Source organism: Gopherus evgoodei, chromosome 1 (genome assembly GCF_007399415.2).
Source record: "Gopherus evgoodei ecotype Sinaloan lineage chromosome 1, rGopEvg1_v1.p, whole genome shotgun sequence".
NCBI lineage: Eukaryota > Metazoa > Chordata > Testudines > Testudinidae > Gopherus > Gopherus evgoodei.
Genome location: NC_044322.1, coordinates 368,093,256 through 368,232,457, shown reverse-complemented (window position 1 = coordinate 368,232,457; position 139,202 = coordinate 368,093,256). Strand labels below are relative to the sequence as shown.

At 58.7% G+C, this 139,202-nt stretch overlaps 2 protein-coding genes across 5 annotated transcripts; one reads left to right on the top strand and one right to left on the bottom strand.

Annotated features, from left to right (window-relative positions):
* Positions 1-46,105: 46,105 nt before the first annotated feature.
* Positions 46,106-96,461, top strand: IMPDH1 (inosine monophosphate dehydrogenase 1). 4 transcript variants are annotated; one of them, XM_030539218.1, is made up of 15 exons: positions 46,106-46,201; positions 46,894-46,992; positions 60,905-60,953; positions 69,124-69,225; positions 69,439-69,513; positions 70,226-70,432; positions 71,340-71,427; positions 72,103-72,302; positions 72,862-72,952; positions 76,555-76,650; positions 78,022-78,165; positions 80,154-80,298; positions 80,497-80,640; positions 81,334-81,417; positions 95,212-96,461. In XM_030539218.1, the coding sequence occupies exons 1-15, from the start codon at positions 46,179-46,181 to the stop codon at positions 95,231-95,233; spliced, it is 1,569 nt and encodes a 522-aa protein (XP_030395078.1). In that variant the 5' UTR covers positions 46,106-46,178; the 3' UTR covers positions 95,234-96,461. The 4 variants fall into 4 exon arrangements, with proteins under 4 accessions (XP_030395078.1, XP_030394998.1, XP_030395170.1 ...); XM_030539138.1 differs by having other exon boundaries at positions 76,546-76,650; XM_030539310.1 differs by lacking the exon at positions 46,106-46,201 and adding an exon at positions 46,468-46,530 and having other exon boundaries at positions 76,546-76,650.
* A 100-nt stretch (positions 96,462-96,561) lies between these two features.
* On the bottom strand, positions 96,562-105,064 carry LOC115637841 (transmembrane protein 53-like). The gene is made up of 2 exons (XM_030539474.1): positions 104,473-105,064; positions 96,562-97,699 (listed from the first exon to the last, which is right to left on the bottom strand). The coding sequence occupies exons 1-2, from the start codon at positions 105,002-105,004 to the stop codon at positions 97,335-97,337; spliced, it is 897 nt and encodes a 298-aa protein (XP_030395334.1). The 5' UTR covers positions 105,005-105,064; the 3' UTR covers positions 96,562-97,334.
* Between the last annotated feature and the right edge of the window lie 34,138 nt (positions 105,065-139,202).

The following is a 139,202-nucleotide window of genomic DNA, read 5'->3' as shown; positions in this document are numbered from 1 at the left end:
AGACTGCCACATTGAGTTCTGCTCCTGGCTCTGACACTGGCCTGCTGGGAGAGACCTTAGCCCAGTCACTTGCCGTGCCCGTGACTCAGTTTCCCTCGCTGTCAGTGCAGGGTGAAAGCATGGATCCCGAGTGCTCCGAGGGGAACAGGCTCTCTAGGTGCCAGCGTAACCTGCCGCCCAAGCGGGAGCTCCATCGGCGGGCAGCGCAGCAGCCTGTTGCGCTCCAGTGGGGCAGCCCCTGTGCTCGGCCTGTGTCTCTGCCGCGCTGCTGGGGCAGGACCTGCGAGGATTTCACGGGGATCTCCTGGGAAATAGACGGGGAGTCCCGAGGGTCTTTCAAATGCGTGAACTCGCCTCTGGCAAGCGCCCCCGCTCTCCCCAGCCCCTCCCCTCCCCATCAGGCCCGTCTGCGGCCCCGTCCCCCGCTTTGCCCAGGGCTGGGGCTCAACCCTCGCTCCTCTGCCTCCGGCTCCCCACGCGCCGCTCTCCCGGGCTCAGCCCGGCCCAGCGTGGGTGGAGACCGCCCGACCTGGGTGTGCAAAGCGGGGAGGGAGGAGGTGGAGATGGCGGAGTGTAAATCCCCTGGCTCCACGCGCCCTGGACACTCCCAGCCGCTTCCCCGACCCGCTGAGCAGCCGCTGCGGAGTGAAGGAGCTGCCGGCCCGGGCCATGTGCGCCGCTGGGGCCCGGGGCTCTCCCCGCACTGTCGTGGGGGCTGATCGCCGCCCTGTGCCTGGGGACTGAGGACTTGGCACCGGCCCAGACACCCCTCCTCCCCCCGGCAGGAGCTCCCGGGACGCGGAGCCCGGAGCCTGCTGCTTCCCAGGACCGTGCGCCCTGCCCGATCCCTGCGCGCCCCGACTCGGTTCCCGTGCGACCCTCCCGGCCAGGCTCCTGCCAGGTGCCCGACCTCTACGGCCCGTGCCCGCTTGCCCTGCTGGCCGGTGCCCAGTCCCCGCCTGAGCGCTCCCGGGGCCATGGAGGGGCAGCAGCCGCAGCCAGGGAGCCCGTTCCCCGGCTGGGAGCCCCCGCACTACGATTACCGGCTGATCGTGGGGGACCTGCGGGAGCCTGCGCTGCCCGGGCAGCGGCTGCGGCGCCCGGGGACCATGAACGGCTGCGCCCCGCTGCATGCGGGACACGAGACGGCGGCACAGAGGTACAGCGCCCGCCTCCTACAGGCCGGCTACGAGCCGGAGAGGTGAGGGGAGCCGGGCTCGGGCACGGCGGGGGGGCCGGGCGGTGCAGACCGGGGCTCGGGGCTCTGTCCAGGGAGTCGGGGGGGTTGGGAGGGGTCCTTGCAGTGGGGAGGGGCAGGGCGACCCTGCACTGGGGCCGGGAGCTCTGTCTCCCCTATTAAAGTCAGAGGTCAGGTTTCCCGGAGGGGGGCAGGATTTCTGCTCTGTTAGCCCCTGCTCAGCCCTGTCCCCCAGGTGGCGGAGATCCCGTGGGGGGGCGCAGTCTGAAGCAAGGAGGGGGCAGCTTGGGTCTGGGAAGCACCTGTTGCTGGAGGAGCCGCTGTGCCCGGGAGGGGGGAAGGGGAGCAGTGCCAGCTTGTGTCTGTCCTGGGAGGAGCAGTCTGGGCTGGGCTAGAGCCCTCGCCTGGCTCTGGGTGGGGGGAACCGCCAGCTGGGGCCCCCCTGCCCTCTGGTGCCCCCTTGGCCAAGCTGGGGGAGCAGCCATGGTTTGCTCCTGAGAAGGAGGTTTCTGGGCCCCAGGGTACATGATCACTGCCAGGGAAGATTTAACTGCCCCAGCCCACCATCCCTGCAGTGACACTGGGGTCTCACCGAGAGACACTCCCCCTTGTCCGCCCCTGAAATGGGCCTTCACGTGTACCCCAGTATGAGCTGCTGGCTGCCCTGATGACTTGTAACCCAAAGGGCCCTTTCCTGGCCCGGGGGCCCAGCACACCTGGTTGCAGCTGAGGCAAGAGGCAGGCCCTGGGGGCTGACTCCTCAGGACTCCAGTAGGGCTGGCAGACCGTTTTGAGATGGGGTTGTGGGGTTGTGGGTTAAGGTAACAGCGCAGGTTTGCCATGGTGTTGGATTTACTCCCACTGCACGTTCTGATGGAGACATTCGTTCCTGGCAAAATCAGTGTAGCCCTCACGGGGTCTGGGTTCCTGACTGGCGAACTGGTCAGTCTCGACAAGGAATTGTAAATGGGGAATTGTGCTGTGCAGTGTTCTCAGTGGGGTCTAGCGTGACCAGACAGCAAGTGTGAAAAATTGGGATGGGGGTGGGGGGTAATAGGAGCCTCTATAAGAAAAAGACTGAAAAATCTGGATGGTCCCTATAAAATCGGGACATCTGGTCACCCTAGTGGGGTCTCACAGGGGCCTGTTCTCAGCCCAGTGCTAGTCAATATAGCAGCCATCTGGGAGAGCAAAGGAAGTCAGTGTGGGGAAAGTTGGCAGCTGGCACAGAGGTGATTGGAGCAGTGAACAGGGATGGAGAGGTCAGTTCCACAGAGCGCTCGGACTCACCTGAACAATGTGCCTTTAATCCCTTTGAAGGTAATTTACGGTCCTACATCAAGCACCCACGGACACAGGTCAGGTTGTCAGGCGGGGGCTGTTGTTTGGAGGGCAGTAACTGACAGACTCGGGCCCTGATTTTTAAAGGTGCCTGTGCCTTGCTGTGCTCCACATTGAAATGCCAACTGGATTTAGGAGCCCAATCTCATTTTCAAATGGGATTTAGGAGCCAAAATCCCATTGACAGTCAAAGCGATTAGGCTCCAAAGTGCCTAAGCCCCTTTTACAAATGAGATGTAGGTTCCTAAATCAGTTAGGCAGAGCAAGGCCCAAATACCTCTACAAGCCTGGGCCTTTGAGGTCCTGGTGGGAGCCAAGTGCCACGGAAGCACAGATCCGGTGCTGGCACCCAGCTCTGGACTAGTCCCCGGGAGGAGCTGATGCCACGTGAGCTTGGGTTTGCTGGGGTGTGTGGTGGCTGAGACAGCACACACGAGCAGTGACTAGCAAGCGAGGGTTCCCTGCGCGGACAGCACCCCTGGGCACTGTGTCCAGTTCTGGTGGCCGCTCCTCCGAAGGGAAGTTGGCCGGCTGGACAGGGTTCAGAACGCTCCAAGAACAATTCAAGGTCTGGAAAACCTGCTTCCCAGAGAGACTTACAGCTCAATCTGTTTAGCTTAACAAAGAGAAGGTTAAGAGGTGACTTAATCGCAGTCTATAAGTACCTACAGGAGGAAGAGATTTCTGTTGGCAAAGGCTCTAATCTAGCCCAGGCAGAACACGCTGCAGTGGCTGGCAGGGGAGAGAGACTTGTCCAGGGAGAAATAAGGTGCATGCTTGTAACGAAAGCAACGTCCCTCAGGTCATTAACCAATGGGCCAGACTGTAAAGGGGCAGGTGGATTCAGGCGTCTCTTCTGAACAGGCACCTCGTGGGTGCGACGTGGGACTCATGGGGCGGGTTCTCTGGTGATGCAGGAGGTCAGATGGGAGCAGTCCCTCCTAGCTTTGGAGAGAGGAGCTGGGGCCGCGAGATCTATTATTGCGCCAACTTCTGCTGGTGAGAGAGACGAGTTTCCGAGCCCCCCAGAGTTCTTCTGCAGCCTTCACATCCGTCCCTTGCAGCAGAGAAGCCACCTCTGGCTCCAGCCTCAGTTTGTCCAGATAGGGCCCAGCCAGGCTTGTCCCTGGTCGCTTGAGTTCTGTTAAACGTTCTGAGCGCTGGCGCTCCTGGCCCATCCCCTGGGGATGCACCGGGCTGGACCCAGCCCTGTGAGGAAGGTTTTCCTAGGTTGGGTGTGAATGTTCCTTTTCCTAACCCGATTGCAGCTTGTCTCCCAGGTCCCACCCTACACGATTCCTTGTCATCCTTACCGGGCCCACTCGCGTTAGCTGTCGCTTAGCTGAGCTAGCTGATGTGAACACTTCATACCTCCCCACAGTCAGTGCCTGCAGGCCACGGGGCCCTTCTGCTGCCTTTCCCCCTCCTGTAGTTACCTGGGGCTGAGCCCAGGGGGGCTGGCTCTTCCCAACCTGACAGCGTCACTTGTGCCTGGGCCCAGCTGCTGAAACGCGACCCAGGGCAAATTTGACCCTCTGTGACAGGAGAGTTTTACACACTTTGCAGGGACACAGGCCCCGTTTTCCTGGTGCCGCTCCCTGAGCCACGCAAGGAGGGACACAGTCGTCCTGCCCCATGAGCTCTGGGCATGGGGCACAGTCACCCCCAGGCTCTGGGGATGGGGCGTGACCCCTCTACTCCATCCGTGGGGCTCTGGGGATGGGGCATGGCCCCCAGGCTCTGGAGATGAGGCACAGTCCCTTTCATTCAATTCACTAGCTCTGAGGCTGGGGCACAGCCCCCCTCCACCCCGCCTCACTCCCCAGCTCTGGGGCTGGACATGCCCCCCTCCACCCCATGCACGTGGTCCGGAGTCACCTGGCTCAGCATTTGCTGCTCTGTCCCATGACAGGGACAATCTGATTGGCTGCTCGCTCTTACATCTGTCTCTCCCGACCCCCAGCTAGCCCTCCGCCTGGGGGGTTGTTGTGCTCAGTCCTCGCCCAGGCGATGCTCCCACTGCAGGCCTGGGACTGGCCTGTGATTCTGGGCCTGATCTCTCCTGCCTGGCACCTCGGGCAGGACCCGCTCCCCCTCGGCCTGGCCGCGCTGGTGTGAAGGGCAGCGCACGGCAGGGATCGGCCCGCTGTGGGGTGGGGGTGGGGGTGTTCTTCAGGCTGCAGCTCCCCCGTGTTTCGTGCCCAGATCAGGCCTGTCCTGGGGTCTCTGTCCTTGGCCTACTCTGATCTGGGCATTTCCACTGGGTCCCCTCCCCGGCCCCCAGTCTTCTGTGCCAGGCCCTGGCCCTGCTAAGCTGAAACTGCCCTGAGGCCTGTGGGACTGGCTCAGTGCTGCTCCATTGACGTCAGTGCGGCTGTGCCATGCACGTGCCTGCGTCCCCGCAGGATCTGGGCCCCAAGGGCTCCCCACTGCAGTGCCCAGCTAACCATCCAGCACTAGGCCGGCTCCCCCAAAGGCTTTATTCTCTTCTGGAGAGCGGCTTTCAAATGACACTGCTGGGAAATGGGCTGTGGGAAGATGTTTCTTCATCTCACAAAACTCGGCGTGATTGGCAGACCCTGCTCAGTGGAGGCAGGGGGCTGGCGGTGAAGAGTGAGGAGCAGTGGGAGAGCTGGGTTTGTGGGGAGCCTAGGCTTGGGAGAGCAGGAGGTTACTGGGACTGGGGGGCACTGGGGGGAGAGTCCAGGGCTGGAATAGCAAGGGATGGATGGAGGCATTGGCAGAGCTGGGGGTTCTGGAGGACGGGAATCGCCAGGGGACCTGTGGGGCAGGCGGAGGTGTATTAATAGCTCTGAGTGGCATGGCCTGCGCCGGGTGCTGTTCCCACCAGTCCCAGGAATTCCCATCTTTCCCAAAATGCTGATACGCCAGTGGGGTTCTGGTTTGCAGTGCCAGTGTCTGGAGCCGGATCCTAGGCTCAGCCACATGCGAGCGGCTGCTGTGCAGGTCTGTGCCATGGCATCGTCCCAGCGAGCTGGGGGGTTATTTTTTGGTTTTTAAGCAAATTCTGCCGTCGTGCGCATGGTGTCGGAGCTGCCGGGTCAGCCACCCACATGCTGGGCTTTGGTTTCACTCCTGCCTTCGGCCCCTTCCCTCTGTCGCTGCCCTTGTGCCATGAAGCTGTGAGGAACTGGGGCTGGGATTTCGATGCTGCTAGAAATGAATTAAAGGCCTATGCTAAGCAGCCAGACTATTTAGATTTAATGTTTTTAAGCAGCATTTGCTGCTCTCCATCTGCTGCTGGCAAGCCAGGCCTGCCGCGGCCTCGGGGCAAAGCATTTCCTGGGCAGTTAGTTAGCTGCATTTCCGCCGCAGTGTCCAGGGCTCTTATGTAATCACTTTGAAGAGCTTGATGCCAATCTGAAATGGCCACAGCAGAGCCAGAACCAGGGCCGCCCAGAAGGGCGAGCAAGTGGGGCATTTGCCCCAGGCCCCGCAAGCCCTGGCCCAGCGGTGGTCCTGGTCTTTGGCCAGCATTTCAGTGGCAGGGGGCCCTTCAGTGCTGCCGAAAACGCGGAGTGACCGAAGCCCCCCCCCCCCCCTGAAATGCCACCGAAGAGCTGGACCGCTGCCGGGTGAGTGCAAGCGCTGCTGCTCCCCCACTTTGCTCCAGGCCCCCGACTCCTCTGGGCGGCCCTGGCCAGAACTGGGCCTGGAGGGGCATGAGGGGCTTTGGGAGCCAAAGGATTTTGCCTCAGGAGGGTCGGTGGGAGGTGGGTTTGACTGGCAGGAATAACAGCATGGCAGGAGTACGTTCTGTGCGTATTTCAATTTCAGGCCAGTGCATTCTTACAACAACCCCGTCAATTCCCACGTGTCCCTAGCCGCAGGGTCGGACCCATCGCTGGGTCCCCAAGGGCTATGGGAGCAAAGAGCCGGTTATTAACCCCTGACTGCGGGAATGGGACCCTCTCGGAAACCCTCAGCCCAGGAAAGTCTCTCTGGCAATTTGGTTTATTGTTAAAATTCCAGCCAAACCAGCGCCTGCTACCCGCCCACGGCAGCCCCCTGCCTGTTCCCTTGTCCAGGCTGAGTGCGAATTCAATGAGATCGAAACGTTCTTGTGTTTTAAGTGGCCTTTGTTGAGTTTTAGTAGGGAGGGTGAAGTGTGGTTGTTTAGATGAGACAAAGGAGGTCTCACACGCTGTGGATACACACAGATACAGGCTCACACACACAAACACAGATGCTGCCTGTTGCTTGCTGCGGGTTCCCGTGCTGTGGCAGGGAATGGCCTGTCCGCGCGGATCTGCCAGTGTCCCAGTCCATTCGCTCAGCGTGGGATTATCAGGCAGGCAGGCTGGGCCAAGGACACGATCACGCTAATCCTGACTGCTCCCTTCACTGCTCCTCCTGCCCGCGCTGCAGCAGCGGGGACAGACCCAGCGTCCTGCAGGCGGAGGCAGAAATTGCATGAGGAGCAAGAGCAGGGAGGGGGCAGGGCCATGACCCATGGTAACTGGGCGCTGGTTTGGCAAACCCTCTGTCTCCATACAGGTCAAGCCCGTCCTGTATCTCACCCCAGCCTGCAGCCCCCCTCAGTCCTGCCTCGTGGCCTGCACATGGGGATGGGCTGGGGGGAGACACATCCTCATTCCCCTGCCTTGGACACTTGCACCAGGCATCCCCCACTTCCCGTCCCTTGGTGCTGCGGGTGATTGAACTCCCCCTTGCTCCCCCATCCCCCTGTCTCTCCCACTGCCCATCTCTCTCCCCCCCACACACATAGTGGCCCTGATCCAGAGCAGGAAGAAATCCTTGTCCCCATGGGGGGCCGTGTGGGAAGGCTGGGCACAGGGCTGCCAGCCACTGTCCATGGGAGATCACCCTGTTCCAACTCACCCCTGGCTGGGTAGGGAGAGGGGGCCTGGGGGAGTACCATCGGGCCCCCTTCTCACAGGCTGCAAGTCATGGATTCTGCTGGGGGTGCAGGGCTCTGGCTGCTGCTGTTTGCTGCCAGGTGGGTGGAGGGGGACGAGGGCCGGAGCAGCACCGGGTGAGTGACTAGCTGGGGCTGCAGCAGGGACCAGCCAGCCTCTCCATCTCAAACCCGGCACCTCTGCCACCAGCTGCCCTCACCGCCCAGGAGATGGCACTGGCCCTGCCTAAGCTCGGGGACCCAGGGTCAATCTGGAGTCACTCCCTGAGGCCAGGGGCTACTCCAGCTTGACACCAGTGTCCTGAGCTCCGAACCTGACCCACAGGCAGACTAGGACTCTGCAGTGAATCTGTCTCCATTGCTCCAGCCCCTCTTGTGGGGGAGGGAATGGCCTGGAGCCCCAGTACCCTGCACTCCTCCGTCCCTGGCTCCTGTGGCTGGCCAGGATGGGATGTCTGCCAGGATGCACTGGTGCAGACGAATGCCCAGCATGGTGGGTGGAGAGAGGCCAGGCTGCTGGGGGTCACATGGCTGGGCAGTGACCAGGCTGGAGCCTGGGTCTTGCTGTGGGGTCAGCAGGGCCCTGGGTGGCTCAGGTTGGAGCTGGACATGCTGCATCATGGAGCCAGCCAGGCAGAGGCAGCATTCGATGGGTGGGGAGTGGCAGCGGGACCGAGGCCTGTGCCACGCAGTCTCCCCCGGCTCTGGCTCCTCCAGGGCCAACAGCGGGTGGTGGAACAGAGCCACTGGCTGGAGCTGAGTCTGCAGCATGTTGGGCCAGGGGAACACAAGGGGGCGGCGGTGACCTAAGTTCCCTCTAAGCTGCGCAGCTGCACAGCTGCCTGTTAAGCCGAGTGCAGGGGCTCAGGGCTGCAGTGGGGCGAGATGCCTCACCCCCAGCATGGACCTACCCTGGACTTGCTGCAGCAGGGGGAGAGGCACCCCTCCCCTGACCCCAACCCAGCCCCGGCACAGACCTGCTGGGGCCGGGGGAGAGACACCGCTCACCCCTCAGCCCAGGTGCTGCTATGGCCAGGGAGAGAGAGCTGGGGGAGTCCTCTCTCCCCGCCATAGCCCCCGCGCAGCCTGCACCCAAACCCCTTATCTCCACCCCCCCAGAATCTGCACCCCCAGCTGGAGCCCTCACCCCCTGCACCCCAACTCCCTGCCCCAGCCCAGAGCCTCCTCCTGCACTCCAAACCCCTTGTCCACGGCCCCCAGAACCTGCACCCCCAGCTGGAGCCCTCACCCCCTGCAGCCCAACTCCGTGCCCAAGCCCAGAGCCTCCTCCTGCACGCCAAACCGCTTATCCCCAGCCCTACCCCAGAGTCCACACCCCCCAGCCAGGCCCCTCAGCCCCCCCCACACCAATCCTCTGCCCCAGCCTTGAGCCCCCTTCCACGTTCCAAGCCCCTTGGCCCCATCCCCACCACATGAACTTTGTTATGTGCCCCAACATGGAGGTGATGTCACACAGGGTCATGTCACAGCTCACCTTCTGTCACGGAGTCCCCGGGCGATGCTCTGGAACTGCTCCCCACAAAGCCAGGCAGGACATTGGGGAGCCTCCTCTCCCTTGGAGCAGACAGTCTGCAGGGCAAGAAGCTCACACGGCTTCACCTCCCGGGTCTCTCCTTGGAGCATTCAGCATCCTCTGCCCCTCCGTGCGCTTCCCACAGCGAGTCCACCCCAGTGGGGTCCTGGGGAAGCCACCGGGTTCTGCACCCCCACTTTGCAGTCAGATGTGACTCTCAGCCAGCCAGTAACACCGAGGTTTATTCGATGACAGGAACAGGGTCCAAAACAGTGATTGTAGATACAGTGAACCAGACCCCTCTGCCAGGTCCATTCTGGGGGGCAGTGAGCCAGATCCCCACGTCTGCACTTCACTCCTCGTCCCCAGCCAGCTCCAGACTAACAACCCCCTCCAGCCCCTCCTCTCTGCTCAGCTCCTTTCCCGGGCCAGGAGGTCACCTGATCCCTTTGTCTCCAACACCTTCGGCTGGCACCTTTGCAGAGGAGGGGCCCAGGCCATCAGTTGCTAGGAGACAGAGTGTCAGGCATTTAGGTGCACTGGCCCTTTGCTCTGCCAGATACTTAAGAACTGCCATGGGGACACTGAGGCACCAACACAGTATTCAGAGAGAACATTAAGAACATTCCTAGTTCATCACACCTTCATATTGCTGCACATAACACAATTCATTCTGCACATGCGTGGGGAAAATTAGAGGGAACACTGGTGGTAACAGGTGGGCACAGAGGCTGACCCCCTTCCCAGCACCCTGGTCACGTCCGCCTGCTGAGCCAGGCCAGGATGGCGAGGGTCATGGGTCTGCAGCCACCATGACAGAGCAATTGGGTATCTCCCTGCAGGACAGGACCCTGGCATGCCCCGGGGGCCGGGCAGGCTCTGTGTCCCGCAGCGTGGTGGGAGTGGGGACTGAGGAGACACTGGCAAGGCTGGCACCCTGCAGCACATGAGCTCCATGGCTCGTGCCGGCTGGCACTCTCCTCTTGTGGCCAGGTGGGTGGCTGTATTTAAGCTTCGGGTGGCTGTGAGGCCAACACCGGCTATTGGTTATTTCAGTCCCCGGGCCAATGCCCATGACCAGGGCATTGAATTCATCTCCCAGCTTAGATTTTGGTCAGACACTGTCGAGCCGTTTCCTAAAGCCCCAGTGCCACATCTGCCCCCCTGCCCTCCATTCTCCCAGGACACCCAGTAGGTGAACGCGGGCTGCCCATTGCATGGGGTCCTTTTAGTCTTGAGCTGCTTTGTCTCTCTCTTTTCACCCAGAGCATCTCCCATCCCTTGGCTGGGGGTTGAAGCCAGACCGGCTGGACGGGATTTCCAGCATCACTTCCAAGCAGACCTGCTCCACGTTCCCTTCCCTCGAGGCCCCTGCGGCCATCCCAGCACCCCAGAAGCTATTGCAGGGACTGGGCAGGTTTGGCCTGCCCCTGGCCCAGGTCTTGCCTTGGGGTTCCCTCGCTCGACCGATAGCTGTTGGCAGGGTCCTCACCCCAAGCCAGCTGGAGCTCCAGGGCATCCCGGGGACTGTGGTGACATGAGCACAGCGGAAGACTGTGGTGGGAGCGGGGCAGGCAGGCAGAGATGGTCCCGTGCTAAGAGCTGCAGGACACGGGGTGGGGATGGTACTGGAGATGGGTGCCCGCTGCAGAGCTGGCTCATGGGCCCTGTGCTCTGGAAGCACCCAGGGGTTGAGCTTTGGCTTGGGCCCAGCTGTAGAAAATGCCAGTCCAGGATGTTGCTTTATTGGCCTGGGTCCTCCCTTCCGGTCAGCTCTGGAACTCTCACTCCAGGTGGGAGTCCCGACCCACTGCCCACTGGGGGGCGCCAGAAACCTTCCCTCTCCCAGCACAGTGCCCCCTAGCGACCACCCAACGAAACCTGCAGTGCACTAGTGCCCCCTGGGGCTGAGCAACGGTCCAGCATGTAAGCGGTGATTGACAAGTCCTGGGAAGGCAGGAGTGGCCAGACTGGGTCCACCCGGAGCTCCAGCCAGCCCAGGGTCCATCTCCGCAGCATCCCTTGCCACACGCTTCAGGCCAGCCTGAGCCTGAGAAGGAATCAGAATTTACCAGTGTACATTGCCAAAGAGCCACAGTAATAAGTCAGCAGCCCCCCCAGCTCCCAGCGCCTTCAGCCCACCAGCAGCCCCTCCAATCAGCGTCCTCCCCACAATCAGCTGTTTCATGGCATGCAGGAGGCACTGGAGGGAGAAAAAGGAGCGAGGGCACAGCAGGCTCAGGGGAGGGGGTGGGAAGGGATGGAGTGGGGGAAGGGCAGGTGGCAGAGCTAGGGGCTGAGCAGTGAGCACCTCCCAGCACCCTGGAAAGTTGGTGCCTGTAGCTCCTGCCCCGGAGTCGGTGCGTGTACAAGGAGCCGCATATTAACCTCTGAAGAGCCACATGTGGCTCCGGAGCCAGGTTGGTCACCCTTCTTCAGAGTGATCAGGGCCTGGTAAAACTCTCCTGTGGAGAGAGATTGAAAAGCCTGAGACTGTTGCCTCAGGGAGAAGAGAAATGCCAGGCCCTGGTAAAAGGCTGACTGGTCTAGGAAATGGAGCTTCTGTCCTCCCATCTCAGCACAAGAACAAGGGGACAGGTGATGGAATTCAAAGGTGGGAAATTCACAGCCGCTGAAACAGAAGACTTTTCACACCACATGCAATTAGCCTGTGGAACTCATTGCCACAGGAAGTCATTGAGGCCAAGATTCAAAGGGGGATGGGGCATTTATTTGGATGCTAAGAATAGCCAGAGTTAGCCTAGTCAGTGCTAACAACAGAGAGACAAGGTGAGGGAAAGAATATCTTTCCTTGGGCCAACATCTGGTGGTGAGAGAGACGAGCTTTCCAGCCACACAGAGCTTGTCTGCAGGTCTGGGAAGTGAACTCTACAATACAGCCCCTCTATAGGTATAGTGACATCGCTCAGGAGTGGGAAAGCTGCACCCCTGAGGGATAGAGTCACACCGACCTAGCCCCCTGTGTAGACAGTGTTAGGTCACTAGGAGAGCTTCTCCTGTCAACACAGCTACCGCCTCTCGGGCAGGTGGATTAATGAGGCTGAGGGGGGCCTCCTCCCTGCCTTTCCCTGCAGGCCTGGGGGGTGTTAAGCCCTCGAACGGGCCCTCGAGAGCAGGGTCTGTTCACAGCTTGTCTCTAGCAGCGCCGCTCGATGGCCCAGCCCGGAGGAAGAACTCTGTGGAGCTCGACAGCTCGGCTCGCTCCCCAATAGAAGTGGGTCCCTGGAGCCACCAAGGCTACGACACCCCTGCAAACAGCAGCAGTGCCCCTAGGGGTGCTGAACCTCCTGCCTCGGGGCTTCAGCCAAACGGTATTGGGGCCAGGAGGGGAGCCCACCCCCAGGAGCTACAGCGGGCGGGCGGTGCCTACCCCCTCCTCAGCAGTGCTGGCGCTGGCCACGGGCACAGACTGGCTCCTGGTCTCGATGGAGCAGGGCGCTGATCCAGCCTGGTGGTTCCCATGGGGGGCTGGGGATCAGGGCTTGGCCCCTGGGCGGGAAAAAGGTCTGGTCAGTCCTGCTGCTCTCCCCCATCCCGCTCAGCGTCTCCCCTCCCCATCTGGAACACAAGGCAGAGGGTGGAGCTGTTTTGTTCTCTCTCCCCTGGGGAGTCATTAGCCAGAGTCAGAGCACAGGCAGCAAGGCCCTCCAGGGAGCCCCCGCCCCGCCCCGCCCCGCCCTGCCCAGGGGGCAGACCCGGAGAACCCTGCACACAAACATCTCCAGTGCTGATCCAGGCCAGGCTCCATGAGCTCCCTGCCTGCTGGGGGGAGAGAGGGGGCTGCAAGTGAGGTCCTCTGCCCCCCCTCCAACCTCCACTGACAGCCATGTGGACCTTTACCCTCCCAGACCATCCCCAGACACCAGCCAGGCCTCCCAGCGCCTGGGGGTGGCAATGGATGGAGTCCTCGGGCGGGGCTCGTCTCAGGGGTAGCAGAGGATGTGATGTTTCTCGACGAGTAAGGCTCTGCCACAGTTCCATGTGACATCTCCGAAGCAAACCTGGGTAATGGGGACTAGACGAAATGACCGAGGGGGGTGTGCAACTGGGTGAAGGAGCATAATCAGAGCAGCTATCACTGAGTCAGGCTGGGAGGCCCGTATCCAGCAGGGTCCCACAGGGGTCAGTCCTGGGTCTGGGACTATTCAGTATTTTCATTCATGACTTGGATACTGCAGTGGAGAGTAGGCTGATCAAAGGTGCAGATGACACCAAGCTGGGAGGGGCTGCAAGCACTTTGGAGGCCAGGCTTAGAACTCAAAATGACCTTGACAAATTGGAGAATTGGTCTGAAATCAACAAGAGGAAATTCAATGAAGACAAAGTGCAAAGTACGTCATTTAGGAAGGAAAACTCAAAAGCAGAACCCGAAACTGGGGACTGACTGGCTAGATGGCAGCTCTGCTGAACAGGCGCTGTGTTGTACAGACAAAACTACACAGGATCTTTTCGAGGGGCAAGACAAAGATGCCACATTTATTATGATGATAATTTGATATATGGTCAATAACTAATATCTTAATCCTTATATACACATATTATACCCAATACCTATACACATACACACACACACGCCCATCAGATGTTCTGCAGGTGCTGCATAGTTACCAGTCCTGAACATAGCTTGAGTTCATAGCTTGATTTTGTAGCTTGGGTTCGTAGCTTGTGGCAGTAACTGGCCAGGAAAGCCGGGCACAAGGACGATCTGGGTCTCCATTGGGCCTGCACCGATGCCCTTCCATACTGGCAGCAGAATGTTACCCTCTAAAGTCTCCCATCTCACCCATCCTTTTTGTAGGTTTTAGTCTGAATCCAGAGTCTATAGGTCTTGCTGTGTCACGCTGCCTCTGGGTTTGGTGATTGATCACCCGTCAATTGCAGACGTGACTTTCAGCCTGGGACCTGCCTTTGATCTTCCTTCTATTGTACCTTTTCTTTTTAGGGTGGACTCTTCTTACTTTGTTAGGGCTGTTGTCTGCATCTTCAGCCGGTGGAGTTTGAACTTTATTTCATCAGGACAGGCTGGGGCTGGAGGTTGATTCCATCATCCGTACATACCTCAGTCACACATCTAAACTAAACTAATAAGAGTACAGCAGGGTTTGCAAAAATGAAGGCTGGAGGAAGCTTTTACAAATGGAGTGAGTGTTTTAAAAATGGGGTTTGAATTACAATAGACAAACAGTGAACAGAAGTTACAATGTAGACACGTGTAGTGAATGGTGAACAGAAGTTACAATGTAGGCACGTGTAGTGAATGGTGAACAGAAGTTACAGTAATAAAGTGAACAATTAAAAACAATTTCATTCATCAGTTCTACAGCCGGGGGTTCCTGTGGCTCACAAACGGCATGTGAGTCAGCAATGTGCAGCAGCTGGGAAAAAGGCGGGTATCATTCTGGGCGGGGGTGGGGGTGTTAACAGGCCTGTTGTGTGTCACACACGGGAGGTAACCGGCCTGTTCTGCTCAGCACTGGGGAGGCCTCGGCTGGATGCGGGGGCTGGGGCTGGGTTCTGCACTTTAGGAAAGATGCGGACAAATTGGAGAGAGTCCAGGGGAGAGCAAGTAAAATGACCAAAGGTTCAGAAAACCTAAGCGGTGAGGAAAGGTTAAAACCTGGCCAGGTTTAGTCTTGAGAAAAGAAACTGAGTGTGGACCTGGTAACAGTCTTCACATCTGTTACGGACTGGTATAAAGAGGATGAGATCAGTTGTTCTCCATGGCCACTGAAGGCAGGACAAGCAGTGTGAGGAAGTGGGGCTGGTTTTAATGTTCCCTCTGAATACTGTGGGGGGGCCTCAGCTCCTGGCTGACCCTCTGTCTCCTGGCAACTAATGGCCAGGCCCTTCCCCCTGCAAGGGGATGCTAAAGGTGTGGGAGACAGAGAGATCAGGTGACCTCCTGGCCCGGGAAAGAGACACAGACCAGAGAGGAGGGGCTGGAGGGGGGATGGCAGTTTTGGAAGCTGGCTGGGAAATGGAGGGGAGCCCCGAGGAGGCTCGGGCCTCCCAGCGGGGCTGTGGCCTCCCTGGGGCACCAGATGGACCTAACTAAGGGGGGTCTTGTTGGCTGCATTAGCAAGACCTGTTTTAGACCGTGTCCCTGTCTTCTAAATAAACCTCTGTTTTACTGGCTGGCTGAGAGTCACGTCTGACTGCGCAGTGGGGGTGCAGAACCCTCTATCTCACTTCATGTTCCCTCTGTCTCTCATGATCCTCCAGCTCTCTCAGTTTTAGCTCTTTCTCCCATTCCAACTGCTTCTGATCCACGGATGCCGAGCGTCGCCGGGACGATCTCCTGCTGGGGGGTGGGCTTCGCCGGGCAGATCCCCTGCTGGCCGGGGGGGTCACGGTGCCCTCGGTATACACTGGGCTCCTCCCCGCCCTTCCCCTACGCCTAGGAAGCGGGGGTCTCGGGAAGCCCTCGTCCGCCGGCTGACCACTCCCAGCGGGGACAGACACTGGTGCCTGCGCTGCATCTGCCCGGCTGCTTCCCTCAGAGACAGGGCTCCATTCATTCATGCGGTCTCCCTGCTCCAGCTGGGCAATCAGCTGGTCCTTGGTGCGTCTCCCCGGGCGCAGCCCCCTCTGCTTGCACAGCTCCAGCAGGTCACACTTGCGCCGCTTGGCATACATCTTCCTGCTGGCCACTCACAGGCCGGGGTGCTCACTGCTCCCCACAGTTTCCAGGGGGACCCCTAGTGCACCAGCCCTTCTTGAGGTCACCACCTCTCTGCCAGGGTCGAGCTGCAGACTCCTCCGCCCCTGAGACCACTCACTGCAATCCCCCGGGGGACCCTGTTCCTGCGAGAGCCTTCTCTCTGGTCACACACTCCCAGGGGTTTATCACCCCCTGAAACCATCTCTCTCTGAATCTTTGGCATGCCTGGGCCCCGTCAATCCCCCTTCGTTTTACTGCTCCGCAGTCACTTACTACAGGAAGCGCTGTCCACGAGGTGCAGTACATCCCACGCTGCCACCAGTTGTCACGGAGTCACCGGGCGATGCTCTGGAACTGCTCGCCACCAAGCCAGTCAGGACTCTGGGGAGCCTCCTCTCCCTTGGAGCAGAATATCTTTAGGGCAGGAAGCTCACACGTAGCATTCAGCATGTGTCCCTCCATGCGCTTCCCACAGTGAGTCCGTCCAGGCGGGGTCCTGGGGAAGCCACAGGGTCCTGCACCCCCACTTTGCAGTCAGACGTGACTCTCAGCCAGCTAGTAAAACAGAAGTTTATTTAGATGACAGGAACACGGTCTAAAACAAGTCTTACCGGTACAGCCAACAAGACCCCCCTTAGTTAGGTCCATCTAGGGCCCCAGGGAGGCCACAGCCCTGCTGGGAGGCCCAAGCCTCCTCAGGGCTCCCCTCCATTTCCCAGCCAGCTTTTCAAAAAACTCCCCAACTCCCTCCAGCCCCTCCTCTCTGGTCTGTGTCTCTTTCCCGGGCCAGGAGGTCACCTGATCTCTCTGTCTCCAACACCTTTAGCATCCCCTTGCAGGGGGAAGAGCCTGGCCATTAGTTGCCAGGTGACAGAGGGTCAGCTGGGATCTGAGGCCCCCCCACAGTATTCAGAGGAAATATTAAGAACATTCCCAGTTTGTCACAAGCAGCAATGGGCTTAATCTGCAGAGGATGCTCCTTAGACCTACCCCAGGGTCAGACATGGCTGATCTGATGCACAGGGGGTTGGATGGGGGCAGGGGCCCCCATGGGAGCAGTAGGGGATGGAAAGGGGAGCAGGAGGCTGCCCCAGGAGCAGGGTTTGGTTACTGTAGTGTGAATCTGGATTCCCCTGGTGCAGGCTGCCAGGCCCAAGGGCTGGGGGCACATACAGAGCTGGAGTAGGGTGACCAGATGTGCCGATTTTATAGGGACAGTCCCAATTTTGGGGGCTTTTTCTTATATAGGCTCCTATTACCCCCCACCCCCAAACCGATTTTTTACACTTGCTGTCTGGTCACCCTAAGCTGAAGGGAGCACAGGGCACAGCCAGGAGCCTGCACCAGCCACAGCACCAGGCTGGCTTCAGCTGCTGCGAGGTGGAGATTGTGGAGACCGGGGGAGGAGTCCAGGTGACACCAGCTGCCCAGGATCAAGCTGGAGCAGCTCAGCCGTGGCCACTACCGCCCCGCCCTCCATTTGCAAATGCACAGCATCCTCGGGCATCGGGGGTGGGGGCTACGCAGCGAGTGGGCCTGGCCCTGCCTTGCTCTGTCAGGCTACTGGAGGGCATTCTGGCAGTGCTGGAGATGGGGCTCCGTGTCTGCCCTGCCCAAGAGGCGGAGGGAAGGGGGGCCGGGCGGGGAGCAAAGCCAGGCATTGGGGGGGGGGCAGGGCACAGCTCAGCCCCTGTGGGATCACTGCAGCCAGGGGACAGAGTGCTGCCTGGGGATCGGGCAAGAGCCAGCTGGGGACGCTGGCAGCTCACCACTCCGCTCGTCTGCCCGCTGGCACGTGCCCCGCACAGCCCTTTCTCAACAGCCCCTGGCTGTGGCCCTGTGGCTAGTGACCCTGGCCTGGATCCTGCAGGGGGCACTGTTTGCACTCACCTGGGGACTCCTTAATTTCAGCCGGAGCCGTCCAGGGCGGAGCTCCAGGGAATATTTTCAAACCTGTGGGAGCCCCAGCACCTCCTGCAGGGCTGAAGCCAGAGGTCAAGCACCCTGCCCCCCGCCCACTGGGCAGAAGCCCTGCGTCCCAGCGCCCTGCAGCTGAAACCCAGAGCCCCCAATGGGAGGAGGGCAGGGGGCTCCAGGAAATAATCTCTCTGAATTTAAGCCCTGCTCCTGGCTCTTTGCAGGCTTCCCAGATTCCTGCCCTGTCAGCCTCACTCTGCCACGCTCCAGCCTGCCCTCAGACTGCTCAGCGCCTCTGTGCCCAGCAGGGCCCTGAGGGCACAGGGCATCCAAGGGGGTTTCCTGGGACCGCACACACGTCCTGGCCAGTAGTGTAGCTGGCAGCGTTCAGCGGAAGCAGCCGCTTCCCCTCAGGCCGGCAGGTGCAGAAGCAGTGCCTTCCGGCCGGCGCTGCTGCCACACAGCCGGAGGAGCCGCGGGGTGGCAGGCTGGCGTGAAAGCCGCGTCTGCCGGCCGGTGCAGGCACAGCCCAGTGCTGGGACAGGAGCTGGGGACAGGCGGCAGCGCAGGAGGGAAGGTGAGCGAGGGATTGGGGGGGTCCAGTCTGGGGGCGTGGCCAGAGGGGGAGCCAAGGGGGGGGCGCCTTTTATATGTTTTTTGCTCCCCCTACGCTGAAAACCTGGCTACGCCACTGGTCCTGGCTGCTGTCACTGCTGGCCCCATCCCCACGCTCCCTGTCTCTGCCAGACCCCTTCCTCCGGCTCACCGGCCCCCAGCAGTGCTGGGAGGGGCCGAGGGCAGCTCAGCCTGGCTGGGCTGGGCGAGGGCATCCCCTCAGCGCAGGCTTTGCCCTAGGGTTTTGCTGCGTTGGTAACACCTGTGTGAACCTCCCAGACACGGCTGTTTGCCCAGGAGCCGCGGCTCCCCTGGCAGGCCCGGCCCAGCCTGGGGGTCTGATCGGGTCCTGCTGCTGCCCCCTGGCTCAGCTCCTGCCCTGCGCTGAGAGAAGCCACAAGGGCAGCAACCCTCACACTTGTTTTTTGTGGGCCTGGTTTTCCCCTGGCCGGCCTGTGGGGCTCCCCCGGAGCCGGGACCAGGAACTGGCAGGGACTGGGCGATCTCCTTGGGGGCCGACCGGCCAGGTGCTGGGCACCCCCATTCCAGTTGCAGCTAGCAGGGCTTGGGGTGCCCATCGACAGGCCCGGGGCTCTGTAGGCTGTGGGAGCCTGAAGCTGGGACACACAGGAGCTCTTGGGAAGATGCTGCCATGGCAGAACTGAGATCCCTGGCTCATCCCGATCACCCGCACGCCCCCACCCACTCCAATCTCAGCCCCTCTGCTCCCCGCCCAAGGCGGACGAGGAGCCCGGCGCCACCTCAGGCTCAGCAGGGACATGCTGCTCTCCTAGGTGCTGGAACTTGGGGTACCGGGGGGGCAGCTTGTCACGGAGTCACCGGGCGATGCTCTGGAACTGCTCCCCACCAAGCCAGTCAGGACTTTGGGGAGCCTCCTCTCCCTTGGAGCAGACTTGTTCAGGGCAAGAAGCTCACACAGCTTCACCTCCTGGGTCTCTCCTTGGAGCATTCAGCATCCTCTGCCCTCCGTGCGCTTCCCACAGCGAGTCCACCCCAGCGGGGTCCTGGGGAAGCCACCGGGTTCTGCACCCCCACTTTGCAGTCAGACGTGACTCTCAGCCAGCCAGTAAAACAGAGGTTTATTAGACGACAGGAACAGGGTCTAAAACAGAGCTTGTAGATACAGCGAACCGGACCCCGCAGCTGGGTCCATTCTGGGGGGCCGTGAACCAGATCCCCCACGTCTGCACTTCACTCCTCATCCCCAGCCAGCTCCAGACTAACCACCCCTTCCAGCCCCTCCTCTCTGCTCAGCTCCTTTCCCGGGCCAGGAGGTCACCTGATCCCTTTGTCTCCAACACCTTCAGCTGGCACCTTTGCAGGGGAGGGGCCCAGGCCATCAGTTGCTAGGAGACAGAGTGCCAGGCATTTAGGGGCACTGGCCCTTTGCTCTGCCAGATACTTAAGCACTGCATAAGGGACACTGAGGCACCAACACAGTATTCAGAGAAAACATTAAGAACATTCCCAGTTCGTCACATCTCTCCCCCCTTCGAGACCGAACTGAGCGAGGTCACTCCAGCCAGTGACCTGGGGAAGTTCGAACCCACCAAGGTTCCCATGGATGCCCCAGCATCTCTCCCATTCCTTGGTGTGAGTTACACCAGGACAGTCCAGTCTCACGCCCTCCCTTAGGTCGGGTGTGCTTGATGGCACTTGCAGGCAGCATGTGGGAAGGTTTATGTGGCTTGAACCCTTTTGCCACCCCAATACCCCTGGGGTTCAAACTGGGACAGGGTCTTCTCCCTGCACTCTGGGCTGCAATTCAGGCTCCCTTGGTTAAGAGCCCCCATTTTGGCCTTTGCCAGCTCTGGGCTTGGGCAGCCGCTTCCCACTTGGTGGCCCAGACACAACACCTCTGCCGTCCCCCCTTGCACTTACCAGCTTTTAACGTCAGTCCCACCTCCTTGAGGCAGCCCAGCCCCCTCTTCACCTGGGACACCTGTTCCTCCCAGGTCTGGCTAAAGACGCACATGTTATCAGTGTCTGCCAGGGCCAAGTTCTCCATCGCCCTTTGCTTCTCTAGAGTCTCCCCAGGCCTAGGCATGGGGTCGGCATCGGACACTGTGATGGCTTTAAGCTTCTGATAGCCCCCACAAAACCAGATCATCCTGTCTCCCTTGGGGATCAGCCCCACGGGTGAGGCCTATGGGCTGTAAAACGGCTCGATCACCTCTAAAGCCAGCATGTCCTTGACCTCTCTGTCCAGGTTCTGGCCTGCTTTCCCAGTGACTCTGAACAGGGAACACCTGATGAGGAGATTGGCTCCCACCTCAGGGAAGAGATCCCCCAGGGGGTCTTCCCCCTTTTCCATCCAATCCCCCCCTTTCTGGTCTAGGGGTCCCCTCACTCTCCTCCCATACAGCAGCTCGAATGGGAAGAACTCTGTAGATTCCTGGGGCACCACCAGCTGCCTCCCGATTCCCCCCCAGTTCTACTTCCCCTTGGGGAGCCCATTCCCGGGACAGGAATCCCTTCTCCTGCAGGACTCTGTCCCTGCAGCCTCCCCCAAGGGGGTTTGCAGCGCTGTGGCCAGCAAGTTCCCTCAGCTTCTCCAAGGAGGGATCCCTCTGCAGCTCGGTCTGGGATTCAGTGGCTGGGTCAGGGAGTGGGACCTGCTCCCTCTCGCTGGCTGGGCCTGGGGGTCACAACCCCCCTGAGCCCTGTCCCTGGTAGCTCCCTCCCTGCTGTGAAATCACTTCCCAGCAGCACATCTGGACCAGGCAAACCTGGTTGGCAGCCGACCTGCCCTGCCTGGGTGTCCCCCCACTCAGCTGGGATCTCAGCTCCCCCCGTGCTCAGCGCTGCCCTTGCTGTCCCAGTGGGGCCAGGCAGCGAGCTCTCTGCTCTGGTCACAGCATCAGAGCCAGCGTGAGCCCCCTCTCCGGTGTGCAGGGGGGCGGGGGGCATCTCTCCCCCCCCCCTCAGCCCCAGGGGGCTGGTTACAGGTTGGCAGGTATCCTGAGCCCAGCAGCCCCTCCCCCCTGCCAGCCAGGTTATTTGCATTTTCACTGACCATTTCCATCCTAGCCAATTGGTTCCCTGGATTCAAATTCAAACCCTCAGCCGTTACAGGAGCAGGGCCTGGATCCTGTCCCAAAGAGGCACAGTCACCCCCCAACAGGGCCTCCGAGCCGATATCCTGGAGAACCCCAACTACCAGCCAGCCCGACCACTCCTGAGTCTGCACAGGGATCCGGGCCATAGGCAGGGCAAAGGGCTTCACCCCAGGGAACTTCACCCAGGTTCCACAGTCCCTCAGCATCTGGAGCTGCACCACCACAGTTCCCTCTGTCCCAGGGTCTCGCCCCCGCAGGCGTGTTTCCCCACTGACCCCTGGGCAGCCCCCTATGTCTCTACGCTCCACATTGCCAGTCCACGCTGCTGCTGCTTCTCCTGCAGCTTTTCCTCGGGCTCTTGCTCTCTCTCACGGTCCTCTCGCTCTCTCGGGCTCTGCTCCCATCCCATCCATCTCCAATCTCCTGATGGGGAACCCAATCGTGAAGACCCTCATCTGATTGGGGACCAGACTCCCGGGGGTGCCTGGCTGCTGCTCCAGCTGCTCCCAGATCCTCTTGTAGCTCCATCTGGGTCAGGAATCTGCTCATAAGAGCGGTCCTTCTCCTCCAACTGCACGATTAACTGTCCCTTGGTGAACGTCCCCATGCGTAACCCTCTCTTTGTCCACAGGATCACAATGTCCTTCTCAAGGAGATGGTGATAGGCCATCACTTCACCGTTCCCAAGTGGCTCTGAACTCACAGGCCTGTGTGCTCTTGGCTCCCCCATGGTTTCCAGGAAGAACCCCTGGTGTGCCAGCCCTACTCGTGATCACCACCTCTTTGCCAGGGTCGAGCTGCAGACTCCTCCGCCCCTGGGACTGCTCCTGCAATCCCCAGGGGAACCCTGCTACTGCAAAAATCCTTCTCTCTCCCAGGGTCGAGCGGCAAGCTCCTCCACCGCTGAGACTGCTCACTGCAGTCCTCAGGGGGACCCCGTTACTCCAACAGTCCTTCTCGCTGGTCACACACTCCCAGAGGTTAACTGCCCCCTGAAACCGTCCCTCTCTGAGGCTTCAGCATGCCTGGTCCTCATTATCCCTCGTTTGTTTTACTGCTCCCCAGTCACTTACTGCAAACAGCGCCATTCACGGGGTGCAGTACATCCCACCGTTGACACCAGTTGTCACGGAGTCACCGGGCGATGCTCTGGAACTGTGTCACGGAGTCACCGGGCGATGCTCTGGAACTGCTCCCCACCAAGCCAGTCAGGACTTTGGGGAGCCTCCTCTCCCTTGGAGCAGACTTGTTCAGGGCAAGAAGCTCACACAGCTTCACCTCCTGGGTCTCTCCTTGGAGCATTCAGCATCCTCTGCCCCTCCGTGCGCTTCCCACAGCGAGTCCACCCCAGCGGGGTCCTGGGGAAGCCACCGGGTTCTGCACCCCCACTTTGCAGTCAGACGTGACTCTCAGCCAGCCAGTAAAACAGAGGTTTATTCGATGACAGGAACAGGGTCTAAAACAGAGCTTGTAGGTACAGAGAACCGGACCCCTCGGCTGGGTCCATTCTGGGGGGCAGTGAGCCAGACCCTCAGGTCTGCCCTCCACCCTCGACCCCAGCCAGCTCCAGACTAACAACCCCTCCCAGCCCCTCCTCTCTGCTCAGCCCCTTTTCCGGGCCAGGAGGTCACCTGATCCCTTTGTCTCCAACCCCTTCAGCTGGCACCTTTGCAGGGGAGGGGCCCAGGTCATCAGTTGCTAGGAGACAGAGTGTCAGGCATTTAGGTGCACTGGCCCTTTGCTCTGCCAGATACTTAAGAACTGCCATGGGGACACTGAGGCACCAACACAGTATTCAGAGGAAACATTAAGAACATTCCCAGTTCGTCACATCTCTCCCCCCTTCGAGACCGAACTGAGCGAGGTCACTCCAGCCAGTGACCTGGGGAAGTTCGAACCCACCAACATTCCCATGGATGCCCCAGCATCTCTCCCATTCCTCGGTGTGAGTTACACCAGGACAGTCCAGTCTCACGCCCTCCCTTAGGTCGGGTGTGCTTGATGGCACCCGCAGGCCGCAGATGAGAAGGTTTATGCGGCGTGAACCCTTTTGCCACCCCAGTACCCCTGGGCTTCAAGCTGGGATTGGGTCTTTTCCCAGCACTCTGGTCTGTGATTCGGGCTCCCTTGGTTAAGAGCCCCCATCTTGGCCTTTGCCAGCTCTGGGCTTGGGCAGCCGCTTCCCACTTTGTGGCCTAGACACAACACCTCTGCTGTTCCCCCTTGCACTTTCCAGCTTTTAACGTCAGTCCCACCTCCTTGAGGCAGCCCAGCCCCCTCTTCACCTGGGACACCTGTTCCTCCCAGGTCTGGCTAAAGATGCACATGTTATCAGTGTCTGCCAGGGCCAAGTTCTCCATCCCTCTCAGCTTGTCTAGAATCTCCCCAGGCCTAGGCATGGGGTCGGCATCGGACACTGTGATGGCTTTAAGCTTCTGATAGCCCCCATAAAACCAGATCATCCTGTCTCGCTTGGGGATCAGCCCCACGGGTGAGGCCCATGGGCTGTAAAATGGCTGGATCCCATCTAAAGCCAGCATGTCCCTGACACCTCTCTCTAGGTTCTGGGCTGCTTTCCCAGTGACTCTGAACGGGGAACACCTGATGGGGAGATTGGCTCCCACCTCAGGGAAGAGATCCCCCAGGGGGTCTTCCCCCTTCTCCATCCAATCCTTCCTCTTCAGGTCCAGGGGTCCCCTCACACTCCTCCCATCCAGCAGCTCAAATGGGAAGAACCCTGTGGATTCCTGGGGTACCGCCAGCTGTCTCCCGATTCCCCCCAGTTCTACTTCCCCTTGGGGAGCCCATTTCCGGTACAGGAATCCCTTCTCCGGCAGGACTCTGTCCCTGCAGCCTTCCCCAAGGGGGTTTGCAGCACTGTGGCCAGCAAGTTCTCTCAGCTTCTCCAAGGAGGGATCCCTCTGCAGCTCACTCTGGGATTCAGCAGCTGGGGCAGGGAGTGGGACCTGCTCCCTCTCGCTGGCTGGGCCTGGGGTCACAGCCCCCCTGAGCCCTGTCCCTGGTAGCTCCCTCCCTGCTGTGAAATCACTTCCCAGCAGCACGTCTGGACCAGGCAAACCGGTTTGGCAGCTGACCTGCCCTGCCTGGGTGTCCCCCCAGTCAGCTGGGGTCTCAGCTCCCCCCGTGCTCAGTGCTGCCCTTGCTGTCCCAGTGGGGGCAGGCAGCGAGCTCTCTGCTCTGGTCACAGCATCAGAGCCAGTGTGAGCCCCCTCTCCGGTGTGCAGGGGGGCGGGGAGCATCTCTCCCTCCCACTCAGCCCCAGGGGGCTGGTTATAGGTAGGCAGGTATCCTGAGCTCAGCAGCCACTCCCCCCTGCCAGCCAGCTTATTTGCATTTTCACTGACCATTTCCATCCTAGCCAATTGGTTCCCTGGATTTGAATTCAAACCCTCGGCCGTTACAGGAGCGGGGCCTGGATCCTGTCCCATGGGGAGACAGTCACCCCCCAACAGGGCCTCCCCGCCAATATCCTGGAGAACCCCAACTACCAGCCAGCCCGACCCCTTCTGGGTCTGCACAGGGATCTGGGCCATATGCAGGCCGAGGGGCCTCACCCCAGGGAACTTCACCCAGGTCCCACAGTCCCTCAGCAGATGGGGCTGCACCACCACAGTTCTCTCTGTCCCAGAGTCTCGCCCTCGCAGGCGTGTTTCCCCACTGACCCCTGGGCAGCCCCCTATGTCTCTCTGCTTCACCATCACCAGTCCACGCTGCTGCTGCTTCTTCTGCAGCTTTTCCTCGGGCTCTTCCTTTCTATCATGGTCCTCTCGCTCTCTCGGGCTCTGCTCCCATCCCATCCGTCTCCAATCTCCTGATGGGGAACCCAATCGTGAAGACCCTCGTCTGATTGGGGACCAGACTCCCGGGGATGCCTGGCTGATGCTCCAGCTGCTCTCAGATCCTCTTGTAGCCCCATCTGGGCCAGGAATCTGCTCCTCAGAGCGGTGCTTCTCCTTCAACTGCACGATTAACTGTGCCTTGGTGAATTTCCCCATGTGTAACCCTCTCTTTGTGCACAGGATCACAATGTCCTTCTCAAGGAGATGGTGATAGACCATCACTTCACCGTTCCCAAGTGGCTCTGGACTCACAGGCCTGTGTGCTCTTGGCTCCCCCATGGTTTCCAGGAAGAACCCCTGGTGTGCCAGCCCTTCTCGTGATCACCACCTCTTTGCCAGGGTCGAGCTGCAGACTCCTCCGCCCCTGGGACTGCTCCTGCAATCCCCCGGGGAACCCTGCTACTGCAAAAATCCTTCTCTCTCCCAGGGTCGAGCGGCAAGCTCCTCCGCCCCTGAGACTGCTCGCTGCAGTCCTCAGGGGGACCCCGTTACTCCAACGGTCCTTCTCGCTGGTCACACACTCCCAGAGGTTAGCTGCCCCCTGAAACCGTCCCTCTCTGAGCCTTCAGCACACCTGGTCCTCATTATCCCTCCTTTGTTTTACTGCTCCCCAGTCACTTACTGCAAGCAGCGCCATTCACGGGGTGCAGTACATCCCACCGCTGCCACCAGTTGTCACGGAGTCACCGGGCGATGCTCTGGAACTGCTCCCCACCAAGCCAGTCAGGACTTTGGGGAGCCTCCTCTCCCTTGGAGCAGACTTGTTCAGGGCAAGAAGCTCACACAGCTTCACCTCCTGGGTCTCTCCTTGGAGCATTCAGCATCCTCTGCCCCTCCGTGCGCTTCCCACAGCGAGTCCACCCCAGCGGGGTCCTGGGGAAGCCACCGGGTTCTGCACCCCCACTTTGCAGTCAGACATGACTCTCAGCCAGCCAGTAAAACAGAGGTTTATTCGATGACAGGAACAGGGTCTAAAACAGAGCTTGTAGGTACAGAGAACCGGACCCCTCGGCTGGGTCCATTCTGGGGGGCAGTGAGCCAGACCCTCAGGTCTGCCCTCCACCCTCGACCCCAGCCAGCTCCAGACTAACAACCCCTCCCAGCCCCTCCTCTCTGCTCAGCCCCTTTTCCGGGCCAGGAGGTCACCTGATCCCTTTGTCTCCAACCCCTTCAGCTGGCACCTTTGCAGAGGAGGGGCCCAGGCCATCAGTTCCTAGGAGACAGAGTGTCAGGCATTTAGGTGCACTGGCCCTTTGCTCTGCCACATACTTAAGAACTGCCATGGGGACACTGAGGCACCAATACAGTATTCAGAGAAAACATTAAGAACTTTCCCAGTTCGTCACAAACTGCTCCCCACCAAGCCAGTCAGGACTTTGGGGAGCCTCCTCTCCCTTGGAGCAGACTTGTTCAGGGCAAGAAGCTCACACGGCTTCACCTCCTGGATCTCTCCTTGGAGCATTCAGCATCCTCTTCCCCTCCGTGCGCTTCCCACAGCGAGTCTACCCCAGCGGGGTCCTGGGGAAGCCACAGGGTCCTGCACCCCCACTGCGCAGTCAGACGTGACTCTCAGCCAGCCAGTAAAACAGAGGTTTATTCGATGACAGGAACAGGGTCTAAAACAGAGCTTGTAAATACAGCGAACCGGACCCCTCGGCTGGGTCCATTCTGGGGGGCAGTGAGCCAGACCCCCAGGTCTTCCCTCCACCCTTGACCCCAGCCAGCTCCAGACTAACAACCACCTCCAGCCCCTCCTCTCTGCTCAGCCCCTTTCCCGGGCCAGGAGGTCACCTGATCCCTTTGTCTCCAACACCTTTAGCTGGCACCTTTGCAGAGGAGGGGCCCAGGCCATCAGTTGCTAGGAGACAGAGTGTCAGGCATTTAGGTGCACTGGCCATTGCTTTGCCAGATACTTAAGAACTGCCATGGGGACACTGAGGCACCAACACAGTATTCAGAGAAAACATTAAGAACATTCCTAGTTCATCACACAGCTGCCCCCCATGGCTTGTCCTGGTTTCCATCATATCCAGCGTTTGCAGTTTGGGTCAATGGCTCTCAGCAGTAGGGTTGTCACCTTTGTCAGGGCTGGTAACTTACCCCCCGAGGTCCCGCCCCTGCCCCGCCTCTTCCGCTAGGCCCCACGCATTCTCCCCTTCCCCAAGGGCCCACCCCTGCTCCACTTCTTCCCCCCATGGCCATGCCCCTGCTCTGCCTCTTCCCCCCCTCCCCCCAGATGAAAAAGCCGGACATCAGGGCTTGTCAAATGGCACCCGGCACACATGCCGAAACCCAGACTGTCTGGGTTTAAACTGGTGTCACCCCTACTCAGCCCCTGCTATATACGTTGTTCCCACTCTGGCAGTTCTTTAGATAACAACCATCGCAACCCAGCCTAATGGGCGGGGAGGTGGAGAGGGGGATTTCCGAGGGCTGTATCTCACGGCCCATCCCAGCTCCCCCCGCCCAGTGGGCGCCTGGGATTCCATCTCCTTGTGGGATTCCAGCATCCCTCTCCAGCTGGGGCCTTGTGAGCTGTAGGACGGGCGCTGGACCACTGTGAGGGACACCACTGCTGCTTTACCATGGCCCCTGGAGCAGCTAGTTACACTGGCTGGAGACCTGAGCCCCGGGCCCCAACACCTTTCTGTGCCCCTCTGGTTTAGTGCCAGTGTCCTTGCCCTGAGACTCTGGGCTGGGCGGGAACCCTGGACAGGATCTGGCTCCACTGTCTGGTTGCAGACCCGTCCCTCACAGCCTGTGAGTTTTCGGGGGGCGGGGTCTCCTTATACCGCCTGTGCCCAGAAGCTCACACCAGGGCCGAGTGGACTTTCTGTGCTGACAGAGCTGGGAAGGAGCTGGCCTCTGAGAGACAGCGCGGGCACCTCCTCCCGTGGGACTGCGGGATTCCTCAGCTCTGCCTGGTACCCTGCAGCACGAGCGGCCAGCTCCCAGCACCCTGCATGCTGTTCGGTTTTGGGGGCAGCCCTGAAGGATGTGGTTGGCGGCCTGATATTAAAATGTCATGGGCCTTACTCCATGGCAGTAACCGGGGTCATACCGCCATGCCAGCCAAGCGGCAGGTTTAGTGAGGGCAGTGGGGCAGTGCCAGGGGCGCCAGCCCCCAAGGGCCAGAACAGAGTCCCTCCCTGCCCCAAGCCGCATCCTGCAGGATTGGTTCCGGGCATGAGGCTGCCAACACAGGGGCGGTGGTGGGTCTGTTTTAAAGAATTGCTGCACTGGTATGAGTGCTGGATTGGCAGCCCCAGAGACCAATGGCCTCTGGTTATTCCCCAGGCCCGCCACACCCTGCCCCAGAGGAGACCTTCTGGCACTGCTCTCTCTGCTGACCCTGCCAGGTGCATGGGCTGTTTGCATGGCCTGGAACTAGACTGAGACGGGCCCCCCGCCCCTGCTCACTTCACACGTGCACGCAGACGCTCCGGCTCCGCTGAGCTTGGCTGCACTGGAAGCAGCGACTCGGGACAGGCAGCAGGGACGGCTGCTGTGACAGCAGGTGCCTGAGACAGAGCCCCTGAGTTGATGGAAGAGTCCCACTGGCTAGGATCCGGCCCCTAGCGTGCACAAGGGGAGTGGGGACTGCGGTGAGGGGATTCAGACCAGGCCACGCAGCAGCTCCCTGCTGGAGCTGGGAGTCGAACTCACGTCGCCTCACGTCGCCTTAGTGAGATTTTCCTCCATGAAAGTGGAGGGCCTGGAACTGGGCATCTCGTCCCCGTTGAGGGCGCAGCGCCGGATCACAAGCAGCTGATTACATGCTTGTTAGATGTGCCTCCTGGGGAACAAGCCACGTTTCATCTTGTACCAGTAACGTCCCGCATGATTTACAGCTCCCAACCCGCCGGGCGTGTTGTAAAACAGCTGCTGAAATCAGAGAGCGTGCGCCCACACACACACACACACACACACACACACACACACACACACACACACACACACACACACACACACACACACGGTTCTGGCTGGGTAGCTTCTGACCACAGCTTGGGAATGCAAAGGAGGCGTTTGTTTGAGAGCGGAGGCCAGAATGCATCTTGTGCTCCAGACCTGGCAGGAACGCGGTGCTGGCGGACCAGCCCCCACTGAAATGAACCTTCATTTCCCAGCATGGAAACGCAAGGGGATTTCTGATGATTCAGATGACAAATCCAAACTGCTGGGCCGCTTGTGCCAAATCATTCCACGTTTCTCAACCTGCCAGCAGTGTGTGTTAAGTCTGGCCCCCCTGGGTCACATGTGGCAGTTGCCATGAGGAGAACATATGAATGGCCACACTGGGTCAGACCAATGGTCCATTTAATCCAGTGTCCTGTCTGCCGACAGCAGCCAATGCCAGATGCCTCAGAGGGAGTGAACAGAACAGGGCAATTATCAGTGATCCATCCCGTCGCCCAGTCCCAGCTGCTGACAGCCAGAGGTTTAGGACACCCAGAGCACAGGGCTGCATTCCTGGCTAAGAGCCATTGCTGGACCTGTCCAGTTCTTTTTTGAACCCAGTTATACTTTTGGCCTCACAACATCCCCTGGCAACAAGTTCCACAGGTTGACTGTTGTGTGAAGAAATACATCCTTCTGCTTGTTTTAAACCTGCTGCCTATTAATATCATTGGGTGATGCCTGGTTCATGTGTTATGTGACGAGGTAAATAACTCTTCCCTGGTCACTGTCATGGTTAAGGCTATGTTTTAGTCACGAGTATTTTTAGTAAAGTCATAGACAAGTCACAGGCAGTAAATTATATACCCCTAACTAAAACTTGGGTGGGGGCTGTGGGGACTTGGGGGGGTGGTCCAGGGTCGCTGTGGGTGCTGGGGGAGGTGGCCTGGGACCCTGCTGGTGTTCAGGGGGGCTGGGCTGTGGCAAGCTGCCCAGGACCCCGGCTGGTGCTGGGAGCGGGAGGGTTGGCAGGGCTGCCAGGGGCTCCCTACCCGGCTCCATGTGTCCCTGTAGCTCCTAGGCAGTGGAGAGGCCAGGGGGTTCCGCGTGCTGCTCCCACCAAAAGCGCCGGCTGCGCGGCTCCCATTGGCTGGGAACCACAGCCAATGGGAGCTGTGGGGGCAGGGCCTGTGGGCGCAGGCAGCACGCGGAGCCCCCTGGCCCCTCTGCCACCTAGGAGCTGCAGGGCCATGCTAGTGGGAGCTGCAGTAGGGGCCGGGCCGGGGTCTTGCCCAGGAGTGGAGCTGGGGGCAGAGCAACCCTGCAGCTCCCTCCCCACTCCCCATGGGAGTTGGCCCAGGCCCTGCTGTGCCCCCCTAGGGGGCGCTTCCCGCAGTTTGGGGAGCTATATTTAGGGGGACAGCTCCAATCGGGCCAACGGGGCTGAATGTGGGAGGACAAATTCCACACCTGCCTGAGGCTTGCAGTTTGAGGGTCAATGACCTATGCTCCCCCGCCCCCCCACCAGTTATGCCTGTGATTTTCAGAGAACTATCCACAATGACTCCAAGATCTTTCTTTAGCAGTAACAGCTAATTTAGAACCCATCATTGTATATGTGTCGTTGGGATTGTGTTTTCCAATGTGCATTTCTTTGCGTTTATCAACACTGAATTTCATCTGCCATTTTATTGCCCAGTCACCAGTTTTGTGAGATCCTTTTGTAGCTCTTCTCAGTCTGCCTGGGACGTAACTATCTTGAGAAGTTTTGTATCATCTGCAAATGTTGCCACCTCACTGTTTACCCCTTTTTCCAGATCATTTATGAATAGGTTGAACAGCACATGCACCTGGATGGATGGATGGATGGATGGATGATGGATGGATGGATGGTTGGAGTCTTGTTTTGTTAACAGAGCTGATCAAAATGGAATATTCCATTTAAGTGTCTGTAGGCGGGAACGGGGGGAAGCATTTTGGCCCCATTCTGATTCCTAACGTGTGTTTCAGTCGTGGTTCCAGTCCCCTGCAGAATTAATTTCAGAAATGGGGAGGGGGGGTTAGTGATGCCTTTGGAGTTGTTCACAATCAGCATAATAAAACGGGACTCAGCCAATCAGCGAAAGTCAGACAAAAACAAACTGCAAAGCGATACAGAAATGTAGCAGAACGACCTGGCAGGTTGGGGCTGTTTGTGTTTCTATCAGAAATTTTTTAAAAAAGGAGAAATTTTGAAAAAAATCTGAAATGTTTTAATGAAAAATTCTGGTTGGGGGAAAAGGTCCCGTTTCAGCTAAAACTGTGTTAATTTGAAAACCTCCCAACCAGCTGTTTGGGGTAAGAAGCCCCCTACGTCTGTGGAGTTGCTCCATAGGCCTCTAGAGGACTTATGATCTAAATCAGATGCACCCAATGTGGGCTTTACTCTGTTCCAGTGCCCATCACCTGAGTGTCTGGGCACCACACTTGGCATATGCTGTCAGGTGCCCTCACACGGTAAAGGCCTTTTCCCCATGAGCTGAGAAGCTATTACCTCAGGGCAGCCAGGGACACCGGAGTCCAGTTGAGGTCTGCCATACTGGTGACTCTAAAGACACCTTTTCTGGTGAGGGGGATGGAGGAGAGATGGGAAACAAGCTGCAGCCCTGCAGGGAGGGCTGCCCTCCTTCCTCTAGGGTAAGCAGCCCCGCTGAGGGGTGGGTGAGGAAGGCTAGACCCCAATGGGCAGGAGCAGCGCCAGGGTTTTTGGCGCCCTGTGCGGGGGTCCTTCCATGCTCCCGGTCGTTGGTGGCAATTCAGCGGTGGGGGGGGTCCTTCCGCAGCTCCCGGTCTTCAGGGCACTTTGGTGGCGGGTCCCGGTGCGTGTAAAGGACCCGCTGCAGAATTGCCGCCGAAGACTCGGAGCACAGAAGGACCCCCCACCGCCAAATTGTGCCCCCCCAAAATCCTAGTGCCCTAGGCGACCGCCTAGGTCACCTAAATGGAAGCGCTGGCCCTGCCAATGGGCACCCCAGGAACGGGGCAGGGAGAGGGATTCCGTTTGGTTTGGTGGAAAAGTGCTGCAGGGGCCCACCCTGGGGCCTACCTTAGAAACAGGGCATAATAAAAACCCAAGTGAGGAACGAAAACTCTCCTGAGTGGGTCTGATTTAGCTCAACCCCCGCCCCCCGCCAGGGGGAAAAATGCTGCACCCGGCAAGGCAAAGGAGGTGCTTTGTGCCCATGTGACACAGGTGGTGGCTGGCCCCCAAAGGGGGCATTTCTCTGCAGCTCTGATGCCCATCACTGGGTGCCAGGGGCTGGCCCAATTTCAGATGCCCATAGTTCCAACCTGGACAGTGTGAGCTGGTTGGCGTGTAACCCAGGGCCCCACCCGTGTCCTTGTGTGCATCACGCTGCTGCCTGTATGGAGCATGAACGTTGTCTGTGTAGCGTCTAACAATGAGCCTCCTGCTCAGACTCAGACCAGCTCCCCCCACCGCCAGCCACACGGTGAGGCCAGCTCAGCACATGATGCCTCAACATCTGGAGCCTCACCAAGGCCCCTGGTAAAAATCTACAGAATCATCATTTCAGGGGTGTCACCCACTGTAGTGTGGCTGGGGGGGCTCCTTGAGTGGAGGCTGAGGGGGCTTGGTTCAGCTGGGTTCAGGGAGGTGTGTTGTTTGTGGTCATGTTCATGGAGCATCCTTGACACAGGGGTGCTTAGGTTTGGGGGCCTTGGTTTTCCTCGGCTCCATGGCACACCCCCAGAATCACTTATTCGAACGTGTATCAGTCAAACAAGCGAAAGAACAAAACGTTAGAACAAGCAGTGTAGTTCGGGAGCGTGTGCGATTCGAGGGGCGAGTCAGGGACAGAAAAGTAATGGAGGTGTCTACAGAAGCTACAGAATCATAATTTCAAAGGTGTCGCTGTCTGCGGCATGGCAGGGAGAACTCACTGGCCCCCTGGCTCCCAGCTCCAGGTCCACCAGGTGTTGATAATACGTCGGCGATAGGTCGGGTTGGGTTTTAAACTCCTGGTATTTTTTTTAAATGATACATTAATCTGGGCATGTCAGAGATGCTGCCATCCCAAAGTGGAGCGTTGGCCCTTGACTGACAGTGCTGTTTTAATGCTCAGAGCATGACACCAGACACATTTTTTGAGTGTTACAGATTGCTCTAAATGGAAGGAGGGCTTCGGGTTGATTTGCCGTCATCGGCAAAAAAAGAAGTGGTTCAGTGGGACTGATTATCAGCTAACTAAAGAGTTGTAACGAGTCACGAAAACTATTGGTATGGAGCCAGAAATGACTGGGATCCACCTGTAAAGGGCATGCACATAGTTACAGACCATACAGGTGTTCAAAGTCATTCCCAAAGGGTACAGTTCTACACATCAGTGACCTGTTACGCACGATGGAGAGCTGCAATCCCACAGACCGGACCAAGCAATTCGATGAGGTTGACTTGGTGACAAAGCCAGCTTTCGGGCTGATGCGGCGATCCATGACAATGGTGGCGTTGCTGATGGTCTTTATTTGATCTGCTGGGACAGCTCATTGGCCGTTGCTCCTGGCAGCACTGGAGGACATCACGAAATGCTTTTTGCTGTAGATTTAACCAGCTCTTGTGTGATGATTGCCCGGAACCTCACTGAGCTCAGAGGTGTAGAAAAGTCCAACCCTGATGGATGGGAGGAATTTCGAAAAGGAAATTGGTTTGGTCAAAGGTGACCAATTCCTCTCTGGGCACTTGGTTCAGATGAAGCCCAAGGCCATGAGAACAGAGCAATGAAAGTCATTGGGGGGGTTGGTGGGCATAACACAGAATCCAAATGTTCTTGCCCGGTTTTCCCCCCGCTGCCCCTGAACTCCATCGAATTTCAAACAAAACATGTGGCTGGAATTCCTTCCCCAGAAGTAACCGAGCCCCTTCTGGACTCATTAGGGCAGCAGTCCCCAACTTTTGAGGGTGCACCCCCCCCTTACTCCTATCTGCATCCCATTGCCCTCACGCTGGACCTGGGGCTGGGAGCAGAGCCACAGCTCCAAGGGGGGATGCAAACTGGAGTAAGGGGGCCAAGGTTGGGACTGCAGCTGGGAGCGGGTCTGGGGCCAGGGGTGGGGCCATGGCCAGGGGCTGAGGCTGGGGGCAGGGCCGGGAGCGGAGCTGCACCAAGGCTGGGGACGGGGCCAGGGACAGGAGACGGGGCCACAGCTGGGGTGGGACCGGAGCAGAACTGGGGGCAGGGGGAGCTGGGTGGTGCTCCCTCCCCACCCCCCATGGGGACTGACCCGGCTCTGCCACAGCCCCCAGATGTTCCTCCATACCCCCCATAGGAGCGCACCCCACAGTTTGGGAACCTCTGTATGAGGGGCTGTTAAAGGCCAAGAAGTGGCTGTGGCAGGGCCGGGTCAGTCCCCTTGCTGCAATTTAAGCCCATTGCTTCTTGGCCTCTCCTCAGAGGTTAAGAAGAACAATTCTTCTCCCTCCTCCTTGTAACAACCTTTTATGTACTTGAAAACTGTTCTCATGTCCCCTCTCAGTCTTCTCCTCTCCAGACTAAACAAAGCCAATTTTTTCAATATGCCCTCAGAGGTCATTTTTGTTGCTCTTCTCTGGACTTTCTCCAATTTCTCCACATCTTTCCTGAAATGTGGCCCCCAGAACTGGACACAACACTCCAGGTGAGGCCTAATTGGTGCAGAGCACAGCGGAAGATTTACTGCTCGTGTCAAAGTTAAATGTCTGCACCTGCCCCGTCAATATCTATCTACTTAACTGTCCTAGGTCTGTCACATTTGGTACCACTGTGTTTGTGGGAGAAGCGGCTTTCCAATGATACCCAGCTCGACCCGTTTCTGATGCCATTGTATTATCAACATTTCTACCAACCAGGGGCCCTGGAGCGTGGGGGGAAGGGACGGGGCAGCGCACCCCCCCCACCCACACCACAATGGGTGACACCATTGAAATGGTGATTCTGTAGATTTTTATGAATCAAAGGACATGTGGCTTCCCTTTCTCTCCATCCCTTGCCAACAGAATGAGATTTGACTACATTATGCCCCAGGCTATTTGTGCTGAAACTGGAATTAGTGATTCTGCAGAACAAACATAATTAAAACCTATTCAAGTCTCTTTCCTTTTCTTTTATCTTTTGCTTAAGCAACAACCTTCCTTTGACAAAAAGGAAAGTGTGAATTTACTGCCTGTCCTGAGGTGTGATGGGTATTCACATCTCCAGGTGGAGATCAGATTGGATGGAAAAGGGGGAAGGAAACGTACAGCTTTTGTTGATGTCTTGGGAGCACTGGTCAGCTGGTTGGTCACGAATGGACACTTTGGCTGGCAGGTTGATCACAACACCTGGCGTTCGGACCCTGGTTGGGTCTTTTCTCCTTAGGTGGGGCAGGGTTGTGGTTGCCGTGCTGATGTAGTGCCGTGGATTTCTGGATTTGATGAAAAGTGGAGACAGAAAGAGAGACAGGAGAGGAGAGAAGATGGGGTGAGGGATGGGGCTGACAGGTGTCCATTCCCCTCTCCCGCTCCCCCCAACCAGGGGTAGAGGCCTGGATATCAGGATGATTATCAGGAAGGAAGGTGTTCCAGTCTGGTCTGCTCTTTCTGCCTGGGGGGCTGGCGAGGGAGAGCAGACGGGAGGAGCTGGCATGCAAGCTGGGACGGAAGATGAGAATTTTTTTCAAAATCTCTTTGTAAGGGACCCGAGAAGGGAGAAGGTGGGCAGCACAGTTCAGCCCTTGGTTATTTTGTCCACCAACGAAGCCTAATCACCGCCACAGCAATTTTGGTTCATTCATTTTTGGCTCCACGTCTGTTTTCACTGAGCGTGATTCCCAGAGTGTACCAGATCAGCAGGTCCTTCTGGGGGGCCTACGCCAGTTCCTCTGTGTGGCTCCCTGGCACTTCTTCATAACATTCATTGCTGAAGGTAACTCGACCTGTTTCCCATGGTTCATTTTCAATTTGAAAAACACTTCCTGGTCACTGAGACAGCGTTATGAACTCGCACGTCCTTTTTACACTTTGAGACCCAGGAATCCCACAGGGTTCACCTCACCAAGGCTTCCAGTTCAGAGTCAGCTGCAGCTTCTTTGTTCACTTGCTTCATTCCTGGAGCGATCACTGAAAGCCAGTCACAGTGTCACTGCAGCGCGCCACTCCTCGCTGCCTTGCAGGTTTATGGTCCTCCCTCTGATTTCATGCAGGGGTGTCATCAGGAAGGCGGAGGCACAACTGGATTGCAGCTAGCAAGGGATGTGAAGGGTGACAAGAAGGGTTTCTACAGGTATGTTAGCAACAAGGAGAAGGTCACGGAAAGCGTGGGACCCTTATGAATGGGGGAAGCAACCTAGTGACAGAGGGTGTTGAAAAAGCTAATGTACTCAATGCTTGTTTTGCCTCCGTCTTCACAGACAAGGGCAGCTCCCAGACTGCTGCCCTGGGCAGCACAGCGTGGGGAGGAGGTGACCAGCCCTCAGTGGTGAAAGAACAGGTTCAGGACTATTTAGAAAAGCTGGATGAGCACAAGTCCAGGGGCCGGATCTAATGTATCCGAGGGTGCTGCAGGAGTTGGAGGATGTGATTGCAGAGCCATTGGTCATTATCTTTGAAAACTTGTGGTGATCGGAGGAGGTCCTGGATGATTGGAGAAAGGCAAAAAGGGGACTGGACTCAATGACCTTTGAAGGTCCCTTCCAGTTCTATGAGATAGGGTGTGTGTGTTTATAATATGTAGGAAACATTATTTCACTAGGAGGGTGTGAAGCACTGGAATGGGCCAGATCAGATGAGAAACAGTCACATAAAAAGAATCTGGCACATCAGAAAAGGACAGACAAATAAACAGGGACAAGTTTTTAAAGCGCTCGTACACAAATGCTAGAAGTCTAAATAATAAGTTAGGTGAACTAGAGTGCCTTGTGATAAAGGAGGATATTGATACAATTGGCATTACAGAAACCTGGTGGCGTGGGGACAAGCAATAGGACACAATCATTCCAGGGTACAAAATATATCGGAATGACAGAACAGGTCATGCAGGGGGAGGAGTGGCACTATATGTGAAAGAAAATGTAGAATCAAATGAAGTAAAAATCTTAAGTGAATCCACACGTTCCATAGAATCTCTATGGATAGAAATTTCATGCTCTAATAAGAATAAAACATTAAGGATCTATTATCGGCCACCTGACCAGGACAGTGATAGTGAGGATGAAATGCTGAGGGAAATTAGAGAGGCTATCAAAATTAAGAACTCAGTAATAGAGGAGGAGGATTTCAGTTATCCCCATATTGACTGGGAACATGTCACCTCAGGAAGAAATGCAGAGACAAAATTTCTCGATACTTTAAATGACTGCTTCTTGGAGCAGCTGGTACGGGAACCCACAAGGGGAGAGGCAATGCTCAATTTAGTCCTGAGTGGAGCACAGGAACTGGTCCAAGAGGTAACTATAACAGGACCACTTGGGAATAGTGACTATAACATAACTTTTAACATTCCTGTGGTGGGAAGAACACCTCAACAGCCCAACACTGTGGCATCTAATTTCAGAAAGGGGAACTATGCAAAAATGAGGGGGTTAGTTAAAGAGAAATTAAAAGGTACAGTGACTAGAGTGAAATCCATGCAAGCCACATGGACACTTTTTAAAGACACCATAATAAAGGCCCAACTTAAACGTATACCCCAAATTAAAAAACACAGTAATAGAACTAAAAAAGAGCCACTGTGACTTAACGACCATGTAAAAGAAGCAGTGAGAGATAAAAGGGCATCTTTTAAAAAGTGGAAGTCAAATCCTAGTGAGGCAAATAGAAAGGAGCATAAACACTGTCAAATTAAGTGTAAAAATGTAATAAGAAAAGCCAAAAAGGAATTTGAAGAACAGCTAGCCAAAAACTCCAAAGGTAATAACAAAATGTTTTTTAAGTACATCAGAAGCAGGAAGCCTGCTAAACAACCAGTGGGGCCCCTGGACAATTGAGATACAAAAGGAGCGCTTAAAGACAATCAAGTCATTGCGGAGAAATTAAATGGATTCTTTGCTTCAGTCTTCACAGCTGAGGATGTTAGGGAGATTCCCAAACCTGAGCCGTCCTTTGTAGGTGACAAATCTGAGGAACTGTCACAGATTTAAGTGTCACTAGAGGAGGTTTTGGAATTAATTGATAAACTCAACATTAACAAGTCACTGGGCCCAGACGGCATTCACCCAAGAGTTCTGAAAGAACTCAAATGTGAAGTTGTGGAACTATTAACTAGGGTTTGTAACCTGTCCTTTAAATCGGCTTCTGTACCCAATGACTGGAAGAGAGCTAATGTAACACCAATATTTAAAAAGGGCTCTAGAGGTGATCTCAGCAATTACAGACCAGTAAGTCTAACGTCGGTACCGGGCAAATTAGTCGAAACAATAGTTAAGAATAAAATTGTCAGACACATAGAAAAACATAAACAATTGAGCAATAGTCAACATGGTTTCTGTAAAGGGAAATCATGTCTTACTAATTTATTAGAGTTCTATGAAGGGGTCAACAAACGTGGACAAGGGGGATCCAGTGGACATAGTGTACTTAGATTTCCAGAAAGCCTTTGATAAGGTCCCTCACCAAAGGCTCTTACATAAATTAAGCTGTCATGGGATAAGAGGGAAGGTCCTTTCATGGACTGAGAACTGGTTAAAAGACAGGGAACAAAGGGTAGGAATTAATGGTAAATTCTCAGAATGGAGAGAGGTAACTAGTGGTGTTCCCCAAGGGTCAGTCCTAGGACCAATCCTATTCAACTTATTCATAAATGATCTGGAGAAAGGGGTAAACAGTGAGGTGGCAAAGTTTGCAGATGATACTAAACTGCTCAAGATAGTTAAGACCAAAGCAGACTGTGAAGAACCTCAAAAAGATCTCACAAAACTAAGGGATTGGGCAACAAAATGGCAAATGAAATATAATGTGGATAAATGTAAAGTAATGCACATTGGAAAAAATAACCCCAACTATACATACAATATGATGGGGGCTAATTTAACTACAACAAATCAGGAAAGAGATCTTGGAGTCATTGTGGATAGTTCTCTGAAGATGTCCACGCAATGTGCAGAGGCAGTCAAAAAAGTAAACAGGATGTTAGGTATCATTTAAAAGGAGATAGAGAAAAAGATGGAGAATATCTTATTGCCCTTGTATAAATCCATGGTAACCCACATCTTGAATACTGCGTACAGATGTGGTCTCATCTCAAAAAAGATATACACCTCTACCCTGACATAACGCAACCAGACATAAAACGGGTTCGCAGAAAACACGGTAAAGCTCTGACATGCTGCTCTGAGCAGTGTGTTAAGGGTGCCGGGCGAAGCCAGGGCTGAGGGTTGGATAAGGGGCAGAGGGTCTCGGATGCAGCCAGGGGCTGTGTGGGGGCACTTTTGGGGGCCCCACAGTCCCAGAGTGACCCTGGGGATTAGTGGGGGGCCGGGAGCAGCCTGCTCCGCTTCCCTCACCCCGGCCCCAGCTGTGTCACTTGGGGAGGGGGCTTGGGGGAGGGGATCCTCCCCGCACTCACCAGCAGCAGAAAGCGGTGCCTGGCCCCAGCCAGCTCCACTCCACCAGCTCCCAGTCGCAACACTCCGCTGCCTGTCGCAGGTGAGTGCAGGACCTTTCCCCAGCTCCGACCCCCACAGGGAGCAGGGGGGTTGGGTAGGGAGTGGGGTCCTGGGGGTGAATAGGGACAGGGGTCTATGAAGGGGGTGGTCAGAGAACAAGGAACAGGGAGGGCCAAAGCAAGTTCGATATAACACGGTCTCACCCAAGGACCATGGTTTCCCAAGGACCATGTTCTATCGGGATAGAGGTGTACTGGCATTAGAAAAGGTTCAGAGAAGGGCAACTAAAATGACTAGGGGTTTGGAACAGGTCCTGTGACGAAGTGGGATTGTTCTTAATGTTTCCTCTGAATACTGTGGGGGGCCTCAGTTTCTCATCGACCCTCTGTCTCCTGGCAACTAATGGCCAGGCCCTTCCCCCCTGCAAGGGGATGCTAAAGGTGTGGGAGAACAGAGAAGTCAGGTGACCTCCTGGCCTGGGAAAGGAACTGAGCAGAGGAGGAGGGGATGAAGGGGGTTTCAGTTGGGAGCTGGCTGGGGATGAGGAGTGAGGGGAGACGTGGGGGTCTGCCTTACTGGGCCCCAGAATGGAACCAGCTGTTTTAGACCGTGTTCCTGTCATCAAATAAACCTCTGTTTTACTGGGTGGCTGAGAGTCACGTCTGACTGTGAAGTGGGGGTGCAGGACCCGGTCGCTTCCCCAGGACCCCGCCTGGATGGACTCGCTGTGGGAAGAGCACGGAGGGGCAGAGGATGCTGAATGCTCCAAGGAGAGACCCAGGAGGTGAAGACGTGTGAGCTTCTTGCCCTGGAGACAGTCTGCTCCGAGGGAGAGGAGGCTCCCCAAAGTCCTATCTGGCTTTGTGGGAAGCAGGTCCAGAGCATCGCCCAGGAACTCCGTGACAGGTCCATATGAGGAGAGATTAAAGAGGCTACGACTTTTCATCTTGGAAAAGAGGAGACTAAGGGGGGATATGATAGAGGTCTATAAAATCATGAGTGATGTGGAGAAAGTGAATAAGGAAAAGTTATTTACTTGTTCCCATAATATAAGAACTAGGGGTCACCAGATGAAATTAATAGGCAGCAGGTTTAAAACAAATCAAAGGAAGTTCTTCTTCACACAGCACACGGTCAACCTGTGGAACTCCTTACCTGAGGAGGCTGTGAAGGCTAGGACTATAATAGTGTTTAAAAGAGAACTGGATAAACTCATGGAAGTTAAGTCCATTAATGGCTTTTAGCCAGGCTGGGTAAGGAATGGTGTCCCTAGCCTCTGTTTGTCAGAGGGTGGAGATGGATGGCAGGAGAGAGATCACTTGATCACTACCTGTTAGGTTCACTCCTTCTGGGGCACCTGGCATTGGCCACTGTTGGTAGACAGGACACTGGGCTGGATGGACCTTTGGTCTGACCCAGTACGACCGTTCTTATGTTCTTACTGGTTTGCCTAGGGAGGTAGTGAAATCTCCATCCTTGTTGTTTTTTAAGGTCAGGCTTGACAAAGCCCTGGCCGGGATGATTTAGTTGGTGTTGGTCCTGCTTTGAGCAGAGGATTGGACTAGATGACCTCCTGAGGTCTCTTCCAACTCTGATATTCTGTGATTCTATGATTCCAATCCATGTGACGGCCCGTTCAGTGTCATTAGGAGAATCAGATGTTGTGACACCTGGTACCAAAGGCTTTCCCCAAATCCTAATGTGACAGTAACCTCTCCCCTCCCACCTGCTGAGTTCGCAATCGTATTTAAGAAGAAAAAGCTGCCCAGTTTCTCACAGTTGATGCTCTTGGCAGCCTCTCTCCCGACACAGGCTGCTTAGTGCACACGGCTCCACAATCAGTGGCTCGTTTCCTCCAAGACTTGTTCGATTATTTCCCTGGGAAAAGAAATTAGCCTTCCAGGCACTAGTGCAGTCTAGGTGACGCTGAATTACGGACTTCTGGGTCAGCATCACTCTTCTGATACTATGCGGCTCTTCTGCCTTTGGGACCTCTCGCTTTCCCAGGACCTGTCAACAAGTAACTGTCAGCAGTGCAGTGAGTTTGGTCCATGCAAGTTTTCATATGAACGGCCAGACTGGGTCAGACCAAAGGTCCATCTCGCCCAGTGTCCTGCCTCCCGACAGTGGCCAGTGCCATGTGGCCCAGAGGGAGTGAACAGAACAGGTGTTCCATTCCTTGATGGCTAGGCTGGAAGTGGAAGTGAGGCAAATCCAGACTGGAAGTGAGGTGTAACACTTTTACCACTAAGGGTACTTAGCCATTGGAGCAACTTCCCAAGGGGCGCAATGGATTCTCCCTCATGGGCAACCTTTACATCAGGGTTGGCTGGTTTTTGAACCGCTCTGCTCTAGTTCAAACAGGAATTACTTCAGGGAAATCCTGATGTGACTTGTCCACCACAAGAAAGCCTAGATTCCAAGGCCACAAGGGAAGACAGTGATCATCTGATCTGACCCCCTGCATAATACAGACCATCGGACTTCCCCACAGTAACTCTGAGAGCTGTTAGAAAAACAGCCAGTCTTCTGGAAATTGCCAGCAATGGAGACTCCAGCATGGCCCTTGGTAAATCGTTCCAGTGGTTAATGACTCTCACTGTTAAAAATATACACTTGAGTTCCATGCTGAATTTGTCTAGCTTCAACTTCCAGCCATTGGATTGTGTTAGACCTTCCCCTGCCAGGCTGAAGAGCGTATTGTAAAATGTTTGATCCCCATGTAGGTACTTACAGCCTGCGATCACCTCACCCCTTAACCTTCTCTTTGTTAAACTCTTGGAGTCTAGCCCTATAAAAACCTGTTTTCTAATCCTTGAATCATTCTCGTGGCTCTTCTCTGACCCCTAATTCATCAGCCTCCTTCTTGAACTGTGGGCACCAGAACTGGACACAGGATCCCAGCAGCAGTCACACCAGTGACAACTCCTCCTTGACATTTCCTTGTCTATGCATCCCAGGATCGCATCAGCCCTCTGGGCTGCAGCATCACCCGGGGAGCTCATGTTCCACTGATTATTCACCATGACCCTCAAATCTTTTTCAGAGTTGCTGCTACCCAAGATAGAGATCCCCAGCCTGTAGGTGTGGCCTGCATGCCTTGTTCCTAGATGTACACGTTTACATTTAGCCAGATTAAAACACAGATTGCTTTGCTTGTTCCCAGTTTACCAAATTACCCAGATCACTCAGTATGTGACCAGTTTCCTTCATTATTTACCACTCCCCCAATTTCTGTGTCATCTGCAGATTTACCAGGGATGATTTTATGTTTTCTTCCAAGTCATTGATAAAAATGTTGAATAGCACAGGGCCAAGAACAGACCCCGGGGGACCTACTAGAAACACAACTGTTCAATGATGCTTTACTTTGTGAGACCTATCCATTAGCCAGCTTCTTGTCCATTTAACGTGGGCCATCTTCATTTTGTATCGTTCTAGTTTTCTAATCAAAATATCATGTGGTACCAAGGCAAATACTTTACAGAAGTCTAAGCATATTACAGCCACACTATTACCTTTATCAACCACACCTGTGATCTCATCAAAAAAAGATGTGAAGTTAGTTTGAGAGGCTCTATTTTCCATAAGCCCATGCTGATTTGCATTAATTACATTACCCTGCTTTAACTCTTGATCATCGAGTCCCATATCAGCTGCTCCATTTTCTTGCCCAGGATCAATGTCAGACTGACAGGCCTCTAATTACCTGGGTCGTCCCATTTACCCTTTTTTAATATTGGCACGACAGTAGCTTTCTTCCAGTGTTCTGGAATTTCCTCAGTGCGCCAAGACTTATGAAAAGCATCATTAATGGGCCAGCGAGCTCCTCAGCCAGCTCGTTTAAAACTCCTGGATGCAACTCATCTGGACCTGCTGATTTTAAAATGTCTGATTTAGTAGCTGCTGTTTAACATCCTCCTGAGATAGGAGTGGAGTGGAACAAGTGTTATCACCACCATATGATGAGACTAGATCATCTGTTCCCAATGCAGAACAGAAATATTCATTGGATGCTTCTGCCTTTTCTGCATTCTTATTGATAATTCTGCCATTTCCCTCTGGTAATGGCCCAGTACCATGATCAGGATTCTTTTCGTTCCTAGTGTACTTCAGAAACTTTTTCAGTCTCTGGCCAGCAGAGTTAAGGACAATAGGTCAGGGGTGGGCAACCTATGGCACACGTGCCGAAGGCAGCACGCGAGCTGATTTTCAGTTGCACTCACACTGCCCGGGTCCTGGCCACCAGTCCAGTGAGCTCTGCATTTTAATTTAAATTTAAATGAAGCTTCTTAAACATTTAAAAAACCTTATTTACTTTACATACAACAATAGTTTAGTTATATATTATAGACTTATAGAAAGAGACCTTCTAAAAACATTAAAATGTATGACTGGCACCTGAAACCTTCAATTAGAGTGAATAAACGAAGACTCGGCACACTGCTTCTCAAAGGTTGCCGACCCCTGGACTAGGTGATCACAGAGGTCCCATCTGACCTTTTAAACTCTGAATCAGCCCTGCCCCCTACACCTGCAGTAGGTGTCAGGCCTGGAGGGAGAGGCTCAAAGGAGAGAAGAGCCTGCTGTGGGTGGTGCCCTGCCTGAACAGGGCAACAACCAAATAAAAGACCTTTTGTTTCCTTACGCCCACCTGGGGAACCCAGCAGTGGTTCGTCTCAATCCCAGAAATGACCCAAGCACAAGTGTCTCAGATGCCTGGCTTTTGTCATACCTGCTTTTCACAGGGCTAACCTAGCAGGGAGGGAGGGAGGAAGAAGTCTGGGGAAAGGGGTTGATGGTTTTTGCAGCCCTAAACATTCTGGGGAGGACGCTGAGGCTCAGTTTCATGAGGACGAATAAACGTGCCTCACTTGGACGTGCAAAGAACACCTTGGCACACACAAAGCGGCTAACAACAGAATACGGGATTTCGGTGAATGCCAGATCTGCGCCCAGGCAGGTGCAAGCCCATTCCCAAACCAGCCCCTCTCTGCATCTGTGGCTTTCCAAAAACATTCTTCTAGTTTCACGGCCTGAGAAAACTCCTTTAATCCCTGCAGAGGACAGTGGGGGCCGGCCGGCAGTGCCGGAATCATGTGAGGGAGTTTTAAAAGAGAGCCAGGAGAGGCGGAAAGGGGCAGATAATTAGAAACCGAGCGAGGGATTCAAACCCTCCTGGTCATCATGGCCAATTAACTGGGTCGAATTCCCCACTTGCACATGACTGGGACATATCACATGCACCCAGAACATGCCTCTTGCCACTGCAGTAAGCCCCTGGGTGTTGCTGTGGTCACTGCAGCTAGGACAGCACGTGCCTGTCTCCTGGGGGCTCTGACCCAGCCAGCAGCCCGAGCAGGGGGACGTGAGATAAGGGGGAGTGAGCCTGTATCCAGCATAGCACTGTGCCCTTCAGTCGGATTGGCTAGCCCAGATCAGCCCAATGGGATCCTCCAGCTGGTTATCGCTCATCTCCAGCCATGGTTCGAGCCCAGTGTCTAGCTGTGCTGGGTCAGACAAGGGGCCATCTAGTTCTCCAGCACTGGGACAGGTTTGACGTCCACCAGCTGTTCTCTGGGAAGGGAGAGCTGGGCCTAGCCACGGATTCACTGCCAGACTCCATGGAAAAACAGAGGCTTAGCCATTCCCCCAAGCCCACTGTTAGGCCTGCGTGGGTATTTCTATACTGCAAGCGTTCCCCACAGCAGCAAGTCTAAGTGGAGGCTGGCTCAGGTCTGAGATCGGAGCAGGGACTCCAGTAGCAGCCACGGGGTCGGATGCAGTTGCAGACGTGGCCACGGCTGTGCAGGCAGAACCACGTCCCAGCAGGCAGCCCAGCCAGGGGCAGCTCTAGACATTTTGCCGCCCCGAGCACGGCAGTATGTCGTGGGGGGTGCTTTGCTGGTCGCCGGTCCCGCGGCTCTGGTGGATCCCCCGCAGGCGTGCCTGCGGAGGGTCCGCTGGTCCCATGGCTCCACCGAAGCCATGGTACCAGCGGACCCAGGCGGCCTGCCTGCCGCCCTCCCGGCGACCGGCAGAGCGCCCCCCGTGGCACGCCGCCCCAGGCACGCGTTTGGCGAGTGGGGGCCTGGAGTTAGTTGCCCCTGAGCCCAGCGCAGCAGGCGCTGAGCCGGAAAGGGCAGGGTAGGGCAGGCTGGTTGGTGCATTGCAGGTGGCCCAGTGCCCAGGTTTATCGACACAGGTTAGGGAGCCGGGTCCCAGGACAGGATGAGAGCCCAGAGGTGACCCCTCCGCATGGCCAGGGCAAGGCCTGGCCAAATGCAGCGTTCGGGGGCTGGGGAAGGAGGGGGCTCAGGCCGGGCTGCCTCTGGCCTCGCCATCCCCACCAGCCTGCGAGCCCACGGCAGCCCTCCCTGGCCCCGGGGCAGGCCTAGCCCCCGCTCCTTGGCCAGCTGCCAGCGTGGGCCGGGCTGGTGCCTTCTCCTCCCCCTGGCCCTTCCTCCAGCCGCCTTCTCCCTCCGTCCCTGCCCCGCAGCCAGCCGCGTGGGGAGCGGCGGAGCCCCAGGCCGAGCCATGGGCGAGGGGGAGCCCGCCAGGTACCGGCTCGGGCGGCGGCAGGAGGAGGGAGGTTGGGGGCGCTGGGCGGTGCCGTGTGCGCGCAGCAAAGCCCGGCCTGGCTCCCCGCGCCCCGGGCGGTGCAAGGGGCCGGGGCGGTGCAGGCGGAGCGCGGGGACCCGGGGCCGGGCTCCGTGCGCTGCACCCTGCGCCCTCCCCACGGGGCGGGCCCGGCCCTGCGTGTGCGCCGGGACCAGCAGCCGAGCCGCGGGTCCGCCCTGCGCTCCGCTCCGCTCCGCCCCGCAACGGCCCGGCGGGTCCCGGGCCTGGGCCTGCCCGCTGCAGGCTCCGCGCTTCCCCCGCCGCCAAGGTGCGCGGCGCCCCCGGCTGCAGCCCGAGCGCGGGGCCGGGGCCGGGACTGGGGCGCGGGGTTCCCTGCAGCCCGCTCGGGGTCGCGGCTCGGGGCTGGGGCTCCCTCCCTGCAGCCTCCGGGCTGGGCGTGCTCCCTATCTCCACCCCAAGGGCGCGGTACCCAGCCCATGCTTGCAGGAGCCAGACTCCCTGGGCCTCCTCCCCCGGTGCCAGCAGGCCCGGACCCCTGCTCCCCCAGGCTTGTAGCGCTGAGACACGCTCGGTGCCCCCGGGGCTGCTAGCGGGTGGGGTGGGGCGGGTGGCATCCCTTGCCTGTGCCGGGTGCATGCCCATGCTAACGGTTCTGCCCCTCTCCCTGCAGCATGGCTGACTACCTGATCAGCGGGGGCACGGGCTACGTCCCCGAGGATGGCCTCACGGCCCAGCAGCTCTTTGCCATCGCCGACGGCCTCACCTACAAGTAAGTGGCTGCGACCTCTCTCCGCTTGGCAGGCAGGCAGGGGAGTGGGCACACACTGCCCTGCGGGCAGGCACTGGAGCACTGGGCAGCCTGCAGCGCTGAGGCTGCTGCTGCCCAGCCTGGCTCTGGGGAAGCCAGGGTGGCTCGCACATGGGATCAGGATGTTGGACAGGATGTCCGAGCACCGCGCCGGCTCCCTTTCCGAGCGCTGGCACTGCTTGAGGCTGCTCGAGCCCACTGGGAAAGGCTCAGTACGGCAAGGAAGGCCGGCCGGTATGCTCCTCACCCCCACTGGCCTCACGAGAAGGGCCTCTCCTTTCTCCCTGGCTGTCCTGCCCGCCCCCCTGGTGATTCCTAGGCTGGCTAATGCCCTGCCAAGAGGCTGGCTGCTCCCGCAGTACCTTGGTCTCCATGGTTCTGATCCCTTCTGATGCGTTTCAGTACCAGACACAAGGCATTTTTGTCACATCACAGAAGGAAAAGCCTCTTGTGTATTGAAACATTTATATGACTGTCAGATTTCATTACACCTATGCTTTTTTTGAAACATACCTACATGCTGGCCCTGACCTGTCCCTTTAGGCTTGTATTAGTGATCTGAACAATCAGATGCGGGGAGAGATGCGTGCACCCTATTTTTGGGTGTGTGTGTGTGCATACCCACACTCCAGATGTGTGTGTAAAGCAAATATCAAATATATTAGTATAAATGATCTCATGGCTACATAGCATAAAATGTATAGGTGCTATTTGTCAATATTTATTGATATACAAATATTAATACAAACCCTGATGAGCATAGAAATGTTTTTTAAATTTAAAAAAAACTAATGGTTTTTGTCTAAATCATCGCTCCTAATCCCTCTCCAACCTCATTCAGGCAGCTGGAAAGTGAAACTGACTGCAAATAAATATGAGACTTAGAGGTCTGGTTTTTATCTATGCCAAAAGACCCAGGTGTTGTTCATGGTGAAAATTAAATTGGATTTAAAAAAAAATGTGATTGGAAAAAACCCCAAAGGTGCTGGAAGTTGAAGGTGCAAATAAATTGCAGATTTGACCAAGGAGGGTAACGTAACCGTGGGTGCAGATTCGATAGCGCTGGGGATATTCTCTGTCACGTGGAGTGTTTACAGCGAGAGCCGTTGCTGTTCTGCAGTACAAGCCCTGGGCACATCACTAGCTGTTGGGCTGGGCGCGGGGATCATGGGGAGAGATGCTCTAGCTGGGCTGGGCAGGATGATCAGAACAGTCCCTTCTCGCCTTGACATCCACGAGCCCAACCATGGCCCTTTGCCAGGCCGAGGTTCAGCCTATTGTTGGATCCTAGCGGCTAGGTCAGTGCCGGCAGCTGAGCGCTGATACTGCAGGCGGTTCTGCATGGAGACACTTGCAGGGTCGCGCCCTTGGGACCTTCCACCTTTGGCCAGGTGAGTTAGTTGCCCTGTCCTGTATGGCACTTCTGCGTGTGACAATGGGGTGGGCCCCAATTCCTGTGTCCAGGGGCAGCTCTAGCTTTTTTGCCGCCCCAAGCACTGCAGGCAGGCTGCCTTCGGCGGCGCGCGTGCAAGAGGTCTCTGGTCCCGCAGATTTGGCAGCTTGCCTGCGGGAGGGCCCCGGGCCCGCGGATTCAGCAGCTTGCCTGCGGGAGATCCCCGGTCCTGTGGCATCATTGTACTCGCCGCCTAATTGCCACTGAATCCATGGGACCAGGGACCTCCCACAGGCAAGCCACCAAAGGCAGCCTGACTGCTGCCCTCATGGGGACCGGCAGGGCGCCCCCCGCAGCTTGTCGCCCCAGGCACGTGGAGCTCTGGGACCTGGAGCCGCTGCTGCCTGTGTCCCCTCCCGCCCTTTGCTGTGTGAGAGATGCGGGGCAGGGGCTGGCTCTGAGCAGTGCCAAGCACAGTGTGGTGCTGATCTCGAGGCCTTGCTGTGATGCAAATAATTATTAGCAGTGCGATGCGGTTGCGGATTTTTAAAAGTAGTGATGCATTAACTCTAGAAACCCAGGGCACTGTTGCCGTGGAAACTCTCCGCTAATAGCACCAGCTAATCCAGTAACACAGTCCTGCTGGGAGCCTGCAGCTTGCTGGTGGGAAAGCGCAGCTTTTAAACCACTGGAATCGGTCACCAGAATTCCTCTGCAGCCTGGGTGTCCTGGTGGATCCCGAGCCTGTAACGGGAGCCGTGGGAGCAGATCCGAGGGATTGCAGGGTCAGGCCGCAGGGTGTGAACAAAGATGGTCTCCTTTCAGCCTGGGGGTGTCACTTGGGCTCCTTTCTGTGCAGGGGGCTCCTGGAGGACGGGGGAATGTTCCTTGGCAGGACAGGGCCTGTCTGGGGGGACTGGGCTTGGGGGCTGGCATGTCCCCTTTCAGTAGACTCAGTCCCTCCCCCCAAAGTAGAATTTGTGCAGTGACCTGGGGGGAGGATGGCATACGGGGCCCCCTGGCTCTGCTGTGAGACCCGCCTCTCTCTGATCGATGGTGATTATTTTGCCAACTCATCCTTGTTGGCCAGGAGGCTCTGAGCCCTGGGGAGGGTGGGAGGCCTGGGGTGCATGCCAGGGCGAGTCGCTGTTGGTCACGTCTCCTTGTCCGACACCGTCTCTGTGACACTGGGAGTCTTTGGTGTCGCTGGACCCTCCTGCCCCTGATGCTTGGGGTAGTTGTGACCTGGGGGGGTGCCCTAGGCCTGCTAGCAGCCCCCTGCTCTAAGGAGGGAGCTGAATGGGGGGCAGGCAGCCAGAGTGCAGGAGGGGGGCTTTTCTGTGGAACACCCTGCAGCCTGTCCTCAGGACAGCACCGCGCTTCCGGCCATCTCTGTCTGCTTGCACCATGCCTGCCCTGTCCCAACCTTCTCCCCCACCCAGGCCCCCGCTGCGGCTGCCTGCAAATGACACCCTCCCCCCCTTAGTGACAGCCGAGCCAGCCTGCTCCAGGAAGGGTCGGAGCCCCCTTCTCATGGGCTGAACAGCGCCGTTGGCGAGCGAGGCCTGGACGCTGGCTTGGGCTCAGTCAGCCAATGGAGGGTCCCTGCCCCACAACCCAAGGGTCTCCCATGGGCCGAGCAAAGCCAGTCGCCCCCTCGCTGCCTGGGTCCCGGCTGCCAGCCTCTCTGTGAAGGGTGTGCGTGCCTGAGATACAGCCACTGGGGCAGCCCTGGAATCAGATTGGGCCCTGCAGCCGCCCCCCAGGGGTGAATTAGCCACTGAGCTAGTGAGGCCCATGCACAGGGGCCCCAGCCAATTGAGGGGCTCTGGAAAAATGGACGCCCTGCTCCCTGGCTGGAGTGCCAGGCGGGGTGCAGGAGGCTGCAGGCAGAAGGGGTGGAGAGGGGTCCCCACTTGCTCTGGCCCAGAGCCCCACAAACCCCTCGTCTGCCCCCAGAGGTGGGGTAGGGGCTGCAGCTGTCTGGGTGAAGGACACACTCTGTGGGGGTTGGTGGGGGCAGCGGGTTGCTCGGTGGCCATGAGCCCTGAACACTTGCTCAGATTTGTGCAGCGGTGGGGGGCCCGAGTGCGAAGCAGTGGGGGTGAGCGCTCCGGGAGCCCGCGCCTGCCTGGACGGTGGCTGGTGGGAATAGCCAGTCCCCAGCTGCGCTGCGGGGGCAGACGCAGACCCCACGGGATCATGTGCAGCGAGCTGGGGGCTGCTGTCCTCCCCCACCCCCCGGTGGCTGCACTTCAGTGGGAGAGGGTGGGTGGCAAACCCTGAGAAAGGTGCCATTCTGGAGGAGACCTGGGCCGGGGTCTCCCTCAGCGGCAGGCTGAGCAGCCATGGTGCTCACCCACCAGCCGTACCTGAGCCACTCCCAGCTGCCTTGCTAGCAGCATCAGCAAACAGCAGAGCTGCCTGCCGCCCTCTGCACCTCAGGGCCTAGGGGTTAGTCCCTGGCACCGGGCGCCCAGTCTCGATTCACACCGCTGCAGGGCCTGGGGGTTAGTCCCTGGCACCGGGCGCCCAGTCTCGATTCACACTGCTGCAGGGCCCGGGCGCTGCCCAGTCAAGGCAAAGCTGCTGAGCGTGAGCTTCCTTCCTCTGCATGGAGACAGGGCTGGGCTGGGGAGGGGAGGGGAGGGGCATGGGGCTGGTCCCAGCCCTTCGCCTGCCCTTCCTCCTCCTGCTGCATGAAAGGTGGAGCAAAGGGATGCAGCCTGGGGAGCAAGGACCCTGGCCCGCAAGGGCTGTGACAGGCTGTGGAGCTGCTATGGGTGTGATGCACCAACGTGGCTTTAAGAGGCGTGGAAGCAGGATGCGAAATGCAGGGGGGAAGTGGGTCCTGCATCTTCACTGGGGGGTGGGTCGCTGTGTGGGGCGGCCTCAGGATTTCATCTCTGCGCGACTGTCTCCCGCGTTCTTCTCTTCAAGCACAGGCTCTGCCCGCCCTTGCCCCATGGACGGGGCTGGGGCTGGGGGTGGGGCTGGGGGGAGCCTGCTGTGGAATGGGGCCATTTGGGGGCTCGGACGCTCACTCGGGAGGTGGAGGGGTGCGAGGGGTCCCAGCACGCTCCTTGCACCTGCTCCCAGCGTATCTGTGTCCGCACTGGAGCTGCTGGCATCGGGGCCAAGACGAAGCCCGTTTGGCTTCCGGGAGGAAGCGGGCAAGATTCCTTCCTTGGCTGGGGACCGCCATGGTGCAGTCAGAGTGGAGCTGCTGATGTGAGAGCCAGAATAGCCCCCAGCTGCCTGTTCCTGTGTCTGCGCCCAGGCGATGCTCTGGAACTGCTCCCCACCAAGCCAGGCAGGACTTTGGGGAGCCTCCTCTCCCTTGGAGCAGACTTGTTCAGGGCAAGAAGCTCACACGGCTTCACCTCCTGGGTCTCTCCTTGGAGCATTCAGCATCCTCTGCCCCTCCGTGCACTTCCCACAGCGAGTCCACCCCAGCGGGGTCCTGGGGAAGCCACCGGGTCCTGCACCCCCACTTTGCAGTCAGACGTGACTCTCAGCCAGCCAGTAAAACAGAGGTTTATTCGATGACAGGAACAGGGTCTAAAACAGAGCTTGTAGGTACAGCGAACCGGACCCCTCGGCTGGGTCCATTCTGGGGGGCAGTGCGCCAGACCCCCCACGTCTGCACTTCACTCCTCGTCCCCAGCCAGCTCCAGACTAACAACCCCCTCCAGCCCCTCCTCTCTGCTCAGCTCCTTTCCCGGGCCAGGAGGTCACCTGATCCCTTTGTCTCCAACACCTTCAGCTGGCACCTTTGCAGGGGAGGAGCCCAGGCCATCAGTTGCTAGGAGACAGAGTGTCAGGCATTTAGGTGCACTGGCCCTTTGCTCTGCCAGATACTTAAGAACTGCCTAGGGGACACTGAGGCACCAACACAGTATTCAGAGAAAACATTAAGAACATTCTCAGTTCTTCACACTGGCCCCGAGGCTCGACTGCTGCATGGCACTGGCCAGGGGTCACCTGGCTTCCCTACTCGTGACTTGGCCCTAGCGCTGGGTTGCAAATAGCCGAGCGCTGGTCCCGACAGCACCTCTCAATCCGCTCTCCAGGGGCCGTGTGTGAGGCTCCTGGCTCCGTTCCTCTGGTCAGCATCCTGCTGCTAGCGCTGTGTTTGCAGCATCCTGTCAGTACCCAGCATGGGGAGATGTGATTTGCAGGACCCTAGAGCTCTGTAAGGGGTAGGGTGCAGCCTGCTGCCCGTGAGCTGGGTTCCTCCGGCCGTGGCCTGTGCGGGCAGGTGCTCCCAGGGGGGAGACGCCCTTTTGCCTAAGGTGGGCTCTGGCTGGCAGCCCGGGTGTGAGGAGGAACCCCGTAGGGGCGGGGGGGGCGTGAGGAGGGTGTGGGGTTTATGGCATTGTCCGCTGAGGGGCTGCATCTTCCTCGGAGCAGCAGCAGTGGCCCCTGTTGGCCGGGGTGATCCTGGTGTGTGTGTCAGAGAGAGCAGCACGTTTGCAGCCCCCGCGGGCCTCTCATGCCCAGTCGTGCCTTGTTCTTGGGCAGGGAAGTTTAGAAACTCCCCAACCCCCAGGGTCCCAGCGGGGGCGGTTTGGTGGGTTTCAGAGGAAGAAGCAGGCTGTCCCCGTGTCCCTGTGGGGAGGAGACAGGCTGTTTTGGAGGAGCTGAGGCCCATGGGCTCAGGGAGAGATCTGCATGGTTGCTCTCTGCAGCCAAAACGGCCTATTCCCTTCCCGCCAGGCTGCAGCTGTGAACAAGGCAGCTGTGGCTGCACCATGCTGAGCAAAGGTCGGGGGAGGTTTCCTCTCTGACCCAAACCACAGCCCCCCGTTTCCGGAACTGCTGCTGTCAGCCAGGCAGCAGCTGGGACCGTGGAGTGGTGCTGCCTGCCGCCAGGGGCCCCTGGGGGTGAAGGGGAGAGAGGCCAAGTGGCTCTGATGGGCAGGTCTGGCAGGATTCCTGTGCACGCATAAAGCCAGCCTGGCCTAGCCCCCCTGTCCTCCAGGCCCTGCTGGGGCTGCTCAGCCTCCTGCACTCTGTCCCCCCAGGGCTGAGCCTCTCCTTCCCGGCGGGGGAAGCAGTGGGGTGCAAGGGGCAGCCCCCGGGGCTGGCACGCAGAAGACTGGGGTCAGTTCTGGGTGAGTCACCGAATTGCTCTGGGCCTCGGGTCCCAGCTGTGAACTGGGGGCGAATCCTTCCGTTCCCTGCCCGGTGTCAGGCTCTCTGGCCCGGACAGTCAGCAAGGGCTTGTCCGCGCTACCGCTGCTTTGCCCGTCCAGCTGTGCCGGCAGAGCCCCCTAGTGGAGACACAGCGTAAGCTACGCACCTCCCCGACTGAGGGTTGCATCTACACTGGGGGTTGAGCCAGCATAGCCACAGCGGCCGGGGGGTGGGATTCATGCTGCTCGCCGGGGGGTGGGATTCACGCTGCCAGCCGGGGCGTGGGATTCACGCTGCTAGCCGGCAGCTGTGCTGGCAGAACGGTGTAGTGTAGATGCAACTTCATCTAGGCTTTGTCTGCATCTAGACGTTGTACGGCCATAGCCGTCCCGCTGTAGTTACACCGGTGCAGCAGCCCGGCATGCAGGCAGCTGTACCAGTGTAAAAGTGCCTGCCCCAGTACGGCTGTTCCAGCGTGGACGAGGCGTAAGCGCTCTTATTAGGGGGCACCAGTGCGGCTATGGAGCTGCATCTGCAGCAGGGCTTTAGCCGATCAGAACCGCACCCTTTCCCGAGCTGTTATCCCATGACCCTGACATGCCGCCAGGCCCTTGGCGCAGCAGGGCCCTATCCGGGCTCTGTGTGCGACCCCCATGGCGCTGGGGTGGGGGCGTCTGCTCCCTTCACTGGGTTGCAGGCTGACTCCTTGTGGCAGGTGTTTCAGAGCTTCCCCCTAAGCTCTAAATCCCTGGTAATGGGAGATTTGTGGGGAAGCCTTCAGCCGCCAGGGATCTGCCAGGTTGCCCCTCCGAAGGCTGGGTTCCAAGTGGGGTGTGGTGGGAATTAATGGCAGGAAACGACACACTTCCTAGGCCCTGAGCCTGTGGGCACTAATGGGCAGGGAGGGTGGCCCCTGCCCGGTCTCTGTGCTCATTCGAGGGGTGCCCCAGGGTGTAACTGCAGTCTGGGAACTGAAATGTTATGGTCCTGCAAGCACTGGGGGCGGAGTTGGGGCATGCATGCCCGGTCGCTGACTGGTAGGTTTCGGGTGTGGAGTTTCCTGCCCTCTGCGAAGGAGAGGAAGGAAGTGAAGAAAGCCTAGGCTCTTGACTGTGTGTGAGAGCCATGGATGGGACTGCTGCTCTGCACAGCGTGGGCGCTCGGGGGGCTGGCAGACCCTGCTACTTGCCCCTGCCTGCACACGGCATGGGGAGCGGGTGAGTGTCGGCTCATTCGCTCTCTCTTCCAGCGGAGCCGGTGCTTTGAAAGCTGCTCTTGGCCAAGCCCAGGCAGCAGGTTGGCACTGTTCAGGGAAAGCAGGGCACGGGGCCTGGGTGCTCCCTGGACGTTCGGAGTGATGGAGCCGGAGTGGGGGGCTGCACCTCTAGGTTCCATCACCTCCAGGACTGCAGAGAGGACGACTGAGCCCTTTCCTCTCGAGGCCGCTGGCTCGTAGCTCTGTAAGGTCACTGGTGACTGACAGTGGCCCCTGTCCGTCGGAGCGTGGGCTGTTTTCGGGGGGGAGATGAGCATAAGACTGGCCACAGGGTCTCCTGCCACTAGCTTGAGGTAAGTCCCATCCCCATGCAGTGCCTCAGTTTCCTCCATTGGTTGATGTCTGGTTGCAGCACTCTGTCTCTGTGTGGGATGAGTTGGAGGCTCTGGGCTGGTTCCCAACTAGCGAAGGTCAGTCGCTGTCGATCTAGATCAGGGCTCAGCACAGACAATTTATTCCGCACTCTGCTTCGAGCCAGTGACCATGACGAGTTGCTGCTTCCTGGCGCTCCTGTACTACCAGCAATCGGGGGGACCCTGGCTGCTGTGCTTCCTCCTGGGCGTGGGCGCCCCAGATGCTCTGCCCTGCTGGGAAGGGCAATTCAGCCTCTGGGCTGCTAACTGACACTTGCCAAAGCCAGGGCAGGGTGTGAGGCCTGGCTCCCCAGCAGCCATAACTGGGGCCCAGCGCGTGGCTCCCAGGCACACCCTTAGCAGGAGCACCGTGACACAACCATGCAAGGAGCGCTCAGGGGCACAGCGGCACCAGCACCTGGGCATCCAGTTATGGGGCTGTGGGGACCGTAAGTTGTGAGTTGCTGGGTATTGGGCATCCCCGTTCTCCGCCGCAAGCTTGGCCTTGCTGCAGGACCCTGTCACGGGCAGAGAAGACGGGTGCCTCTCCCTGGTCTTTGGCATCTCGAGATCTTACTGTCTAGGAACATGTCCCCGAACCTGTGAGGCTGGGTGCCGTGGGGCAGGCTGGGCAGCAGGCAGCTGTAGCTATGGACGGAGGAAGAGTTGTCTGGTGTCTGGGATGGAGCTGTCTGTGGGCTGAGGGAGGTGCAGACTGGGACATGAGGTGGGGAGAGGAAAGCACAGCCCCTGCTGGAGATCCCAGAGGAGACGGGCATGAGCCACCTGCCAGGGTCGGATGCGCTCGAGACTGCTCGATGTGTCACTAATTGGACCCGTGTTTGCATTTTACACATAGCCCTGACCCAGGGAGCTGCCTTTCCCCTGGCCAGTTCCAGTCCCAGCCAGAATTCTTCCTGCCCCAGCTGGCTGAGTGACTATTCATCAGCTGCTGCGTTCCACCCCAGAGGTGGCTGCATTTCAGTGGTGGGTGAAGGGGGCCCCTATGCATGTGTGAATGAACAAGCTGCTCCATGCATGGGACTCTGCTAGCTCAATGGGGCTCCTTGTGGGTGCAGGGGGCTACTGGATACCTGGGCAGAGCAACTTGCAGGGTGCGGCGGGGGGGGTCTTCAAACCCCAGAGAGTGAGTCTGAAGGGCAGAGATCCAGGAGAAATCACCTGTTCCCTACCCTGCCCCGTGGCCATATCGCCGCCTCTGTGGCTTGGTCGGCCCCTCTGCTCCAGCCTCCCTGCCCATTGACCTGGGTGGCCCAGGCGGCTCTGGGCTGGTGAACTTGCCTGCGGATGGACAGGCTGGGCTCTGGCTCCTAGCGGGGCGCTGGCTGGCTCTGCATGGGCGGGGAAAGGCCCTGCCCTGCTCTGGGCGGCGGGGGTGGGCACAGGGTAATTCCTCTGCAAGCCCCTTGCAGGGGGACCGGTGCTGAGGTGGGCGCTGCCCCAGTGTAGGACCAAGCCAGTCCCTTTCCTGGGCTGCTCTGGGCACTAAGCAGTGACCCTGCCGTGGTGTCAGTGGGGCCCGGCTGGCGGCTGCCGCAGTGTGCCAGGTGTGACAGGCGTGTGCCAGTGCAGGGGGACGAGTCCCCCGTGGAGCAGAGCGTGTCCCCACCTGGTCGCTGGGGCTGGGGAGGAGTGTGGGTGGAGGAGAGGCTCATGGCGCTGATGTCCCCATGTACTGGAGTGAGGGCCAGTCACTCGGAGTGGGGGTGGGGGGTGAGGGCTCTCCCCAGCAAGGGCACAGGCCCGGACAGTGCGGGAGGGGGAGTGAAGTCTTCCCACACACCCCGACCTGCGCCCTTGCTGGGGTCCCTGCTTGGGCATCATGTGCAACCCCCTAGAACGACTGGGCGCAGGTGACGGGGGGCGTTCCCGGGCCTGGGGGAGAGAGGCCACTGCTCCGTAGCCCCCTCGCACAGGAGCAGAGGTTATTGTACCTCTGGTGCCACCACGGCTGGAGTCCTGGGGCCCACGAGTCCAGGAGGAGGCTGGTGGAGCAGAGAGGGGTGAGTGAAGAGCCCTGGGGTGGAAAACCTGCCTGCGAGTGAGAGACTCCAGGAGCTCAGTCTGGTTAGCCAGGCAAAGGGGCGACTGAGTCCCAGCCTGCGAGTACCTATGTGGGGTACAATTGTATGATAATGGGCGCTTCAGCCTAGCAGGGGAGGCCGAACGCACCCCAGTGGCTGGAAGTCGAAGCTAGACAAACTGGGCCTGGAAATCGGGGTGAATCTCTATCGGTGAGAGTCGTCTTTTGGCTGGTTCGTTTCCCCAGGGCCTTGGGGGATGCCCCGTCACTCACCCTGCTGGTTTCTGAGAGCTCTGCTCAGGAATTCATGGGGGGCTGTTCTCTGGCCTGTGCAACACGGGGGTCAGACTAGACTGGGGCTCTTAGCCTTTTGCCTTCTGAGCCCCCCTCCTCCCCCGCAACATACAATAGAAACTCCACAGCCCATGTGTGTCACAACAACTGCTTTTCTGCATACAGAAGCCAGGGCCGGCGTTATGGGGTAGCGAGCGGGGCAGTTGCCTGGGTACCATGCCAGAGAGGCCCCCACAAAGCTACATTGCTCAGGCTTCGGCTTCAGCCCCTGGTGGCGGGGCTCAGAGCCCCGGGCTTCAGCCCCAGGCAATGCGGCTTCGGCTTTCTGGCCTGCCCCAGTGAGTCTGATTCTGGCGGTGGACCCCCTGGAACCTGCTCACGGCCCCCTAGGCCCCGGCCCCCTGGTTGAGAACACTGGACTAGCCATCCCTGTCTGGCCTGGGCTCCAGGAATCTCCCGTGGGGTGGGGGGATGGGATGGGATTCTGCCACACTGCACCCTCACCCACATGGAGAGATCCTGTCCCACAGCTCTGTCCCTACCCCATTGGACCCCTGTGCGCTGGGATGGGAGCAGGGTCCTGGGATGGGGCAGTGGCTCCGGCGCCAGGCTGCAGGGGGGAGTCGCTGGCCCCTGTGTGGGATCTGAGTGGCTAGAGAGGTGCTGGGTCTTAGTTTTCGGGGGGCTGGGGAGGTGTGGGCTCCCCCCGGCTCTGCCCAGGGTTGCTCTTTGCAGCTGCTACTGCTGCTGCTATTTTTAGCAGCCGCCTCCCCCTCCTGCCACATCTGAGTGGGAGCCAGGCAAGCGGGGAGGAGCAGGTGCCTTCCTGTAGCTGGGGAAGGAGGAATTCAAGGGGGCCTGGACGAAGCCCTGCTCCCCCACAGATCCCTGCCTCTGGGATCCACACCCTGTTGACCTCCAAAGGGGCTGGAGGAGCATGCCCAGGTCCCCTCCCCCCTAGCCAACAGAGGGGCCAGAGGGCTGGCATGTCCCTGGCTGAGCTTCATCCATCCTGGACAGGCTGCAGACAGGGGGCCTGTCATAGTATCTTTCCCCAATCTGAACCTTAGAGTCCAAAAGTTGGGGTACCAGCATGAATTCCTCTAAGCTTAATTACCTGCTTAGATCTGATAAGCTGCCACCAATCAGGAATTCCAGTGCCTGATACACTCTGGTCCCCCAAAACCTTCCCTGGGGACCCCAAGGGGACCCCAAATTCCTTGAGTCTTACAACACAGGGGAATAAACCATTTCCCTCCCCTTCTCCTCCTCTCCAGGTGTTCCCTCCCTGGGCTCCTGGAGAGAGATACAGATTCAAGCTCCGTGAATCTAAACAAAGGGATTCCACCCTTCTCCCTCCCTCCATGTTAAGTACAGACTCAATTCCCTTGAGCCTCAACAAGGGGAAAAAATCAGACAGGTCTTAAAAGCAAAACTTTTCATAAAAGAAAAAAGAATAAAGAAAATCACTGTAAATTCAAGATGGAATATTACAGGGTCTATCAGCTTCTAGAAACTGGAGAAAAAGCCTCCTCCAGCAGAAATACAATTTAAAATACTTCCAGCCAAATACACATTAGACCTCTACTAGCCAGATACACATTTGCAAATAAAGAAAACCAATTAAAAAGACTAAACTGCCTTTCTACTTGCACTTACTACTTGAATAGAAAATTAGAGCCTGTAGTACATCCAGTCACTCTCAGATCCCAGAGAGGACAAAGCCAAACCCAAAACCCACAAACAAAGGCTTCCCTCCACCGAGATTTGAAAGTATCTTGTCTCCCGATTGGTCCTCTGGTCAGGTGTTTGGTTCCCTGTTTGTTAACCCTTTACAGGTAAAAGAGACATTAACCCTTAACTATCTGTTTATGACAGGGCCTGCCCCCCTCCCCCAGCTCAAATGCGGCACTGTGCTGGCTGGTGGCCCAATGTGTGTTGTGGTGCGCTGCATAGGTACAGAGGGGTGCCCGCTGCATCGCCCCCCCCTCCCTCTCTACCCAGCACCCCAGTGCCCCCCGATGGCCGTGCATGTCCCCCCGCTCCCCTGGCCTTGCCCTCGCAGCCCTGTGGGGATGCTGAACCCCGGCTCCACCAGTGGAGCTAGGCCAGCAGGAGTTTGCATCGGCCCCTTGCCCCTGCAAGCAGAGGTGGGAGCAGGGGGGCCAAGCCCTGCCCGGTTCACAAATAGTCCTGGATTAGCAACTCAGCCAGGGCAGCTGGGCCTCCCTAATCCTGCCTGCCTGCAGCCGTCCTGCTGTGCCAGCCAAGGGCATCTTAACCTGCCTGGCTGGCTTCCCAGGGGCCTGGCCCCTCGGCCCTGCCCTAGTGCTGGGCAGAGGCTGCCCCATTGGGCTGAAAGGGGGCAGGGTCCTGGTACCTGTCCAGCCCACGTATTCACCCCCTCACGCCGGCCCTGCTCTGTTTTCTGCCCTTTCCTAGGATTTTTGTTCCTGTAGCTCCAGGGGCCGGGGATTCAGCCAGGCAGGGGTGGGGTTGGGCCGGGCTGGATGCTGACTCTAATGAAGAGAGGGGTTCAGGCCGGGCAGGGCGCTGGCTCTGGCAGGGGGAACGGGCAGGGCGCCGGCTCTAACTGGGGGGGTGGGGGGTTCAGGCCAGGCAGGGAGCTGGCTCTGGCAGGGGGGACGGGCAGGGCACCGGCTCTAACTGGGGGAGTGGGGGGTTCAGGCCAGGCAGGGAGCTGGCTCTGGCAGGGGGGACGGGCAGGGCGCCGGCTCTAACTGGGGGGGGGCGGGTTCAGGCCAGGCAGGGCGCTGACTCTGGCAGGGGGGACGGGCAGGGCGCCGGCTCTAACTGGGGGGTGGGGGGTTCAGGCCAGGCAGGGCGCTGGCTCTGGCTGGGGGAACGGGCAGGGCGCCGGCTCTAACGGGGGGGGGGGCGGGGGGCGGGTTCAGGCCAGGCAGGGCGCTGACTCTGGCTGGGGGAACGGGCGAGGCGCCGGCTATAACGAGGGGGAGTGGGGGGTTCAAGCCAGGCAGGGCGCTGACTCTGGCAGGAGGGATGGGTGGGGCACCGGCCCTCACAGGAGCAGGGTCAGGCCGGGCAGGGCGCCGGCTCTAAGGGGGGACAGAGTCAAGCCGGGCAGGGTGCTGGCTCTGACGGGAGCAGTCAGACATGGGACGGGACCTTTTCCCTGCTCACCGGTATCCCGCCCATCCTGTAAAGCCATCTGGGGCCCGGCTGCGATCACTGCCACGGCCCCATGCCACGGGGACAGCTGGGGTGAGCCCAGCCTGCCTTCTCTGTGCAGCTGTGGCTGTGCGTGGGCCAGGCTCCAGGGGCGTGGGGTCGCTGTGCGGGGCTGCGAGGCAGGCCCAGCCACCATGTAATGCTCTCCCCCTCTGTTTCTGCAGCGACTTCCTGATCCTCCCAGGCTTCATCGATTTCACAGCGGATGAAGTGGTGAGTCCGTCCCTGGAGCACTCGCCAGGGTGTCCCCTGGGCTGGGCGCTGATGGGTGGCATGCAAGCCCCTTGCATCCTGGGGTGGGCAGTGCCTTGCTGCTGGGCACGGGGCCAGGGCAGCACCAGAGCTGGGGGGTGTTAACATTATGAGCCACCTTCCCCCAAGGGCAGGCCCCTCCGCCATCCGCTCACACTCCTACTAGGGCTAGGGGGTCCCATTGGGCTGGCGTGCAGCCCCCAACCCCCATGTCCGCCGGGGAGCAGGGTCCCTGGGGCCCAGCAGGGATGGTGCAGGGTAAAGCTGTATGAGGAGACCGGGAATGTGGTGTTCCTGCCATGGGGCCTGCAGGACAGCCTGGGGCCCGAGACGAGCCCATTGGGGTTCCCTGCACAGCCGTGGGTCTGGGCTCTGCGCTGCATGGGTGACACATTTGCCCTGTCCTCCAGCTTGCAGGCCCCTTGCCTGCCTGGCCCAGTGCCTCGGGGAGAGGGGTGTCCTCCAGCACCCAGGCCAGCTTCTCCCTGACCCCGGAAACCTGCGCGACCTGCAGCGCCAGGGGCTGGGGGATGGGCAGATGCTGTGCCAGCTCTCAGCACTCCTTGGCAGAGAGCTGGGCTGAAATGGGGCCGGTGCCCTGTGCAGAGAGCTGGCCCGGGGCTGGGCTCTGAGCAGGGAGCTGGGCTGAAATGGGGCCGGTGCCCTGTGCAGGGAGCTGGCCCGGGGCTGGGCTCTGAACAGGGAGCTGGGCTGAAATGAGGCCGGTGCCCTGTGCAGGAGCTGGCGCGGGGCTGGGCTCTGAGCAGGGAGCTGGGCTGAAATGGGGCCGGTGCCCTGTGCAGGGAGCTGGCCCGGGGCTGGACTCCGAGCAGGGAGCTGGCCTGGGGCTGGGCTCTGAGCAGGGAGTGGCTCTGAAATGGGGCCGGTGCCCTGTGCAGGGAGCTGGCCCGGGGCTGGGCTCTGAGCAGGGAGCTAGGCTGAAATGGGGCCGGTGCCCTGTGCAGGGAGCTGGCCCGGGGCTGGGCTCTGAGCAGGGAGTGGCTCTGAAATGGGGCCGGTGCCCTGTGCAGGGAGCTGGCCCGGGGCTGGGCTCTGAGCAGGGAGCTAGGCTGATATGGGGCCGGTTCCCTGTGCAGGGAGCTGGCCCGGGGCTGGGCTCTGAGCAGGGAGCTGGGCTGAAATGGGGCCGGTGCCCTGTGCAGGGAGCTGGGCTCTGAGCAGGGAGTGGCTCTGAAATGGGGCCAGTGCCCTGTGCAGGGAGCTGGCCCGGGGCTGGGCTCTGAGCAGGGAGCTAGGCTGATATGTGGCCGGTTCCCTGTGCAGGGAGCTGGCCCGGGGCTGGGCTCTGAGCAGGGAGCTGGGCTGAAACGGGGCCGGTGCCCTGTGCAGGGAGCTGGCCCGGGGCTGGGCTCTGAGCAGGGAGCTGGGCTGAAACGGGGCCGGTGCCCTGTGCAGGGAGCTGGCCCGGGGCTGGGCTCTGAGCAGGGAGCGGCGCTGAAATGGGGCCGGTGCCCTGTGCAGGGAGCTGGCCCGGGGCTGGGCTCTGAGCAGGGAGCAGCGCTGAAATGGGGCCGGTGCCCTGTGCAGGGAGCTGGCCCGGGGCTGGGCTCTGAGCAGGGAGCGGTGCTGAAATGGGGCCGGTGCCCTGTGCAGGGAGCTGGCCCGGGGCTGGGCTCTGAGCAGGGAGCTGGGCTGAAACGGGGCCAGTGCCCTGTGCAGGGAGCTGGCCCGGGGCTGGGCTCTGAGCAGGGAGCGGTGCTGAAATGGGGCCGGTGCCCTGTGCAGGGAGCTGGCCCGGGGCTGGGCTCTGAGCAGGGAGCTGGGCTGAAACGGGGCCGGTGCCCTGTGCAGGGAGCTGGCGCGGGTCTAGGCTCTGAACAGGGAGCGGTACTGAAATGGGGCCGGTGCCCTGTGCAGGGAGCTGGCCCGGGGCTGGGCTCTGAACAGGGAGCTGGGCTGAAATGGGGCCGATGCCCTGTGCAGGGAGCTGGCCCGGGGCTGGGCTCTGAGCAGGGAGCTAGGCTGAAATGGGGCCGGTGCCCTGTGCAGGGAGCTGGCCCGGGGCTGGGCTCTGAGCAGGGAGTGGCTCTGAAATGGGGCCGGTGCCCTGTGCAGGGAGCTGGCCCGGGGCTGGGCTCTGAGCAGGGAGCTAGGCTGATATGGGGCCGGTTCCCTGTGCAGGGAGCTGGCCCGGGGCTGGGCTCTGAGCAGGGAGCTGGGCTGAAATGGGGCCGGTGCCCTGTGCAGGGAGCTGGGCTCTGAGCAGGGAGTGGCTCTGAAATGGGGCCAGTGCCCTGTGCAGGGAGCTGGCCCGGGGCTGGGCTCTGAGCAGGGAGCTAGGCTGATATGGGGCCGGTTCCCTGTGCAGGGAGCTGGCCCGGGGCTGGGCTCTGAGCAGGGAGCTGGGCTGAAACGGGGCCGGTTCCCTGTGCAGGGAGCTGGCGCGGGGCTGGGCTCTGAGCAGGGAGCTGGGCTGAAACGGGGCCGATGCCCTGTGCAGGGAGCTGGCGCGGGGCTGGGCTCTGAGCAGGGAGCTAGGCTGATATGGGGCCGGTTCCCTGTGCAGGGAGCTGGCCCGGGGCTGGGCTCTGAGCAGGGAGCTGGGCTGAAACGGGGCCGGTTCCCTGTGCAGGGAGCTGGCGCGGGGCTGGGCTCTGAGCAGGGAGCTGGGCTGAAACGGGGCCGATGCCCTGTGCAGGGAGCTGGCGCGGGGCTGGGCTCTGAGCAGGGAGCTGGGCTGAAACGGGGCCGGTGCCCTGTGCAGGGAGCTGGCGCGGGGCTGGGCTCTGAGCAGGGAGCTAGGCTGATATGGGGCCGGTTCCCTGTGCAGGGAGCTGGCGCGGGGCTGGGCTCTGAGCAGGGAGCTGGGCTGAAACGGGGCCGGTGCCCTGTGCAGGGAGCTGGCCCGGGGCTGGGCTCTGAGCAGGGAGCTGGGCTGAAACGGGGCCGGTGCCCTGTGCAGGGAGCTGGCCCGGGGCTGGGCTCTGAGCAGGGAGCGGCGCTGAAATGGGGCCGGTGCCCTGTGCAGGGATCTGGCCCGGGGCTGGGCTCTGAGCAGGGAGCGGTGCTGAAATGGGGCCGGTGCCCTGTGCAGGGAGCTGGCCCGGGGCTGGGCTCTGAGCAGGGAGCTGGGCTGAAACGGGGCCAGTGCCCTGTGGAGGGAGCTGGCCCGGGGCTGGGCTCTGAGCAGGGAGCGGTGCTGAAATGGGGCCGGTGCCCTGTGCAGGGAGCTGGCGCGGGGCTGGGCTCTGAGCAGGGAGCTGGGCTGAAACGGGGCCGGTGCCCTGTGCAGGGAGCTGGCGCGGGTCTAGGCTCTGAACAGGGAGCGGTACTGAAATGGGGCCGGTGCCCTGTGCAGGGAGCTGGCCCGGGGCTGGGCTCTGAACAGGGAGCTGGGCTGAAACGGGGCCGATGCCCTGTGCAGGGAGCTGGCCCGGGGCTGGGCACTGAACAGGGAGCGGTGCTGAAATGGGGCCGGTGCCCTGTGCAGGGAGCTGGCCCGGGGCTGGGCTCTGAGCAGGGAGCGGTGCTGAAATGGGGCCGGTGCCCTGTGCAGGGAGCTGGCCCGGGGCTAGGCTCTGAACAGGGAGCTGCGCTGAAATGGGGCCGGTGCCCTGTGCAGGGAGCTGGCCCGGGGCTGGGCTCTGAACAGGGAGCGGCTCTGAAATGGGGCCGGTGCCCTGTGCAGGGAACTGGCCCGGGGCTGGGCTCTGAACAGGGAGCTGCGCTGAAATGGGGCCGCTGCCCTGTGCAGGGAGCTGGCCCGGGGCTGGGCTCTGAGCAGGGAGCGGTACTGAAATGGGGCCGGTGCCCTGTGCAGGGAGCTGGCCCGGGGCTGGGCTCTGAACAGGGAACTGGGCTGAAACGGGGCCGATGCCCTGTGCAGGGAGCTGGCCCGGGGCTGGGCTCTGAGCAGGGAGCTGGGCTGAAATGGGGCCGGTGCCCTGTGCAGGGAGCTGGCTCGGGGCTGGGCTCTGAGCAGGGAGCGGTGCTGAAATGAGGCCGGTGCCCTGTGCAGGGAGCTGGCCCGGGGCTGGGCTCTGAGCAGGGAGCGGTGCTGAAATGGGGCCGGTGCCCTGTGCAGGGAGCTGGCCCGGGGCTAGGCTCTGAACAGGGAGCTGCGCTGAAATGGGGCCGGTGCCCTGTGCGGGGAGCTGGCCCGGGGCTGGGCTCTGAACAGGGAGCTGCGCTGAAATGGGGCCGCTGCCCTGTGCAGGGAGCTGGCCCGGGGCTGGGCTCTGAGCAGGGAGCGGTACTGAAATGGGGCCGGTGCCCTGTGCAGGGAGCTGGCCCGGGGCTGGGCTCTGAGCAGGGAGCGGTACTGAAATGGGGCCGGTGCCCTGTGCAGGGAGCTGGCCCGGGGCTGGGCTCTGAACAGGGAACTGGGCTGAAACGGGGCCGATGCCCTGTGCAGGGAGCTGGCCCGGGGCTGGGCTCTGAGCAGGGAGCTGGGCTGAAATGGGGCCGGTGCCCTGTGCGGGGAGCTGGCCCGGGGCTGGACTCTGAGCAGGGAGCTGGGCTGAAATGGGGCCGGTGCCCTGTGCAGGGAGCTGGCCCGGGGCTGGGCTCTGAGCAGGGAGCGGTGCTGAAATGAGGCTGGTGCCCTGTGCAGGGAGCTGGCCCGGGGCTGGGCTCTGAGCAGGGAGCGGTGCTGAAATGGGGCCGGTGCCCTGTGCAGGGAGCTGGCCCGGGGCTAGGCTCTGAACAGGGAGCTGCGCTGAAATGGGGCCGGTGCCCTGTGCGGGGAGCTGGCCCAGGGCTGGGCTCTGAACAGGGAGCGGCTCTGAAATGGGGCCGGTGCCCTGTGCAGGGAGCTGGCCCGGGGCTGGGCTCTGAGCAGGGAGCTGGGCTGAAATGGGGCCGCTGCCCTGTGCAGGGAGCTGGCCCGGGGCTGGGCTCTGAGCAGGGAGCGGTACTGAAATGGGGCCGGTGCCCTGTGCAGGGAGCTGGCCCGGGGCTGGGCTCTGAGCAGGGAGCTGCGCTGACGCCTGGCACAGGTTCGGGGAAGCCTCGGCCCGACACGGTGTGGGCCTGGCTTGACCGTTGCTAGGGCTCTGCTGGAGGTGAGGCAGAGCCATGTGGCCTGGGGCTCGTTTCACACCTGAGGGCAGGTGGCTCCGCTGTGCTTGGGGTCGGGGGGCACCGCGTTCTGGCGCAGCCAATAGCAGCTCTAAGCACCCACCTGCACCATCAGCCTGTCTGGCGTCACGCGCTCGGGCCTGGCCGTGCTAGGGTGCTCGTGTTCCCCAGGCGAGGCCCCTCCCTCACCCAGCCGCGCTGGAAGTAGCGAGTGGGTAGCTGGTGAAGCAGACGGGTCAGTTATGGGCCTGCTCTTCCCATTCTGTGCCCGCTAGCCCGGGGCCGTAGCTGGAGATATAGAGCCTTGGGGAGCCACAGCTGTTCTGAATCAGACTGGGAGGGAGTGGGGCGTAGTGGTTAGAGCAGGGGGCTGGGAGCCAGGACTCCTGGGTTCTGCTCTGGCCCTGTCACAGACTCCCTGTGTGACTCGCAGCGAGTCCCTTCCCCCAGCTGGGCCCCCGTGCCCTCCGGTGACCCCCCCGGGCTGAGGTGACGTCTGGCGGGCAGTAGTGTGGAGTCGCACTGCGGAGCTCCGTGGAGGGAGCCCTAGAAGGGGGCGACTCCAGGAGCCTTAACTCCAGAGCGCCGCATCAGGTCTCTGCAGCCTGCGGCTCGAGCCCTGTCACCAGTGACTGCTGCTAGCTGGGGCCAGGGGCCCCCAGGGCTAGACCATAGCCTGGCCCCCTCGTCAGTCTGACCATAGCCTGGCCCCCTCGTCAGTCCCCCCTAGTACACATGGCTGGGGAGCTGGCAGGCACCCGTCTTCCCACGCAGGCAACCCCATGATGCAGCCGCAAGCCAGGGGGTGCTGGGACCCGCTTAGCATGCAGCCTGAACAGGCAGTGGGGGGGGGGGCTGCCAACTGGGGCAGATCCCGAGCCCCCCTCCCCATGTAGGGTGTTTGCTGGCGAGCGGGGGCTGTCTGATGGACCCCATCCCGTAGCAAGCTGCAGCGTTGCATGCTGGGAGCTGGAGTCCCTGCGGCTGCTCCTGCGCCGGGTGACTTGTGGGCCCCACTGATCTGGCTGGCTGGGGTGGGACCCCTGAGCTGGGTTCCCCTGGGTGCATCGGAGCCTGGCTGGGTCCCACGCCCCATTTCCTCTGCAGAGCCAGGCAGCAGCTCCCAGTTGGGAACCTAGCTCTGCCGAGAGCATCATTTCAGGGTAATCAGGCTCCCAGCTGCGCTTGGCTAATCTCCTGGAAGCCCGTGAAGGTCAGGCCTGGGGCTGGGAGGGGAGCAGGGAGGGTGGGAAAGGAAGGCCAGCTGGGGCGGGAGAGCCAGCCTCCATGAGCTCTCCTAGCACCTGACACAGGGCGGCTGGGAGCTGCCCATCTGAGTTCCCCCAGGGCAGGGTGCAGGGCCCAGCACGCTCTGAGCTCTCCTGGGGTGGGGGTAGAGTCGGGGCCCAGCATGCTCCAAGCTCTCCTGGGGTGGGGGCTGGGTTGGGGGTTGGGGCCCAGCGCGCTGTGAGCTCTCCCAGTGTGGGCCTGGGTTGGGGGTGGGGGCCAAGCACGGTCCGAGCTCTCCCAGTGTGAGGCTGGGTTGGGGGTGGGGGCCAAGCACGGTCCGAGCTCTCCCAGTGTGGGGCTGGGTTGGGGGTCGGGGTCCAGCGCGCTCCAAGCTCTCTCGGGGTGGGGGCTGGGTTAGGGGTCGGGGCCCGGCACGCTCCAAGCTCTCCCAGGGTGGGGGCTGGGTGGGGGGTCGGGGCCCGGCACGCTCCAAGCTCTCTCAGGGTGGGGGCTGAGTTGGGGGTCGAGGCCCGGTGTGCTCCAAGCTCTCTCAGGGTGGGGCTGAGTTGGGGGTCGAGGCCCGGCGTGCTCTGAGCTCTCCTGGAGTCGGGGCTGGGTTGGGGGTCGGGGCCCGGCGCGCTCCGGGCTCCCCCAGGGTGGGGTTTGGGATCCAGCACGCTCCGAGCTCTAGGGCTGGGACCCTGTGCACATGGGACGTGCTTGTATTAGCCACTGGGCCGCATGATCCTCCCTCATGGGTGGCAGAGTGGAGCGGCCGGGCTCCCTCGTGGCAGTGGGGTGGGGACACAGGAGCTCTGGGGTCTAGTCCTGGCACTGCCCCCGTGTTGCCAGGGCCGTGTCCCCTCGGCCTGCGCGCTGTGGTGCGCCCATGGGGAAGTGCTGTGCTTGGCCCAGTGCCCGGCACCGCGCCACCTCCCGCTGCCGTGGGCTGCAGGACGGGGTCAGGCGTGGCCCTTGGGCGCTGTGTCCGTCACAGGCCCCTGCCATGCTGCTGCTCCCTAGCCAGCTCCCTGCTGCGTCACCCCGGGCTGTGGGCTGGCGTGGGGCGGCTGGTGCTGAGGAGTGCCCAGCACCTGGCTGGGTGGAGGCATGGAAAGACCCCGTCACTGGGGAGCTCAGCGCTGGTGGGCCTGGTTGTAGGGCAGAGCCTGAGCTCAGCCTGAGGGGGATGGGATGTGGGGGGCTGGGCGTCCCACCGGGTGAGCCTGGGGGTGGTGAAGGAATACAGCTATTGGCGCCATGGGGGGAACGCTGGGGGCCGTACGCTAGGGCAAGCAGAGAAGGAGCCGTGGGGCGGGTGGGAGTTTGGCCTGCTGAGTATGTGGGGCAGGGGCAGGAGGGCTGGGACCCCCTGTGGGGCGGAGCACGGAGCCCCAGGGGAAGAGGGGGTTTGGAGCAGGGCTGCGTCCTAAGGGAGCCCTGTGTGAGCTCCAGGCCCCCATCAGGCCGTATCTAGGGAATAACGCCTGGCGAGCCACAGGCACTAGGGTGGGGGCGTCTCCCCCGTCTGGCGTGGCGCAATGCTCTCGACGCGCTGCTGGGGAGGAGGGCAGGGCTGCAGCCAGCGCCTGGCCCAGCCTGGGCATCTCCTGGCATCGGGCCTGGCTGCTGGGCAGCCCTGGGCTAGGGCTGGTGTTGGATTCACAGCTCTGCCCCCACCTCCCCCGCCAGGGAGAGTTGTTGGTGGGGGGGGGGCCTGAGGGGCTTAAGGCTCTGTGTCTCTCCCCCCTCCCCATGGAGAGTCAGTGCTGGGGGGGGCCTGAGGGGCTCACGGCTCTGCCTCCCCTGGGGAGGGTTAATACGGGCGGGGGCTGAGGGGCTCATGGCTCTGTACCCCCAGGACCTGACCTCGGCGCTGACCCGCAAGATCACCCTGAAAACGCCGCTCATCTCCTCGCCCATGGACACGGTCACTGAGTCGGACATGGCGATCGCCATGGCGGTGAGAGCTGGGGCAAGGGGGGGGCTCCACAGCTCTGATGTCAGTGGCCCCAGTTCCCATCCCCAAGCCTCTCGCTGGAGACTGACCCAGCCCTGAGCATCAGGCAGCTGGGCTGGGCACCTCATGAGCACCCTTCCCCTGCTCTGCCCCTGCCACGGGGCACCCCCATTGCTCCGTGGGGCCAGCCGAGGCTCACCCGCTCTCTCCCCGCAGCTGATGGGCGGCATCGGGATCATCCACCACAACTGCACCCCGGAGTTCCAAGCCAACGAGGTGCGCAAGGTCAAGGCAAGTACCAGCCGCGCCCTGGGGCGACCCTGGCACCAGGGGACTGGCTCTGGTCAGACGCAGGGGCCGGCCTGCCCTGCCCCTCCTCGCCCTGCACCTCTGGGGACCCTGGTCCTTTGTGGGCCCCTGACCCCAGTGTGCGTGGCACCCCGTTGGAGCCGTTCCCAGCAGACGCCTGTGCTGGGCCTGGGCATCCAGCTCTGACAGGCTTCCCGGCCACGTGGAGGTTAGCGCCTTGCTGGGGGGGTCTGAGCCACATGGAGACACCCGGTGCTGCCCCCCCCTTAGGCCTACCACGCTGTCCCCAGAGCCCTGGGGCATCCGGGTGGCTGTGGAGGGAGAGATCTGCCCAGTCTGCCCAGTGCCCTGGTGCCAGCAGGCCTGGGGATGGAGCCGTGAGCTCCTGGCACCCGCTGCCTGTTTGCATGCTGTGGGGAGTGCTGGGCTGAGTGAGGTGTCACCCCCCAGGATCGTGGGGCATTAGCAAGGCCAGAGTGCTTGGGATGAACGGGCGTTGGGTGGGGCGCTGTGGGGTAGGGTCCCTGGAGAGCAGGGCTGTGCGGGTCAGTGGGAAGATTGATGCCCCCTGGGTAGCGTAGGGGCCGGGTGGGGCAGTCGTGGGGTTGGCACCCGGGGGGGCGCTTGCGGGAGGCTAACCCTGCTCTGTGCTGCAGGCGCCTGGCTGGTGACTCCCCCTCTCCCTCCCCTGCAGAAATTTGAGCAGGGCTTCATCACAGACCCGGTGGTGATGAGCCCCACGCACAACGTGGGAGACGTCTTCGAGGCCAAGCTGCGGCACGGCTTCTCGGGGATCCCCGTCACTGAGACGGGCAAGATGGGCAGCAAGCTGGTGGGCATTGTCACCTCGCGGGACATTGACTTCCTCACCGAGAAGGACTATGCTACCTACCTCAGCGAGGTACCGCCCGCCCCCGGGATGCCTGGGGCCCTGCCCCGGACACAGCCTCCCCTGTGCCCGGCTGCGTCTCGCGCCAGCCTGGCCTCCTGTGCTGCTCAGTGTCCAGACTGGGCCCGGTGAGGGGGCGGGTTGGAATTTGCTGCCCTCTGGTAGCTCAGCCCTCTGAACATGGTGCTGTGAGGCCAGGCACCCAGTTCTGTGGGTTAGGGGTGCACAGGGTGGGGACATTGGGGCAGGGCTTTTGGGGTAGGGTGACTAGACAGCAGATGTGAAAATCGGGATGGGGGTGGGGGGTAATAGGAGCCTATGTAAGAAAAAGCTCCAAATACCAGGACTGTCCTTATAAAGGTGGGACATCTGGTCATCCTATTTTGGGGAGAGGGACAGGGGGCAGGGCAGGAGGAGTAGAGGGGGTGGGGCTGTTGGGGAAGGGGCAGGGCATTGGGGTGGAGGGGTCAGGAGGAGTAGAGGGGGTGCGGCTGTTGGGGAGGGGCAGGGGCAGGGCAGGAGGAGTAGAGGGGGTGGGGCTGTTGGGGAGCGGCAGGGGCAGGGCAGGAGGAGTAGAGGGGGTGGAGCTGTTGGGGGAGGGGCAGGGGCAGGGCAGGAGGAGTAGAGGGGGTGCGGCTGTTGGGGAGGGGCAGGGGCAGGGCAGGAGGAGTAGAGGGGGTGGGGCTGTTGGGGAGCGGCAGGGGCAAGGCTGGAGCAGTAGAGGGGGTGGGACTGTTGGGGAAGAGGCAGGGCACTGGGGTGGAGGGGGCAGGAGGCGTAGAGGGGGTGGAGCAGTTGGGGAAAAGGCAGGGCACTGGGGTGGAGGGGGCAGGAGGAGTAGAGGGGGTGGGGCTGTTGGGGAGGGGCAGGGCACTGAGGCCCCTCTGGTTGCGCTGCCATGTGCCGTTTGGCCCCGCAGGTGATGACAAAGCGAAACGACCTGGTGGTGGCACCCGCCGGGGTCACCCTGAAGGAGGCCAATGAGATCCTGCAACGCAGCAAGAAAGGTACCTGGAGCCTTGCGCCGCCCACCCTGCCCTGGGCACTGGAGAGAAATGGCTCCACCGGTGCCCCTCATTCCTGGCCCGCAGCCCCTGCCAGCCCAGCCCTGGGCACTGTGAGCTGGCGAGGGGGGTGGCAGGGGAGAGACTGAGACGCTTCCAAGCCCATTATGGGTTCTTTGCTGCCCCAGGGCTGGTGCCCCCTGTGCCCGGGCAGGAGGCCAAGTGGGACCCCGCATACTCTTTAACCTGGGCTCCCTCTCCTTGCTGACTCTGCGGGTTGTTCTCCGGGGCATGGAGTAGAGTGAGTCACAGGGGCGGTGCCTGGCCCAGCCCTGCTCTTGCTGAGCAGAGCCTGGGCGCTGGAGGTGGGGGGCACGTGGGGCAGCCCCACGTGCTTGGAGTGGCGGGCAGGGCGATGTGGCCGAGGTTGCAGCGTCGTTAGCAGCTGACGTTCGATGAGGGGGCTGCCAGGGCTGAGCTGGGCTGCGGGCACTGGCTTGTCTCCATGCAGGTCTCGGATGTGCTGAGCTGGGGGTGGTGGGGCTGTTAGCCAGGGTCAACGTGAAAGGCCAGTAACCAGCCACAGCCCCACCGTGGAGCCAGCCCCACTGCGCATGCGGCTGTGGCCGCGGGGCTCTACCAGGTGCCCCCCTCACCGCCGTGCCCTCCCCGTGCCAGGGAAGCTGCCCATCGTGAACGACAGCGACGAGCTGGTGGCCATCATCGCCCGCACGGACTTGAAGAAGAACCGCGACTACCCGCTGGCCTCCAAGGACTCGCGCAAGCAGCTGCTGTGCGGGGCGGCCATCGGTACCCGTGAAGACGACAAGTACCGGCTCGACCTGCTCACGCAGGCCGGTGTCGACGTGGTGGTGCTGGTGGGTACCGGGCTCGGGGGGGCTCCCTGCTGCCCCCCCGGCCCAGCAGCCTCCCTGACCCCCGGCATAGCGAGGGTTAAGGCCCTGAGCTCCTTGCCCGCCCAAGCCAGATGCTTGGCACCTCCCTGCCTAGGTCAAATGACCCCCACCCTGCCCCAGATCGGATCATCTGCTGGGTCTGGTGTCTGCCACCTGGAGCAGGGCAGCTGGTGCTTGGAGCAGGATGTGCGTGGGGCTAGTCTCCAAGCCTGAGGAACTGAATCAGTCCCACATCGTTTCAGGCGCATGCTCGCCGGGATGCCGGCTCGCTCTGCATGGGCTCTGTCGCCTTGGGAGAGCTGCCAGGCCAGGTGTGTGCTGGTGGGCAGGGAAGGAGACAGGATTGCCCTGAGCGGAGCGGGGCTTGGGGATGAGGGCTGGGGATCTCCCTTCCGGGAGTGGCTGGGCCCATTAGCAGTCAGGGCGGGGGCTGGGGTTAGTGTGGGGGCGAGGCCGGAGCCGGAGCGGTCTCTCCTGCTCCCTTCCTGCTCTAACTGTGGTGTCGTCCCGCTGCCCCCAGGACTCCTCCCAGGGCAATTCCGTGTACCAGATCGGCATGATCCATTACATCAAGCAGAACTACCCCGAGCTGCAGGTGATTGGTGGGAATGGTGAGTCTCTGGGGGCCGCAGCCCTGGCTGGCGGGTGCAGGGTGGGGCACTCATGAGGCTGTGACTCTGACAGGCACAGCACTGCTCTAGCTCCAGCAAGGGCGGTGTGGAGCTGCGTATGGGGAACCACTGCTGGAATGCCCCACGTGGCGCTTCTGGGCCCGGGGCTCTGCTCGCTCCCCGGCACGGCTCCGGTGCCCCACGTGGCGCTTCTGGGCCCAGAGCTCTGCTCGCTCCCCAGCACGGCTCCGGTGCCCCACGTGGCGCTTCTGGGCCCGGAGCTCTGCTCGCTCCCCGGCACGGCTCCGGTGCCCCACGTGGCACGTCTGGGCCCAGGCTCTGCTCGCTCCCCGGCACGGCTCCGGTGCCCCACGTGGCACTTCTGGGCCCAGAGCTCTGCTCGCTCCCCGGCACGGCTCCGGTGCCCCACGTGGCGCTTCTGGGCCCAGAGCTCTGCTCGCTCCCCGGCACGGCTCCGGTGCCCTACGTGGCGCTTCTGGGCCCAGAGCTCTGCTCGCTCCCCGGCACGGCTCCGGTGCCCCACGTGGCGCTTCTGGGCCCAGAGCTCTGCTCGCTCCCCGGCACGGCTCTGGTGCCCCACGTGGCACTTCTGGGCCCAGAGCTCTGCTCGCTCCCCGGCACGGCTCTGGTGCCCCACGTGGCGCTTCTGGGCCCGGAGCTCTGCTCGCTCCCCGGCACGGCTCCGGTGCCCCACGTGGCACGTCTGGGCCCAGGCTCTGCTCGCTCCCTGGCACGGCTCCGGTGCCCCACGTGGCGCTTCTGGGCCCAGAGCTCTGCTCGCTCCCCGGCACGGCTCCGGTGCCCCACGTGGCGCTTCTGGGCCCGGAGCTCTGCTCGCTCCCCGGCACGGCTCCGGTGCCCCACGTGGCGCTTCTGGGCCCAGGCTCTGCTCGCTCCCTGGCACGGCTCCGGTGCCCCACGTGGCGCTTCTGGGCCCAGAGCTCTGCTCGCTCCCCGGCACGGCTCCGGTGCCCCACGTGGCGCTTCTGGGCCCGGAGCTCTGCTCGCTCCCCGGCACGGCTCCGGTGCCCCACGTGGCGCTTCTGGGCCCGGAGCTCTGCTCGCTCCCCGGCACGGCTCCGGTGCCCCACGTGGCGCTTCTGGGCCCGGAGCTCTGCTCGCTCCCCGGCACGGCTCCGGTGCACCACGTGGCGCTTCTGGGCCCGGAGCTCTGCTCGCTCCCCGGCACGGCTCCGGTGCCCCACGTGGCGCTTCTGGGCCCGGAGCTCTGCTCGCTCCCCGGCACGGCTCCGGTGCCCCACGTGGCGCTTCTGGGCCCAGAGCTCTGCTCGCTCCCCGGCACGGCTCCGGTGCACCACGTGGCGCTTCTGGGCCCTGAGCTCTGCTCGCTCCCCGGCACGGCTCCGGTGCCCCACGTGGCGCTTCTGGGCCCGGAGCTCTGCTCGCTCCCCGGCACGGCTCCGGTGCCCCACGTGGCACGTCTGGGCCCAGCCTCTGCTCGCTCCCCGGCACGGCTCCGGTGCCCCACGTGGCGCTTCTGGGCCCAGAGCTCTGCTCGCTCCCCGGCACGGCTCCGGTGCCCCACGTGGCGCTTCTGGGCCCGGAGCTCTGCTCGCTCCCCGGCACGGCTCCGGTGCCCCACGTGGCACGTCTGGGCCCAGCCTCTGCTCGCTCCCCGGCACGGCTCCGGTGCCCCACGTGGCGCTTCTGGGCCCAGAGCTCTGCTCGCTCCCCGGCACGGCTCCGGTGCCCCACGTGGCGCTTCTGGGCCCAGAGCTCTGCTCGCTCCCCGGCACGGCTCCGGTGCCCCACGTGGCTCTTCTGGGCCCAGAGCTCTGCTCGCTCCCCGGCACGGCTCCGGTGCCCCACGTGGCACATCTGGGCCCAGAGCTCTGCTCGCTCCCCGGCACGGCTCCGGTGCCCCACGTGGCGCTTCTGGGCCCAGAGCTCTGCTCGCTCCCCGGCACGGCTCCAGTGCCCCACGTGGCGCTTCTGGGCCCGGAGCTCTGCTCGCTCCCCGGCACGGCTCCGGTGCCCCACGTGGCACGTCTGGGCCCAGGCTCTGCTCGCTCCCCGGCACGGCTCCGGTGCCCCACGTGGCGCTTCTGGGCCCAGAGCTCTGCTCGCTCCCCGGCACGGCTCCGGTGCCCCACGTGGCGCTTCTGGGCCCAGAGCTCTGCTCGCTCCCCGGCACGGCTCCGGTGCCCCACGTGGCGCTTCTGGGCCCAGAGCTCTGCTCGCTCCCCGGCACGGCTCCGGTGCCCCACATGGCATGTCTGGGCCCAGAGCTCTGCTCGCTCCCCGGCACGGCTCCGGTGCCCCACGTGGCGCTTCTGGGCCCAGAGCTCTGCTCGCTCCCTGGCACGGCTCCGGTGCCCCACGTGGCGCTTCTGGGCCCAGAGCTCTGCTCGCTCCCCGGCACGGCTCCGGTGCCCCACGTGGCGCTTCTGGGCCCAGAGCTCTGCTCGCTCCCCGGCACGGCTCCGGTGCCCCACGTGGCGCTTCTGGGCCCAGAGCTCTGCTCGCTCCCCGGCACGGCTCCGGTCCCCCACATGGCACGTCTGGGCCCGGAGCTCTGCTCGCTCCCCGGCACAGCTCCGGTCCCCCACGTGGCACGTCTGGGCCCGGAGCTCTGCTCGCTCTCTGGCACGGCTCCGGTGCCCCACGTGGCACGTCTGGGCCCAGGGCTCTGCTCGCTCCCTGGCACAGCTCCGGTGCCCCACGTGGCACATCTGGGCCCAGAGCTCTGCTCGCTCCCCGGCACGGCTCCAGTGCCCCACGTGGCACGTCTGAGCCCAGAGCTCTGCTTGCTCCCTGGCACAGCTCCGGTGCCCCACGTGGCGCTTCTGGGCCCAGGGCTCTGCTCGCTCCCCGGCACGGCTCCGGTGCCCCACGTGGCACATCTGGGCCCAGAGCTCTGCTCGTTCCCCGGCACGGCTCCGGTGCCCCACGTGGCGCTTCTGGGCCCAGAGCTCTGCTCGTTCCCCGGCACGGCTCTGGTGCCCCACGTGGCGCTTCTGGGCCCGGAGCTCTGCTCGCTCCCCGGCACGGCTCCAGTGCCCCGCATGGCACGTCTGGGCCCAGGGCTCTGCTTGCTCCCCGGCACGGCTCCGGTGCCCAACATGGCACGTCTGGGCCCGGAGCTCTGCTTGCTCCCCGACACGGCTTCGGTGCCCAACACAGCACGTCTGGGCCTGAGGCCCTGTGCCAGGGGCTCCCCTCGATGCTGAGGGAGCCCCTGCCCTGTTCTGAGCAGCAAGTACCACGCTGCTGACCACAATTGCTGAGCTAGGCGAAGCAGGAGCAAGTGCTCGCCGTGCCGGGATTGGAGCGGTTTCCTGGCCCCTCTGCGACCCAGTGACCCGGAGTTGGACCAGATCCTGCCTGCCCAGACCCGTGGGAGCAGCCCTGCCAGAGCCAGCAGCCTGCCAACGCCATCCTGCACCTGCTGTGCCCGGTCCATTCTCCCTGCTGCGAGCGGGGGGATGGGTGGGGGGTGGGAGATGTGACTGGGATTCCCGGTCTGAGAGCAGCCCAGGCGGGGCCCTTGACTCTGTCCCGGGCCCGGTGACCAGGTATTTCATGGCTGCCTTTGCTTTTCTCTCCTATTGGATCCACAGTGGTGACAGCGGCACAGGCCAAGAACCTGATTGACGCGGGGGTGGATGGCCTGCGTGTGGGCATGGGCTGCGGCTCCATCTGCATCACACAGGAAGGTAGGGGCATGCTCCGAGCATCGCGGGGGGCCCTCGCAGCCCCAGGGCCGGCCCTGTCATGGTACAATTCCCCACTCTGAACCTTAGCGTCCAAAAGATGGGGTACCAGCATGAATTCCTCTAAGCTCAATCACCAGCTTAGAACCTGTAGCGCTGCCACCAAGCAGGAATTCCAGTGCCTGGTACACTCTGGTCCCCCCAAAACCTTGCCCGGGGACCCCCAAGACCCAGTCCCTCTGGATCTTAACACAAGGAAAGTAAACCCTTTCCCTCACCGTTGCCTCTCCCAGGCTCCCCCTCCCTGGGTTACCCTGGAAGATCACTGTGATTCAAACTCCTTGAATCTTAAAACAGAGAGGAAAATTCACCTTCCTCCCTCCTTCTCTTTCCCCCTCCCAGACTCTTCCTGAGAGAGAAAGTAATCCTGGCACAGAGAGAAATCAGCCTCTCTCTCCCTCTTCCCTCCTTTCTCCCCACCAATTCCCTGGTGAACCCAGACCCAGTCCCCGGGGTCTCACCAGAATAAAAAAAAACAGTCAGGTTCTTAAACAAGAAAAGCTTTTAATTAAAGAAAGAAAAAACAATAAAAATTATCTTTGTAAATTTAAAATGGAATAGTTACAGGGTCTTTCAACTATAGACACTGGGAACACCCTCCCAGCCTAAGTATACAAGTACAAATTAAAATCCTTTCAGCAAAATACCAATTTGAACTCCTTCCAGCCAAATACACATTTGCAAATAAAGAAAACAACCATAAGCCTAACTCGCTTTATCTACCTCGTACTCACTATTCTGAACTTATAAGAGCCTGTATCGGAGAGATTGGAGAGAAACCTGGTTGCACATCTGGTCACTCTCAGAACCCAGAGAGAACAACAACCAAAACTAACAGCACACACACAAACTTCCCTCCCTCAAGATTTGAAAGTCTCCTGTCCCCTGATTGCTCCTCTGGTCAGGTGACAGCCAGGCTCACTGATCTTGTTAACCCTTTGCAGGCAAAAGAGATATGAAGCACTTTTGTTCTATTAACTCCTACTTATCTGTTTGTGACAGGCCCCCATGGGGGTCTGCAGCCCCCAGCGGGGCAGGAAGGGCCCAGGTCAGTGTCCCACCGGGCAGAGGTGTCGCAGAGGTTATGTGGGGGCTGCTCTGCCCTACTACCTCCTTCCCCCCATCCTGCTGCAGGTCTCCAGGCCCCTGCTCAGGCCAGGCTGGCGCTGCAGGGAACAGCTTGCTCCTGTGCACTCGGCTCTGGGCCTTTGTCGGCATGGCTGATGCCTGCAGCTGGCAGAGGAACCAGCCCCACGCTGTGCCCAGCGTGTCAGTGGCCTGCCCCGGCGCTGACAGTCCTGTCTCTGGCTGCAGTGATGGCGTGCGGCAGGCCCCAGGGCACAGCGGTGTACAAGGTGGCAGAGTATGCCCGCAGATTCGGTGTGCCCGTGATCGCCGACGGCGGCATCCAGACTGTGGGGCATGTGGTGAAGGCGCTGTCTCTAGGAGCCTCTACGGGTGAGTGAGCCTGTCGCCGTGGGGCCAGCCTGCCTATCCCCAGTGCATCCACCCCGAGCTGCTGGGCGTAACAACACAACTGAGAGTACCCGTTCAGGGCAGGGCAGGAGGAGTAGAGGGCGTGGGACTGTTGGGGAAGGGGCAGGGCACTGGGGTGGAGGGGTCCCTTGCTGGGAGCAGGGCAGTCACAGCCCAAGGCTGGTGGTTTTTTCACTTCTAAGGCAAACCAAACCAGCCACACAGAGAGGACTTTGGTCTCACCCCACAGGCTAACCACAAGTCACACAAGCAATTTCCTTAGACACTCCAGTCTCCCAGTATCACCACCAGTGCCACCTGTCCTGGGGATGAATGGTTATGAAAACCAACACCCCAATAAAAAAAAAAGGTTCTCCTGATCCCAAAGGACCAAGCCCCAGACCCAGGTCAATATACGCATCAGATCTTACCCACAAATCACGCTGTTGCCAATCCTCTAGAATCTAAAATCTAAGAGTTTATTCATAAAGGGAAAAAGATAGAGATGAGAGCTAGAATTGGTTAAATGGAAACAATTCCATACAGTGATGGCAAAGTCTTCGTTCAGGCTTGTGGCAGTGATGGAATAAAACTGGAGGTTCAAATCAAGTCTCTGGAACATCCCCAGCCGGGATGGGTCATCAGTCCTTTTCAGAACTTCAGTTTGTAGCAAAGTTCCTTCAGAGGTATGAAGGAGGATTGAAGACCAGATGGAGGAGTTTCCGGGCCTTTTATATTCTCTGCCCCCTGGAAGGACCCCTTTGTTCTTTCTGTGGAAAATCACAACAGCAAGATGGAGTCTGGAGTCATGTGGGCAAGTCACATGTCCATGCATGACTCAGTTTGCAGGCCGACGCCATTGTTTACGTGTTAGTTTGAACAGTCCCTGCTCAGATGTGGGTTGGCATCTCCCAAAGTTCATTGTCAGTTAAGTGTTTCCTGATTGGGCACTTACTGAGGCCTGGTCTGCCCTGGTGGGGGAGGGATCGATCTAAGATACACAACTTCAACTAGTCGACGTATCTTAGATCGAATTAAAATTACTTACTTGGCATCCTTGTGGCGCTGGATCGACGGCTGCGGCTCCCCCGTCGATGGGAGAGTGATCAGGGAATCGATTTATTGCGTCTACACTACCCGGGGTAAATCGATCCCCGATAGATCGATGGCTACCTGCCGATCCAGCAGCAGTGTAGACAGACCCTGAGACTAGTCCCTTCTCAAGAAGCTGACCCAGTGCTTCACTGAGGCTACTTAGAATCAGAACACTTTGAGAGACACGTCCATAGCCAGTATTTATAACTGCAGTTATCAAAGGATACACACATACAGATAGCGTAATCAGAACCAGCAAATCAGAACCTTTCCCTAGACACCTCACTCGACAACCTTTGCACAATATTTGCTGCAAATATATAACAGTGGTTCCAACAGTGATCTGTACGATCCCAGTTTGTCAATAACATCACACAGGGATCCGCCGGGATGCTCTCCCCTTGCAGTCAGTGCTGGCCTCGGTGTGCGGGGTGGCACTAGGGGGCGCTGTACTGCAGGAAGTGGGGTGGGGGCTCAGCAGGGGGTGGCTCCCCCCCACTGGTGCTGACTCTGGGGTGCCATGGCTGGCTGCATGAGATACCACATGCCTTGTGGTGGTGGATTCCACAGGCGAATTCCCTCCGTGCTGGGGGTGCTGGCCCCAAAGGGTTCAGCAGATGCCCTATACCTGGCATCTCCTGCGCCCCCAGAGGGCCACATTCAGCCCTGACACGATGATTTCTGCAGGGGCTCAAAGGCCAGCAGACGCGCCGCTGCCTGAGCCAGGCGGGACGGGGAGCGCGGGAGCTGTGCACGCTTGGGGCTCGGGGGCTGTGGTCGTGCCCAAGCGTGCCCCTGGGGAACACATGCAGGCTGGTCTCTGCCGTGGCACTAACATCCCCCGTTCTCTGCCTCTCTCCCTGGCACCCGGGCAGTGATGATGGGCTCCCTGCTGGCAGCCACCACGGAGGCTCCGGGCGAGTATTTCTTCTCAGATGGCGTGAGGCTGAAGAAGTACCGGGGGATGGGCTCGCTCGACGCCATGGAGAAGAACAGCAGCAGCCAGAAGCGATACTTCAGGTGTGGGGCAGCGGGCAGGGACCCCTCGGTCCAGCCTGGGCTGGGGGGCGGGAGCTGGGTAAACAGCCTGCCAGGCAGATGCTGGGCACAGCTAGGCGTGGGGCCCAGAGGGAGTGGGGCAGCTGGAGGGTGGGAGTGGGCAGGCTGGAGTCAGGAGCGGGGCCCCCCTGTAACAGCCGCCGTGTTTTCCCCCCACAGCGAAGGGGATAAGGTGAAGGTGGCGCAGGGCGTCTCTGGCTCCATCCAGGACAAGGGCTCCATCCAGAAGTTCGTCCCATACTTGATCGCGGGGATTCAGCATGGCTGCCAGGACATCGGGGCCAGGAGCCTCTCCATCCTCCGGTGAGGGGCGTGGGGGCCAAGGAGAGGCTACGGTTCTCACTCAGCCCTGGGCAGGCCGACCTGGGAGGGGCCTGCCCTGCCCCAGCAAGATCCTGAGCTCTGCCCTGCCTGGGAGGGTGGGGACAGATGGCATCTGAGGGGTGGGGAGCCGAGCTGGGGGCTGCAGCCGTGCCAGGCTACGGGGAAGCAGCTGAGCATCCCACCTCAGAGCTCATCCCCCCAGACCACACTGAGAGTGTCTCGCACGGACAGCTGCCGCAGTGCCTGGGGGCGCCATAGGATGGGAAAGGCCAAAGGGCGGCTGACCAGGCCGTGGGCCACGTAGGGGCTACTCCAGGGCCCCCTTAGGCGGGCAGTTACGTCACTGAGTCCCAGGCTCTGGTAGCCTGGCCCTGGGTGGGGTTAGATCCTTGCGACATGTCCCAGTCACTGCCTGGGGCCGTGGCAGGGCTGACACAGCCGGGCAGTGTTGTCGTGGCACCTGTGTGGGGTTGCCGTGGGGAGGATGGCACAGCCTGGGTGGGCCTGGGCCAGGCCAGGCTGCCATGGCGAGGCGCCGGCATGGGGCCTGGCGGGTTGCTCTGGCAGCTGCTGCTGCGCTGTGGTGCATGCTCTGTCCTTTCCCCCGCGTGCCTCCAGGGCCGGGGGCAGGAGGTCTGCCGCACACCTAGCCACGCTGTCTCTGCTTGCCAGCTCCATGATGTACTCAGGCGAGCTGAAGTTCGAGAAGAGGACCATGTCAGCCCAGATCGAAGGTGGCGTCCACGGCCTCCACTCGTAAGTGCCCGGCTGCTTCCCAGCCCTGCCGGCTCTGGCTGCTGCTTGGCAGTGTGTCGTTACCCAGGAGGCGGTGCCGTGCCCTGGAGTTGCTGGGCTCTGAGCTCCTGGGGGCGTCCCCGCTTTCCTGACTGGCTGGGGACTTGGGGCAGGCAGGAGCCCTCCTCTGACCCTGCAGCCCCACAGGCAGCCAGCAGCAGCGACCATCCCACAGGTTCCTGCCCCTTTGCCATGTGTCAACCAGGATCCTTCTCTTCCCACCTGCTCCTGCCCCTGCTCTCACTGCTGTGACCGTCTGGCATTGGGTGCGCTGTGGTAACGCCGAGGTGCCCATAGGCTCAGAGACCAGCGCGCTGGGTGCTGTACAGACACAGAGCGGGAGGGTGCTCCTCACCCCCAGGAGCTCAGCATCTCCCTGTGAGACAAGAGACCCCAGGAGGATACAAGCAGCGTGGAGAGGTTGGGTCTGGTGGTTGGACAGCTGCCTGGAGCTGCGTTCCCTGCTGGAAATCCCAAATGTTCTCCTCCCATTGGGGGGCAGCAGAGGATTTCTCTGGGGGTGGGGAGGGCCAGGGTGGACCTGTGAAGCTCCCTGGGCCCTCTCCCCACTCTGGGTGAGCAGCAGTATTGTCTCTAGGGCAGGCAGGGACCCTCTTCGGAGAGCTCTCTCCCCCCCCCCCCCGCTCCGGGTGGTGCACTGGGAGTGCAGCTAGTCTGGGTGGAGAAGGGGCCTGCAGCCTCACTCCATGAGGCCTGGGGAGCCAAGGACTCCCAGCCTGACCACAGATCCCTTCTCCGCGCTGGGGGGCGGTGCTGCCGTGCCCGGCGGGGGGACAGCCAGCGGCTGATGGAGAGCGCTGCGCGTCCGGTATTCCGGCACCGAGCCCCTCTGAGTGACACAGCTCAGGGATGGCAGCCAGTCACTGCACGGCTGTCCCTGCCATCCCATGCCCATGCTGACCTGCCCAGCCCTAGCTAGCTGGGCCGACCCTGGTGTCGCCAATCTCCAGGACCCTGTCCCTACAGGGCACCCGCTGTGCTGGCAGCAGCTGAGTCCGTGCTGGGGTCTGTTCTGACAGGCGAGAGGGGTGAGGGTGGAGGTTGGTAGCAGTATCCAGCTGGCCAGGAGGAGGTGTTATCAGAGCAAGAGAGAGCGAGCTTCTTCAGACGTCACTGACCCCTCAGATGCCCCAAGAGGCCAGGTCTGGCCTGTCCTGGGGCTGGGCAAACAGCCATTCCCATGTAGTGCTGGGGACTGTCGCTGGGCAGTGTGAATCTGACAGCCCCCTGCACTGTCTGTGAGGGAGCAGATCCCAAATGCTCACCTGTCTGCTGCCTTCCTGGTTCTCCCCTTCACAACAGGGCGATGCTTTGGCTCCCTGCTCCTGCATCTGCCCTGGGGTGTGGTCTTTCTCTGAGCAGCAGTGGGACCCCGAGGGGTTGGGTTAGCAGCCCCCTGCCCAAGGGACAGTGGATGGTAGCTAGGACGCTTGGAGCCATCACGGCATCACCTGCCTGCTGTTTGTAACTCATGTTTATTCCAGTGGTGCCTAAGGACCAACTGAGATCAGGGCCCCTTGCGCTAGGCACTGTATGAACTGGGGGTAGCAGAGGGTCTCTGCCCGAAGGAGTTTACAGTCTAAGTAGACCAGATGGCTTTGGTGGGTGAGAGCCACTTGCTAGAGCCATCGTGAACAGACCTGTGGCCATCCACCCTGCATACAGAGAGCGCAGCCTGCAGTGCCCGGCACACAGAGCTCTGCCTTGAGCCCGGGCACTCAGGCTCGGAGAATTCTGGAGGCCGTTTCTGGGCCAGAGGCTGCGTGGTCGCATGCCAGGCGCCCCAGTTAACATGCTGCCAACAGATGGCTCCCAGGTCAGGAAGCACAGAGTGAGCACCAATAGAGACCCGATGTTTTACCCTGACTTTGTTCAGCCAAAGCGATCGGCCTGCGAGGCCAGCGGTGTGATCTCAGCCCCGCGCTGAGCACTCTTGGGGCGTGGGGGGGGCGAATCAGGCAGCGTATCCGGGAGATACAGGGCGTGGCCCGGAAACACCAGTGTCTTTCATCTGTTGGCCTGTGGGAAGGCTGTGGCCTTTGATGCGTTCCAGGCAGGAGGAGCGTTCAGTTTCACTCACTTGGCAAAGTCTGCACAAGCACAGCTGGGACGTGGGGGAAGCAGCAGAGGGACCGAAGGCTGGGGGTCTGGGTGTGAGTCCAGTCTAGCATCCAGGCAGGGTCTGGGGAGGAACAGCGTCCCATTGCCAGAACAGACACTGATCACTTCGGAGGTATCATCAGACGTAGGCAGAGTCCTAGGCAAAAGGCTGCAATGAAGGCTGCAAAATGTCTGTTCAGGGACAGGCCCGTCAGCGAATGCTGTGGCTTCTCAGAGGGGTGCTCAGCCTGGCTGGAGCGTGGCCGGCTGATTATGGAATTTTCTCTTGGGCTTTCTAAGCCCTCTCTAAGGGAAGAACTCCATTTTCCTCTCCTGCATTCTCCCTTCGGTAACTCAGGCTTGTAAGGACGGGCCTGAGAGCAGGGCTGCAACCGGGGTGTGGGTGTGTGGGGAGGGGAGAACGGGCTAGATTCGTGGCCTAGACTAGCCCTCGAGCCCAGCGTGCGGAGAGGCTAGCACTCTGACGGAGCAGGCTAGAGAATCCACGCGGGTCCTTCAGGGCATGGTCTGTTGCACCCAGACGACCCGGGCACACTGGTGCCGTGGGAGTGTCCCCAGGTAACCAGGGACTTGCCCGTGGCCTGGCTGTCAGCAGCTTTCAGCCTTCAGCGTGGAGGGGGTTACACCTCAGGGCAGCTGGACCCATCTCCCCAGACCTCTCCCAGCAGGGAGGTACCAGGATGCTCCTGCCCAGATCGTGGCATCAGCACTTTTGCCAATACTCCTAGTTCTGCAGAGGATCGTGTGCTTAGATGAGGTGGGGCTTGTGCTATAGTGGAGATAGCCATGCTGGTTGGCTGGCTGGCCTGTCTGTCTTCCCATTCCTTGCTCATTGGCTGAGACTTGAATTCAGCCCCTGCCCTGCCTGGGGGGATTAGAGCAGATGGCACGGGCTCAGCCCTCCCCTGCCTTTGCTGGCGTTAACCCGTGTGCTGTCCCCACCCCTCGCCGGGCCGGGCTCCCTGCCTGGGGGGCTGCTGGCGCTCGCATGGGATGATGCGCGGGGGATTCCTGCGGCTGGGGGAATGCTGTGCGGGTCCCATTTCTAGCACCTCCTGCGCAAATCAGGATCTTTGGCTGCACCTGCAGCCTGTTCTCATCCGCCCTCCCACCCGAGGGCAGAGCAGCCCTGGCTGGCCCTCATCCCCCTCTGACCCTCCACGGCAGCGAGATGGAGCCCAGCGGCGCCTGCCCACTCCCCTGTGGCTCCCTGCAGTCGTGTCCACTGATCGGCTGCACAGGCGTGGCCAGACGGAGGGAGCTGGTGGCAAAGGGGAGATGCTGTTCTCTCAAAGCGAGCAGTCAGGTTCCTCCAGTCACTCCGCCCCGGGCCTGCTGGCACTTGGAGATTTCTGCCCTCCCCGGTTAGCTGTTAGTGGAGGCTCTGCTGAGGCACACTCTGCTGCCAGCTCCTTTTAGTGTTTCTTCATTTTATTTCCTTCCCCGACTGTTCCTGGTGCTGCAGGCACCTTCCGACCTCATGGCCAAGCCAATCTCCCTGGCTTCCCACCGTGTCTGTCGCTGAACTCACTCCGTTTCATGTTGGGCCAGCCAGGGTCGCTTCCTTGGGGTGGGAGCCGTGTCCTAGACTGCTGGTCCTTCTCCGCCAGAACCCGCCCGTCCGGGGATGCTCGTGTAATGCTGTCCCTGCTGGAGTGAGCCGTGAGGGGAAAGAGTCTCTGGCCCCCAAAAGGGGCTCTCCTCCCTGAGCTCCCACTCCTCCCGTGCCCTGTAAGTAGGGACTCCCTGCTGGAGACTCCTATTGCTGGTACCCAGAAACTGTCTGCAGCCCCTTCGGCTAGCCGCCTTCGGGCCTGCAAACAGTTTGGCACCAGCTGGGAGCTTGGCACTGGAGTCCAAGACCGCCTGCACCTCACCATAAGGGCAACCCGCAGTGCAGCTCCTCTTTCCCCAAACAGAGAGACCAAAGAATTGAGTTATGAATGAGTATGGAATGGCAGGTCACCCCCTCAGTCCTGCCCAACCCACAGAATGCACAGGGACTTGGGCCCAGACACTCACATCCGCGATCGGACAGCAAAACCCTGTCTGAGTGTTGGGTCTCGTGGCACCAAGCACAGATGTGACGCCGCTTGCCAGAGGTCACCTCCTCTCTCCCTGGGCTGGCTGAGCGTCCTATGGACGCTCACCTCCTGGGTCTGATGGCTGGCCGAACCCCCGGCAGTCTACAGAGGGAATCAGGCACTCCTCCAAAGAGTGATTGCAGATGCCCAGAAAGAGTCCTGACCCCATGTCAGTGGGCTGGAAGTCAGGGCAATTGCATTGGCTGCAGAACATTAATACAGTGCTGAAAGGAACCACACTGCAGATGCGGACGGACGGACGGCCCCTCCATGGCAGGTGGGGGTACCCACTGTCAGCCGCTGATCCAGCAGGGGAGGGGGGACTGGCTGCATGGACTAAATGCCGTGGCTCTCCTCCTCCTCCCAGGAGTACATCGCAATCTGGGCAGACAGTGTTGAGCCCAGCATGTGTGTCACTGAAGGACTCCTGTGTTCTCAGACCTGTGTTCGACAGACGGGGCAATAGACTGCTCACCCCCAATAGGAACAACGGACGCCTTCTCTTCGGCCCCAGAGCACCAGCCCAGGGTCCCTCCAGGAAGCCTGCTCCATGCCCTCTATGCCTCCCCACCCCCAATGCCCAGGGCGGGAAGGAAGACGAGGCAGGATGCAGTCACATGCATAGCCCCTTAGTGGGCCAGCCAGCATCAGCTAACAGACCTGCTGCAGCTGCTCCCGTCCATACAGATGCTGACCTGTCACCAATCCCTCAGCCAGACCCAGAGATTGTACCGCTGATGGCGTGGAAGGTGGCGGAGCCCTGCAGCCGCAGATGGCTCTAGAGAACCATACAAGAAAGCCACACAGGACGGGAGGCCCCCTACAAGATCAAACTGGCAAAGATTTTGTATCTGGCTTGACAGCCTGGTTTCATCTATCAGAACCCCGCCTTCCCAAGATTTCACACTCCGTCCTTCAACTCCAGCTATCCGACCTCACCGTGGGATCCGCTTTTCTGCAGACAGCCTTCCACCATCCAGCACGAGCCCATACAGAGTTCCTCGAGCCCACTGGTTCAGACTTCCTGAAAGGACTGACCCAGGCCTGGTCCCCGATTTGTGAGCCCTGTGCTCCTTGGGCCTTGTGGACCCATTCCTCTGAACCCTTGGCGAAGGGTTCTCTCCACCATCCCAGCTGGTAAAACACCTTCCTGGCGGCTATTGCCTGTGGCAGCAGTTAGCTGGGTCCCAGCACCCAGGAGGCAGCTGACTTTTCATTGGAACTGGGTGATTGACCTTGTAACGGGCTCAAGACTCGCCACCACGGCGCCTCGTGCTGGTTGCTCCAGGAATTAGCGCATTCCAGCCTTGGAGCACTTCCTGCTGGCTGGTGTCTCACCCGTTGTCTGCTCTGCTGTGTTGTCTCCACCACCGGGACACGCGTCGCGCTCTGGACCACAGTGTCCTCTTCAGGACGCTGCCCTCCAGCAGTGCCTACTGCTTCATTCTCCCCCCTTCCTGGGGTATATCAGCACTCGTAGTCTACACCTGCCTTCATGGCCACCTGCCACCCCAAAATCTAGTCCCTTACCTCAGAGACAAGGTGCAGTCCACAGGCCACACTCCCTCGTGGCAAGGTGCAGTGCAAGGAGGGACCCAGCCCGGGGACCTGCGAGTGGCAGCCACTGCTGCCTTCCTCCACTCCCCGTCACTGCCTGTCTCCCCTGGGCCACTTCCCCTAGCCCTAGCCCCCACTCAGCCCTTGTTTCAAGGCCTGTAGTCTGGCAGGTCAGCAGAGCTCCCACAGCCCTGCTTAGCACTGCTCTATCCAGGGTCCTCCATTGCTGGTCAGGGGAAGACTGTTCTCCCCTCTGTGCTGCAGCCTTTATGTAGGGCTCAGCCTGACCCTGACTGGCTGCCTGCAGGCCCTTTGGGATTGGCTGCCTGTCCGCACAGCCTCTCTGGCCTACGTTAACCCATTTTCTGCAGGCGGCTGGTAGTTGGGCAGGTGGCTCGCTCCAGCAGGGGGTGGGGCAGAGGCAGCCAGGGAGGTTGTGGAAACCTGCCGCTAATTAGGATGAGGCTTGTTAGGAGGCAGCTGCTGGGGCAGCCGGGATATAAAGAGCTGCCCAGCGGAGCAGAGGGGAGGAGGACTGGCTCCCAGGGATAGCACCTGAGAGCGAGCAGTGCTGGGCAGGCTCAGGGGACTGGAGAGGGAGCTCTGGCCTGTTACCCTACCAGAAAGGGCCAAGAAGGTGCAAGACCCAGGGGAAGTGCCCCAGGGACGATAGGCAGACAAGGAGAGAGAAGGAGGGCAGAGAGGCTGTCGCTGGAGGGTCCCTGGGTCGGGACCTAGAGTAGCGGGTGCGCCTGGGACCCCCCCTTGCACCACACCTGGCCATGGAGGTGCATGACCGATACAGACTGCAACTTGCCCCTGAAGTGAGGGGCCGGACTTTGGGTTGTGGTTGGCCCCTGCGGTAGGAGCAAGCCACAGGACTGCCTTGACCTCCGGCAGGGGGGTGAGAAAGAAGTAATGGGGGCTGCCGGAGGGCAGCCTCCTGAAGAGCACGCCGCTGAGTGGGGGAGCAACGCGAGTCCCAAACAGCGGAGTGGAGCGGACAAGGGGCAAGACACCCCGTGCAGAGGTGCTCCGGAGCTGTACTGAGCTAATTCCTGGAGCAGCCAGCAGGAGGCGCCCGCAGAGGTGAGTCCGTGCCGTTACACCCCCCCAAACCAAGCTCCACACGTCGCAGGGTTTGCAGACCCCTTGTTTATCATGCAGGCCAAAGCCATTCCGGAAATTCCCATTTCTTCACAGCGCTGGGGGAGGCTATGAAAACTCCGGTGCCTCCTCCCAGAGGTAGCCACGTGGATCACTGCGCGGTGCAGTTTGTTACCAGCGCACAGAAGTCGCCTTTCCTCCAGCGTCCGGGCTTGCTCAGCTCATGGCCAGGCAGCCTCGGCATGCTGGAGAGATCCCTGCGAAGGGCGGGGCAGCCTGTCGGCACGCAGCACATGCCTTTACCAGGCACTACACGCCAGTGTGGGGATCAGGTGCCACTCTCAGGAGAGCTGCTAGGACTCCCATGGACCTGCCAGCTGGTCACCGTGATGGGATCCAGGTGGACAGACTTGAAGAGAACAGTAACTGTGGGTTTTCAAGATGTCCTGTCTGCGCGGGTCCCGCCCGCCATCCCCTCTTTCCAGTCTCTCTCTGCTGAGATCGTGGATTAGGAGGGGACTGGGGGCAGTCTAGGCTTCTCTGGCTGCGTGCCCCCGGTGGCGGCAGGGGAGGTTATGCAGGGCACTTGCATGGCCCCCGGGGCCTTGTACATGAGGTGTGTCCCCCTCCCATGAGTGGAGTCCACACGGACAAAGGCTCACAAACCCACAGTGACTGGGAGGGAGGGACCCGTTTGGCAGCCAGGCTGGGGTTACTCTGGCTGGGCTAGTGAAGCTTGCTGGTCATGGTGGTGGGTGCTTTGTGGCAGTGCCAAGGGCCCGTTCGGCTGGGTAGTGCCATGCTGGTGGTGAGGGGCCCCCTTCAGCCTGGTAGTGCTGCGCTGGTGCCAGTGGGCCCCGTTGGGCTGGCTAGTGCCGCGCTGCTGGTGCCGAGGGGCCCCGTTGGGCTGGGCAGTGCCGCGCTGCTGGTGCCGAGGGGCCCCGTTGGGCTGGGCAGTGCCATGCTGCTGGTGCCGAGGGGCCCCGTTGGGCTGGGCAGTGCCGCGCTGCTGGTGCCAAGGGGCCCCGTTGGGCTGGGCAGTGCCGCACTGCTGGTGCCGAGGGGCCCCGTTGGGCTGGGCAGTGCTGTGCTGCTGGTGCCAGTGGGCCCTGTTCGGGTGGCTAGTGCCGTGCTGCTGGTGCCGAGGGGCCCTGTTGGGCTGGGCAGTGCCGCGCTGCTGGTGCCGAGGGGCCCCGTTGGGCTGGCTAGTGCCGCGCTGCTGGTGCCGAGGGGCCCCGTTGGGCTGGGCAGTGCCGCGCTGCTGGTGCCGAGGGCCCCCGTTGGGCTGGGCAGTGCCACGCTGCTGGTGCCGAGGGGCCCCGTTGGGCTGGCTAGTGCCGCGCTGCTGGTGCCGAGGGCCCCCGTTGGGCTGGGCAGTGCCGCGCTGCTGGTGCCGAGGGGCCACGTTGGGCTGGGCAGTGCCGCGCTGCTGGTGCCGAGGGGCCCCGTTGGGCTGGGCAGTGCCGCGCTGCTGGTGCCGAGGGCCCCCGTTGGGCTGGCTAGTGCCGCGCTGCTGGTGCCGAGGGGCCCCGTTGGGCTGGCTAGTGCCGCGCTGCTGGTGCCGAGGGGCCCCGTTGGGCTGGCTAGTGCCGCGCTGCTGGTGCCGAGGGGCCCCGTTGGGCTGGCTAGTGCTGCGCTGCTGGTGCCGAGGGCCCCCGTTGGGCTGGGCAGTGCCGCGCTGCTGGTGCCGAGGGGCCCCGTTGGGCTAGGCAGTGCCGCGCTGCTGGTGCCGAGGGCCCCCGTTGGGCTGGGCAGTGCCGCGCTGCTGGTGCCGAGGGGCCCCGTTGGGCTGGGCAGTGCCGCGCTGCTGGTGCCGAAGGGCCCCGTTGGGCTGGCTAGTGCCGCGCTGCTGGTACCGAGGGGCCCCGTTGGGCTGGCTAGTGCCGCGCTGCTGGTGCCGAGGGCCCCCGTTGGGCTGGGCAGTGCCGCGCTGCTGGTGCCGAGGGGCCCCGTTGGGCTGGGCAGTGCCGCGCTGCTGGTGCCGAGGGGCCCCGTTGGGCTGGCTAGTGCCGCGCTGCTGGTGCCGAGGGGCCCCGTTGGGCTGGGCAGTGCCGCGCTGCTGGTGCCGAGGGGCCCCGTTGGGCTGGCTAGTGCCGCGCTGCTGGTGCCGAGGGGCCCCGTTGGGCTGGCTAGTGCCGCGCTGCTGGTGCCGAGGGGCCCCGTTGGGCTGGGCAGTGCCGCGCTGCTGGTGCCGAGGGCCCCCGTTGGGCTGGGCAGTGCCGCGCTGCTGGTGCCGAGGGGCCCCGTTGGGCTGGGCAGTGCCGCGCTGCTGGTGCCGAGGGGCCCCGTTGGGCTGGCTAGTGCCGCGCTGCTGGTGCCGAGGGGCCCCGTTGGGCTGGGCAGTGCCGCGCTGCTGGTGCCGAGGGGCCCCGTTGGGCTGGCTAGTGCCGCGCTGCTGGTGCCGAGGGGCCCCGTTGGGCTGGCTAGTGCCGCGCTGCTGGTGCCGAGGGGCCCCGTTGGGCTGGCTAGTGCCGCGCTGCTGGTGCCGAGGGCCCCCGTTGGGCTGGGCAGTGCCGCGCTGCTGGTGCCGAGGGGCCCCGTTGGGCTGGGCAGTGCCGCGCTGCTGGTGCCGAGGGGCCCCGTTGGGCTGGGCAGTGCCGCGCTGCTGGTGCCGAGGGGCCCCGTTGGGCTGGGCAGTGCCGCGCTGCTGGTGCCGAGGGCCCCCGTTGGGCTGGGCAGTGCCGCGCTGCTGGTGCCGAGGGCCCCCGTTGGGCTGGCTAGTGCCGCGCTGCCGGTGCTGGTGGGAGGGCGGCCGGCCGGGCCGTGGTCTCGGCGGTGTTGGGATCTCACCGCTGCAGTGCCCAGCGGTGTGGGGAAGGGATGGCTCCCTGCTGGCCGGGGGGCGGGCAGAGGGTCCCATCTCACTGGAACACATTGTAACCTTCTCTCTCTTTCCTGCCCATGCCTCCGCCCGTAGCTTTACGTTTCTGCCATGTAAGTAACCAGCTCCTTTCCTTTCCGTAGTTAGTTGTAGAGCAGTGACTGGGGCAGGGGGCTGGGTCTGGGGGGCCCCTCTGGGTTTGGGGCCCAGGCTCCCACAATCCAGTTCCCCTGGCAGATGGGGGCTGTTCCTCTGTGGGGCTGCAGGGGGAAAGCGGGCACCGTGACCCCAGCTAAAGACGCTTCCATCCAGATAAGGGGCTGAACCGACTGCGTGCCCCAGGCTCTTCCCCTGTGTCACTGCCTCACCAAGCTGGGGGTTTAACACCCTCTGCATGGGCCGAGGACCCTGGGGGAGGTGGGGCTCCTGCCTCAACTTGTTGGGCCACGAGCTGTGATGGCCCTGCCATGAAATCCCACCTGGCCTGCCCCAGGAATGGGGGAGAACCCAAGCCCCCCACCCATCGGGACCCCGATGTCCTGGCTCCCTGCAGAGGTGTCTGTGTCCCAGCCGAGGAGAGCGCACAGACCCTGTTGGGGGGAGGGGGGAGCGGGGAGCTGAGCCCTGCTGGGGGGTCAGTAGTTGGAGGGGGGCTGCCTGGGCATTGGGTCTGGGCAGGAGTCGATGGCCTGTGGAGATGGAGCTTGGTTCTGCCAGGGGCATGGGGACAGGGTTTGGGGGAGGGGACGCTAATGGACTGAGAGGCTGCTGGGGTCCGTGCACCATAGGGCTCCTGGGCTGGGTTCATGGGGCGTGCGGTGCCAGCTCTGTGGGGTGGCTTCTGAGGGTGCAGGCTCCGAATGGGGGAAGGGTCAGGCCCGAGGGCTCGGTGTGGCTGGGGGTGCCGGACAGGATGGCCCTGCCCTAGGGTGTACTGGGAGGGACTGGGTGGTGGAGAGGCACCACTGGGGTCGGAGGCAGATTCCCTGGCCAGGCCTGCCCTGGAGGGGTTGCGGTCCTGAGCCATTAGCCCCTGTGCGAGGGCAGGGCCTGGGCAGGGGGGCCAGGCGAGGGGCCCTGACTGGTGGGGAGGGAGGGGCTGTGCCGAGGGATGTAAGGGCCCTGCAGCTGTACTGGGGGTGGGGGGATGGACACCCTGCGTGATGGGGGCAGCCTGTGCCCACTGCCTGTGAGTGGGGGTCAGGCACTGTTGGCGTTCACAGTAGTTTGCATCGGGGCTGAGCTGACGTTCCCGCGGCCGCGCGGCCCTGGCCCCGCAGGGCCATGCACCCAGCATGCTGACTGGCTTTCTCCTCGGTGCGCTGGGGCTGGCCGGCCCTGCCGCTGGGCGGGCGGGTGCCTCCGCAGAACCATGGTCCAGCATGCGTGTCTGTTAGAGACACAAGTTCCAGCATCGCCAGCCCCACAGCGGGTGAGCAGGGCGCAGAGAGCTTGCAAGGGCAACCCCCCAGAGGGCTGTGGGGCCAGTGCCCCATGCTCGAGCCAATAAGGGGGGCCAGCTGTGAGTGTGATGCTCTGAGGCGTAGCAGGCTGAGGGGAATGATGAGCCAGGACTCCTGGGTTCTTTTCCCAGCTGGGTCCCTGGGTGAGCCCTGTAATGCAGGCATTGGTTCTGTGAGGGGTGAGATCCTTTCATTTGCACTGGGGGGCCGTTCAGGGAGCTGACTGGGTTCTGAACTCTGCTGGGTGACAGGCCAGGCCTTGCTAGCTTTTTGTGCTTGGCCTCCCTGGGCTCTGGAGGAGCTGGAAATGTGGTTTAGGACAGAGCAGTTACCCCTCAAGGGGTTCCGCAGGGGTCTGTTTTGGGACCGGCTCTGTTCAATATCTTCATCAACGATTTAGATGTTGGCATAGAAAGTACGCTTATTAAGTTTGCGGACGATACCAAACTGGGAGGGATTGCAACTGCTTTGGAGGACAGGGTCAAAATTCAAAATGATCTGGACAAATTGGAGAAATGGTCTGAGGTAAACAGGATGAAGTTCAATAAAGATAAATGCAAAGTGCTCCACTTAGGAAGGAACAATCAGTTTCACACATACAGAATGGGAGGAGACTGTCTAGGAAGGAGTATGGCAGAAAGAGATCTAGGGGTCATAGTGGACCACAAGCTTAATATGAGTCAACAGTGTGATGCTGTTGCAAAAAAAGCAAACGTGATTCTGTGATGCATTAACAGGTGTGTTGTAAACAAGACACGAGAAGTCATTCTTCCGCTTTACTCTGCGCTGGTTAGGCCTCAACTGGAGTATTGTGTCCAGTTCTGGGCACCGCATTTCAAGAAAGATGTGGAGAAATTGGAGAGGGTCCAGAGAAGAGCAACAAGAATGATTAAAGGTCTTGAGAACATGACCTATGAAGGAAGGCTGAAGGAATTGGGTTTGTTTAGTTTGGAAAAGAGAAGACTGAGAGGGCACCTGATAGCAGTTTTCAGGTATCTAAAAGGGTGTCATCAGGAGGAGGGAGAAAACTTGTTCACCTTAGCCTCCAATGATAGAACAAGAAGCAATGGGCTTAAACTGCAGCAAGGGAGATTTAGGTTGGACATTAGGAAAAAGTTCCTAACTGTCAGGGTAGTTAAACACTGGAATAGATTGCCTAGGGAGGTTGTGGAATCTCCATCTCTGGAGGTATTTAAGAGTAGGTTAGATAAATGTCTATCAGGGATGGTCTAGACAGTATTTGGTCCTGCCATGAGGGCAGGGGACTGGACTCGATGACCTCTCGAGGTCCCTTCCAGTCCTAGAGTCTATGAGTCTCCCAGCTGCTGCTCAGATGTTGGAATGGGACCTGGTTCAGAGCTGTGAATAAATATTACTCCCGCCCCCCAGGCATGTGTCTCTGACTGCATCCCCCATCCTGTAGGACAGCCCAGGCAGGACCCGAATGTGGGACGGAAGGGGCGAGCAGGGCTGCGTGAGACGAGGGGGGAGCACTCACCTGGGGAAAAGTGACTGCCAGGCCTGGGGGAAACTGGTTGGTTTTACACCGTTAGGTGGTCAAAGTCTTGCCCCCTCATGATGGTTAGCCAGCTCCCCACCCCCAGCAGCCCACCCCCTCCTGTAGAGCGTGACCCTCACGGTTCTGGTGCTGCCCCCCCCCCCCGCCCCGATGGCAGTCTCCCTCACTTCCTCCTAAGTGGCTTGGCGGATGGAGCCAGTCCTCGGCCAAATGATCTGGTGCTGGATCTGCAGTGAGCCCAGCGGAGCTGCAGCAGCAGAGGGTTTGCCCTGCCGGGTGGTACTTGTGAGCTAGGGTGAGCAGATAGAACAGGGTCAGCGTGGGAGCCAGCCGTGTTAGTCTGTATCGGCAAAAACAACCAGGAGTGCCTGTGTGGAAAACTGGGACAGCTGGTGGGGAATAGACACCTACATTACAAATAAACAAAACAAAAAAAAGCCGCAAATGTCAGGACTGTCCCTATGCAATCTGGACATGGTCACCCTAGTGTGTGCACCTGTGTCTGGGAAGCGCTTCTGGATCCTTCGTGACATGAGGCCACTTTGCGGGAGCCTGGCTAGTGGCTGCTGTGGCATTGTCCATGCGAGGCGGCCGGCCAGTGACCACCACATGCCCTGCAGGTGCCAGCCCAGGGCATGAGCACTTCCTGCTGGGGAGCCATCCCTCTGTGTGGGGCTCTGCTTAGCCCGGCAGCATCAGCCATTCCCACCATGGGGAGGGGGGCAGGGGGCGCGCGGAGGGCAACCGACCAGCCAGGTCTGGTTTAGGGTCCTGGCTGCTGGTGCCAGGCAGGGCTGGAGATGGGCCGAACCTAGCCCCTGGGAGGTGGAGGTGCGCAGCCAGCCCAGCTGCGGGTCAGGGCACCAGCGGGTATCGGCATGGTGAGTGAAGGGGCTGGCCTGGCCACAAAGTCCTGCCAGCAGCTGTTCCCCTCACCCTCTCAGCCAGCTCCTGGGTCTGGCCCGGGGCTCCTGACCGCGGGTGAATTCACAGCCCTGCCCAGGGGGCAGGCGCTGTCGGCCCCACGCTAACCCTGCCTCTCCCTCTCCTTCTCCCCCCCAGTTACGAGAAGCGGCTTTACTGACGACGGGCTCCGAAGCAGCAGCCAGCGCGCAGCTCCCAACGTCCCTGCCCCGGTCGCCGCCCGCCGCCCATAGCCCAGCCCTCCCCTCCCAGCGCCGGGACAGCGCTTCGACCTCTCCACGCAGGGATGGATTTGCACTACGGCCAAGAGCGTCTCGCCTGCCCGGAGCCGCCGTTGGCCAGGACCTGGCCCTGACTGGACGGCAGCCAGGTTTCTCCAGCACCTGGCGCAAGGCCCTGGGAACCAGGCCCCCAGGACTGGGCAGAACAGAGAGCAGGTGCTGGAAAGAGCTGCTGGGGGGGCCACTGCTGGCTGAGCAGGAGCATTTCAGCACTTAGCAGTGCCCCCAGCTCCCCCCGCCCCCACTTGCATCTTCACGGGCAGCTAGGGCCTGGCTGGAGCCTGCATCCCCGCACTCCACTTTCCCTCCACACATCCTGCTCCGCTGCATTCCCCACTGCTGCTGCCCTCCATGGACACTGCTCCCCCTGCGCCAACGGCGTGGCACGTCCCCCCCCACCAGGGTGCTGCAGTGGGGCTCGCTGCTGGACACAGGCTGGGGGGGCCAGCACTGCCCCTTCCCTGCTGGCCCTGCAGCGGGGCAGTGACAGGAGATCCCGGGATCTTGCTGACAGCCCGGGCCTGGCTCTGGACCAGTAGCCCCTGGGCTTTAAGGGATTTTATAAACTTGTCCAGGAGGCTGAGCCTTGCCTCGGCTATTAACCCTCTGATGCCCAGGGGCTGTCTTACCCTGCCCCCAAGGCTGTTTGTTAGTAGGGTCTCTCCAGCCTGGACCAAACACCATGGACCAGCCACCTCCCCTCCAGTCCTTGTCCTCTGCAGAGCCCCCGGGGTGTCAGCCCACTGCACGCCTGGCAGCTGCTCTGGGGCCCCTGCAGCCTGCCCAGCCGCAAGGTGACATCCCTCTGGGATAGCAGCTGCTCTGGGGTGAGGCAGGGGACAGGAGTGACCCCCAAAGCTGGAATGGGGTCCTGGCCACCCCTCTGCAGCCCGCCTTAGGCTCTGCGGGGCTGGGCAGCTGTTTCTGCCAGATGAGTTTAAATCTCCTTTTTCTGTCACTGCAGCTACTGGTGAGTCCCGGCCTCTCCCCCTGCAGCACCGACCCCCGTACTCGTCGGAAGGCTTTAACTTTGCACATCAGGGGTCCAGTGTTTGTAATTGTGTATTGAAGAATAATAATAAAGTAATGCAGCATTGGGGCCTGGCACCGGCTGGTGTGGTGGAGCATGCTGAGCTGGACTCCAGCTCGCCTCACTATGGCAAACCACCAGCCTTTTGGAGAAGGGGGGTGTAATCCCCTCCTCCCTGGCCCATGGGCCTGCCTGAGCAGCGCTAGGGCACGGGGCTGGAGGACCAGTGGCAGCTGCACTGTGGAATCATGGCAGGGCCGGATCCTGTGTCCAGGGGGATTACAAACCAATTTACAAATGGGCTTTAAAAAAACTGTTGAAACTAGCATGAAATGCTCCCCAGAGCACCCATCCAGCCTGCTCCCTCCATCCCTACTCAGCCTGGCCATTCCCCCAGGCCCTGCAAGGGGCTTTTGCTCTGTGTCGGGAGGGGGCAGGTGCACAAAGGCAGCTGGGTCCTGGTGGGAGGTGGAGCCGCTGAATTGCAAGTTCATCGCAGCCACCAGCAGCCTGTCCCAGTACAGCCCAGGCAGAGGTGAAACTGGGGGAGGGGAGGGCTGCACCAGATGCCCTCCCTGCCATCAATCTCCCTGGGGGAAATCTGCCTCCCCCCACCCACACCACTCAGCGGGTGGGGCTACAGCAGGCAATGGCCGTCATGCCTCCCTGGGGCAGAGGACTCAGTGGCTTTCCCCCTCCCCTGGCTGGGGTGTCCATGGTGCAGCAGCAGTTACCTTGCTCTGAGGCCACCCAGTTGGGCAATGTGCCCATGGCCTGCAGCCTGTCCTGCCCGGCAGGGCCAGCTGAGGAAGGTGACTGGCACAGCTGGATGTTGTGTGATGGCAGGGGCACCCTGCCTGCCAGGGAAGAGCAGGGCTCTGGCTGCAGCAGCAGCTGCGTGTCACCCTGGCCGGGTGAGAGGGGCTCCTGGGCCAACCCAGCCCCAGGTGCTAGAGCCTGGCTCGGAGCAGGGCCATGTCCAGCTGCTCCAGGAATCCCTGCAGCACCTGCTGGTACTCCTGGGGGTGCTGGCGCAGATGGGCTGCATGGCGCGAGTCCTGCCAGCCCTGGGCCTGCACCAGGATCCCTGCCCCCCTCCAGCTCTCCAGCAGCTCCTGCACCCGGGCAGGGTTGCTCAGGGGGTCGTTGCAGCAGTAGAAGACCAGGACGGGGCAGCGAAGCGGCGGCTGGAAGAACACGTCCTGTGCCGCTTTGTAGTACCGCACGGTGCAGCAGCCTAAGAGGCTGAAGTAGAGCCTGGTGCCTCCCCTGACGAGGGGCCGGAGGGCTGTGGAGCTGCTCATCTGAGCCACGCCTGCACAGGGAAAGAAGGGGGTTACTGGGCAGGGGAACCGCCAGCCAGACGCAGACCCGCCCTGGGACTTCAGCGGGCTCCCGCCTGCTCCCTCAGCCCTCGCTGGGCCATGACTCCCTGCCCGCTGCACCATATTCCCCTGAGTGTCCCTCTGTCAGCCACGACTGGGCACACGGGTAAGGCCTGCGCCCAGGGTACGGCCCAACCCTTGCCAGGACCCTGCTGTAACCACGGGGCCCGGGCAAGGGCAGCATCTGCCGAGACTCTTGGCTCTCGCAGATGCCACCCTCCCAGGGCTGTTTGCGCAGCTCCTCTCCCTGCCCAGGGGTAGTTCTGGACCAAACCCAGCCTAAATCCAGCAGGAGCCTGGGAGGGAAGGACCCAAGCTGCAGATGGAGCTGGGGCAGCAAGGGGGGCTGCTGGGCAGTGTCTGCAGAGGGGACAGCCAACCCAGCCAGGGACAGGAGGCGATGCACAATGGATAGACGCTAAGAACAAACCCGTTAGCCCTGTGGCATGCAGTGCCGGGGCATGCTAGGAAGGCCAAACCTACAACCGGGTTCCAAAGGGAACCAGATCCGTTCCTGGAGGAAAGGTCCAGCAATGGCTATTAGCCAGGATGGGCAGAGACACATCCCTGCATTCTGGGTGTCCTAAACCTCCACCTGCCAGCAGCTGGCACTGAGTGACGGGCTGGATCACTGATAATTGCCCTCTGCTCCTGCCCTCTGCGGCACCTGGCTGAGATGCAGTAGGGACTGTCTGTGTGGGGGATGGGAGAGCAGGGGAGGACTTTAGGGGATGGATGATGCCAGGGCCTGTAACCTGAGCTAGGTAAGGGAGGGGAAAGGTCAACACCTTTGCCCGGGAAAGGGGACAAAGGAAGGGAGTGGCAGGAGGGAAGCAGTTTGAGTTTGGGCTTGGGGCTGGGTGGGCGGAATTCAGGGTATCCTAGCTAGGATCCAAGCACCCTGAAAGCCCAGGACTCGGTGGAGGGGTCCTGACTGTGCCTGCAAGCTCTGCTGTAACCTGTGTTCCTGTTGTCCAATAAACCTTCTGTTTTACTGGCTGGCTGAGAGTCACTGTGGGTCCCAGGAAGAGGGGTGCAGGGCCGGACTCCCCCACACTCCGTGACAACTGGTAGCAGCGGTGGGAGATACTGCACCCCGTGGACGGCGCTTCCTGCAGTAAGTGACTGGGGAGCAGTAAAACGAAGGGGTGGTTAACCCCTGGGAGTGTGTGCCCAGCGAGAAGGACTTTGCAGTAACAGGGTCCCCCGGGGGATTGCAGCGAGCGGTCCCAGGGGCGGAGGAGTCTGCAGCTCGACCCTGGCAGAGAGGTGGTGACCTCAAGAAGGGCTGGTGCACTAGGGGTCCCCCTGGAAACCGTGGGGAGCGGTGAGCACCCCGGCCTGTGAGTGCCCAGCAGGAAGATGTATGCAAAGCGGCGCAAGTGTGACCTGGTGGAGCTGTGCAAGCAGAGGGGGCTGCGCTCGGGGAGGCTCAGCAAGGACCAGCTGATTGCCCAGCTGGAGCAGGGAGACCGCATGAACGAACGGAGCCCTGTCTCTGAGGGAAGCAGCCGGGAAGATGCAGCGCAGGCACCAGTGTCTGTCCCCGCTGGGAGTGGTCAGCCGGCGGACGAGGGCTTCCCAAGACCCCCCATTCCTAGGCCTAGGGGAAGGGCGGGGAGGAGCCCAGTGTATACCGAGGGCACCGTGACCCCCCCCGGCCAGCAGGGGATCCTCCCGACGAAGCTCATCCCCCAGCAGGGGATCCTCCCGGCAACGCTCGGCATCCGTGGAGCGGAGGCGGCTGGAATATGAAAGGGAGCTGAGACGGGAAGAGCTCGAGTTAAAGAGGCGAGAGCTGGAGGAGAAGGCGAAACAGCGTAAACATGAGCGGGAGGAGAAGGAGAAACAGCGTAAACATGAGCTGGACCTGGCCCGGCTGAGGAGCAGTGGGGCCCCGGCTGCGGTGAGTGAGGGGGGACCCAAGCCTACAAAGAGCTTTGATAAGCATTTGCTGCCCCGGCGTAAGGAGGGGGAGGACATAGATACCTTCCTGACGGCCTTTGAGAATGCCTGCGAGCTGCACAGGGTTGACCCTGCAGACAGGATCGCAGTTCTCACCCCCTTACTGGACTCCACAGCCGTGGAGGTGTACAGCCGACTGAAAGGGGCGGAGGCAGGGGACTACGAACTGTTCAAACAGGCCCTGCTCCGCGAGTTTGGGCTGACTCCTGAGATGTACCGGAAAAAGTTCCGGAGCCAGCGTAAAACCCGTGAGGTCACATACCTACAACTGGTCAACCGGGCGCAGGGGTATGCCCACAAGTGGACAGCAGGGGCCCAAACTAAAGAGGACCTGCTTGACCTATTCATACTGGAGCACCTGTACGAGCAGTGCCCGTCCGACCTGAGGCTGTGGTTGGTGGACCAGAAGCCGGAGAACCCGCAGCATGCAGGCCAGCTGGCCGACCAATTTGTGGACAGTCGGGCAGGGGATGGCAGGGAGGAGTCTCGAAGGAGCAAGCCTGCCTCAACGCAGAGAGAGAGTCATCATGGGACCTCCCAGCGGGGTCCTATGGAGAACCCCCCCAAAAGGGGAACATCCAGCAGCAGGTCCCTCCGACCCACTCAAGGGGACCCACGAGACATGGGCTGCTATCACTGTGGCCGAGGTCACATATGGGCCCAGTGCCCCAAGCTCAGGGACAGACCAAGCAGACCCAACCCGCAGAGGGTGGACTGGGTAAAAACCCAATCAGAGGAGGGGCTACATTCCCAGGAAAGGGGGGCTGGCAACATACCACCTGTGGATGCTCCAGGCTCCGGGTTTTTGGTTTACCGGGTGGGCGCGGGGCTGCCCCTCTGGAAGGAGTGCATTGTTTCCCTGGAGGTAAATGGGAGGAAGGTCACTGGGTACTGGGACACGGGCGCAGAGGTGACGCTGGCCCGGCCCGAGGTGGTGGCCTCAGATCGGATGGTGCCCGACACCTACCTGACCCTGATGGGCGGGGGCGGGACCCCATTTAAGGTGCCCATGGCAAGGGTACACCTGAAATGGGGGGCCAAGGAGGGCCCCAAGGATGTGGGGGTACACCGATATTTGCCCACTGACGTGTTAATGGGAGCGGACCTCGAGGACTGTCCTAGTAACACCCAGAGTGCCCTGGTCGTGACTCGTAGTCAGAGTCGGCAAAGGGCACTGCTCCCCGACAACGGGGAAGGTACTCGACCTGAGGTGCAGGACCCTAACTCAGGGAGCGGGGAACGCCCAGGGGCACGGTGCAGAGAGGCTGCGGCCTCAGACCCAGCCCGCAAGAGAGAGCCGGTCCCCATTCCTGTCCCAGCTGCTGAGTTCCAGGCCGACTTGCAGAAAGATCCCTCCTTGCGGAAGCACAGGGACCGGGCTGACCTTAGTGCGGTACAGACCATGAGGAGAGGTTGCAAGGAGAGGTTCCTGTGGGAGAAGGGGTTCCTGTACCGAGAATGGGCTCCCCCAGGGGAAGTAGAGTCATGAGGGATCAGGAGGCAGCTGGTGGTTCCCCAGAAGTTCCGTCACAAGCTGTTGTACCTGGCCCATGACATCCCTCTCGCAGGGCACCAGGGAATCCGGCGCACCAAGCAGAGGCTGCTACAGAACTTTTACTGGCCTGGGGTCTTTACCCATGTCCGACAGTACTGCCAATCCTGTGACCCCTGCCAGAGGGTGGGGAAGGCCCGGGACAAGGGGAAAGCGGCTTTGAGGCCTTTACCCATCATAGAAGAACCTTTCCAGAAGGTGGCCATGGACATAGTGGGACCCCTCAGCAAGACGACCCGGTCAGGGAAGAAATACATCCTGGTGGTGGTGGATTTTGCCACTCGCTACCCCGAGGCGGTGGCCTTGTCCTCTATCGAAGCAGACACAGTGGCAGATGCGCTGCTGACAATTTTCAGCCGGGTGGGGTACCCCAAGGAGGTCTTAACGGATCAGGGGTCCAACTTCATGTCGGCCCTGCTCCGGTCCTTATGGCAGAAATGTGGGGTCCAGCACAACTGGGCCTCAGCGTATCACCCCCAGTCCAACGGGCTGGTAGAAAGGTTCAACGGGACGCTAAAGATGATGCTAAAAACATTTATGAACCAGCACCCGCAGGACTGGGACAAGTACTTACCTCACCTGCTGTTCGCGTACAGGGAGGTGCCCCAGGAATCTACCAGGTTTTCACCTTTCGAACTGTTGTATGGAAGGCAGGTAAGGGGGCCCCTAGACCTGATGAGGGACGAATGGGAGGGGAAGGCCGCTCCCGAGGGAGAGTCAGTGGTGGAGTATGTCCTGACCTTCCGGGAAAGACTGGCTGAGCTCATGGGCCTGGCCAGGGAGAATCTGGCCCGAGCCCAGAGGAGGCAGAAGGTCTGGTCTGACCGCACGGCTTGGGCCCGTGCCTTCGCCACCGGAGATCAGGTGATGGTTCTCATCCCCGTGAGGAGAAACAAACTCCAGGCCGCCTGGGAAGGGCCCTTCAAGGTTATCAAGCAACTGAATGAGGTAAACTATGTGGTGGAGCTGTCAAACCGGGCACATCACCGTCGGTGTACCATGTGAACATGATGAAACCATACTATGACAGGGGGAATGTGGTGTTGGCCGTGTGTGGACATTGGGAGGGGCAGGGAGATGACCCCTTAGTGGATCTATTCCCTGAGACAAAAGCTGGTTCCCCCCTGGAGGCGATTCCCCTCTCTGATCAGCTGACCCCAGGCCGGCATGCTGAGATCAGAGGGGTGCTGCATCTATACCGACAGCTGTTTTCCAACCAGCCTGGACGCACTAATTTGACTGTCCACCGGGTGGAGACCGGGTCACATCCCCCTATAAGATGCTTCCCTTTTCGGGTCACTGGTAAAACTGCCCAGGATCTTGAAAGAGAGGTCAGGGACATGCTGGCTTTGGGGGTGATCCAGCCGTCTTCCAGCCCTTGGGCCTCGCCAGTGGTGCTGGTCCCCAAGAAGGATGGGTCAATCCGGTTCTGTGTGGACTATCGAAAGCTCAATGCCATCACCGTATCTGATGCCTACCCTATGCCCAGGCCTGACGAGCTCCTAGACAAGCTGGGAGGTGCTCGGTACCTCACCACTATGGATCTTACCAAAGGCTACTGGCAAGTGCCGCTGGACGCAGCTGCCAGGCTGAAATCGGCCTTTATCACCCCTCTGGGGCTCTACGAGTTTCTGACCCTGCCCTTCGGCCTCAAGGGAGCACCGGCCACCTTCCAGCGCCTGGTGGATCAGCTACTGAGGGGGATGGAGAGTTTTGCCGTGGCGTATATTGACGACATCTGCGTCTTCAGCCAGACCTGGGAGGACCACATGTCCCAGGTTAAACAAGTCCTAGACCGACTCCGAAAGGCTGGGTTAATAGTAAAGGCTGAGAAGTGCAAGGTGGGGATGGCTGAAGTATCTTACCTGGGCCATCGGGTGGGGAGCGGCTGCCTGAAGCCGGAACCAGCCAAGGTGGAGGTGATCAGAGACTGGCCTGCCCCCCAAACCAAAAAGCAGGTCCAGGCCTTTATTGGGATGGCGGGGTACTATCGAAGGTTCGTGCCCCACTTTAGTGCCATAGCCGGCCCCATCACTGATCTGTGCAAAAAGGGGAAGCCAGACAAGGTGATCTGGACTGAGCAGTGCCAGGAGGCTTTCCGGGCACTGAAGGAGGCTCTGGTTAGCAATCCAGTTCTGGCAAACCCAGATTTTGACAAACCCTTTATGGTGTTCACCGATGCCTCAGACACGGGACTGGGGGCGGTGTTAATGCAGGAGGATGAAAAGGGGGAGAGACACCCCATCGTGTACCTGAGTAAGAAGCTGCTACCCCAGGAACAAAGCTACGCGGCCATCGAGAAGGAATGCCTGGCCATGGTGTGGGCCCTTAAGAAGCTAGAGCCATATCTCTTTGGGCGACACTTCACCGTGTACACCGACCACTCTCCCCTGACCTGGCTGCACCAGATGAAAGGAGCCAACGCCAAACTCCTGAGGTGGAGCCTGCTCCTGCAGGACTATGACATGGACGTGGTCCATGTGAAGGGAAGTGCCAACCTGACAGCGGACACGTTGTCCCGGAGAGGGGACCCTGAACTTCCCCAGGTCACTGGGCAGAGTGACCCCGCTCAGTTCAGTCTCGAAGGGGGGAGAGATGTGATGCAGTAGGGACTGTCTGTGTGGGGGATGGGAGAGCAGGGGAGGACTTTAGGGGATGGACGATGCCAGGGCCTGTAACCTGAGCTAGGTAAGGGAGGGGAAAGGTCAACACCTTTGCCCGGGAAGGGGACAAAGGAAGGGGGTGGCAGGAGGGAAGCAGTTGGAGTTTGGGCTTGGGGCTGTGTGGGCGGAATTCAGGGTATCCTAGCTAGGATCCAAGCACCCTGAAAGCCCAGAAGGACTCGGTGGAGGGGTCCTGACTGTGCCTGCAAGCTCTGCTGTAACCTGTGTTCCTGTTGTACAATAAACCTTCTGTTTCACTGGCTGGCTAAGAGTCACTGTGGGTCCCAGGAAGAGGGGTGAAGGGCCGGACTCCCCCACACTCCGTGACACTGGCCCCAGCCCCTGTCAGAGATGGACCATTGGTCTGACCCAGGGTGGCCGTTCTTACCCCACACACATCTCCGGGCTTGACAGGGCTCCAGCACAGCTGGGCTGGAGGAGACAGTGAAAGATTTGTCCTCTCCCCCAGGCTCGTGCCTGGAGAGAGGGTTTGCCCCACGGGACCTGCCCAGACCCCACTCACCCAGCGCCATGTCCCCCAGGCTGCCCGTCACCAGGCTGTCGTAGATCAGGCCCCGGATCCTCTCTGCCAACTGCCGGTGCCGCTGCGGCTCCCGGCTCATGTGCACCATCATCTGGGCGAAGGTGTAGCCGCCGAGGGAGAAGGCGTGGACAAGCAGCGGGCGGGAGCAGAAGGGCTGGCTGCCCTGGAGCAGGCCCAGCACGCAGGCCGCGTAGGCCAGCCCGTGCCGGGGCCAGAGGAAGTGGCTCAGGTCACTCTCCACCACCAGCACGTCCAGGCCGCGTGGCAGGTAGAGCTCCAGGTACCTCGCAATGGAGCGGGGCGAGGCACCAAGCCAGGGCAGCAGCACCAGCAGGGGCCTGGAGGCAGCGCTGCCCCCAGGCACAGGGCTGCTGTACAGGTGCATGGTCCTGGAAAAGGCTGTCTCAGTTGCTGCCCCGCCAGGGGCGACTGCCCGCGATGGGGCGGACTCTGGGCCCCCAGGCTGCACTAGGGGGGCAGCCCTGGTGCCTCCGGCCTCCTCCATCTGCATCCAGGCTGCTGTGGCCACGCTGTCTCCAGCCTCAGGAGCCCTGCAAGAGACACATGGGCAGGCTAGGCGCCACTGGGGCCAGCATGGGCTATCACAAGGGCAGAGGAGCCAGGGCTCCCTGACCACCCCAGCAGCAGGAAGTGCTGTCCCCCCGGGCTGTGGGTAGTTCAGGGAGGTAAACTGAGGCACAGAGAGGGGACTATCCTACCCTAGGTGACACAGTCAGCCAGTAGCAGAACAGGGAATAGAACCCAGGAGTCCTTGGGTCCCAGCTCCCACTGCTCTAACTACTCCAGCCCTCGGTTCCCAGAGCCAGAACCCAGGAGTCCTGCCTCCCAGCCTGGCCCTGCCACAACAAACCCATCCCCCTTTGCCAGCTCCAGAAGGGAGTGGATTTGCAAAGGGGCCTCAGCCTCATGGCTAGAACATTCTAGCCCCTGGCAAAGGGACAAGAGACCCTCACTTGCCTGCCCACTGGGGCCCTGCTGCTGTGACAGCCCTGTGGGCTCTGCCCCTGCCCTGCAAACGGTCCCCCAACAAGTCCCTGCAACTGCCAGGCAGGGCTGGATGGTCATACTGCGTCAGCCAGCAGGGCCCCCCACCAGCCCGGCTGGGGAATACACCTGCCCCATTTGGCTTGGGGTGTCAGACCCAGAGGCTAGGACCCCGACCCACGGTTGGCAGGGGCTCGGCCCCAGCACTGTCCAGTTCTGGGCTCCCAGTGCTGAGCGTGAAGCCTGGATTTTTGCATAGCCCCTGACTGGTAGCTGGGTGCGGGCATAGTGGCAGGGCCTGGCTCTTGGCAGGAGGGCTGGGCTCCGAGTTCATCCAGTCCAAGGCCAGAAAGGGCCACGTGCCATGGGACCACCCAGCACTTATCCCTTGAGACGAGATTCAGGCAAACATCCAGCCTGGACTGAAAAATGACCAGCGATGGAGAAGCCACCACGCCCTGTGGCTCCAGTAGCTCCTCCCTCTTCCTGCCAAGCACTTGCACCTTGGTTCCAGGCTGAGCCTGGCAAGCGGCCGCTTACAGCCATTGGACCCGACAGACAGGTGGCCTGGCTGGCAGCCACGAGCATGGGAGACGGACATGGTGACGGGCCATCACAGGGACAGTGTGGCCACCCAAGGCATTAGAGCCAAAGACCCTGCAGCGCCATGCTCTCCCTGCCACCAGGAGGCGCTAGGACCGTGGGCAGCACCACGCCCCCAATTCTGATACTTTCCTCTCAAGCAGCTGGCTGGCCAGGGTGGACACCGGAGACCAGGCTAGAGGGACCCCAGGGCTGCCCAACCTGGCCACTCCTCTCTCAGCCCCCAGGGAAAGGTGCCCAGTGGGTGTGTGAGGGCACGCACTGCCCTGGCGACAAGCTGTGGCACCAACGGAAGCCTGTCCAGCCTGCACAGCTCCTGCCTTCGTGGCACTGCCAGCCGTTTGCTGTGATGTCTGTGGGGGAGACAATTCCCTGGGGCTCGGCCTGCACTCCTGCATGCTGATGGGGCGGGGGGGTCGTATTTCGCATTCCTCTGCTCGCTGGGTCTTTGTGCTCAGGGCAAACTGAGCTGTAGCTCTGTTCCCTGCTTCCCTCCCACGTTAACCCTCAGGACCTCAGCCCAGGCTGGGCACCCACCCGCTGCACGCTGCACAAGGCCCCCCCCCCGGGCCTGCGAGGGATGAGGCGGATGGCAGCCTGCCAGCCCAGTGTGCTTCGCACAGGAAATGGAGTGTTCTGGGACGGCTACATAACAGATTACACAAAGCAGGGCTGGCATCACGCCTGCTCTCAGCCCAGGGCAGCAGACACACGCTATGTGTGACTAGGGAAGGGGCCTCCTCCCTCCCACCTGCTGGCCGCCCACCAGCCAAAGGAACAGCCTGTTCCCTTGCTCCCCAGGGAGGGTGAGATCTCCCTCACCTTCTGCCCCTCTCCCCCTGCCCTCCCACACCCCCACCGCAGCGCCTGGGCTCCCCAAACCCACCAGCACCAGCCCCACACAGGTCCCCTCCCTGCTGGCCAGGGATCTCTGATCCTTGCACACGTCCCCTGCTCCGAACAGCCCCCGGGACGCTGGGCTTCTGGTGGGGAGCCTCTTGTAGGAGCTGTGCAGGCTGGCGGAGGCTCCAGGGGTCTTCCCACAACACTCACCGCCGTGCCTGAGCACTCCCTCTCGTGCACTGCACACCTGTCCCATGGGCTCGTGCTGTGCCCCGAGGGAGAAGCAGGCAGGTGGAGCGTCTCACCTGGGGGGCGTATAGCCGGGTGCTCTGTGTTCACATGGGAGATGGTGGGTCAGAATGACCCGCCGTGCACTGGGAGAGTGGAGCCATCTGGGCCAGCCCTTAGCTCCGGTTCACCTCTGGCTGACCCAGGTACCCAGCCCACCCCTCTAGAGACCAGGGTCCCTGCCCCCGAGGGGCTGAGCGCCTGCAGCCCCCGCTGTCTGGAGCACTGAGAACTCCCCGCCCATCTCTCCCCCAGGGCCTGAGACATAACCCCTCCCCCCCGCCGATCTTGGCTGGGGGGCTGCTGTCCCCAGGGCGGGACCTTGTTGAGCGGTTTTAAAGCTCAGCAGCTGCATCCCAGTCCCAGGATGGGAGGGGGGCAAGGTCCCCTTTGGGGGTTCCCCATGCGACCACACAGCTCGGGGAGGGGGGGCTGGGCTGCATTCCTGTATAATCCTATTAATTAGCCATTCCCAGGCCCTGCAGCTCCCTGGTCCCCACTAGCTGTGGAGCTGGAACCCCTCAGCTGGAACTGCCCCACTCAGCCCCCAGCGCCCTATCCAGCATCAGCCCCTCACCTCCCGCTCCCCGTGCGAATCCCGGCTGGGTCACGGTGCCAGGGCGCCATGGCAACACTCACTAAGCATCCAGCTAAAGAGCGTCATAGGCCGCATGCCAGGCAGCGTGTGCGGCAGGCTCAGCCCTGGGGACCCTGGCTGACACTGGCACATCTCCCCCAGCAATGGGCAGCATCTGGCACCCCAGGGGAGCCCTGCCGCCCACCCCCACTGGCAGCAGTTCGATACCTGCCTCCCTGCTTCCTCAGCTCCCTGGGCCCCTTCCCACCTCAGGACCGGGTCCCCCCTTCCTCTGGCCAAGGCTGGGCTGCCAGCCCCCAGCCCCAACCACTGGCGCAGTCCTTCCCCTCCCCCTGTTGTACCCCCAGCCCCACGCCCATCCACTGCACTCACCCAGGGGGGACACCAGGCCAGGCTGCAGACACTGGGGCTGCCAAGGGTCTCTCAGTTACGGACCCTGCCCTAGGGATGCAAATTCAGCCCATAGAGTTTATCGCCTGGCACCAGGCAGATCCTCAAGCCTCTCACAGGCTGGCAGCAGAGCACGGGGGGTGGGGGTGGGGGTTAAGGTGAGGGCAGCAGTGGGCAGGCATGGGCACAGCTCCAGGCAGCATTTCCCCTTCTCCACAGCTGGCCCCAGCCACTGGGGCCCCACAAGTGCAGCTAGCTCTGGGGTGGAGCAGGGCTGCCACACAGCACCATCCCGTGACAACTGGGGTGGAGTTAGCCCCGTCCCCATGGAGAGCGCAGCAGGGTCTCTAGATCCAGAGCAGAACAGACGGGGCCTTGGGGCCTTCTATGGGCTCGTGCATCCCCCCACACTTCCCACTGCTCCCTACTGGACACGTACCCCCCGCACGCGCCTCCCACTGCTCCCCCCCCGCTGCTCCCTACTGCCCCACTGCTCCCTACCCCCCGCACGCGCCTCCCACTGCTCCCCCCCCGCTGCTCCCTACCCCCCGCTCGCGTCCCCTACTGCTCCCTACCCCCAGCACGGGCCTCCCACTGCTCCCCCCCCCCGCACGCACCCCCCTGCTCCCTACACCCCTACTGCTCCCTACCTGGGCACGCGCCCCCCACTGCTCCCCACCCCCCACAAGTGCCCCTCACTGCTCCCTACACCCCTACTGCACCCTACCCCCGCTGCTCCACCCCGCACGCGCCCCCCACGGGTCCCTCCCCCCTGCTGCTCCCTGCCCCCTGCACGGGCCCCCCACTGCTCCCTACACCCCTACTGCACCCTACCCCCGCTGCTCCACCCCGCACGCGCCCCCCACGGGTCCCTCCCCCCTGCTGCTCCCTGCCCCCTGCACGGGCCCCCCACTGCTCCCTACACCCCTACTGCACCCTACCCCCGCTGCTCCACCCCGCACGCGCCCCCCACGGGTCCCTCCCCCCTGTTGCTCCCTGCCCCCTGCACGGGCCCCCCACTGCTCCCTACACCCCTACTGCACCCTACCCCCGCTGCTCCACCCCGCACGCGCCCCCCACGGGTCCCTCCCCCCTGCTGCTCCCTGCCCCCTGCACGGGCCCCCCACTGCTCCCTACAACCCTACTGCACCCTACCCCCGCTGCTCCACCCCGCACGCGCCCCCCACGGGTCCCTCCCCCCTGCTGCTCCCTGCCCCCTGCACGGGCCCCCCACTGCTCCCTACAACCTTACTGCACCCTACCCCCCCGGCGCCCCCTCCCCGTCCCGTCCTTAGCCGCTGGCGCCCGCCCGCTGCCCGCGGGCGCTACTCACCCTGGCGGTGCCCCGTCCCAGCGCGCTCTGCCCGGCGCGGCTCCGCCCGGTGCCCCCACCTCCCTCCGGCTGGTCCAGCTCGGCTCCCGGCCCCGCCCCCGTCACACAGGCCCCGCCCCCTCGAGGGACCGTCTACAAATTACCAGCCGGCTGGAGGGGGCCATAAAGTGCCAGGGAACTGCTCCCCCGGGCAGATCCGTGCCGCGGGGTAGCTCCCCCCTCCCGCACTGGGGCAGACCCACCCCCAGCCCAGCAGAAGGGATGGGGCAAGGGAGCAGGTGCGCCCAGCGGCGGGATGGGGGCCGGCTGCTGTCGGGGAGGGGGGGCAGGTCGGTGCAGCCTGCACCTGGCGCGGCAGCTGCTGGCAGCGCTGGCTACGTGGGCGGCAGCCCTAGGGCTGCCCAGAGGATTCAGGGGGCCTGGGGTAAAGCAATTTTGGGGGCCTTTCCATAAAAAGAGTTGCAATACTATAGAATACTATATTCTCATGGAGGGGCCTGGAGCAAATTGCCCCATTGCCCCCCCGGGCAGCCCCAGCCCAAGGAGGGGCCTGGCCAGGCAGAGGAGAAAGTCTGGGAGCACCCGGCAGACTCCAGGATGCTGCTGGCGGCGTGGGCCCACAGGGCTCTTGGATGGGACACTCTCCCGCGCAGACTGTGTTGGAAACCCTCCCCATAGCGCCATGCCAGGAATCGGCCCCACAGGGCCAGGCACCACTGGCAGGAATGGGCAGCCGAGGGGTGGGGGGGTCATAGTTATTTGAAGAAGGTGCTCAAGACTATCTGCAGCTGTGGGGAGTGGATTAGTGCACTGCCCCCTCTGCCCCCATTAGAAGCTGCAGAGCTGTAGCTTTAATTTAAGGAGGAGGCAATTACCATAAAACACCTACCACGTGCATGACAGGATAGTTTCTAGGGATGCAAAGGTTTTTCTACAAGTTGCATCACATTAAAATTGAAGTGGTCTAAAGTGCCCCAGGGCTTCTGTGTACATCAGCTGGCTCATAGAATCACAGAATATCAGGGTTGGAAGGGATCTCAGGAGGTATCTAGTCCAACCCCCTGCTCAAAGCAGGACCAACCCCAACTAAATCATCCCAGCCAGGGCTTTGTCAAGCCTGACCTTAAAAACCTGTAAGGATGGAGATTCCACCACCTCCGTAGGGAACCCATTCCAGTGCTTCACTGCCCTCCTAGTGAAATAGTGTTTCCTAATGTCCAACCTGAACCTCCCCCACTGCAACTTGAGACCATTGCTCCTTGTTCTGTCATCTGCCACCACTGACAACAGCCGAGCTCCATCCTCTTTGGAACCCCCTTTCAGGTAGCTGAAAGCAGCTATCAAATCCCCCCTCACTCTTCTCTTCTGCAGACTAAACAATCCCAGTTCTTCTTCGAGTGATTGCTCACATCCATTCCAGTTAGGTGTGCGCGCCGCGCGTGCACGTTCGTCGGAAACTTTTTACCCTAGCAACTCCAGTGGGCCGGCAGGTCGCCCCCTGGAGTGGCGCCGCCATGGCGCCCAATATATATCCCTGCCGGCCCGCCCGCTCCTCAGTTCCTTCTTACCGCCGTGTCGGTCGTTGGAACTGTGGAGCGCGGCATAGCTGTCCTCCACGTCCCTAGCTCTCCTAGTTATCTATCGTTATCTATCGTTATTCTCTAGTTCCATTATAGTTGTTAATTAGTTTGTTAAGTTGATAGTTAAGTTAATTAGTTGTAAAGTACTTCTTCGCCGGGGGCTTAGCCCTTCCCGGCACCCGGCACCGGGCTCATGCCTGGTTCGCCGGGCTTCAAGCAGTGTGCGGCCTGCAAGAAGCCCATGCCTACCAGCGATCCCCACGAAGCGTGCCTGAAGTGCCTCGGGGAATCGCACAGATCTGACAAGTGCCGCATCTGTAAGGCCTTTAAGCCGAGGACAAAGAAGGAGAGGGATCAAAGGCTCCGAACTCTCCTAATGGAGGCGGCACTTGACCCGACGGCTTCACAGGCCGTGGTATCGGCACCGGCACCGGATCGCTCCGGCACCGAGAAGACTCCTCGGCACCGACCCTCTCCGGCACTGGAGCCAGAGCCAAGGCCGTCGAAGTCTAATACTCCGGCCAGGCAGACCCGGCTAGAGCGCCCGGCCTCGACATCGGCCGCGGCGCCGCCGGCACCGTCAGCACCGTTGACTCCGGGCCCGGCGGGTCCGTTGAGTCCGGTGCCGCCGAGCTCCCCCATGAGATCTGGGGTTGAGATAGTGGTCCCGTCCACACCGGAGACCTTCGCCTCGGCTCGGGACCTTATTGCCCTGACGGAGCCTACTCGGCTGCCACCCGCGGTACCTCCGGTGCGGGTCGTGTCCAGAGGCAAGCCCATGATGTCGGCACCGCCCAGAGACAGTCGTTCCCGATCCAGGTCCCGACGTCTTGGACGCTCCAGATCCCGACGCCGCTCGCAGTCCCGGCACCGCTCCCCTCAGCGGTACCGGTCGCACTCGCGGCACCGGTCGGCATCGAGACGGTCGCGGTCAGGCTCCAGTCGACACCGGCACCGCAACTCCAGGAGCAGGTCCCGACGCTACTCGCCGCACCGGTCGACCTCCCGGCACCGAGCTGGTGGCAGGTCCCGGTCCCGGTCTCGCTCGACCTCCCGGCACCGAGCTGGTGGCAGGTCCCGGTCGACCTCCCGGCACCGAGCTGGTAGCAGGTCCCGGCACCGAAGCGGCGCCCGGCACCGAAGCGGCGCCCGGCACCGATCAGGATCACGGCACCGTGACAGATCCCGGTCCCGATCCCGGCACCGATATGACTCCCGGCACCGGTCCCCGGCACCGAGACGATCCTCCGTGCCGGCCCGCGCAGACCCGTACCATCCAGGGTCGGCCCCACCGTGGCCCTCGAGACAGCCGTCCGTATCCTCCCAGACGGACAGCGGCTATGCGCTGGGCACCGACCGGCAGGCGGCGCTGTTTGGTGATCCGCCGCTGCAGGACCAAGGCCCACAACAGTGGGGATTCTGGACACCCTGGGCGTACCATCAGGCCCAGGGCCCCCAGCAGCTCCCTGCTAGGCCGGCGAATGCGGAGCGTAGGGCCCCTGAAGCCTCTTTGTCTCGCCCCCCTCCCTCCCCGGAAGGGGACGAAGGGTCCAATCAGCAGGACTCCGCTGTGGCTCCGGAGACAGAGGCGAGGGCTGAGGAAGACCCTCAGTTGGACACTATCGTGCCTGGGGTCTCATCATCCTCCTCCCCGGATGAGGCGGTGGCGGGTACCTCCTCCAACAGTCCCCCCCCGCTGGATCTCAGGGCGCACCAGGACCTCCTCAGGCGATTGGCTCAAAACCTGAGTCTGCAGGCAGAGGAGGTCTCGGAGATAGAGGACCCAATTGTCAGGACCATCCAGGCCAATGCCAATACTATCTGGCAGTCCCCGGCCTCCATCCCTCCGACAGCGAAAGGAGTCGAGAGAAAGTACATGGCCCCTTCTAGGGGCTATGAATATCTACATGTTCACCCGACTCCCGGTTCACTGGTAGTGCAATCGGTGAACGATAGGGAGCGTCACGGCCAGGAGGCTCCGGCCCCCAAGTCCAGAGAGGCCAGGCGGATGGACCTCCTTGGCCGTAAGGTGTATTCGGCTGGGGCGCTGCAGCTCAGGGTCTCCAACCAGCAGGCCCTGCTGAGCAGATATGCCTTTGATTCCTGGGTGGCAGTGGACAAATTTAAGGAGCTGCTGCCACAGGATGCTCGCCAAGAGTTTACGGCCATCTTGGACGAAGGCAAGAAGGTCGCACGCACGGCCTTGCAAGCCTCCTTGGACGCTGCGGACTCGGCTGCCCGTACCCTTGCGTCAGGAGTTACGATGCGTCGCATCTCCTGGCTGCAGGTTTCCGGCCTTCCGCCGGAACTCCAGCATACTATACAGGACCTTCCTTTCGAAGGCCAGGGCCTGTTTTCTGACAAAACAGACCCCAGACTCAAGAGTCTGAAAGATAACCGAGTCGTTATGCGGTCCCTCGGGATGCACACTCCCGTGACGCAGCGTAGACCCTTCCGGCCACAACAACAACAACAACAACAACGCAGGCCGTTTTCCCAGTTCCGCCAGCGGCAGGACCTTTACAGGCGCCGCGGCAGGAACGGGAGGCGCAGGCAGTCGGGGAACCAAGGGGGGCAGAACCAAGGCTCCTCAAAACCCCCGCCTGGTCCTAAGCCTTCATTTTGAAGGTGCGCTCGAGGGCGCAGTAACAGTTTCCTCTATGGATCCTTCCCCCCCGTTTTCCAACCGCCTTTCGTTTTTCCTCCCGGCGTGGTCCCAAATAACATCGGACCGCTGGGTCTTAAGCGTGGTGCAGACGGGATACCGCCTGCAGTTTGTTTCGTTTCCTCCTTCCCGCCCTCCTTCCTCGTCCCTCTTCAGGGACCCCTCTCACGAGCAATTCCTTCGGCAGGAGGTGCAGACGCTCCTCAGCAAAGGAGCTATAGAGGCGGTTCCGAAAAGCGAGAAAGGCAAGGGGTTTTATTCCCGCTACTTTCTGATCCCCAAGGCCAAGGGGGGCCTCAGGCCTATCCTCGACCTGCGAGAGCTCAACAAATACCTCGTGAAGTTGAAGTTCCGCATGGTATCCCTGGGGACCATTATTCCATCCCTGGATCCGGGAGACTGGTACGCCGCCCTCGACATGCAGGACGCGTATTTCCACATTGCCATTTGGCCGCGCCACAGACGCTTCCTCCGCTTCGTTGTGGGGGCTCGTCATTATCAATTTGCAGTCCTCCCGTTTGGCCTGTCCACGGCCCCGAGGGTGTTTACAAAATGCATGGCAGTTGTCGTGGCGCATCTTCGCCGCAACCGTGTCCACGTGTTCCCTTATCTGGACGATTGGTTGATTCGGGGCACGTCGGAACAGCAGGTGAACAGCCATGTCCGCGTGATCACCGGCATGTTTGCGAGTCTGGGCCTCTTGATAAACACAGACAAGTCCACCCTGAGGCCCACTCAGAAGGTGGAATTTATCGGGGCCGTCCTGGACGCCACTGTGGGCAGGGCCTCGCTGCCTCTGCAGCGGTTCCAGACCATGGCGGCGATCGTTCAACGCTTGCGGTCAGCCCCGTTGACGTCAGTGAGGACATGTCTAACCCTGTTAGGCCACATGGCGGCGTGCACCTTTGTGACCGACTACGCTCGGCTCCGCATGAGGCCTCTCCAGCTGTGGCTTATCAGTCATTACAGGCCAAGGCAACCGTTAGACATGTTAATCACAATCCCCCAGAAGGTCTTAGATTCCCTCGGCTGGTGGTTGGGCCAGCCCGTATTGTGTGCGGGTCTTCCCTTTCACCCGTCTCAGCCCTCGGTATCCCTGACAACGGATGCCTCAGATCTAGGCTGGGGGGCCCACCTAGGGACCCTGCGGACGCAGGGCCTGTGGTCCCAGGAGGAGGTGGGGCTACACATCAACATGAGGGAGTTGAGAGCGGTCCGCCTTGCTTGCCAAACGTTTTGTCATCAGCTTCAGGGTCGTTGTGTAGCCGTGTTCACGGACAACACGACGACCATGTATTATATCAACAAGCAGGGCGGCACCAGGTCCTCCTCCCTGTGCCTCGAGGCGATACGACTCTGGGACTTTTGCGTAGCCCACTCCATTCACCTCAGGGCTTCCTTCCTTCCCGGAGTACGGAACACGCTGGCGGATCGATTGAGCAGATCCTTCCTGTCACACGAGTGGTCCCTTCGCCCGGACGTCGCTCTCTCCATTTTCCGGAGGTGGGGTTATCCCCGGGTGGACCTCTTTGCGTCCAAGGGGAACAGGAAGTGCCAAGCGTTCTGCTCCTTTCAGGGCAGGGAGCCGGGGTCGATAGCGGATGCCTTCCTCATCCAGTGGTCGACCCACCTGTACTATGCGTTTCCTCCGTTCCCTCTGGTTCACAAGGTCCTCCTGAAGGTGCGCAGAGACAGGGCTCGTGTGATCATGGTGGCCCCGGCATGGCCCAGACAGCACTGGTACACCATGCTGCTGGACTTGGCCGTAGCCGACCCAGTTCCCCTGCCCCTTCATCCGGACCTGATTACCCAGGACCACGGGTCTCTCTGTCACCCAGACCTGCAGTCGCTGCACCTAGCGGCGTGGCTCCTGCGTGGCTAACTGGTTCCGAGCTGCGCTGCTCCACGCCTGTGAGAGAGGTACTCTTGAGCAGCAGGAAACCGTCCACAAGAGCCACATATTCGGCGAAATGGAAATGCTTCTCCTGTTGGTGCGTAGAGAGAAATCTCCGCCCTATGGAAGTTTCTGTAACCGAAATCTTAGACTATGTTTGGTCCCTCAAAGAGCATGGTCTGGCCTTATCGTCGTTGCGAGTCCATCTAGCAGCTATCTCCACCTTTCACCCGGGTGCGGACGGTCGCTCCGTTTTTTCTCACCCGACGGTGTCGAGATTCCTTAAAGGGCTGGAACGGTTATTCCCTAACGTCCGTCCCCCTGCTCCAACCTGGGATCTTAACCTGGTGTTGTCCCGGCTCATGGGGCCCCCCTTTGAGCCGTTAGCTACTTGCTCCCTGCTTTACCTCTCTTGGAAGGCTGCCTTTCTAGTAGCTATCACCTCAGCTAGACGGGTGTCGGAACTCCGAGCCCTTGTGGTAGACCCCCCATATACGGTCTTCCACAAAGACAAGGTGCAGCTTAGACCACACCCTGCCTTTCTACCCAAGGTGGTCTCAGCCTTCCACGTCAACCAAGAGATTTTCCTCCCGGTTTTTTTCCCAAAACCTCACTCCTCAGGCAGGGAGCAGCAGCTCCACTCGCTGGATGTCCGTAGAGCTCTCGCGTTCTACATAGAGAGGACCAAACCCTTCCGCAAATCCCCCCAGCTTTTCGTGGCGGTAGCGGACCGTATGAAAGGGCTTCCTATCTCCTCCCAGAGGTTATCCTCGTGGGTTACGTCCTGTATCAGGACCTGTTATGACTTGGCCCATGTCCCTACGGGCCGTGTGACTGCGCATTCTACCAGGGCGCAGGCGTCGTCGCTGGCTTTCCTTGCCCGTGTGCCCATCCAGGAAATCTGTCGGGCAGCGACCTGGTCATCGGTCCACATCTTTGCTTCCCACTACGCCCTGGTACAGCAGTCGAGAGAGGATGCGGCCTTCGGAACTGCAGTGCTCCGTGCCGCGACTTCTCACTCCGACCCCACCGCCTAGGTATGGCTTGGGAGTCACCTAACTGGAATGGATGTGAGCAATCACTCGAAGAAGAAAAGACGGTTACTCACCTTTGTAACTGTTGTTCTTCGAGATGTGTTGCTCACATCCATTCCACACCCGCCCTCCTTCCCCACTGTCGGAGTAGCCGGCAAGAAGGAACTGAGGAGCGGGCGGGCCGGCAGGGATATATATTGGGCGCCATGGCAGCGCCACTCCAGGGGGCGACCTGCCGGCCCACTGGAGTTGCTAGGGTAAAAAGTTTCCGACGAACGTGCACGCGCGGCGCGCACACCTAACTGGAATGGATGTGAGCAACACATCTCGAAGAACAACAGTTACAAAGGTGAGTAACCGTCTTTTCTCTCCGCCTCTCCTCAGAAGTCATGTGCCCCAGACTCCTGATCATCTTTGCTGCCCTCCGCTGGACTCTCCACAATTTGTCCACATCCTTCTGTAGTGAGGGGACCAAAACTGGACACAGTACTCCAGGTGTGGCCTCACCAGTGCTGAATAGAGAGGAATGATCACGTCCCTCGATCAGCTGGCAATGCCCCTACTAATGCAGCCCAATATGCCGTTAGCCTTCTTGGCAACAAGGGCACACTGCTGACTCCTATCCAGCTTCTCATCCATTGTAACCCGTAGGTCCTTTTCTGCAGAAAAGGCTCAACTCAGGCCCTGCTCCACCACAGTAAGTTGGCCCCTAAATCCCAGACATAGGCCCCCAAGTCCCAGTTGAGGCTAGTCCATCAGATGCTAGCAGGCATTCAGGGCCTCTGGCCAGGCCCAGGTCACCCAGCTAGCAATGCCCCTTTACAGCTCCACAGATGTTGCACAGGGATTCTGATTGGGTGTATGTACAGAGACCAACTATAATGATGCTGCCTTTGCTATGACACCACTAGGAGTAGCAATCTGGGACAAATTGCTCAGAGCAGGGCAGTCACAGCCCCAGGCTGGGTCCTTTATTTTTAAGGCACCAAACCAGCCACACAGAGAGGACTTCGGTCTCACCCCACTGGCTAACCACAAGTCACACAAGCAATTCCCTAGACACTCCAGTTTCCCAGTATCACCAGCAGCAGCCACCCATCCTGGGGATGACTGGTTATGAAAACCAATGCCCCAGTAAAAGAAAAAAGGTTTTCCTGATCCCAAAGGACCAAGCCCCAGACCCAGGTCAAATGATAACTTAGATCTTACCCAAAATACACGCTACTAGCCAATTCTTGTTAACTAAACTAAAATTTATTTTAAAAGATAAGAGAGAGAGAGTTGGTTGAAAGATCAATATACAGACAGGCTTGAGTTTAATTTCTTGAGGTTCAGATACATAGCTGAGACGGTGAGTTTGTAGTTGCCAAAAGTCCTTTTAGAAATAGTCCAGAGGTTATAGCCCAATGTCCATATTCAGAGTGACTCCAGTCAGTGACTGGGGATCTCAGTCCTTGTGGCTTAAGGTTTCCCCCTCTTGAAACCCAGATCAGATCTGAGATGAAGTAGGATCGTGTCCCAGGATTCTTACACATTTCCAGCAGCCTTTCAGCCTGAGAAAACAATAGGCTTAACTCTCCTTCCAAACATCCTGGCAACTAGCACAGGGGAATTTATCCCTTAAACAGTTCAGATACAGGTTACCACAACCTTCAACCTTCACAGAGACAATAATACTATTTCCCTCAAGTGTCTTCCTAAATGTTAATACTCCTTTTTTGATCCTTGAATTAAAGCCATAGTAATAGACAAGACTTGTTTGCTTACACCTGTGAAAGTAGAATGAATTATATTGTGAAAATAGAAAGGATTAAAGAAATGCTGTCTGTACCTTTAAGCAAAACTGTTGGAATGCTGCAATCCAGGTGTCAGGAATACAGACATTCACATAGAACAATTGCACCACTTAAGGGCAATTGGTGAAGTATTAGCCTTAGATCGATAAGAGTTAGTAAGGAAATAGGATATGCATGCTGTGCCCCTGGTGAATTTTATTGTTTGCTTTCTTTGTCCCTTTGTCTAATTCCCGCACTTTTATCTGTATAAATAAGACTGTTTGGGCCTTGCATGGCCACTCACATTATCTGGGTGTTATTGGCGGAGCGCTGCGCTAATAAAACAGAGTGGTCTGACAAATTGTGAGTCCTGATTCTAACTTTGACACACCCCAAGCCCTGAGCAAACATCTACCCTTCTACCTCTAACACTGCAGGCTGCATTTCAAAGCTCTAGTCATTTACAGATCTTCCTAATAAGTCTCTAAAGTTGGCCATGGGTCAGGTCAGTCTGGGAAGTAATTAAGTCTTTCTGGCCCTGTCACCTTTCAATGAGATATTTTATTATACTCAGAACATCACACCACTCCACAGAGGTCACATGAGGAACAGGAGTTCAAGACCTTAAGGTGCCTAGAGGCATTGTCAATAAGATCTGAGGGTGCGCCGCATCCAGCACAGTCAGGTCCTAAATGCCCAGGTTCTGTGTAAGAACCTGACGCTGACGCCAAAGAGAAACAGGAAGCCAATGAAGGAGCTTTAACAAAAGAAATAACAAGAAAAACAAAACCAATAAAGGATTGAATAATTTTCAAGAGATTGGACACTGACTAGGGGAATTGTCAGCAGACCAGGGACCTGTCCAGTCCAACAGTAATGGAAGAAGGACACACAGCAAGCTTTTAGTTACATCAGTTTTCAGGTAGATGGACTTTGTCCCAGCAAAGAGGATTATTCTACATTACTAGCAAGGGGATTAGTTATAACAACATAAGTCAGGAGTAAAACTGATGTTTAGAGAAGAAGGCTTGAAAAGATTTCTCCCCTCCCCCCCCCAAAGCAGCGCTGGTGAAGATTACAAAACAGTGCCTGTTTTAACTCTTTTCCTTAGTAAACTCTAGGAACCAGCGGACTTCTCCATCCAGTGCTTTAGTGGACAGCAAGATGGATGTAGCAGGGTGATCACCTGCCCAGAGGGGTTAAAAGCAGTGCTGGGGAAGGGTGTGGCTTGGAAAGGCTGATTGGGGAAGCAGCCTCAGCTGGGGCCATGCCCTAGTCAGGCTGCAGCTGGCCCTATAAAAGGGCTGCTAGCTTGGCACTTAGAGTCTCTGTCTCTAGCTTGCTAGGAGAGAAGGGCTTGGCTGCTGGGAGCTGAGCTAGGTACCTGAGTGGAATAGGGCTGGGGAAAGGCCAGAGGAGCTGGGGAGCTGCAGGCCTCCCTAAGGGCTGGAAAAGGTCCTGGGGTTGCAGAGGGGCAGCCCAAGGGTAGGTAGAGGCAGCAGCTCCAAACTCTCCTTGCCAATGGTGAGAGGCTATTACACTGCAGTCTGCCCCAGTGAGCGGGGGCTAGATGGTGACTGGCAGTAGCCCAAGGCTGAGGTGAGTGGGGGGGTTGGGGGTTCCCCTGGAAGGGGGGACCCAGAGGGCTGAAGAGGTAGTGGCAGGGGGCAGCACCCAAGGGAAAGAGGCACTGGGGTCTGAGAGGGACACGGGGCCAACAACAGGTGAGACTTGCACCTGTAGAGGTGCTACAAAGGCTGGAAAGCTGATTCCCTAAACAACCAGCAGGAGGCACTGTGCTGGTGAGTCATCGCCTCCCTTCACTAAAATGTGAACACAGCTCAGCAGCCTGCTGCCCATTAAGTGGCTGTGTCAGCCCTGCTGATGCACATGGTTGTATGAATCTAGGTGGAATATATGGGCCAAAATGCCAAAGGTGTTAACTTGACCCTGTCGCTATCCAGCATGAGAAATTGTAAACAGGGTTTGGAGGTTGGTATATCGCAGCAGCTTTGATCTTTTCTTTTCATTTGCAGAACCCCCTACAATTTTTTAAATAGAGGTATGGACTCCTTGTGACTGTTCTGAGTGTAATATAATATCTCATTGAAAGGTGACAGGGCCAGAAAGCATTAATTACCTCCCAGACTGACCTGACCCATGGTGGAACTTTAGAGACTCATTAGGAAGATATTAAATGAACAGAGCTTTGAAATTTGAGTCTGTCATAAACAGATAGTTAAGGGTTAATGTCTCTTTTACCTGTAAAGGGTTAACAAACAGGGAACCAAACACCTGACCAGAGGACCAATCAGGAGACAAGATACTTTCAAATCTCAGTGGAGGGAAGCCTTTGTTTGTGGGTTTTGGGTTTTGTTTTGTTCTCTCTGGGTCCTGGAAGGGACTAGACGTGCAACCAAGTCTCTTGCCAATCTCCCTGCTACAGTCTCTTATATATTCAGAATAGTGAGTATTTTAGTAAGAAAGGCGGTTATAGTCTTTTGATTGTTTTTCTGTATTTGCAAATGTGTATTTGGCTGGAAGTATTTTAAATTGTATTTCTGCTGGAAGAGGCTTTTTCTCCAGTTTCTATAAGCTGACAGACCCTGTAACTTTTACCATCTAAATTGCAGAGAACTTTTTTTACCTTTTTCTTTCTTTTTTTTAATTAAAAGTTTTGCTTTTTAAGACCTGTCTGATTTTTTTTTCCCCTTGTTGAGGCTCCAGGGAATTGAGTCTGTACTTAACAGGGAAGGTGGGGGAGAAAGGTGGAATCCCTTTATTTTGGATTCACCGAGCTTGAATCTGCATTGCTTCTGGGTGAGGGAGAAGGGGGGGGGGAAGGGACATTCCTCCCTGTTTTAAGATTCAAGGAGTTTGAATCACGGTAATCTTCCAGGGTAACCCAGGGAGGGAAATCCTAGGAGAGGCATGGGTGAGGGAAAGGGTTTACTTTCCTTGTGTTAAGATCCAGAGGGTCTGGGTCTTGGGGGTCCCCAGGGAAGGTTTTGGGGGGACCAGAGTGTATCAGGCACTGGAATTCCTGATTGGTGGCAGCTTATCAGATCTAAGCAGGTAATTAAGCTTAGAGGAATTCATGCTGGTGCCCCAACTTTTGGACTCTAAGGTTCAGATTGGGGAAAGATACTATGACAAAGTCTTGTTGCTAATTATACCTATAGGCCACGCACTGTTCATTTCTAGGCTGAGGCACAAAGCCCAAAGAATTACAGTGTGTCCAAACAACAAAGTTTTATTGCGCAAGGTTCAAATAATGGTCGAACATGGTGTCTGCCTGCTAGTCAAGGAGAGACCCAGGCTGCAGATTACAAAGAAGTTACATACCTTTTAGAAGTGCATGCTACCCTCATGGATCGGAAGCCTAAACAAGTCATTTTCTTTTCTTTAGCCTATTACAATTAGTCATCGTCCTCGTGCTGGCTAGTGCACAGTCCAGCTGTTACCTTGCATACTAGAATTTTTCCTTAATTATGCTATTGCAGCTGTTTTCCTATCCTCTTTCCTGTTTCTGGCTTTATCTTTCTTTAATGCTGCCCTTGGGAGCTGTGTTCGTGATGTGCTCGCTTTTAGTTAGTGATGGATACAAAATAGGGGAACTTACAAAATGGAGTTGCTCATGCCAATTACTCTTAAGTCTGCATTGTTAGAGGTAGAAGGGGAGATGTTTGCTCAGGGCTTGTGATGTCAGTAAACAAGACTTGTTTATTGCTATAGCTTTTAATTCAAAGATCAAAAAAGGAATATTAACATTTAGGAAGATGCTTGAGTGAAATAGTGTTATTGTCTATGTCTCTGTGAAGGTTGTGATAACCTGTATCTGAACTGTTTAATGGATAAATTACCCTGTGCTAATTGCCAGGATGTTTGGGAGAAGGAGTTAAGCCTATTGTTTTCTCAGGCCGAAAGGCTGCTGGAAACATATAAGAACCCTGGGACACGATCCTGCTTCATCTCAGATCTACTTTGGCTTGGTCTGATGAGGGTATCTCTCTGGATTAGGAGGAAGATGGCCTGGAGGAGAGGGTGGGAATGGCAGCCAAGATGGGAAGAAATGACTTTATTAGATAGTAACTGTTTTCTTTCCTCAGTGTAGGCTCAGGTTCATGTTTCATGATTGTTTTGTATCGTAGCCACTTGTTTCCGTCGCTCTCCCTTGTTTCACCCTACTCTTGTTTTGAGACATCTTCCCAGCGGCTGTGCAGTTCGCAGGAGCAGTGGGTTAAGGTAAAACTGGCAAAGCGGGTACGCAGCCCCTCTGGGGGCAGAGGATGCAGGATTTCTGTGAAGAGCGAGAGGCAGGAGCTGGAGATCACACGGGAACAATTCAGAGGTGCTTGGGGGCTGGCGTAGCCCAGAGGAGAGGGTGTGGACCAGCTGACAGGTGGGCAGTGTAACAGAGCAGATGCCCAGCAAGGTGCCATCACACTGGAGGGAGGTGGGTGGGTGTGTCAGACTCACAGGTCGTGCCCACTCTTGGCCCCGTATGGTCAACTTGGGGGTCCACTCTTGGGGGTTAAACCCCTCCACCTCCTGGAACTGCACCTCTGAGCCTTAGCATGCCTGTCTCTCACCATGAGCCCCCACAGGGAGTCCACGCGCTCTGGACCCCGGGGCCTCCACTCCCAGAGGAAATAATGCAGCCCCGATCTCTAGACAGGTTTATTGAGCTTCTGAACCCAGCACAGGAAACTCACTGGGCCTCAGGCCTGGCTTCCTTCAGCCCAGCACATTCCAGTCTTCCCTGCAGCCAGGTGGGCTCTGCCTGCTCTCTCTTCAGCCCAGAGCCCCCCCTGCTTCCCAGCTGGGCCTCTGATATCCCGGCCCCAAGCCCCATCTCTGTCCATTGTCTACTCTCCAGGTAAACAAGGTCGCCTGGGCCTCCTCTTCTCTTCTGTCCTCTGGGCCCCTTTAGCTGGAACCGGCTGGTCAGGTCACCAGGGTCCTCTCTCTACAGCCCATTGTTCTCCCACTGGCCAGAACCAGCTGTGACTCCTGAGCTGGGCCTCTGGGTCACCAGGTCGCTGGGCGGTCCATTCTCCAGGCCATTAGCTGGGGTCCCAAGTTCCCTTGCTGGTCCTCTGTAACAGCAAACTCCCTCTCCCATCATCTCATTAAACCAGTAACACCCAGAAAAACTGAGTCCCACCCCCTCTGCATGCAAACCCTTGGAAAAACCAAGAAACCCCCCCACTTCATCACCGGGGGACAAGGTGTCTGGCAATCCTGGGGTACCCTGAGAACCCTCCCAATTACCCAGGAGAACAGTTCAATCTCTGAGACCCTCAAGAGATCTGTAACTAAACACCAGGGTTCCATGGCCAAAGCTAGTAACCTTGGTTGGATGGTTGATGTATATTTTACTTGCAAATGTGAGCAGCAAAATTATTTTGAATGAATGACCCTGCCCTGTGGCCATCTCGCTATTAGGGAATTCGAGGTACCCACCACTGCAATACAAATGGTTGCAGGCCCGTTTCTGGGACACAGAAGCGTTCGGCTGGCTATGTATTAGTGCCCGGCTGACCAGTTTGAAGAGGGCAGGGCCAGGAGATGCTCAGCCATCACCACCTCCTGTGAAATTGCAGTGGAGTGAGGGTGCTGAGCTGCAAGGCCCTGGCAGGATGAGGCCAAAGCACTGAGGATTGTATTGTTCCTAAAGAGACTCAGCCAGACTGCCCAGTTCCTCAGACCCTCCCGAATAAGGAGAACCCCGTGTCACATGCTTGTGCAAGGTTCACTAGGGACATTGTTCTCCTGCGCTAAGTCGGCCCTGGAGCTAAGAACTGCCCTACATCTGCACTAATTCCTACACTAAGCCCCTTGTCATATCCTCTGGAGGGGCCAGCCTGACCTCCCCCCACCCCCCTGGAGCCCCTGATTCCCCACCCCCAGCAGCCCAACTTCCTGGAGCCCTGATCCACCCCCCCCATCCCACCCCCAGCAGTCCATCTGGCCTCACAGCAGTGGAGATCCCCAGACCCTCTTCCCTCACCGGTGCATTCGGCTCTGAATGTGCTAGGTGTACAGGAGCCGACCCACTCTTACCTGCTGTCATGGGCAGGGGGTGAAACTGCCGCTTGGGGAAGCCAGCTCCCCAACCCCCCTTCTGCCTGGGGCCCTGCCCATACTCCACTCCTGCCCCGCCCACTCTGCCCAGGCCCCACCCTGCCCATCTTTCCCACCCCCTCCCTTCTCACTGCCTTCCAGCCAAATCCCTGAACCCAAATGAAGCAAATAACATTTGAAAAAAACACTCTTCTGAAAATTTTCCTCTAAAGAAAACAGAGCTTGTTTTCCACTGCATGCCAGTCGGTGAAGACTGGACATGCAAAAGGTACCTAATTAAAAGCTTTAAACTTGGGAATGAAAAATGTCAGTCACAGGTTTTTTGATATGCGCTGAAGTTTGTCAGATTTATTTGCAAAAACTCTGTAGTAAGGGCAAGTCAGCTGTCCTGCTGAGTACAACATTCATTATTATGGAATACAGTAACTCCTCACTTAGTCATCCCGGTTAACTTGTTTCATTGCTAGGTTGCTGATCAATTAGGGAACATGCTCGTTTAAAGTTGTGCAATGCTCCCTGCTAACATCCTTTGGCAGCCGCCTGCTTTGTCCATTGCTTGCAGGAAGAGCAGCCCCTTGTAAGCTAGCTGGTGGGGGCTTGGAACCAGAGTGGACCGGCAGCCCCCCATCAGCTCTGGCGAGCAGGCTATTGATTACCGGCAGTTCAGCTGTCCCTCCCCACACTGCCATGTGCTGCTCCTGCTCTCTGCCTTGGAGCTGCTCCTGGAGCCTCCTGCTTGCTGTGCGGGGGGAGAAAAGGGGGTCTAATGTCAGGGTGTCTCCCTCTCCCCTGCTCCTGCACCCAGCTTACCCGATCCCCCACAGACAGAGGCGTAGCGAGCGCCCTCCGTACCCTCCGACCGGAAGGGGACCCCTAAAAGTGGCAAAAAAAAATGTAAGGTATAACTAGGTAAGTGACATTTATTGATGCTATTGCACAATCCATGTCGGTTTTACTGACAAAACCGTGAAGTCATTATGATACATCATAATGCTATTGGCTACATCAGTTGTCTGTCGGTCAGTTTTGAATTTTAGTTGGACCCATTCAAAGAATGTGTATTTGCGTTCATAATGGCGGTTGGCGGATAAATGTTATTAATTCAGTTGTTTAGTTTTTTTATCGTTTCCAACGCAGAAGCATGCTTTGTGATGTCTAAGAGAATGTATAAGAGTGGAGCTAGTAAACGAAAGGCAGCAAAAGATGCCAAGAAGGAACTTGAGAAAATTCCAAAGTTGTCAACGTATTTTGCGCTGCAATCCAACATACAGGTACAGGCACATGAAACGGACAGCGCTAGCAGCGACGAATCATATCCAGAAGTGCTTCAAGTGAGGTCGAAGGTGAAGCCAGTTGTTCTACCAAACAAACTGTGACAGATATTCCAGCTGCTGCCGGGAAAGAAGTATCTGAATCTGAACCACTGACTGATGATCCAGGAGATTGGCCATCTATAATATCAGACAGGCAAGTGTGTGACATTGTTGCACGTGGCCCACCACAGCAGAACGAAAGTTACGAATTTCCATTTAACGAGGAAAGATGGAGGTTCACAAGCACTCATTTCTATCGAACCATGGCAAATGGCGAGAAAATAAGACATTCATGGTTAATGTACTCAGTTCAGAAAGATGCCATTTTTTTATTTTTGTTGTAAATTATTTGGCACTGGTGACATACCGCTATGTCGTGGAACATCTGCTTGGAAAGCACTGTCAAAAAGACTTCAGCAGCATGAAACAGGCAAAGGTCATCAAGACTGTATGGTGAAATGGTTTGACCTTTGGTCAGGCATAGTAAACCGTACATCTATTGACCAACTCGAATTGCAGGCTTTTCTGAAAGAAAGATTTCTGGAGAAATGTTGTCAAACACACAGTTGATGTCGTTATTTTCTTGTCCGAAAGAAACTTGGCATTTCGAGGAAGTAATGAAAAGCTTGGCGATCCTTCGAATGGCAACTTCTTGGGACTGTTTGAATTGCTTGCAAAGTATGATACTGTCCTCAGCGAACTTTTACAGAGGATTAAGAAGGCAGAGACACATGTTCAGTACCTCAGTCCACAGATCCAAAACGAGCTGATTCAACTTGTTGCCAGTAACATTCAAGAGGCCAACATAGCGCAGCTTCAAAAACCAAAATATTATTAAGTTATTTTGGACTGTACTCCCGACGTGTCACATGAAGAACAGATGTCTGCGGTGTTACGCTTTGTTGAATGCAACGGTGAAGATGGTGTCAATATTCGTGAAGCGTTTGTTGGTTTTCTTAATGTTCATGATACAACTGGCGAGGGCTTATTGGAAGCGTTTCTTGAAAAGGCAAACAACTTAGGAATAGACATTGCTGACGTGAGAGGCCAAGCTTATGATAACGGCACAAATATGACAGGAAAGAATAAAGGAGTTCAAGCCCGCATGCTAGAAATAAATGACCGTGCCTTGTATGTATCATGTGGAGCTCACACTTGGAATCTTGTGATCTCAGACGCGGCAAAGTCATCGAAATATGCCGTTGACTTTTTCGGTCTGATTAACAGAATATACGTTATCTTTTCTTCTTCACCTTCACGTTGGGATATACTTCAAGAACATATGCCAATATCTGTTAAAGGGTTATCGGACACTCGTTGGGAGTCGAGAATTGATGCTGTGAAGCCATTGCGTTATCACCTTGAAGAATTGTGCAATGCTTTGTCATCTTTGCGAGAATATGCGCTCGAAAAGAAAGATGGCAATACAGCAACAGAAGCTGGTGCCCTTTTAGACCATGTTACTATGTGGCCTTTTGTTCTGACTGTGTACACATGGTACGATATACTATTTCACGTCAATAAAACCAGCAAACTAATTCAGTCACCAGATGTGTCAATTGACATACTGCAGGCAGAAGTCGGTGCTACAATGATGTTTTTGGAAGACCATCGAAATACAGGATATAACTCTGTGGTCACAATGCACATGAAATAGAAGAGCATATGGGTATTGAGCAGGTGTTTCCAGAAACCAGGGTGCAACATAAGAAGAGAATGTTTGTTTGATTATGAATGTGCTGATGATTCGAGTCATCTTTCTGCCGAAGAAAAATTCAAATCGCAGTTCTTTCTTGTTCTCACTGATCAGGCCATATCTTCTGTTTCATCGCGATTTGACCAACTTGTGGAGTGGTATAAGTTGTTTGGATTTCTGTATAACGCTAACAGCCTGAAGCAGTGTCACAGAGAATATGAACTGGAGAATCACAGCAAAAATTTTGAAAGAAAAATGGGAGACATTGATACCAACGAACTCATAATGGAATTGAATTGTTTTATTTATGTCATCGAGAAAGAGAGAGGACTTGTCACGGCAAACAATTTTTAATGTACATGTACAAGAACAGCCTTCAGGAGATATATCCGAATCTTTGCATTTGCATCAGAATTCTTCTGACCACACCAGTTACTGTCACTGGTGCTGAAAGGAGCTTCAGCAGAATGAAACTGATCAAGAATATCCTGCGCTCAACCATGACAGATGACAGGCTTTCTGTGCTTGCAGTTATCTCAGTCGAAAACAAGATTGCCAGATCTCTGGATATGATGCATTGATTAACCAATTTGCGGAGAACAAGGCTCGAAAGAAGCGCTTTGCGTAAATACAGAATACATGTACACTGTAGGCCTATGTATACATAATATGAACCCTGTATATTGTATAAAATACAATGCAGAAACTGGAATGCGGTAAGGGGCCCCGGACATATGTTTGGAGGGGGCCACGTTCTTTGTTGCTATGGCCCTGCCCACAGAGCAAGGGGGGACACAGGACAGAGGGAGTTTCCAGGCAGCTGCAGTGGGGTCTCAGCTTGCTGATCTAATTAACAAGACAGAGTACTTCTGATCCCACTCTTCACACTTAAGGGAGAAATGTACAACACACACACACACACACCCCTACCTCTCTATCCCTGTCTGCCCTCCCTCCTTTCCTGCTGCCTTATAGAATGTGGGAGTTGCACATTTTAACCTCAAGGGCTATTTTAGATAAGGGTAGGGTTGTTTTGTTTTAAATAAATCCTTCAAAAGACCATATGTCTGAAGAGCCAAGCATTTAAGGCTAAAGATGATTGTGCATCTAAAAATCTATGCAAGGATTTTTCAGAGATGTGATGTTATAATTTTCAGCAACTCACTAATATTTTTAAAGCAAATTTTCAGCTAAGGACAGGTCCTGTAGATTAACGTGTTCTGAGTAACTATGACAGTGACACACAACTGTTTTTATGACAGTAAATTCAGAAACTGACAGTCTTTGCCTGGAGGTTGGCAAATGCCTGTTAAATGGCTTCATTACCCCTTGAATGGCTCTTTAACAGTTTCAATGTTGTGCTAATAGGTCTGGTGGGCTGGAGGCTCTTCACTTTTCAGTTACTAGATCCCTCTGAGGGAGGGCTCACCAGGCTACAGCAGCCAGCTGGGGGAGCCTGCAGGAAGTGTTGGGATAGGAAGGGCCAGGAGGGTGAACATCAAGACCCAATGGTGCCCTGAATTTTCCGGTGCCCTACGCAGCCCTGTATGCTGCACATGCCTAAGGAGGGCCCTGGCTCTGGGCAGGGCATTAGCCAGGTGGGGGCTGCAGCCTGGATGCTGGAGCTGGACAGTACCTTGTCCTGCACCACACCCAGGGACAGAGGCACTGGGGTGTGCAGAGCCTTGGCCCCCAGCAGCGCAGGAAAAGGTTCTGTGCAGCTCTCTGGGCACCCAGCGCCCCCACTCCTGTGCAAAGCCCCAGTATTAGAGCTGCGACTCGCCTGCGTGTAGGCCAGTTTGCAGGGCCACAGCCGGGTGTTAGGCCTGAATAAAGATATTGCAGACAAAGCCAGTTATGCCAACCTGAATAAAGTCAAGCTAACAGAGGCTTCTGGGTAATTCATAAGTGGAAAATGCCCGGGAGTTGCCTGTCTCTCACAGAGTTAGGCATCCATAAGATAAAAAGGAACGGCATTCCTGGCATGATACCAGATGTACTGTGTTAGGAACAATGGCAAAACTCCCTGTTTCTGTTCTGTTTCTTTCTAACTCATATAAATTATATCATTCTTGTTTGTAGTAATTGTTTAGGCAGTATTACTTATCTTAATCAATTAGTTTTAAACATAATAAAGGTTTGGGTTTTAGTAATTAGTAAAAGGGAATTGGACTGCTAACTGAATTATTTGTGACGCGACGGAACTGTCTATAAAAGTTATATGCTAGTTGTAAAGAAGCAAGCTGGTTCCTTTTGGAAGACGAGCTTGCTCTTTGTTGTCATGTGCACTCCTCAATAAAGGGCTTTTGTTCAGACTTTGCTGGTGTTGCCTGTCACTCTCGCGGTCAGACAACGAACCTTGCCATTATTGGGGCACCAGGGTCCCCAACGGTTTTGGCAACTCCGCCAGGACTCGTCTGACTCTCCGGTGTGGGATATCGCACACTGAGGCAACGCAGCGCGCATCCTCTGGGTTTGAGGAGCTTTGTCTGGTGATCTGATCTCTGCACTGACGATCAGGCGAGTTCCGTGAACCAGCTTCACTCGTACAGAAATCCAGCAACGTCTACCTACCCGTTGAGTAGGGTTCAGGTTTGGTTGCCTGGGTTAGAGTCCCGGTGCAGGTTTGTGCAGGATCCAGACCATCTGGGTTAGTCCCAGTCCAGGTGTTCGAGTCCCTGGAGAGGTAAGCGAGCGCTCAGCGTGGGAAAGAGGGGTTAGAGTCCTTTTTCTTTCTCGACGTGAGAAAAATGGGACAATTTGGCAGCAAATGCCCGGGGGACGCCCCGTTATCTATGATACTTAGAGATTGGAAAGAGATTTCTGAGACCGCTGGTCTAGTTAAACTTAAGATGAGAAATCTGCATTGGATCCAATGGCCATCATTTACCTTTCATTTGTCCCCGACTAGAGACTGGCCGGAGGGTGAAACCTTTTTCACCGATAGGATGAACTCCTTAAGGGATATTTTGGTTGATCTTAGGCCGGGACAAATGGATTACTTGTTTGTATGGTATAATTATAAACCCATGGAGGGACGGGTAGCTTTTGAAGCTGTTTGTATGGAGAGCTCTTGTTAAAAAAAAATCCTCCACCATATACCCCAGAGCCGCACCGGGAGGAGGACAATTTTGTTCCTGTTTTTCCCCGTCTGGTGGAGTGCAAGGATTCAAAAGCAGGTTAGGGACAGTTCAGGGACAGAGGAGAATCAAGGGGGAGCTCAGAGTGATGTTCCCTCATCTTCAGAGGAATCAGGCAGCCTCACCCGCTCTGTGCAGCCTCCAGCCAGCCTTTTGCAAACTTGGTCAGGGACTGCTTTTCAAACACCCCCAATATTACAGCAGCCCTTGTCCTTGCCCTTGTGGACCCCCACTAGGTTACTTAACTCCAGGAGGGAGAATGTTTCTGAGACACCCCTGATATGACAAGCCTCGTTGAGAACTTATCTGGTTCTACTGGTTGCTGGGGAACATGAGATGGTTTTACCCATATCCTGTTTGCAACTTCAAATTTGTTTAACTGGCAGTGCACTATGCCTCACTTATGAGACAATCCTGAGGCAGTGGAAAGAATGTTCTGCACAATCTTTTTCACTCATGTGCCCACTTGGGCAAATGTAAATCAGTTATTAGATACTCTCATGACAGAAGATGAAAGACAAAAAGTAAAAGAAAAATCTGCAGCTCATTTGAATGCACCTTGGCTAATTACTGACCCTAACTGGAATCCCAATAATCCAGCTCAAAAGACAAAGTTGGATGGATTTTTAAAAGCTGTTTTGAATGGTATTAGAGAGGCAGGGGAGGCTACTCCAAATTGGAGCAAGGTGACTGCTTGTGTTCAGCGTCCAGACAAGCACCCCTCTGACTTTTGTGCTCAACTGATTTGTGAAGTTAAAAAGCATGGGAATTTAAATCCTGAAACTGATCATGGAAAGGAGATGGTTAAAATGGTTTTCATGTCACAATGTGCAAAGGATATTGCAAAGAGATTTAGAGAGCATCCAGATGGTACGCAAGGGAAAAGTTTGTCTGAAGTAGTTAGCATTGCTACCAGAATGTTTAATGGGAGAGAGGAAAAGAAAAAAAAGGACATAAGGAAGGGTGGGGGCTAGTTAAGAAGCCCACACTCCTAGCTAAACTGGTAGTGGAACAAGCCGGTGCCTATGGAAGGGACGGTTCAGTGAGAAAAGCAGGATCGGGCCCAGGCGGGCAGGCAACAGAGAGAGAGATTGGAAAACTTTAAGGGTGTAGTGGAAGAAAGGATTCAGTAAGTGTAAGCATGGAGATTTCAAATACCCAGGACTTACTTGGAATGGTGATTTAAGTTGATAAAAGTGGCTGTTGAGAGACAAGCAAGTGATTTAAGGGAAAGTGAGAAGTTAATTCTGTAGTTGCTGGAGGAAACAGCAGTTGAACTTTGTAAAAATGCTAAAGAAAAAACTTCTTGGTGTCTGTGAAATGTTTGTAAATTCAGGCAAAGAAATTATTGGATTACAGTCATTTGATTTGGCTATGAACAATTTAGTTGAATTAGCTGAAGAATGTATACAGTGTTATGTAATTAAAAACCTGGGCTGCCTATGAAACAAATACAAGAAAATATGGGGTAATTCCTGTTTTGCCTGAAGTCAGCAAGGGTATTTGTATATTTAAAGCCATGATTGACTGCCTAGAAGGGGTGGGTAGACCTCTGTTGTTGTTTTTTTTTTGTCTTTCAGATAATCACGGAAAACTGAGGCCAGCTGAACAGCATTCAACGTATCATCCATTTACTGGCACAACAGGAATTATGTTTTGTGTTCTATGTCCTGTCTTGTGGTGTTTGTCTCGTGGCCCAAATTGTTGTGTTTAATATTTTCATAGGATAGTCTAGTTAAAATCAAATAGAAGGGTTAAATGCAGATACTTGTTATATTCAACTTTGGAATACAAGGTGTTTGGATAAATCAGGAGAATGTGATACACTAAAGTCTTACATTTGCTTAAGTAAGAAAAAGAAGCTTCGTTGGCCAAATTGTTAATTAAAGAAATTGTTGCTAAAATTTGCCTACAAACAGTCTTTGGAAGCAAAGACATGAAAAGTTAACCCACTCCCCATATTGTACATGGGATCCTTCTGGCTACCTCAGATTTCTAGCCAGAGGGCTGGGGATGGTGGGAAGCTATTGGACTAGAGGTTGTATTGAGTGAACTTCTCAAAGTGGGTGTGCTTGTCCTGGCTTGTTGCTCCAAAGCTCTGTAATAAGGTTATTTTAGTAAAAGAGGGTGTGTGGCATATATTAAATAAGACTAATGTACTGTTGTCATAAACAGATAGCTAAGGGTTAACGTCTCTTTCACCTGGAAATAAGTATCTGAAGCACCTGACCAGAGGACCAATCAGGAAACAGGATTTTTTCAACTCTAGGTGGAGGGAAGTTTGTGTGTGAGTTCTTTGTCTTCTGCCTGTCTCTCTCAGCTATGAGAAGTGATTTTTCTATTTCCTGCTTTCTAATCTTCTGTTTCCCAGTTGTAAGTACAAAGAGATCAGATAGTGAGTTATATGGTTTTTTCTTTTGTATTTACATGTCTATAGTTGCTGGAGTGCTTTAAATTGTATTCTTTTTGAATAAGGCTGTTTATTCAATATTCTTTTAAGCAATTGACCCTGTATTTGTCACCTTAATACAGAGAGACCATTTTTATGTATTTTTCTTTCTCTTTATATAAAGCTTTCTTTTAAGACCTGTTGGAGTTCTTCTTTAGTGAGAAACTCCAGGGAATTGAGTCTGCAGCTCACCAGGGAACTGGTGGGAGGAAGAAGTCAGGGGGAAAATCTCTTTGTGTTAGATTTACTAGCCTGACTCTGCATTCCCTCTGGGTGAAGAGGGAAGTGCTTTTGTTTCCAGGACTGGAATTAGAGAGGGTGGACTCCCTCTGCTTAGATTCACGGAGGTTGCTTCTGTGTATCTCTCCAGGAGCACCTGGAGGGGGGAAGGGAAAAGATTTATTTCTCTTTGTTGTGAGACTCAAGGGATTTGGGTCTTGGGGTCCCCAGGGAAGGTTTTTGGGGGGACCAGAGTGCCCCAAAACACTCTAATTTTTTGGGTGGTGGCAGCAGTACCAGGTCCAATCTGGTAACTAAGCTTGGAGGTTTTCATGCTAACCCCCATATTTTGGACACTAAGGTCCAAATCTGAGACTAGGTTATTGACAACTGTATAATGGCAATGTTTATGTGTGTATTGTTGGGGAAAAAGGTGTATAAGTAAAAAGTGGAAGTTTCCTTTTCAGGTTAAAAGAAGCCAAGAAGGGAAGAAGGACAAAGAACAGAATGAATTAACTGAAAAAAATAAAATAGCAAGCTTAGGCTATAGATAAGACACTGACTCCATTCAAGGACACTGCTCACAGTTAAGACTTGGCTAACAACCAGGAAAAGGAGGGCTTGAATTTGCCCATGCAGCTATGAGATTTGCAAAACACCGCCAGGCACTAATGAAATGTGTTAATTTTCTTTTCTCACAGGTAAAGAAGCACTACCCAAAGACACTAGCAGCCCTGCCACTCCTTGGAACCAGGAGACGGGATTGATGTAAAGGTCCACCAGCGAAAGACTGCTCTAGCTCCACCCTGGAAAGGCTCTTAAGTCCCGCTGACTACCAACACCGCTGTGAAGTGCCAAAGACTGACTGCTTGGACCCAAGATTCTCACTGCAAAAAGACCCCTCCACATCGGGAGAATTCTCCTATTGATGATTAGCCTATTTCACCTTCTAGCTCCACTGTGCCTTCTGGACAGTAGGGAAAAAGTACAAGGTGAAGTGCTAGTAACCTCTCCCTTGTCCATTGACAGATCTACCGTGCCTTTGAATTTTTCTAGAATCAAAACCATTACAGGGTGATGTGCTAGTAACCTCTCCTCTGTAGGATGCTGCACCATGGTTGTTTCGGGAAAGAAGAAGGAACTCTCAAATTGCCAAAGTCCAGGAATTCCTGACTAGAAAGGACATTAAGAACTGACCCTGGTGAAGAAACAAAGAATTATACACTGGCAGAAAAAAATTTGTGGGACCCATGCTTGGAAATGTGGTATTGATTGGATTTTGGGGTTTATTCTACAGGCTGTGCCCTGTGTTCTGGATAAATCCTTCAGCATGTATTGCTCTCTTTAATTGGATTTTAAATAACAAGTACCCGAAGAGTTTGTTCTGCCACTGAACATTTTACCTGTATTGAAACCATTCCAGTGACTAATATTGTAACCCCCTCCTATGTCAATGCCTTTTAAAAGTACCTGAAAATAGTTAAATAATAGATGTAATATAGTACTACACCAAGAAAAGATGGTATTAAATATCACTGAGGCTGGGAAGGCATTGCAGTGGGATCTAGTATGTTTGGAGACTCAGGATTTCCTGAATGACCAGCTGATGGCCATTCGGAGTGATCTTGAGTACCAGACTTGGCACACTGCCCTTACAGACACATCAGGAGTACCATTTGATCTGTGGTCATGGAGATATACTAAAGACTTTCTGGGTGGAAGTGTGAACATTTACAGTGCTCCTTCCAAGCATTTGGACCGAGGGGTGTGGGCTTCCACATACCAAATCCTGACAGGTCCATGGGGAGGATGCACATGGGACTGGATTATTCACCGAAACATCTGGGAAATTAGATCACTTGGTATACCTACCTGATTTATAGTCAGTGCCCCAATCCCTTAGTTGTCAGTCAAACAGGATTCCACTCTTTTGTCCGTGCACTCATTCCTGGATTGTGGGTGGCTAAGCTCAAGAGAGCAGTTGTAAATATTTCTGCAGAGCTTGAAAAAACAGCTAATGCATTAATAGACAATTTCCAAAAGTTGCAACGAGAGACTGATGAAGTAGCAGAAGTGACATTGCAAAATAGATGTGTGCTAGATGCCATGAATGCTGAATTAGGGAGGGGCTTGTGCTCGCATTGGGGAAAAATGTTGCTTTTCTGTTAATCACTCTGGCTTAATTAACAAGGATTTACAAGCTATTAAGAATGTTGCTGTTGTTTTCCATGCTGTATTTCTTAATCACACTTTTAGTTTTGAGGACTTCCTCCCAGACCTTGGGTCATGGTTTACTAGCCTCTCCCGTACAATTGTTAAATGGATGTGTCCCAAGAGTCCCGTTATGGTCCTCTAGGGACAAAGGAGGGATTGTTAGGCCTGAATAAAGATATTGCAGACAAAGCCAGTTATGCCAGCCTGAATAAAGTCAGGCTAACAGAGGCTTCTGGGCAATTCATAAGTGGAAAATGCCCGGGAGTTGCCTGTCTCTCAGAGTTAGGCATCCATAAGATAAAAGGAACGGCATTCCTGGCATGATACCAGATGTACTGTGTTAGGAACAATGGCAAAACTCCCTGTTTCTGTTCTGTTTCTTTCTAACTCATATAAATTATATCATTCTTGTTTGTAGTAATTGTTTAGGCAGTATTATTTATCTTAATCAATTAGTTTTAAACATAATAAAGGTTTGGGTTTTAGTAATTAGTAAAAGGGAATTGGACTGCTAACTGAATCATTTGTGACGCGACGGAACTGTCTATAAAAGTTATATGCTAGTTGTAAAGAAGCAAGCTGGTTCCTTTTGGAAGACAAGCTTGCTCTTTGTTGTCGTGTGCACCCCTCAATAAAGAGCTTTTATTCAGACTTTGCTGGTGTTGCCTGTCACTCTCGCGGTCAGACAATGAACCTTGCCATTATTGGGGCACCGGGGTCCCCAACACGGGGAAGGCACCTCCCAGATCCTTCCCTGCCTGCTGCCATAGGAAGAGCCTGAGCCATAAGCCCATGTATCAGAGGCCTGAACTAAAGTAGTGCTCAAAACTTTGCCAATATGAAGTAACAAGGTCACCAACCCTCCTGATTTTGCCGGAAGTCTTCCAGAATCAGGCTCTGTCTCCCGGACCCTGCTGCAGCCAAACTGGGAGACTTTAGGCAGCTAACAGTCTGGTGGGGCTGTGATAAACGATTGGGGGAGGGAGGGTGCTCCCTTTTATGGACACCCAGCCAGTCAGTAGCTGTAAAATCCCTGTTGGTGGCTGTTCTCTACCTGCTTTACCTGTAAAGGGTTAACAAGCCCCCAGATAAAAGGAAAGGAGTGGAATGGGCACTGGACCAAAAAAGCCAACGGAAGGGCTAGAACTTTTTAAAAGGGCGGCGGGGGAGACTTCCTCTTTGTGGGTCTGTGGTGTTCTCCCAGAGAGCAGGGACCAGGCTGGACCTACACTGTGAGAGCCTGGGGCCAGGTATGAGAAACCATCAGCTTATACCTAGAAACTACTCCTTGAAACCCCAGCTATGGAAGTAGTTCAGGGAATGTCTAGGAAGATGCGATTAGCTTGTGGATTCCTCTGTGCTAACCCCAGGTGCTCCTGTTTGGCTTGTAACCCTTAAGCTGGACCTCAAGAGAGCTATCTTAATGCTTAATCCGAGTAACTGGTTTGGGTTTTTTAATCTAGAAAAAAGCCTAAATTCCTGATGTATTTTCTTTGTTAATAACATTTTCCTATTTTAAGAATAGGACACAAAATTCCAAATCCTAAGAGATTTGTGCACATGTTTAATTAGCTGGTGGCAACAGCTGATTTTTCTCCGCTTTTCCCAGGGAGGGGGTGAAAGGGCTTGAGAGTACCCCACGGGAAGGAATTCCCAAGTGCGCCTCCTGGGCTCTCAAAGGGATTCTATACTTGAGTGGTGGCAGCATCTACCCATCCAAGGTCAGAAGCTGTAACCTTGGGTGTCTAATACAAGCCTGGAGTGGTCAGTATTAAGTTTTAGAATCCTTGCAGGCCCCCACCTTCTGCACTCGGAATGCCAGAGTGGGGACTCGGCCTTGATAGGGGCTAAGGCAGGCTCCCTACCTGCCCTGGCCCTGCACTGCTCCCAGAAGTGGCCAGCATGTCCCCAGGGGCCCCTGGGGAGAGGGGGGGCTCCATGTGCTGCCTGTGCCCTGAGTGCTGACTCTGCAGCTCCCATTGGCCGGGAACTGTGGCCAATGGGAGCTGCGGGGGCAGTGCCAGTAGCATAGTTAGTGGGGGAGCAGCCGCTCCCCCACTGATCACAAGGGGCTGCAGGGATGTGCTGGCCACTTCCAGGAGCCATGCATGGAGGGGCCAGAGCGTGGAGCCCCCTGGCCTCGCTTACCTTGGGCAGCTCCCATTTGGCAGCGCAGCAGGGCTAAGGCAGGCTCCACCCCCACAGGCCCAGAGCCCCCTCCTACACCCAAACTGCCTTCCGGAGCCCTCACCCCCTCCCGTACCCCAATCCCCCTCCCCAGCCCTGAGCCTGCTCCAGCACCCAAACTCCCTCTCAGAGCCTGCATCCCAAACTTCCTCCTGCATCTCACCCCCAGGCTCAGCCTGGAGCCCCCTTCCTCACTCCAAACCCTTCAGCCCCAGCCCAGAGCTTGCACCCCATCCTGCACCCCTGCCCCGCCCTGTAAAAGTGACAGAGGGAGGGGGATGGAGTGAGCGGGGGTGGGCCCTCAGAAGGGATGAGTGGCGGCGGGGCTTTGGGGAAGGAGTGGAGCAGAGTATGTGGGTTTGTGCGATTAGACAGTTGGCAACCCTAGTTTGGCACCTACTGACCTTCAGACCCCGGTGTCACCTGGACCGTAACTTACTACGCACTCGTCCTGGTTGGGGTTCTTGCAGGTGCTTCTGAGGGTGCCCTGGCTGACTTTGCTGCTGGGAGAAGGGGAAATGTCCCTGTCCCACTGACCCAGCCTCTGGCCTGACCTGCCTGTCAAGAGCAAGCTGGCTGGGGCCTGAGTCTGCCCCCCCATAACCAGACCTGGGCCCCGCAGAAGGTCCTCTCTGCCCTTCCGCTGACTGCATGTGGGTGGAGGAAGCGATTTCACAGACCGCAGCTTCGTAAGTGAGCTGGGAGCAGCGTGGCTGCACCCTTAGTCATGGTGCTAGCGTGAAGAGGGTATGGGCCAAGCCGGTCCCTACGCTGCCCTGGCAGCCCTGATGCAAGCTGGGTGTGAATGGGCTCTCCCCTGACATCTAGAGGTGAGCTTGGGGAAAAGGCTTCCCAACCAGACCGTATTGACCGGAGCACATCTGCTCTGCCAAGGGATCCAGCAGACAGAGCTGCGGTGCCAAAGGCAGCACTTTTGGCTGGTGCTGAGTTACAAATCTCCACTCATTGCGGGGTAATGACAGGTGGGTATCCTGATTGCACCAGTAAAGGGCAGCAAAATTGTGTCCAGCTGGCCCAGACTGACAGGTCATCCCCCTCACCCCCCCACTGAGCTGCACTCACTAAGCAGGGGCTCAGAATTTCACCCTCCTGCACCAAAAGCCGAGGACTACATGGGGAAAGTCAGGAAATGGCCACAGGGCTTGAGAAGGGAGCCACCTTGGCCCACAGGATTTGGAGGCCCCCCTGGAAGGCCTGTCCAGCCAGAATCCCACCAGGACTGCGAGGGCCGCAAGTCGAGGTCGCTGTGAGGATCGAAGGACAGAACATCAAGCAGCGCTTGACTCCAGGTCTCAAGTGACCATCCTACTTCGTTCCTTTTACTGACAACTTCTTAGGCACCTGCCGATACAGCCACTGACAGGACTTGGCCCAT

Excerpts from the sequence above, each read along its gene's own strand:
- LOC115637841 (XM_030539474.1), bottom strand. The coding sequence starts at position 105,004 with ATGCAGATGGAGGAGGCCGGAGGCACCAGGGCTGCCCCCCTAGTGCAG. Across the intron at positions 97,700-104,472 it reads CCTGGGGGACATGGCGCTGG|GCGTGGCTCAGATGAGCAGC; the intron begins GTGAGTGGGGTC and ends TTCCCTGTGCAG.
- IMPDH1 (XM_030539138.1), top strand. The coding sequence starts at position 46,179 with ATGGGCGAGGGGGAGCCCGCCAG. Across the intron at positions 46,202-46,893 it reads GGCGAGGGGGAGCCCGCCAG|CATGGCTGACTACCTGATCA; the intron begins GTACCGGCTCGG and ends CTCTCCCTGCAG. Across the intron at positions 72,303-72,861 it reads GTGTCGACGTGGTGGTGCTG|GACTCCTCCCAGGGCAATTC; the intron begins GTGGGTACCGGG and ends CGCTGCCCCCAG.